Source organism: Equus przewalskii, chromosome 2 (assembly GCF_037783145.1).
Source record: "Equus przewalskii isolate Varuska chromosome 2, EquPr2, whole genome shotgun sequence".
NCBI classification, from domain to species: Eukaryota; Metazoa; Chordata; class Mammalia; order Perissodactyla; family Equidae; genus Equus; species Equus przewalskii.
Genome location: NC_091832.1, coordinates 51,316,363 through 51,450,036, shown reverse-complemented (window position 1 = coordinate 51,450,036; position 133,674 = coordinate 51,316,363). Strand labels below are relative to the sequence as shown.

At 56.4% G+C, this 133,674-nt stretch overlaps 10 protein-coding genes and 2 long non-coding RNA genes across 41 annotated transcripts in view; 6 read left to right on the top strand and 6 right to left on the bottom strand.

The window, feature by feature from the left end:
• The window catches only part of POLR3D (RNA polymerase III subunit D), a 5,388-nt gene extending 5,299 nt beyond the window's left edge, over positions 1 to 89 (bottom strand). Inside the window, exon 1 of one of the 2 annotated variants that reach the window (XR_011536417.1) lies at positions 1 to 79. This exon is cut by the window's left edge and continues 70 nt beyond it. The gene's annotated coding sequence lies outside the window, so the exon portion shown is untranslated. The other variant, XM_008542588.2, reaches the window with a different exon arrangement.
• A 3,683-nt stretch (positions 90 to 3,772) lies between these two features.
• LOC139081319 (uncharacterized) lies at positions 3,773 to 8,247 on the bottom strand. The gene is made up of 2 exons (XR_011536415.1): positions 8,133 to 8,247; positions 3,773 to 7,464 (listed from the first exon to the last, which is right to left on the bottom strand). It is a non-coding gene; the product is annotated as an uncharacterized lncRNA (long non-coding RNA).
• Positions 8,248 to 8,360: 113 nt separating this feature from the next.
• Positions 8,361 to 19,118, top strand: PHYHIP (phytanoyl-CoA 2-hydroxylase interacting protein). 2 transcript variants are annotated; one of them, XM_070606790.1, is made up of 5 exons: positions 8,361 to 8,501; positions 11,990 to 12,183; positions 13,371 to 13,545; positions 15,206 to 15,323; positions 17,012 to 19,118. In XM_070606790.1, the coding sequence occupies exons 2-5, from the start codon at positions 12,019 to 12,021 to the stop codon at positions 17,544 to 17,546; spliced, it is 993 nt and encodes a 330-aa protein (XP_070462891.1). In that variant the 5' UTR covers positions 8,361 to 8,501; positions 11,990 to 12,018; the 3' UTR covers positions 17,547 to 19,118. The 2 variants fall into 2 exon arrangements, with proteins under 2 accessions (XP_070462891.1, XP_070462889.1); XM_070606788.1 differs by lacking the exon at positions 8,361 to 8,501 and adding an exon at positions 9,020 to 9,365.
• Positions 19,119 to 24,225: 5,107 nt separating this feature from the next.
• Positions 24,226 to 63,979, bottom strand: BMP1 (bone morphogenetic protein 1). 4 transcript variants are annotated; one of them, XM_070611252.1, is made up of 21 exons: positions 63,681 to 63,916; positions 56,553 to 56,666; positions 55,535 to 55,626; positions 54,035 to 54,199; positions 53,726 to 53,843; positions 53,245 to 53,423; positions 52,395 to 52,500; positions 50,914 to 51,038; positions 50,259 to 50,374; positions 41,758 to 41,860; positions 40,139 to 40,255; positions 39,735 to 39,880; positions 39,410 to 39,605; positions 37,937 to 38,062; positions 37,066 to 37,226; positions 36,485 to 36,665; positions 32,433 to 32,558; positions 29,209 to 29,336; positions 28,633 to 28,846; positions 26,791 to 27,041; positions 24,226 to 24,946 (listed from the first exon to the last, which is right to left on the bottom strand). In XM_070611252.1, the coding sequence occupies exons 3-21, from the start codon at positions 55,596 to 55,598 to the stop codon at positions 24,812 to 24,814; spliced, it is 2,757 nt and encodes a 918-aa protein (XP_070467353.1). In that variant the 5' UTR covers positions 55,599 to 55,626; positions 56,553 to 56,666; positions 63,681 to 63,916; the 3' UTR covers positions 24,226 to 24,811. The 4 variants fall into 4 exon arrangements, 3 of the variants coding, with proteins under 3 accessions (XP_070467353.1, XP_070467352.1, XP_070467354.1); XR_011537664.1 differs by lacking the exon at positions 55,535 to 55,626 and having other exon boundaries at positions 32,433 to 33,225; positions 63,681 to 63,940; XM_070611251.1 differs by lacking the exon at positions 55,535 to 55,626 and having other exon boundaries at positions 63,681 to 63,979.
• A 637-nt stretch (positions 63,980 to 64,616) lies between these two features.
• Positions 64,617 to 67,640, bottom strand: SFTPC (surfactant protein C). 2 transcript variants are annotated; one of them, XM_070611254.1, is made up of 7 exons: positions 67,310 to 67,514; positions 66,404 to 66,562; positions 65,940 to 66,062; positions 65,539 to 65,649; positions 65,281 to 65,367; positions 65,020 to 65,167; positions 64,617 to 64,824 (listed from the first exon to the last, which is right to left on the bottom strand). In XM_070611254.1, exons 1-6 carry the CDS (start codon positions 67,349 to 67,351, stop codon positions 65,030 to 65,032), a joined length of 660 nt encoding a protein of 219 aa, XP_070467355.1. In that variant the 5' UTR covers positions 67,352 to 67,514; the 3' UTR covers positions 64,617 to 64,824; positions 65,020 to 65,029. The 2 variants fall into 2 exon arrangements, with proteins under 2 accessions (XP_070467355.1, XP_070467356.1); XM_070611255.1 differs by lacking the exon at positions 65,281 to 65,367 and having other exon boundaries at positions 67,310 to 67,640.
• Positions 67,641 to 72,473: 4,833 nt separating this feature from the next.
• On the top strand, positions 72,474 to 81,471 carry LGI3 (leucine rich repeat LGI family member 3). The gene is made up of 8 exons (XM_008542592.2): positions 72,474 to 73,078; positions 73,971 to 74,042; positions 74,873 to 74,944; positions 75,287 to 75,358; positions 75,462 to 75,533; positions 76,181 to 76,350; positions 76,489 to 76,653; positions 78,750 to 81,471. The coding sequence occupies exons 1-8, from the start codon at positions 72,873 to 72,875 to the stop codon at positions 79,565 to 79,567; spliced, it is 1,647 nt and encodes a 548-aa protein (XP_008540814.1). The 5' UTR covers positions 72,474 to 72,872; the 3' UTR covers positions 79,568 to 81,471.
• A 2,607-nt stretch (positions 81,472 to 84,078) lies between these two features.
• On the bottom strand, positions 84,079 to 85,341 carry LOC139081311 (uncharacterized). The gene is made up of 2 exons (XR_011536413.1): positions 84,995 to 85,341; positions 84,079 to 84,819 (listed from the first exon to the last, which is right to left on the bottom strand). It is a non-coding gene; the product is annotated as an uncharacterized lncRNA (long non-coding RNA).
• REEP4 (receptor accessory protein 4) lies at positions 84,126 to 88,258 on the top strand. Its single transcript, XM_070606787.1, has 8 exons — positions 84,126 to 84,746; positions 85,563 to 85,635; positions 86,028 to 86,104; positions 86,197 to 86,317; positions 86,744 to 86,857; positions 87,252 to 87,384; positions 87,536 to 87,693; positions 87,778 to 88,258. The coding sequence occupies exons 1-8, from the start codon at positions 84,715 to 84,717 to the stop codon at positions 87,841 to 87,843; spliced, it is 774 nt and encodes a 257-aa protein (XP_070462888.1). The 5' UTR covers positions 84,126 to 84,714; the 3' UTR covers positions 87,844 to 88,258.
• A 6,624-nt stretch (positions 88,259 to 94,882) lies between these two features.
• Positions 94,883 to 111,368, top strand: HR (HR lysine demethylase and nuclear receptor corepressor). Of its 8 annotated transcripts, none has more exons than XM_070606769.1 (19): positions 94,883 to 95,463; positions 96,743 to 97,392; positions 98,128 to 98,917; positions 100,214 to 100,364; positions 100,443 to 100,630; positions 102,092 to 102,259; positions 103,261 to 103,350; positions 103,528 to 103,643; positions 104,470 to 104,551; positions 104,926 to 105,089; positions 105,203 to 105,439; positions 105,592 to 105,757; positions 105,953 to 106,022; positions 106,224 to 106,354; positions 106,477 to 106,596; positions 106,695 to 106,810; positions 108,856 to 109,020; positions 109,451 to 109,579; positions 109,764 to 111,368. In XM_070606769.1, exons 2-19 carry the CDS (start codon positions 96,781 to 96,783, stop codon positions 109,824 to 109,826), a joined length of 3,558 nt encoding a protein of 1,185 aa, XP_070462870.1. In that variant the 5' UTR covers positions 94,883 to 95,463; positions 96,743 to 96,780; the 3' UTR covers positions 109,827 to 111,368. The 8 variants fall into 8 exon arrangements, 4 of the variants coding, with proteins under 4 accessions (XP_070462870.1, XP_070462860.1, XP_070462856.1 ...); XR_011536396.1 differs by lacking the exon at positions 94,883 to 95,463 and adding an exon at positions 102,807 to 102,851 and having other exon boundaries at positions 96,781 to 97,392; positions 107,682 to 109,020; positions 109,764 to 111,063; XR_011536395.1 differs by lacking the exon at positions 94,883 to 95,463 and adding an exon at positions 102,807 to 102,851 and having other exon boundaries at positions 96,781 to 97,392; positions 106,695 to 107,061; positions 107,682 to 109,020; positions 109,764 to 111,063.
• HRURF (HR upstream open reading frame) lies at positions 95,188 to 95,292 on the top strand. The gene has a single exon (XM_070606782.1). It carries the CDS (start codon positions 95,188 to 95,190, stop codon positions 95,290 to 95,292), a length of 105 nt encoding a protein of 34 aa, XP_070462883.1.
• Positions 111,369 to 115,018: 3,650 nt separating the features above from the next.
• NUDT18 (nudix hydrolase 18) lies at positions 115,019 to 117,668 on the top strand. Its single transcript, XM_008542606.2, has 3 exons — positions 115,019 to 115,307; positions 116,158 to 116,371; positions 116,620 to 117,668. Exons 1-3 carry the CDS (start codon positions 115,146 to 115,148, stop codon positions 117,213 to 117,215), a joined length of 972 nt encoding a protein of 323 aa, XP_008540828.2. The 5' UTR covers positions 115,019 to 115,145; the 3' UTR covers positions 117,216 to 117,668.
• A 1,437-nt stretch (positions 117,669 to 119,105) lies between these two features.
• On the bottom strand, positions 119,106 to 132,371 carry FHIP2B (FHF complex subunit HOOK interacting protein 2B). Of its 17 annotated transcripts, none has more exons than XM_070611231.1 (19): positions 132,241 to 132,342; positions 129,432 to 129,596; positions 129,098 to 129,226; positions 128,302 to 128,380; positions 126,084 to 126,256; positions 125,436 to 125,540; positions 125,218 to 125,340; positions 124,768 to 124,992; positions 124,468 to 124,664; positions 124,056 to 124,164; positions 123,785 to 123,861; positions 123,253 to 123,442; positions 122,583 to 122,728; positions 122,354 to 122,482; positions 122,094 to 122,184; positions 121,738 to 121,881; positions 121,243 to 121,383; positions 120,947 to 121,047; positions 119,106 to 120,720 (listed from the first exon to the last, which is right to left on the bottom strand). In XM_070611231.1, the coding sequence occupies exons 5-19, from the start codon at positions 126,204 to 126,206 to the stop codon at positions 120,582 to 120,584; spliced, it is 2,040 nt and encodes a 679-aa protein (XP_070467332.1). In that variant the 5' UTR covers positions 126,207 to 126,256; positions 128,302 to 128,380; positions 129,098 to 129,226; positions 129,432 to 129,596; positions 132,241 to 132,342; the 3' UTR covers positions 119,106 to 120,581. The 17 variants fall into 17 exon arrangements, with proteins under 17 accessions (XP_070467332.1, XP_070467326.1, XP_070467327.1 ...); XM_070611225.1 differs by lacking the exons at positions 129,098 to 129,226; positions 129,432 to 129,596 and adding exons at positions 121,496 to 121,582; positions 130,548 to 130,588 and having other exon boundaries at positions 132,241 to 132,321; XM_070611226.1 differs by having other exon boundaries at positions 121,243 to 121,582; positions 132,241 to 132,302.
• Positions 132,372 to 133,674: the final 1,303 nt, after the last annotated feature.

Below are 133,674 nucleotides of genomic sequence, written 5' to 3'. Positions count from 1 at the left end.
CCTCGGCCCCGGCGCCAGGCGGAAGTCTGCGTGGCAGGGCTCGGGCGCCGCCATCTTGCCGCGGGGCGGAAGTGAGGTCGGGGGGCGGGGCCGGCCACAGTATTTATCCGGCGGCGCCGCGCGGCCCTCCGCCTTCTCTTCCCGGTTCTTCCCGGAGTCGGGAAAAGCTGGGTTGAGAGGGCGAAAAAGGAAGCGGGCGCTGTCTGGGTTCCGCCGCGGTGCCGTGCTCGCGCGTCTTGGCCCGGCGCCGGCGCCCAGCTCGGGGTCCGCGGCCTTTGCGGCCCCCGGCGCAGTGCGGGGCTTCTCTGCGGCGGGGGCTCTGGCAGCGGTGGGGGCGCGGCTCCGAGCGGGGCTTGGGGCGGGGGCGGAGAGCAAGACCCGGCCTCATTCGGGGGCCCCAGGGCGGGCGGGCCGCGGCGGCGGCCTCTGTGGTGACCTTGGAGTGGTCACTGCCCCTCCGGGCGCGGCGGCGCCCGCGCTCGGGGTCTCTTCCCTGGGCTGCTGGGGGCGACCTGGGGTGGGCTGTGGGCGCAGCGCGGGAGCAGCTGCCGCGGACCCACCGGGGCCCAGGGGGACCGCCCTGGGCTCCTGGCAGCGGCGCTTGGTGTGCGCTCCTGTTCCGAGCCTGGAACCCGAAAAACGAAGTTTGCTCTCCTGGGAGACGAATTTAGAGAACTTTTATTGTGACTCTGACCTTTGTAACTTAACATAAAAAATGTTCTTTACTCTTGTTCTCCCCACACTCCAAACCATGTGACAACGTTACGGAAAGCTTGAGGGAAGGAAAACATTTCTGCTAGAATTCCACGTAGAATACTACAACTAAAACTTTTGTGGTATATTCCAGTCCCCTTCACAGAGCTGTCATACTGTACCACAATTTTGAATCCTCTCTTTTCAAATAACATTTCTTTGTTGCTGCATCAAACGGCTGCGTAATTCTAGAGTGGCTACGTCATGACACTGAGGTGGTTTCTTTCTCCGTTGTAGTGAACATCTGGTGCATTTAACGTTTTTCTTCTTTTGGGTTATATTCTTAGGACAGACTTCGAGATTTGTGACAACTGGCCAAAAGAAGTACATTTTTTTAAGTAAATTTTTTATTTTGAGATAATTATGGATACACACGCAGTTGTAAGAAATAATGCAGAGATCATAAGTACCCTTTACTCAGTTTCTCCCAATAGTAACATTGCAAAACTCTGGTGCAATATCACAACCAGAATATTGACATTGATACAGTCAAAAAACAAGACATTTCCATCACTACAAGGATCCCTCTTGATGGCCTTTTATAGCCACACCTCCCTCCCTCCCACTCACCCTTGGCAACCACTAATCTGTTCTGCGTTTCGATACTTTCCTATTTCAAAAGTGGAAATCAGGGGCCGGCCTCGTGGCGAGTGGTTAAGCTGCAGCTTGGCGGCCCAGGGTTTCTCCGGTTTGGATCCTGGCCATGGGCTTGGCACCGCTCTTCACGCCATGCTGAGGTGGCATCCCGCATACCACAAATGGAAGGACCCACAACTGCAGATATACAACTGTGTGCTGAGGGGCTTTGGGGAGAAAAAGGAAAAATAAGATCTTTAAAAAAAAAGTGGAAATCACTCGAAAATGGAATCATACAGTACATGACTTCTTGGGACTGCTTTTTCGCTCAGCATAATTTCCTGGAGATGATCCAAGTTGTTGTGTGTATCACTAGTTCGTTCCTTTTATTGCTAAATATCCATGGTTTGTTTAATCATTCACCCTTTGAATGACAACTAGGTTGTTTCCAGTTTGGGGCTGTTACGAATGAGGCTGCTGTGAACATACATGTACAGGTTTTTGTGTAAACATAAGTTTTCATTTCTCTGGGATAAATGCTCACAAGTGCAATTGTTGGTTCGAATGGTAGTTGTCTGCTTAGTTTTATAAGAAACTGCCAAACTGTTTTGCACGGTGGCTGTACCATTCTGAACATACATTTTTCTGGTTCTTCATCCATATTGGTAAGTTGCTTTCAGAAAGGGATGTGCAAACATGCATCACCACAAGTAGATACGAATGGACGTAGTAGATAAGAAGTGTATGTGTGTATAATATTTTGCCACATGCTTTTGAGTATTGGCTCTTAAAATTTTAACGTTTTTGCCAACTTAGTAATATATTAATAATTCGTTATGTTGGTTTCTACCCAGACTTTTTTCGACTTCTTTTCTCCATGCTGGTTTTATGGTAACCAAGCCTAACCAAAGAAAAATCCTTCCTGTCCCTTACAGGGCTACACAGAGCAGCCCTTAGCTTCTGACCGGGGCACTAAATGAAATTGCTTTGATTTCATTCTGTGCGCATTGAGGTCTACCAGCCTTTAGCAGCTCCTAGGTTTTTGTTTTGTCTTGTTTTTTACAAGATAGTTATCCGTTATAGAAAATCTGGAAGATTTTAAAAAGCATCCAGAAGAAAAGGAAAATCATCCATTATATATCCCATCAACTGTTCTATATACTTGAAGTTGTTTTTCTATGTATGTGGATTTTTGAAAATTGACATGTTTTACGTATGGTTATATGATACTTTTTTCTCTTAACAATATACTTATAAACATTTTTCTGAGTTATTAGGTATGCTTCTAAATTATGATTGTTAGTGGCTAAATAGTACTCCACATTGTTATCTTGCACTATAATTTATTTACCCAATTTCCTTCCTGCAATGCTTACTGGGTTTCCACAGCATTTTTTACCCCAAAAGGATGAGAAGAGAAAAGGCTTAAATCAAGCCTTCCACCTTTAATATTTTGGGGCTTGCTTCCTAACAACAATTAAATTATAATTTCCCTTTAAGGGTATTCTCCATCTTTGCCTCTAACTAGGGTAAGATACTTTCGGCACCTTTCTTTCTTTATTTGCTCTAATACCTCCCTCTTCATTTTCTCCTGAAGAGTGTTCATTCTTTTATCTAGCCTCAAAAGAAACTTGTAAATCATTGCTAGCTGAACCCCATGTAATCACATCTGTGGTGCTAGCAGATCTTAATTTGTTATTAATTACATTTTACTGCATTTTATTTTTACATATTTCATAGTAAAGACAATAGTCTCATTATTTTCTGATAATTTAGTGAAACTATTAATCAAACTCTTAAGAACAAATATAGTTTTTTGGGTCTAAATGTAGGTTGCGGAAGGTATAAATAGATTCTGCCAAAAGCCCGTTCCTGTGAATTCTTGATGGGCGTTGGCAATACTAAATGAATAAGGAACTGTTTTGAATATGTATCAGTAGAATAAATGGAATGTGCTGTATGAGAATGCTATCCAAGTTCAAGCTAGTACATGTTCTCTACCAGTAATTTATCCTAATTTGTTTGCATCATTTTACAGATCATTTATTTGCTTGTTCTTCTTCATCTCCTTGGCCTCTAAACAGTGGAGAGATCTAAGATTCAGTCCTCGGAACTCTTCCCTTTTTCCTTTATACCTACTCTCTTGGCAATGGTCCAGTTTCTTGGTTTCAAACCATGTGCTGTGTGCTGATGACTCCTCAGTGCTTGTCTCAGTCTGGATCTCTCTGAACTCCACATGTGTATATCTCTGCTTATCCCACACTTCTGCTTGGATGTCTTCTAGGCATCTCAAACCTAGGTCCACATCCAGACTTTCAATCTTCCTCCTCAAACTACTCCTCCAAAGTATTCCCCATCTCAGTGAATGACAACTCCATCCCTCTAGTTGTTCAAGTCAAAAATTTTCAGTTGTTCAAGTCAAAAGTTATTCTTGACTCCTCTCTTTTTCTCACGCGGTATGTCTAACGTGTCAGCTCTTCCAGATATATCCAGAACCTTACCACTCCTCACCGCCTTCACTCACATCCCAGGTGGTCCAGGCCACCATCATTCTTTGCTGTGAATATTATAATAGCCTAACTCGCCTCCCTGCTTCCCCCTGGGCCCCTCAGTCTAGTCTCAACATAGCATAATTAACATATTTCACACCACATCATGCCCCTGCTTTAACCTGCCAGTGGCTTCCCCTTTCAGAGCAAAAACCAGAGGCTTCAGAGTGGCCTATGCAGCCCTGCATAATCTCTCCCTCCACTCACCCACTCTCGGTCCTCAGCCTACTGTGTTGCCCTCACTCACTCTACTCCAGCTGCACTGGTCCCCTTGCTGTTTCTGGAACAATCTGGCATGCTCCCGCTTCAGGGCCTCTGTACCAGCTACCTGGAATGCTCTTCCCCCACATGATTTTCATGGCTCCCTCCTCCCTTCAGTCAGCGTTTTTATCCTTTGCGTTGTATTTTCATATGTCTTCTCCATAGGTTCTTCTGCAGGCAACTCTCTTAATAATAGAGTGAAGTGTGGCAAACGCTGAGTGAGTGGAGGGAAGCCTTCCTAGCACGGCAGCAGTTTGTGGATTCACCAGGTCTGAGTCTTCTCCCCAGGGTTTTGCCATGCAGTGCGCCATGGTATTCCACTGTTCCTACATAATGCTCTTCCACTGCAGGTATGACTTAGTGACCGCTCCAGCACGAGGCTTCCATCACGTTAGTCCACTTCTCATTTCACTTGTGATTCTTTCTTCATTGTTCTCAGTCTTCTTCCCTTGGAGTTTCTTTTGCCCCTCCAACATTTCCTTAGTGTATCTCCCATAGTTTTTCAGAGTCCTTAAATATAATTCAGCATTTTCCCATGTCTTTTAATTTTAACAATTTTAATTGTTAAATATTTAAGTAAAAAAAATAAAGCCAAAAAACTTACTATATTCTTTAGTTGAGTGAATACTCAAAAATGTGTCCAATTTTTAGAATCACTGTAATGCTCTTTAGTAAGTTCAAAATAGGTGACGGGTGAAGGTTATAGCAGGTCTAAACATAATTTCAAAAAGATAAATAAACGCCGAGAAATCCATGCAGTTCTGATGAACAGTCGTTGCCCCTCCTGTCATTGTCAGCACATGTGAGTGAATGCTTTCGTGGGCCCTCTGGATGTGTATGCATTCATTAACCCATGAGATCGCCACATGGGTCAACCACAGGGAAACACGTCAACATTTCGAGTTTATAAAGTACATAAGCGACATTAAGACTGGAGATGGTTTTCACTTACAGCCTGATTCTCTGTTACCTCAAACTGTATTCTCTCTGTGTCCTTCTACTGTGAAGAATCCAGCCTTTGTACTCAGACCTGAATTTGAATCTAGTTTTCCTTCTTATGAACTACGTCTCAGTTCCATCCATCCACCTTCTTAAGATGGGGTTGATGGAGCCATCTCTCAAAATTGTTGTGAAAATTGCACGCCTTGCACTGTGTCTTGGAGCTTAATAACTGCTTTCGTTAATATTGTAATCACAGCTTGGACATAATGTTTAATATGGAAACTTCCAAGCATGCATGAAAGTGGAGAGAATGGCTTACTGAATCTCCAAGCACCAGCTCCAACAATTATCCACTGTCAACGTTGTTTCCTTGATCCCCCCACCCACTCACCCCCAGATGATTTTGAAGAAAATCACAGATATCATGTCATTCATCCATAAATATTATCATGTCTACCTCTGAAGGATATTCTTTTAAAAGAATAACCATAAAATATCATTATCAGAACTAATAATGCCTAAGTGTTGTCAAACATCCAGTTAGTATTCACATTTTCCAATTGAATATGGATTCCACATTCCAACATGGAATTCTTTTTTTAACAGTTTGTTTAAATCAGTATCCAGATAAGGTCCATACCCTTTGATATTTTATTGGAAATATAATTAAGGTGTGGGAAGAGATTTTGCTGTAAGAATGTTTATTGCAGTATTGTTTAGAATGGAGAAAAAGTAAAATAATCATAGACGAGTAGGGGATTGGCTCCCAAAAAAAGGGTGTATGACCTGACAATAGAACGGATACGGCAATTTAACGCAATACTGTAGAAAGACTGTGTAAGGAGCAGAAAAGGTGCTGGTAATTGAAAAAAGTAGGTTATAAACAGTATTTATACTTTCTTTCTATTTTTGTTAAAGTGTACATGCATCCCATCTGCCTATTTCTGAATGGTGGGGATACAAGCGATTTTAATTCTCTCTTAAATTTTCAAATTAACTCTTCTCATCTTTCTACAATGAGCATGTATTGCTTGTGTAATAGAAGTCATTAAAAATAAAAATGCAGCAGAAGTGCATCTTGGCGGCGGTTTGGTTTCACATGGAGTTAGTTCTGTTTGGCACGTTGTGCTTTCTTCTCACCATGTGTTTTCTTGTGATCTGTCTGAGGGGAGAAGAGGCAGAGGCCAGGGAGGATTTCTGCCTTCTCTGACGCTCGCACGTGGCTCCACGAAAGTGCATTCAGGGGATGTTGTTCACTGCTTGGGACGTGATCTCATGTGGTCTCCATGGGCCAGCCTGAGAAGGTAGAGGCAGAGTGTTCTGGGACTAGTTTTCTTTTTACAGAGAGGGGAGCTGAGTGGCAGACAACCTGACTTTTCCTCACGCCACCCCTCAGTGTGGTGGTGGGGACAGGCTTTGGTCCAGATGTCTGGCACTGGTCATAACTATGAGATTATGTTTTGCCTGTCTTCGGAATTTCAACATCTCAGTGTAGGTGTGTGAAGGGTGGGATCTGCTTATGTTTGGCCAAAGGAGTGCTTAATCCTGCCTCAGTGTAACACGCCGCGCCTCATTCTCTCGTTCAAGATCTGACCAAACTTGCTTGGGTTCTCCACACCCAGTGAGGGGAGGATTGGCTTCTGCTTGTCTTTGCTTTCTGTGAACTGTTGTCTTTCTGTCCACTGTCGCCTCCTCTAACCTTTGCTCCAATGTCTGCAGCCCCTGAGTCCCTCTTAGTGACTGTCCCTTGTCCTCATCTCATGCCTTCTGTTTCTCTCTGAGGGGCTCGCCAGGGCCTGTGTGGTCTGTCCTCTGTCCCCGGGCTAAGTCTGCCCTGCCCCCACCACACTTCTGCTCCCACGGTCTCCTCTTGGCTGCGTTCCACCTGTGCTCTGGAGCTGGTCCTGACCCCTCCTTCTCTGAATTCTTATCCGAACCTTGCTATTTAGCTGTACACTCTTTGTTCTCTAACTGCGTCTCTAAATGTCCACCTTTTCTCCCCTAGAAGAGGGTGCGCTCCTTGCAGGCAGACACTGTCAATAATGATGGCAGTAATAGCTCTGATGGGTGAGTGGGCACTTGTGTACCAGGCCCAGAGCTTAGTGATTTACATAATTTCTCATTCAATGATGACAATAAACCTGCGTTATTATCCCATTTGACAGATGGACCTGAAGCTCTGAGAGGTCGAGTAACTTGGCCAAGGTCACCTGTCTAGACAGTAATAGAGCAAGAATTTTAACCATATCTGTCTGGCTGCAAAGCCCATGCTTTCCCACACTGCTCACACTCTTTGCTACTGTTGCTGCATGATTCAGATTTCCTTGAGTGTTCTTCACCATGGAGTCCACGGGGTCCTCATGTCTTTGTGGTAGGAAGCCTCCTATGGATAAGAGAGCAGATAACACTCACCCTGGGTGAAGTGTTCAGGGCTTGGCTCCTCTGAACCAGATGTTTGTCCGGGATGTGAACACTCCAAGCTCTGTATGTCCTTCCCAGCCCCGCTTTCTTGCCTCTGTACACCCTTCATGGCCCTACAGCCTCTCTCTCTTGCCCCTTTCTCTGGAGACACCTAAGCAGCCAGGGGTTCTTCCTAGATGAGCAGGCTTCCCTGGGGCTGCAGGTCTGATATCTCTTGATAGAGTTGGTAAGAAAACAGGGCCAAGGATCAGCACAAGGCCGCGAGGAGAGAATCCAGACTGAAGACAGACCCTCCCCTCCCCCACCAGCTCCCATACCCCATCTGGGCCCTTCCCCTCACAGCCCCTCTCTCCTTCCCCCAGTCAGAATCCTTGCTTCGGGCTCCCCAGCCCCTGGGCTAAGCCCCACCCCTCTCCCGACATCCTAAAGTTTGGGGGCTGCACTCAAGTGAGGGATTTCCAAGTACGGGTGTGTTGGAGGGACTTCTTCTGAGGGCTGCTTGTCCTGGAAGAACGAGGGAAAGGTGGCAGCTGCTGTCTCTGAGGACATTGTGGAGTCCCTGGGAGACCCTCTGCCCTTTCTCCCTCCCACCAGCCCAGGCAAGCAGGGACCAAGCTTGCTTCTTGTCACCTGACGCTGGGCAGCCGCTGATCCCATTGGTGGAGCCAGATTCGGTCTGGCTCTCTCGTCGTTTCTTGCCTTCTCTGCCTCTCTCTCCTCCTCACCGCTTTGATTTCGCTCTTGCCTCTCTCCTTGCGCTGAGAACGTCGCCTCTCCGGGGGCAGCAGCAGCAGCTCACTGCAAAGCCAGGCAGGAGCTGCCTGCGGGGCATGGAAGAAGCCTCCTGGGCAGCTGTGAGAAGAGTGAGAGGAGGGAGCGAGCGCCGCTGCCCGTGACCAGGCGTCCAGTGCTGCCCTCCGCCTGGGGAGCCCATCCACACAGAAGTCTCGCCCTTCTCTCCCTCCCAGGTCTTTCTTCTGCAGAGCCCGGTGGAGCCAGGTGGGTGCCCTTCCTCCCTGGAGCATCCTGCTGGCAATCCCAAGAGGGACTCGGGTGGCCAGGGGCTAGGAGCTGGGGGGCACCAGGGTCCTGCCGCTGCCTGCTGTGCTCACCTGGATTGCCAGGGCTGACAACCTTGTCCGCTTTCCCCCAGGCCCTTGGCCAACGGGTTAACAGCTGGGTCTGGTCCCCAGGGCACCAGTCACCCCGTGACCATTCTGCTGCAGTCAGTGATGCCAACAGGACAGCGGGGTGGGGGCAGCTTTCCCTCTGGCATGCAGGTGGCTTTTCCGAATGGGCACGAACAAGGGGTGTCTGTGTGTACGACGTGTGTGCATGTTCGCAAGGAGACTGGAGCTTTGCTTGCGTAGATAGTTCTGTCTGCATGCACTTGTGCTCATGTGTGGGTTTGGACTGCTGTGTGGCATGTCTAGAAACATATGTTTCTTGCTCACGTGAGGTACATGTGTGGAGGGATCACTTGTCTGAGCAGCCTGTGCGTGGATGTAAGCGAGGGCAGTGTGAGGCAGCATGTTTACGGGGTGGACATTTCACTTGTCATGGGTGTGGGAGTACATGTTGAGGGGGAGTGTATGCAAGCAGAGGGTTTCTGTGTGGGGAGGCGCAACTCCAGAGCAGAAGGGGGCAGGTAGGTGGAGAGTGTGGGCAGAAGCCACTGTCTGCGGGCGGACCTGCAGAGGGGCGCAGACCTGTTGGCATGTGCAGGATTTGGGCTGGCAGAGTGTGGCTAGAGGCAAACACGTTTCCAAAGTCTGTGTCTTTGAGCCTGGAGAAGACTTGAGGGAGAATACTGGAACATGGGCAGGGTTACGTGTATGCAGATGGGCATGTGTGCACAAGCAGGTATGTGGGTTGCATGCCTTCTATGGAGGTGGCACGCATGCATGTTGGTGCCTGTGGCTTCCTTTTTCCCCCAAATATGGCTTGTGAGAAAGTGTGCGTGCATATGTGTGTTCGTGAGCCTGTGGACGTGAACATGTGTTGATCTGTGTGGAGGTGACAGCTTGTGGGGGGAAAATTGTGGGATGTTCTTAGAGAGTGGCAGGTGGTGGAAGGTACCTGAGTGCGTAGGTGAGTGTGGGAGCGAGAATGTCTGAGGAGGTGTGTGCAGCCCATGTGTGGCAGGGTGTGAGTGGGCATACTTGGTGCGTGTGTGCATGTGGGGGGTGTGCCTGCCTGTGTGGGGGTGTGTAAATGCTTGTCTCGAGTGGATTCACAAAAGAGTGTGGGTGTTTTTCAGGTGTTGCCTCAACCTGTGTCCCTCACACCCTGCCCTTCCCCGATCACCTGGCTTGGAGAGGCGGGGTTCACACCCACCCTTGCCCACCCGGGTTTTACTGTTCTCCCAGGCTCACTCACTGCTGCTCCCCCAAACTAGCATGGGGGAAGACTTGCAGTCCCCCTGAACTGTAGGGAGGGAAGAGTGAGCCAGGTCCTGGGGACCCCACCACCAAAGACGGCTGCCCTTGTCCCTGGGAAGCCTTTGAGTAGAGTATTAAGGCAGGAAGAGGTGCCCACCCGTGGGGTAGGCGTAGACTGCACCCCATGTGGGTGGAAGGTGGCTGCTCAGGCTCTCTCTGGGGGGGGAATGTGTCTATGTTGGTGTGAGTGGGTGCATTTGTGTGTGTGCATGTGGAAAACACACATGTGTCTCCCTAGGGAGCTCTTCACTGGGAGCCCGCGGGATGGCGACTCCCCACTGCTCCACACTGGTCCCCATGAATTACAAACTGATTTATTATCATATAGTTGTTTCTAGACACCTGATCCCATCCTGTTTTATTTTGGGGTGGACCTGGTAGCACCCTCATGCTTGTCTACCATAGGACTCCCTGTATACGAAGCCACTGGCATTTGGCTGAAGTTCACAACAGGGAGTCACATGCTTTAGGGTGGAAAGCTAAGATGAAACAAGGACTCAGGTGACACCCTGGGACAGATAAGGGCCGTCACTCACATCCGTCACCCTGTGCCTGCCACCTAGGCAGCCCACGGGTTAATTTAGAGGTGCCAGGCTCCAGAGCAGGTTTAATTGACAGGAAAGTGTGGGTTGGATCATCTGGAAGCTATAAATAGAAGTACCTGCTTTTGAAGGCACAAGGTACCCTCACCCTTAGCACCTGGGCAAGGAGAGGAGAGGAAGAGGGAAGGAGGAGAAAAGGAGATGACACTCCAGAAATCTGAGGTGGGCAGGGATGGCTTCAGGAAGAACCGGGAGAGCGTGAGCTCTGGGGACTAAGCCAACGCCCCAGAGAAAGTCCAGCCTGCGTTCGCGTTCCTGCCCCAGAGACACTTGCTCTCTTGTCCCCCTCACTGCCCCAGCCTGGTCCCCAGAGCTCCCATGAGCCAGGCCCAAAGTCAAGGCCAGTCAGTTCTCTCTAGCTAAAGCACAGGGGAGAGTGATGGCTGTGTGGTCCTTCCATACCCGGAAGAGCAGCGGGGGGTAGGAGCGAAGGAGCGAGGGAAAATGCAATTGCTTGAGAGGGAAATAGTGGTGACACCACGTGCACCTACACATACACATATGCTACACATGTGACACTCGTCATGCACTCACACACACACGAAACACAATCTTAGCTTAATCACAAAGAGCTTGGGCTCTGGAGCCAGATAGACCTGAGTTCTAGTATGTGACTTTTGGCAACTTAGTAGCCCCAACCTCAGCTACCTCATCTGTAAAATGGGGATAACTGTGATACCTCCCTATTGTGAGGCTTGCGAGAGATGATGTTTATGCAAGTATTAGCACACAGGTGACCCGCAATAGATGTCAAAGGTAAAACTAATTATTTAAGAGTCAATCAACAGAAGATCTGCTGAAAGCGAGAGTGATAGTCGAAAAGTTACGGGTGGAGGAAGAGCTGTGGTGATGCTACCCCTCTCACCAGCAGTGGGTCCATGCGCATCTCCATGACACTTGTACTCCCAGCCTTGCCTCATGGTGACTCCCGCTGAGTCACCCCAGAGAAGAGGGAGACCTGAGCCCCAGAGCCCTAGCACCTTTGGCCTGTTGGCTGCCAGCGCCCCCTGCCTGCCTCAACCCTCACACCCATCTCCTCCAGGGTGCTTCCTGTCTCTCCTACACCTCCTACAGTTATCTCCACCCCCACTCCTTTCTCTTCTCACGCCTGCTGGCTGAGGCCTGCCGCCCCCCCGCCCCCCCCCCCCCAGCTCCATCTGCTGCAAATCTGTCCCAGCCCGGCGTTTGCTGCATTCCCACTGCCTCTGCCACCTGTCAGGTGCCGTCTGCTCTGCAGACCCCTCCAAGGAGAGTCAAGAGCCCCCCCGGGGGCCACCCCACCCCACCTTTGGTCCCTCCCCTCCAGTCTTCCCCATGCAATCTTTCCATCAGATTGGATGAGGCAGGATCCTCAAGGTTCCACCTTGTGAGGGATGTTGGGACTAAGACATTCCAGAAAACTCCGTGATGGGGAGGGTGGTGCTGATTCCTCCTCTCGCTTCAGTCCCCACAGGAGCCAAACCAGAGGGGAGCATGGAGCTGCTGTCCACACCCCACAGCATCGAGGTCAACAACATCACCTGTGACTCCTTCCGCATCTCCTGGACCATGGAGAACAGTGACCTGGAGAGGGTCACCCATTACTTCATTGACCTCAACAAGAAGGAGAACAAGAACTCCAACAAGTTCAAGCACCGAGTGAGTGGAGGGTGCCCAGAGCCTCTTCCCAACACCTGTCCCTGAAGGAGGCTGGGTAACGGACCGCCTGTGGGTGGGAGCTGGGAGTCCAGAGGGATGATTCAAATCCAGGCTCTTCCTACTGTGTCATCTTGGAAAAGTTGTTCAACCTCTCTGAGTCCGAGTTCCTTCACTGGTAAAAAGGGCATCATAATAATGCCGGCCCCATAGACTTGAGAGAGGCTTCCGTTTGGGTGGTATTTGGCTCGGGGCCAGCACTCAGCAAACACCATTACTGGCCATCATGACTGGGGCTTCAGACCTGGTGGGGAAACCCGGGGCAGGGCCACAGACTTCACACCTGGGGATGGTGCTCAGGCTCCCGCAAAGCCCCCCGAATCAGAAAGCAGCCTTGTTGACTGAATGAGCAACGCGGCTGAGGGCAGGGGTGGGACCCTTTGTTCCGTGCTCAGTGGTCCCCCCTCAGGCCCTATGATCCTCTCTGCCCTTGGCCCCTTGGCTTATTGTTTTCTGGGTTTAGAAAAGGAGCATGAGAGAGTCCTCCAGTGGCTGGGGTATCCTTTTCCTGGGTTAAAGCTGGTGTGGGGGCGGCTGGCAGAGAGGAAGGGGGAAGAGCGAGGTGGGCGGGAGCCCGTTCCCACGACGACTGCATCCTGTGGGTTACTCACCCTCTCTCTCTTTGGAACTGGCTCTCCCAATCTGGGTGTCTTTTGGCAGGCCAGTTGCCACGGTGACGTGAATGTTCAACACCACCCCCTTAACCCTCCCCTCTAAAGAAAGCATATTTTCCCTTCCTCTCTGGCTTCTAAGCATTTGCCGTTGCCGTGGAGACGGCACTGCAGTGTGCAGAGCTCTCGAAGTCTCCCTCGAAAATGAAGGTCTCCCGCCCTCAACTTTGTGGGCCTCCACCCCATTGGCCTTTTTCGTCAGTTCCCAAGAGGACAAGTGGGGCTGGAAGGGTTAAGGAGGGGCAGAGGCTGGGTAGTGTCTGTAAGGCCTTCTCAATGGTCACTGCTTGCTTCTGCAGGAACATGGCGGCCAGGCACCAGGCCGTTGCGTCCTTGAGACTCTGGCCCTCCTCAGAGAGGAGTGGGGCCATCTGGGGAGTGGGAGGTCTGGGAGAATGCCAAGATTGGGCATCACCCCCAGGTTGGCTCTTGGCTCTCTGACTGGACTGCATTTTTCAGGATGTCCCCACCAAGCTTGTGGCCAAGGCCGTGCCACTGCCCATGACAGTGAGAGGCCACTGGTTCCTGAGCCCCCGCACGGAGTACAGCGTGGCGGTGCAGACTGCCGTGAAGCAGAGCGACGGGGAGTACCTGGTGTCAGGCTGGAGCGAGACAGTGGAGTTCTGCACTGGGGGTGAGGCCCTGCTGTCCTGCTGCTTTGGCACGTCTGGTTCAGTTAGGGGCAGCAGACACGCACGGACACTGGCTGGACACAGGCCCCGTGCTTAGGCCTTCAGGAAGACACACATGGATGAGACTAGTCTTGGTACCTCACGTGAGGGGTGTCACACAGTATTTGTCCTTCTATAATTGGCTTATTTCACTTAGCAGGTCCTCAAGATTCATCCATCTTGTAGTATGTGTCAGAATTTCCTTCCTTTTTTTTTTTTTTTTTTTGAGGAAGATTAGCCCTGAGCTAACTGCTGCCAATCCTCCTCTTTTTGCTGAGGAAGACTGGCCCTGAGCTAACATCCATGCCCATCTTCCTCTACTTTATACGCGGGATGCCTCCCACAGCATGGCGTGCCAAGTAGTGCCATGTCCACACCTGGGATCCGAACCGTCGAACCCCGGGCTGCCAAAGTGGAACGTGCGCACTTAACCGCTGCGCCACCGGGCCGGCCCCTCCTTCCTTTTGAAGGCTGAATAATATCCCCTTGTGTGGCTAGACGACGTTTTGTTTACCGACCGTCAGCCGATGGGCACTTGTGGGGCAATCACATTTTGCTTGTCTTGAGCCTCCGCTTAGCCTGGGAAAATGACCCCTATTCAATGGTCCCACAAACTCTCCTGGCAGAACTTAGCGTGCAAATTCCAGCATGAACAGACGTTAGGCTTATGTGTACTTGGTCACTGATGACCCAGGATCCGCCCCATAATATTCCATTTTTTTGGTGTCCACGGGGAGAACTGCTCCAGATCTCCGTCTGTCACAAGGACAGGGCAGGAAACATTCTTAGCTCTGGGCCTCCAAGCTGCTGGCTCCATCCTCTGCCAAGGTCTGTGCCCCAAGTCTCCTTGAGCTCCTGTTTTCTTTTGAGGGGCACTTTTTCTTGGCTTGGCTGCAAAACCCCACTCTCTGGAGGTATTCTGCTCCTTGAGGGGCAAGCTCTTGGTTTACCCCAGAACACCATGTGTGGCGGGAGTTTAGTTCAAACTGGGGAGCTGGGGATGGGTGCAGTCCTGGCAGCACCCTTCTTGCCTAACACAGCGCCCCGACCAGGCCTACATCACCAAAGAGGAAAGAGCCCGTTTGTCTAACGTGTACATCGCCCCATTCGCTGGTCTGCCTGAACATTCACCTCTGTGAGGCCAAGGCTCGGTTCTTCACAGGCTCTTCATGAGCCTCCACCTGTAATTACACTGGCTTCCATATGGGTGGTGTGGTGGCCTCCTGCCTGCCAGATTGGAGCGGCTCTGCCAAGGACCTCAAATTCTCCCGTCTCAGTCCTTCTTTTGCCTGCTGGTCATCTTTTCACATGAGGATGGCCTGGGATTATAACCCCCGGGGCCCCCAGTCATATAACTGGGTATCCTGCTCTTTTCTGACGCACAGAGCCCCGAGCCTCTGGCAGTGAGGGCGCAGAGGGGACAAGGACAGACAGCATCCAGATGTCCATGTTCCCAGCCAGGCCCTTTCCTATGTGGTGCAAGGCACTGTGACTGTTTGGTGTCCCTGGCCACTGAGGACAGAGGTGGGCTGGCGCTCATGATGTGCGGTGGGTGAGTGGGGGGTGGGGGAGAGGCTGTGATGCCCTGCCTGGCCTTTGGCTCACTCACCTGGCCTCCTGCAGATTATGCCAAGGAGCACCTGGCCCAGCTGCAGGAGAAGGCTGAGCAGATCGCAGGCCGCATGCTCCGCTTCTCTGTCTTCTACCGCAACCATCACAAGGAGTACTTCCAGCATGCCAGGTACAGCGGGCCGCCAGCTCACTCCTTCTTCCCCAACGCCTGCCCACGCCCACCCTGGCTGGCTGGCTCTCCCCCCTGCCCTGTCGGTTGCCAGACCCTCCTCCAGCGTCCCCATTCCCTCATATCACAGACTGGCTCTGAGGGGACGACTGGCTGCTTGGGACTCGACGCCAGGGATGGAGAGGGCTCTCAGGACGGGGCTGCCTGGGGGACCGTACTAGCAGGCCGTTAGATCCTGGGTGAACAAGGTCCTGAGTTCAAGCTCCTTTGGGACAGTTCCTTTCCCTGGGTTCTAATGCCACAGGCCAGCTGTGTCTCTAATTCAGGGCCCGGGTCCCAAGGGTAGGTGGTGAGGGGAGCACAGAGGGGAAGGATTTTGAGCATGAAGGGTCCTGGTTTTCAAACTATGTGCTGGGGAGCCTGGAGGCTCCAGGGAGGTGTCTCTGGGCACCCCTCAGGGTGGCGTCAAGGAAATCAGAGGATGAGGCTTGGTAGGCCCCACATGTATCATTTATCTGGAGCAGCTTCAATTTTTTTGCCTGTGGCTCGACATCTATGTATAATTTCCTGCAGGGAGAAAAGAGAGAGGTTCTGTAGTCCAATGTTTGATCCAATTGATGATCCGATCCAACACCCTCAGTCTGCAGAGGGGGAGCGTGAGGCCCAGAGGGCCAGCGAGGCACTAGTCACTCAGGAGAGCCAGGCCCAGGCAAGAGTGAGGCTGGACCAGAGGCTGCCCATCCTCCCCATGCCTGCTGAGATGGCTCCATGTCCACGTCCTTCTGAGGCTGGGCCAGGGCACGCTGCATTCGGCAGACCACTGTCTTTGTCATTGCGTTCAGCTGGGCAGCGCATCTGTCCCTCCCCCAGGGCAGCGGGGACAAGTTGGGTCCTTGGTGTCTTTGTACTAAAGAAGGGAGGCAGCGAGGTGAGCAGTGAGGCCCTGGCCCAGTTTGGGCTCCTCTATCAGCGAGTAAGAGAGAGAGGGAGAGCACCCATACGTGCCAGGATATAAAGATGAATAAAGGCAGAGCCCCCCCTCTTGAAAATCTCAGAGTCTATCAGGGGGACAGTACAGCCAGATTCAATGTAATAAGTATGTGTGATTGTTGAGTAAAATTCAGTGTCCCGCACATAGCAGGCAGTCAAAATTTTGTTGAATGCAAACGCCTGATGTTCCTGGAAGGTTGTAGGGAGGAGGGGATACCTGTGCTCGGCCTTGAAGGCTGATTAGGAGTTTGCCAGGCCAGGTAGGAAAAGGTGGGAAGGGCAGTCCAGGGAGAGGGAAGAGCGCTGCCAAGGCACAGATGCAGGAAAGAGCCCAGGTGAGGTTTACACCTGGCCAGAGGATGTTATCTGTGGAGTGGGGGTGGTAGAAGGTGGGGCGAGAAAGATCAGAGCTTTATGGCCTTGCTTTTCACGCAAGCCCCATCAAAGGGTTTTAAGCTGGGGTGTGGCAGATTCAGACCTCTCCTCTGTGAAGAAGTGGGCTGGATCAGCCTATCTCTAGGGCCCTCCCTGCTCTAGCATTCTGGAATGTTCTATTTGTGACTGGCGGAGGCGCCAACTGGTGGGAGAGCTGGGAGCTGGGCTGGCTCCCTTCTCAACCACACACAGCAGCCAAGCCTCAGCCCAGCTAATCAGTGACATTTTCTCTTCCCTTTGGCATTTTCCCCTGGGGTGGGTAGAACCCACTGTGGGAACATGCTGCAGCCCTACCTGAAGGACAACAGTGGCAGCCACGGCTCCCCAACTAGCGGCATGCTCCACGGCGTCTTCTTCAGCTGCAACACGGAGTTCAACACCGGCCAGCCCCCCCAGGACTCCCCCTACGGCCGCTGGCGCTTCCAGATCCCCGCCCAGCGCCTTTTCAACCCCAGCACCAACCTCTACTTTGCGGACTTCTACTGTATGTACACGGCCTACCACTATGCCATCCTGGTGCTGGCCCCCAAGGGCTCCCTGGGGGACCGCTTCTGCCGTGACCGCCTGCCCCTCCTGGACATTGCCTGCAACAAGTTCCTGACCTGCAGCGTGGAGGATGGGGAGCTGGTCTTCCGCCACGCCCAGGACCTCATCCTGGAGGTCATCTACACGGAGCCCGTCGACCTGTCCCTGGGCACCCTGGGCGAGATCAGCGGGCACCAGCTCATGAGCCTGTCCACTGCCGATGCCAAGAAGGACCCCAGCTGCAAGACCTGCAACATCAGTGTGGGCCGCTAGGGACGCTTGGGGAGCCGGGGGTCTAGGGAGAGATGACAGGCAGGGAGGCGATGGGTGGCATAGGTTCAGGGAGCTGGCTTTCTCTCCTCTGCCCCCCTGCTCCCTCCATACCATCAGTCTCCCCCTTTCCCACCCCTTGGCATTAGAGGCAATAGAGAGTAGTCCTCTTGGTAGGCATGGCCCGCCCATGCCTGGTGGACTTGGAAAGGCTTCTTAGCCTCAGTAGGTTGGAGTGGGGGGTGGATTTCTGGAGACTCCCCTTCCCCCGGTTTCCCTGTCCTGCAGTTTCTCGCTTCATCCCGGGCCTCCATCTCATGGAGACCTGCAGCCTCCGGGCCCTCCCAGGGAAGCCTCTCCGGGCCAAAGCCCATGTGTAGCTTGCCTGCCTCCAGAGGCGATGCAGAGAGCTGTGGGGTGCTCTTCCTTAGCCCCACCCGCCCCACTCAGGGCCCACACAGAATGCCCCTCCCCACTCAGCTGGGCCCCCTGGGCTTCCCCCCTCCAGGCCGCCCTTTCCCTCTATAAATAGTCTCCTGCACCGCTGTGACCCCGGCTGCTCCTCGCCCCACAGCACCCTCTTCCTGCATGGGGAGAGCCGTCCTCTCCTCTCCACCCACCCTCTAGAAGGGTCCTCTTTTTCCTCTTGGCTTTGGGGCCCCAGGCTGTTGGGATTGTTCCTCTTCTGTCTGGAGATGATATAAACCCCAGAGTACTTTTTCCCTTACTCAGAGCGCTGGGGTTTGGAATGGCAGCCACTGAGGTCGAGGAGGGGGAAAGAGACCCCTGAGACCCAGAAGGACCCCTTCCTCAGCTGGGAGTGGGCTGCCTCTGGCCTGAGGGGACCCGTGTGGAGCTAGAACTGAGGGCTTTCCCGCAGAGCCCTGGCCCCCTGCCCGGCTGTGCGCTTTGCTCACTCTCTGCCACGGAACTGTGATGGCACTGTGCCTGTGTGTGCTCTGGACTGTGGCATCCTGCCGCCCCCTCCCGTCCACACCCACTGGCTCCCGCCCCCTGCGAGCCTCTCGGCGGAGAACCCCTTCCCTTCGGAGTCCTTTGTGGTCTTCCCTGGGCCTCCCAGGTTTTCACCTGTTTCCTACTTTTGTACGGGTCAGGAGGGTGGTGAGGGTAGACCTCCTGAGACAAGCAGACCAGGTGGGTGACGGGGAGAGGTGCTGATGGAGGCAGCCAGCTGTTCGGGGGATGATGAAAGGGATGTGAGGTGGAGGAGAGAAGCCCACAGTGATGGCCAGATTTCTTGGCGGAGGACGGAAGGGACTGGCAGGCCCAAAGGGCCACGTCTCTATGAGGGGCCGGTGGGACAGCTGGTTGCATCGCCTGTAGCCCCCTGGAGTGGGGTGGTCAGCTGTCTCCAGGGCACGGATCAGGTCTGGAGGCCCTGGGAGATGTGTGGAGAGGAGAGGACATGAGCCCCCGGGCCCTTTTCCCTCTGCAGATGGCACTGCTGTGGGGGTGGCTCGCTGCCCTCCCCTGACCCTGTGTCTGCCCTGGGCTGGGGACACACACACCTGTGCTGTGCTTGCGTGTGCATCAATAAACCACCACGGCCTGAGAGCCCCCGTCTCCTTGGCTCTGAGAGGGGTGTGGTGGGCACACTGTACAATCAGAGGAGCTCAGATGGGGATGCCCCCCAGGACAGGCCACCTGGAATCGTCACGAGGGGTGTTCCAAATCTCGCTGTGGGAGGCAGGGCTCAGAAAGCAGAGCCACATCTCCAGCTGGGAAGGCACTTTGAGGTCATTTGGTCCTACTTTGCAGATGGGGAAACTGAGGCCTCTCAGGGGAGAACCTGTAGCAATGGGAGGCCTAACCAAGGTCCCCAGGCCCCCCGTTTGGAGCCCTTCTCACTGCAGCAGCCTGCCATTGCATCAGACCCAGATGCCACTGAATGTCCCTTCCCCAGAGCACCAGGGTCCCCTCCCCAGCAGGGCTCCTTGTTTGCAGATCTGAGGCACCTCTGCATTGATTGTTATGGACTTATTAAAATGATCCTCTGCTGGAGCGGAAAAGCTCCAGAAAAATTAGTCACCTTGCTGACACTGCCTGGCTCAGGGCCAAATGAACATTTGTCATCCAGAGTTTGGGACATGGCCTCCTTGGGCTAGGGAGGAAAGCGCCATTGAAGGGTAAGCACCACTCCCTGGGGGGCCTACTATGTGCCAGACATCAGGCCAGGTGCTTTCACACACCTCAGCTCCTTTAGTCTTCACGATGGTCCTGCGCTGTACTATTCCCATTTAACAGATGAAAAAAATGAGGCACAAAGAAGTTAAAAGTCTTGCCCATGTCTTACTGCCAGTACCCAAGATTTGACTGAAAAGCTAACATCTTCCCATTTCACTGCCTGGTCTCCCCTAGTGTGTGCCAGGGGCTGCCTGGGACAGTAAGACATGGGTAGGGCCTGTCTCAGACTCAGTGGCCCTCCCCATCGCCACATCTCTTCTGCTGACCAAGGCTGTGCCTAGTTTATGTGTGACACCGGGGGGCGGGGGGAGGGTTGGAATCGCAGGTGCCAGGGAGGCTTGTTTTAAAGAAGTAGTGGGCAATACTTGTAGTCCAGAATCCCAAGGATGGGGAGTGACCCCCACGGTGCATCCCTCCACCTCTGGGCGAGACCCCCACATCCTGAGCTGAGGGGCTTTCAGAGCCCTCCAGAGGTGCAGGCTTCAGTCTTCCTTTTGCAAACTCTTCTGGGTTTCTTAGGAGGAGAGATTGGCTCTCAGTTTCCTCTTAGGGGGGATGAAGCTGGCAAACTGAGGCAGGGGTTGGGGTGTGGCGCAGGCAGTTTTCCTCCAGAGAGCCTGTTTTTCCTTCCACTCTCCAGACAGCTGCCCCTTGGCACACAGGCAGCCCTGGGCTGCTCGAGGCACTGGTCAGACCGAGCTGGGTCAGGACATCCGCTGGAGTCCGCCCTAGGGTCCCCTCTGGTCTGTGTCCCTCTAATCTGACCTGGTGGAAGGAGAGAAGGCTGTCTCCGTGTGAGGGCGCGCACAGGCACACATTGCCGCCTGGGCTGGGTTTAGAAGACAGCCTCGGCAGCCAAAGAGAACTGCAGGTGAGGGACAACCTTAGAGTGCAGCTGCCATGTCCAGCAGAGGGGCCCTGAGTTAGCCCTGCTCCAGCGCAGGCAGCAAGGGAAATGAGGCAGTAGCCGCCAAGGGCGCCCCCTGGTTACAGGTGGGTGTTCTACTGTGCAAGCACACAGACACACCCAACACGTATGTGTGGTCACAAACACTCACACTCCCCCCTGCACACACTCTGTCTCTCCTCTGCCCAGATGTACACCTCCCTTCCCTGCCTGTCCCTTTCCTCCTGGGTCGGCATCTTTTCTTTTAATCCTGGGTGGATGACAGGTGCCCCCAGGTAGTAGGAGGGGTGGCGCCAGCTCTGAGGACCCTCAGTATCAACTGGCTTTGAGATGTGTCTCTTTTCCTCTCCATGTTAGGAAAAGAGGTGGCTGGGGTCTCAAGGAAAGGGATGAGGAAGGACCATTCCCCCAAATAGCGAGAGAGGCCTTCAGGAAGCTGAGCCAAGGTGATTGGCCATAAAAAAGCTTGGCCACAGCACTGGAGGAGATTGGAACCAGATGTTCCTGGTGTGGGGGAGGGGTGGGCATTGGGCTGCGAGTGGGCAGAGCAGGAGAAGCTGGCTGGTCAGCAGGAGACTGGGTTGGGGGCCTCGTGGCTCTCTGGGGAAAACATCTGGCTGTCCTGTCCCCAGCTCCCCAAGTCAGGCACTACTATTTTTACAAAGTGGAGCAGCAAATCTTTTCATGGATTCTAGAATCAGCCGTGTGTAGGGACAGTCAAGCACGGGTGTGACTTGGGAGGTGCCCAGAAAGGCTACCAGCTAGCCAGCAACATGTCCCCTGCTGCCCCAAAGCCCCGCCCGGCTGTGGGTTAAGCATTGCCCTCTCTGGCAGTAGTTCTGCACTGAGCTCCTAGCTCCCGACTGGAAACTAGTGTGCCCAGAACTTTCCTTTTAGCACAGGAAGGAGTAGTCCGGGAATTGGGAAATTGTCTGGCAGAGGAAAGAAAGAGAAGGCCCACGTAAGGAGAGCCTCCTATTTGCCACACAGCCACAGGCTTTCTTCCAAGGGTGTCTCATGCCTTCCTAGCAGCCCTGTGAGGTGTTAGCATCCCATGTGTCTAGATGAAGAAACCGAGGCTCAGATGGTTAAATGACTCACTCAGGGGCACATAGCCACCAAACGGTAGAGCTCATCTTCAAAACCGGCTCTGTTTGCATTCAAGTTTGTGACCTTTTCATGACTGAGAAGCATGTGGGGTTAGGGGGAGAGGGAGGGAAAAGGAGGAAAAAGGAGTAAGGGGGCAATCTGATTTTCCCTCTTTCACAATTGAGCCAACCGTTGACCCTGGAAGCCCCCACCTCTGGGGAGGGCCCCAGCAGCTTCCAGAACCTGGCCCCCACCCGCTGGCAGCTTGGAGACTACACACTGCGTTTTCTCAACTGAGGAAAGGTGACAGGCTTGGGGACAGAGGCCCAGGAGGGGACAGCTGGGGGACACATGACAGGGCAAAGCATGGCAGAGCCAGTCTCCTGACTCCAGGAGTCTAGTGCTGTTGACCTGTCCTCTCAGGACTGGAGAGGTGCTCGCAGGAGGAGGCCAAGGCTCTGGGGTACGTGTTTGTCTCAGCTTGGTTACCGGGGTTGGGAGCACAGTCTAGGGCAGGTCCATCCTACCTTCCACTGCCGGCCGTGCACTCAGGACCCAGGGGGGTTGTCTCAGGGGCTTGGAGACAGTTGGAGGAACAAGGGCAGCTCCCTCCGACGTGGAGTCACCTGAGCTGATGGGCAGCTGCACTGGAGTTGATCTAGTCTCGAACCCTGAAGCAGCTAGCAGGTGATCATGGGCTGGGCCCTGAGTACATATTAATTGATTAAGTTCTGGAATATGTCTCCATGGCCTGTAGCCAGCCCCTGAGCAGCCTCCACCATCTGGAGGCCCCGTCTGAAGATGGGCCCAGGGAAGACTGGGAGGCCCACTGGCATGGGTTCCTAAATCATTGAAGGGGTCTCAGCCTATGGTGGTGATGGAGTCTTGGGACGGGTACCAAGGGTGGCTGCCTTGGGCTGTGGTCTTGCTGTTCGCAGAGGTCCTGCTCAGGGAAGAGGATTGAGAATTCTCTGTGGGCCAGAGTGCCGCAGTCTGGACAAGGTTATGATACCGGTTCCTTCCAATACGTGGCTTGTGAACTGGAGTGTGGGCCTCTAAGCTTCCAAGGAATCTGGAGGGCTGGTGAAGAGAGCTGCGACCACTGACTACAAATTCTGCCATGGAGGAGTTGATGCCAAGTTGGTTGGCAAAATGTCTGGGTGAGATGCCCAGGCGGCTCTAATGGTTTGGGGCCTTTACATTCTGCTCGTGGCCCTGCAGGCTGTCCTGAGCACCCCGTTCAGAGGAGGTGGAGGCAGGAGGGGGCTGTGACATCACAACCTGTGACCTCACTGGAGCCATCAGCAGTAACCCCTCCTGGTAGTGCCTGCTCCCTCACAGGGCTTCAAGGCCTCACCTGCCTGAGGTCAGGACTGGAAGAAAGGGCTGCAGCCTGACCGTGGGAGCAGGTTGGCTTCCTAGAAGGAGCGAGTCCTGCATGCACACAGCACACTAGCAAAATGTGTCTGGTTGCCATGACTACTTTCTGCTTAAATAGCCAATATGGGGTGCACCATGCCATACTGCTCCCTGGGGCGGGTCCCCCCACATAGTGTAGACATCATCAGCACATCTGCCCTTGCAATAGCAGGAGCTTGGGGCCCATAAAAGACCTACAGTCCCACTGAAGGCTCTCAGGGAGCCCCAGGGTGCGGAGCCAGGCTGCTGGGCTCTCTCTGGAACCTGGGAGTGGCAGCCTAGGCATAAGAACCGGAGTCCTGTCTTGGCTTTATTTCCCTGTGAGATGAATGTAGAGAAAGGGGGGAGAGAGGCTCCTTTGAAGGGAAGGAGCAGGGATGTGGTTTCCATCCTCCTGGTCTCTGAGAGACAGGTCTGTGCCCTGCTCCTGGCTCAAGAGAGAGGAGGCCAGACAGGCCTTGGCCCTGGGTTGCCCTGGGAGGGGCCAGAGCTGGAGCGTTTGCTCAGCGCCTGCCACCTCCGGCTTGTGTCCCTGAGGAGAGAAGGACAAGCGGGGCCGGCACTCGGTGCCTGGCCTCTTTAGGAAGGCTGGCACTGCAGCTACAGAATCTGTTTCGGTTGATGCCAGTTTCCTGGCTCTTGGTGGAGTCGCCTGGCCAGACGCCCTTGCAGCTAGCCCCCTGCCCCTTCCCACGGCATAGAGACAGAAGACCCAGACACTGGCCACTGGATGGACAGACACATGCCTATCCCCTTTTACATACCTCCTCTCTCCCCACCAAACAGACTCTTTACAGAACGTTCCAGCCCTCCTGTTGTGTGGGAGGGCTATGAGCAATGTATGTATGTGGTGCGTCTGCAGGCTGAAGTGTGTGAGGTGTCTCTGTTTGTGTGTGCCTGAGTGTGAAATCACACCCTCAGGGGTCCCGGAATTGAGGGAAGGAAGGGCGGCCAAGGAGGCCAGGTGTCCTGGCTGTGGGCTGGCCCAACACAGCAAGCCTGCACATCTGGAGTGAGACACCCCCTCCCCACCACATCCCAGACAGCATCTGGCACAGGATACCGGCTGTAACACTTTCCGTTTATTGGCTGGGGTGCCCTGGGGTGGCTGACCAGCCACTGGGCCTGAGAGAAGCCCTGTCTTGTTTCCCCACCCCTTTCCTTGCACCTCCCCACCGCGGCTCCTGTGGGACATGTAGGGAAACTCATGCCCCAGGAAACAGGGGGAGGTGAGGGCTTAAAATAAAACCAAATCGAGGTTGGAGAAGGGTGGGAAACATCCGTTACAATGAAGATATGCCTCCAGCTATACACAATGCAGCTCAGAGAGATGGGCAGGGAAGGTGGGTGGGTCTTGCTGACAGACCCTCTCCCTACCAGCCAGGCCCCAGAGAGGAATGGCCACTTCAAGTGTCTCAGGGAAAGTTCTGGCTCCCTGGCCCTGGCCCCTCGCTCTGGTGGGGAAGTGGCTCACAGAGTCCAATTCCCCCGCCTCCTGAGCACAGCCTCACCTGGACCATTGGCCCTGCAGGTCCTGGTACCTGGGGGATGGGGACGGGGTGCCTGCCTTCTGCCCACCTCCCACTGTCCGGTCCAGGTGACCGAGGGCAGCGGGCCTCCCATCCCGACCCCTGTGTGAGGGCAGTGGTCACTTCCTGCTGTGCAGCGTGTCCTGGAACTTGGTGCTGGTGTACCGCAGGTGGAAGCCTTTTTTTGTGATGGTGTCATCTGAGTGGAATTTCACCAGGACAGAATCTCCCGCCGAGTACACCTCCTCGGGGGGCTGACAGAGGAAAGGGAGGGGCATGAGGCTGAGGACAGTGGCTGTGGGTGCTGTTTTCCCTCCCCAAGATCCCCTGCTCTAAGGAAGGCAGGGGCTCCAGACTTTCACCAGATTCCCCAGCCCCTTAAAGCAAGAGGAAGATTCTTGCTACCAGGAGTTGAATGGGGTAACTGGAGAAGGGGAGAAAGCAATGGGTAGAGGAGCTTAAGGTCAGAGTCACACTCCATTCTAAACCCAGTGCTGCTACTAACTAGTTAGCTGTGAGGTCTTAGCAAGGCACTGCCCATCTCTGGGCCTTACTTCCCTCCAGGGCAAACAGGAGCAAATGCCACCTGTTCTCCAAGCTGAGGAGGTGGGACAGCTGGGCCCCCAGCCCTGGACTCAGCCATTCCCCTCCCACCCTCCCCCAGTTCTGGCCATGGTCAGCTCCAGGTGATGCCCCTTCCAAGGCTCATGCAAGCCCCTCCTCCCCTCTCTGTGCAGCCCTCAGAGGAGAGCCACCGGCAGAGCATCAACACACAGACTCCCTGGCCCTCCAGGCGTAGAAAGAATCATTTCCCAGAACTTTCGGGACATTTCCAGCAACTATGCCAGGAAGCCCTGACAGGATTGGGTTCCTTCCCCAGGTCCCCTCCTGTTGGCTCCAGCCTGGTGGAAGTCTCTGGAAGAAGCCACCTGGGGACATCCGATTTGGTGTGTGACTCACTCGAATGTGTCAGAGCAAGGGAGTTACAAAGGGCAAAGTGGGGAGGAGGTGTTGGTAGCCAGGGGATTCCAGAGTGGCTGAACCAGGCAGGCAAGGGGGCTGTGTGCTCGCTTCCTGCCCTGCCTCCCCCTTCTCCAGCCTGTCCCAGTCCTGTCCAGTCCCTGCCATCCAACAAAGGCTGCTGCCCTGCAACTAAGGGCAGATTCGGTGGCCAACGTGGGTCCAGCAGCTGCCGCAGCTCTGGGGAAGTTTAACCTTTCCTGGGGCACCCAGGCTGCCCTGGAGCATGGCCATGAGAGGCAAAGGACCAGGGAGGCGATGGGAGGGTGGGGATGTCTGAGTGTGCATGAGTGTGAGTGCATGTGCAAAAGAGTGTGTGTGTGTGTAATGGGGGGAAGACAGTGTTCTCTGAAGGAGGAAAGGATTAAAAAAAAAAACAAAAGAAGAAAACAGAAGCCACAAGCTCTGACTAGGAGGAAAATAAATCCACCTTTGTGGTTTTCCTGTGGCCTTAGTTAAAATCTCATCAAGCAAATTTTTGCTAACTGTCTCTGAAAGTGCCATTTTATGGACCAAGAAAAATGCTCAGCATCTGCTTGGACAGCAGCACCAACAGCTTTGGGACCAGCTGGCCTCTCACCAAGAAGAGAAACTGGCGGTGGAAGAGATGAGGGTATTTTTACGGCTCAGCCAGAATGACGGGTTGCTGCAGCTCAGCTCAGGCCCCCGGTCCCTGGCTCTTGCCCCAACCTCCACCCCCACTCCAGGCCCTGGTGAGCTGCCTTGGGACTGAGGCAAGGGAACGATGGGGCAGGGGTAGCGCTATGCTCCTCCCCAGATGCCAGCTCCCCTGGAGGCCCAACCAAACTGGTGCTGAGCAGGCTTGGGTCAGGGCAGGGCCTGTCCCAGAAGCTATAGGGACCTCCGTGTCGGCCAAAAAGGACCAAGTCTCCTGGGTGGGGACAGCCCAGGACAGGGAGGGCCTCTGTGAGCAGCCACCTGCCACGCCAGGCCTCCCAGCTCCTGCAAGGGGCCAAGCACGTGCTGTCGTGCCCTTGCCAGCAGGGTGCCTCAAAGGCACTGCTGCCCTGGAGCCGGCCCTGCTGGGGCGCGGGGGGTGGGGGCGTGGGGGCCTCACCCCTGAGCCGCAGTAGCGCCCCAGTCTGGGGGCTGTGCTGTCGTAGCCGTCGAAGAGCTCCATGTAGTCATAGCCGCAGTCTGTTTCCTCCTCCACCTCGAAGGTCTGGAACACCAGCTCCACACCATAGCCCTCCTCGGCCACGATGACCCACTCACAGTCCACCCCACCGGGGTAGTTGTTGTCACCAAACTGGGCGTGGGAGTAAAGATCCTTGGTCTTCACCTCCGCCTGCACCTGGCCTCCACACTCTGCGGGGGGACGACAGGATCGGCCACCACTCCCCAAGCACAGCCGCCGGCCGGGCACCGCGCCCCCCACGCAAAACCCTCCTGACCAGATGGAGGCCCTGGGAGAGGGCCACACGGCTGGTGCTGGGGGGTTTGGCCCAGAACAAGTGCTCTGCTGCTCTGTCTCTGGGTCGATGCCCACAGGGCGAGAGACGCACCGGGCAGAAGCCGGCTCAGGCGAGGCGCCAAGGAGGGCCCGCTTGTCAAAAGAGGACGCTGCTAATTTGCCCCAGCTGATGGCTGTCATGAAAGAATGTGGGCCCTGCATTGCCACAGCATCCATTCTTAAGAGAGAAGACATACATCTAGATTTTATGTGAAAACCCCTGATTTTTAAATGTTGGCTCACATTTTTAAAAAACACAGTATGGGCCAAACATAGCAGGTCTGAGGGCCAGACGGAGTTCCGGGCCTCTAGTTTGTGCCCTTGTGTTGGGAGGGGCAAATGAGAGCACGTAGGGCAGGGCCACCAGCATCTACTCTCCTCCCGACACCCCCTGGCCTCTAGAACACCTGGTGTCACATCTCCCTGGAGTGAGTGGGGAGTGGGTGGGCCAGGGCCTGGGTGAGGGACTGAGTTGAAAGAGAGGAGGGGAGGCTGTGAACCTGTCAGTTCTGGGGACTCCCCAACAGGTGTCTCAAGACCCACAAGGAGCTGGTGCAGCCCCCAGCTGACCCCCTTGGTCTGGCAATCAAGGTCTCCCGGGACCAGGCTCCAGACTTTCTCTGCAGCTGCACACTTCCCACTTCACTGCTGTCCTAACACACCTACTGCTCCAGCCAAACTAAATGACGTGTGGTCACCTGTACATACACCCAGAGCTGCCCTGGGGTTGTGGCTGTGCTTGGGCTCCTCCCCTGCTGGAATGACCCTACCAACTCACACCCAGAACCAGGCCCTCATCATGCTCAGTCTCCTGCTGTAACTCTGTGCACGTCCTATCTCACTGGGGGACTGTGAGTCCCGGGGCAGGGAAGGGCGTGTGCCCCACTCACTGCCATGTGCCCCTCAGAGTCCTCTTGCCCAGCACCAGGGCTCAGTAAGTGGTCGTTGAATAAACGAACAAATGAAGGCAGAGGAAACCCCTCAAAGGCTGAGCTGTTGGTCTGCTTCACTCATTCTGTGACCCACACTCAGAACACTGCCTCACACGCGGTGCATGTTAATCAACACTGTAGAATGAAGGAACGAGTGCATTTTGGAAGTTGGAATGTGGGTGGGCTGCTGCACAGTTATGTGTCCTACCATTGGGGACTCCGGAGTGTCCCCTCCCTGTCCTGGGTTCCCCACCCCATTGTCTTTCATCACAGTCCCTAATCAGGGCTTCCCTCCCCCACCCTTCAGTGCTCTCTGCTCCCTGGGCCTGGCCCTCAGAACACACTGTCCCTCCACCCACGCCACGGGCTCCATCTGAGCCTTCACAAGTCCTTTGTAAATGCCCCTCCCTGAGCCCAGGGCCTGCTTGTGAGACCAGGATCAGCAGATGCCTCCAGGACAAATGAAAGCATGGGGGCACCAACCGCCTGGCACCTGGCCTGAGGCAGGTCTCACCTGTGGAGTGTGACGCCTGGAAGCCCTTCCGCTGGACGGAGTTGTCGGAGTAGAAGCGCAGGAACATGCGGCTGCCCGTGGCCAGGATGGGCTCCGGCTTCTTGCTCCCACAGAAGCGGCCCAGGATATCAGCCTTGGCGTCACGTCCGTCATACACTTCCAGGTGGTCGTAGGCACACTCAGGCTGGGACTCGATGTCCATCTCCGTGAAGGTCTGGAGGGCATGCGGGAGGAGAGCAAATTAGGAACGTGGCTGGGGGGCAGGCAGGGTTGGAGGCAGGGTGCCAACTGGGAGTGGCACTGCTGGCGGACGGCAGTGAGGGAGGACCCGAGAGTGGGGCAATGGCCGGCGCCTTGCCACTGCACACTGGGAAAGGGCCTCTGTCCAGACCAGACTTGGGATTCTCAAAGGGATGGCAGCCCCAGGGCTCAGCCAGGCCACCAGCCTGCTGCCTGCATGGCTCTGGGCAGTGCCTCTGAGGGACACAGGGCTGCAAAGCTGACAGGAAGCAGGTGATGGCCAGATGGCATGGAGGAGCAGGGGCGCCTGGGCAGCCTGCAGAATGGGCATCTTACCAGCTTGACCCGGTGTCCAGGGGTGCTGGAGATGGCCCAGGTACACTCCTTCTTGCTGGGATATTTGTCAGGCCAGTTGGGGCTGGTGATGGTACCGCTGGTGGATGTTACCTTGTGGTCACAGCCGGCTATGGGGAGGCGAGTGAGGGGAGGGGATCAGCAGGGACCCCAGTGCTCCAGTGCCCCCTGTGAAGAAAGGAAGCAAGCCCTCCCTCCCGTCCTCCCCGTTTCTTCTTTCTCTTGCCCCCCACTTAAAAATGGACTGAAGGCATACATTACTTCTTTTCAATTCAGTTACCCACCCTGGGGGAATCTTGCTGCTTGGTTCCAAGCTAAACCCCACCTGGAAGCATCCATGGAAGTGGCCCTCCCAGGCGCCCCGTGTAGACCCCTGGCCACACCACCTCTGCCCTCCGTGATGCTGTCAGCCCCTGCCCCCTCGCCACGCCTCCATGTTCACAGAGGACTTTGGCACCTGACTCCGTTCTCTCCACCCGACTCCTGCTACCATCCTAGGTGACGTCAAAAAACACACTGGCCTCTAGGCCCCTGACCTTCTCAGCTCTGTGGTCCTCATCTCCCCCCTCTCAAGGCACACTCGCTCATGACCTACCCTAGGCTTCCCCATCGCCCACCGTTTCTCCATCTACACCCTCTCTGTGGCCCCTCCCGTTCTTCCAGGATGCTCCAGCCCTTGCTTTCCCTTCAATGCTTCTCCAACTTTAGAGAGGCCTCCACGGCCTCCATCCTTCGGTCTCTCCCAATATGTCCTCCTTGGTTAACTTAACCTGCATCCCCCTCCAGCTGGACTACGTGGCTGATCACCCCGACTGCCATCAACACTCAGGGCTTCTACTGCACCACCTTGGAAAACCCCACCCATGGTTCCCAACTGCCGCTGGGCCCCAAACCACTTGATCGCTAGGATTTGGCCAGCCCTGGCTCCATCTCTCACCTCCTCAGCAACAGTTCCAAGCCTTCAGGCCTCTCCTCAGTTCCCAGTCCCTCCCTCCCAGCAGACCACCTCACTTCCTGCCTACCTGAGGAAATCAGGGCCTCAAATATGAACCACCTCAACTTCCTGACCCTTACTTGCAAATCGCCTTCCCTGCCTCCCCCTTCCCTCCTTTCCTGTCTCAGAGAAGGTGTCCCTCCTCTCTGGCAGGAATGGATTTTCCTTCTGTGATCTAGAGCTCATTGCCGCCCGCCACCTGGGGACCCTTGTACCACAAATTGCCACCCTCACTCTCTGACAGCCCTGCAAGTCCATGAGCCTTCCCAAGCTTTGCCCATCCTCAAACAGCTCTCCCATGGCCCTACGTCCCCTCCAGCTGCCGCCCACCCTCTCTCCTTTTCTTCTCTGCTAACCTTCAAGATAAACCTGCTACTACCACATTCTCACTACTTATGGCTCCTTGATCCACTGCAATCTGCCTTCTGCCTCTGAAGTGTGCCCTCACAAACTCAAGTTTAAAAGCCAATGCTCATTATTCATTCTCATCCAATCTGACAGGTCCCTCCAGAAGTGGGCAGCCAGTGCACTGCAGGACTGGGAGGAGAAGGGGATGGGTGGGGTGCAGGCTGCCCTGCTGTGCCTATAGGCAGAGACTCACAGGACAGATGCGCAGTCACGAGGACCCAGAGAGGGGCAGCGCCTGTGCAGGCGCCGGGTGGCCCCAGGAGGGCAGGTCAAGCTCTTGGCCCTCCACATTTGACCTCTTTCCATTACCAACCTGCCCTTCCCCACGTGCGTGCTCACTGCCTCCCCATCTCTACACTGGGCGCCCACACCCTCTAATTTCTTCTCCCACATGCACTTCTCCCCCTACCTAGACTGCAGCCTCCTTGGGAGCAGAGGGACTCCGCTCGTGAATCTCCTACAGGGCTTGGCCCAGAGTGGCCTCCTCTGCAGGGGTTCAGGAAATACTGATTCATAATTAGCCTCGCACTTGAATAAGGAAGCATGAGGGCTTCTAAAGTTAATTGGAGCTGGGTACAGGCCATTTTCCCAATGAGTTCAAACCCCCCCGGGCCATCCTGTTGCTGTGGATGCTGAGGGTTCCCTAGCAAAACCCTTTTTGCTGCAGAGAGAACAGAGATGGGATGCAGTTAGTCAGCATCAGAGTAAGGTACCCTCTGGCAAAAAGATGCAGGGGAGCCTGAGCAGTGGGGTTGGAAGCCCTTGAGTGTCCACTGGGTGACTGTCGAGGGCTTCAATTCTGCTTATTCCGGAAAGCAGGTCATCTGTTCACAGCTTGGCTGTCTACCTGGTCATGGCGAGAAGAGGCATGTGTACTGTGCTAAGCGCTCAGAGCAAGGCCTATAAACCTCAGTCCCTGCAAAGTAGGGCCATTGTCATCATCTCATAAGTGAGAAGACTGAAGCTCAGAGAGGTGAAGCGACTCACCCAACGTTACACAGACACTCAGTGGCAGAGGCGTGTCTGCGTTCTGTGCTGGGATAGTGTGTCCCCAGTGGCAGGGGCCACAGTGGATTGAACGACTTGGAGCAGGACAGTGTTGTAGGGTGTCAGCAATGACACGAGAGCTGTTCTCCAATATCTGCAGGGTTCCAGTGTCAGGGAGGCAGTGGCCCTGTTCTGAGTCTCCCTGGGTGTCAGAAGTGTGACCAATAAAGGTGACACACAGGATCATGCCTGCTATGAGCCAGGTACTGCTTGGAGCACTTCAGAGTGCCCCACGCCCCATGAGCTGGGTGCTGTCCCCATCTACACATTACACCGGAGCAAACTGAGGCGCAGGGAGAGGAAGTGTTTGCTCGAGGGCGCACAACTAACAAGCGGCAGGGCTGGGCCGGCAGCCTGGTTTCAGTGCCCGTGCTCTTAACTGCTGTCCCATCCTGCCTCTGCCAGAAGGAGCTCTCACAGAGAGGAAGACTTGGGCACGGATTTTAAGAAGCACTAACCACCAGAACAGCCTAAAAATGGAGTCTGGGGGCAGCTGTGGGCTTCTCCTCTCCTGACACGGGCTAGGAGAGCCCACAAGTGCGTGCGGCTTGGCTACTGCTGGTGCGGGGGAGTGATATATACCCAGTGGGAGGCAAAACAGCGTGGCCTCAGAGGTCACTCAGCGCCTTGAGCCTGAACTGAGGCGATGGAGACGCACAGCCTCCGTCCCCGAGCCCCTGGCCCCTGTCTGCGGCGGCGGCGTGAGGCTGGGTCTATGGCCCGGGGCCTGAGGCCGTGGGCTCTGGGCAGCGCTCACCTTCCTTGCAGTCGTGTTTGTTGTCATGGAGGACAAAGCCGCTGCGACACTGGCACTCGTAGCTGCCGAAGGTGTTGACGCAGTCCTGCTGACAGCCGCCATTGTCCTTAGAGCACTCGTCCTTGTCTGCAGGGGGAGCAAACAAGGGCAGAACCGGGTCTGTGCAGGGCTGAGGTGGGGTGGTCACTCCAGGGAGGCCAGGCTGGGCTTCCTCCCCCCGGGGGGCTGGGTGGGGAGGGGAGGCCAAGGCGACGGTGGGGGTCCGGGGCACTGCATCAAGCGGAGCCGGCTGAAGGGCCCAGCTGTGGGGAGAGAAAGTAGAAGTGGATGGAGGGTGGGCTGGGGTCCAGAGCTGACCAGCATGGGAAACCTCTACCATTACCTGCTTACTGGACAGACGGACAAGTGGAAAAACAGACACACGGACAAGCAGACTGCAAGAGAAAGGAGCAGGACGCAGGGGTCCCTCTTTTACTTCACAACAGGAAATGTCACAGACACCATCAAAATGGGAGAGGGTCGGGGGCGGGGATGGTCCCCTATCCACGTGGGGGACGGGGGAAGAGGAGAGCACCAGTTCTGTCCGGCCAGGAAGCAGGCCGGAATGGCAGAGTGGAGGTGGGGGGTGGGTGGGCACGAAGCCCCCATCCCATTCCGTCCAAGGTGAGGTTCCTGAGTAACAAAGGGTCCGGGAGGCCTGGCAGGCCTCACTGGGGGGTCCGGTTTCTTTTCTGCACTCGGAATTTGAGCTGATGGGGGCGTCCCCGAGGGGGCTGCAGAGCCGGCCTCTTTTCTGAAATGAGAGAGAGAGAAGAAGAAAAGGGTCCAAGGGGTGGGGTGGAGGGCAGGGACCAGGGACGGGGAGCAGGTGAAAACCAGACCCAGGGCCTCAAGGCAGATCCACAGGGCGGGGCAGAAGGCAGCGGGACATGCATGCAGGACGGCCATGTCCAGTGCAGCCAGGCCATGGAGGGGTAGCAGGTGGGAGGAGGCACAGCGACAGGGGACGGATGGGGAGAAAGCTTGTGGCGGGCAGAAGGCCTGGAGGGGTGCACGGAGGCCGGTGCACTGAGGAGGGAGAGAAACAGTCTTCATGGAAAGGATGGGCCTTGGGGAGAGCTCTGCTCTCGTCATTCTGGCTACTGCAGCCATAGTGTATTAGACACAGACACACACTCACACCAACACACCCACAGACACAGCATCCCCTCGTGGATGTACTGTGGTCCCAACACGGCAGCACAGACACTGACCCCCAGATACACACATACACGAGCATAGGATACACACCACCCCCTCACACACAAATACACAGGCAGAAACACAGATACACACACACGCATCATCAGCCAACTGTGTACACAAGAGATACACACTACTTGCTTACTCCCACATGTGCGTGAGGAAGCAAGCACAAGTACAAACACACAAGCACAGCTGCACTAGCAGGCACTCAGGGACTCACACACGGGGACAGACAAAGGCACACATGAACACAGAGACCACAGCTTGTCAGCAGACCCGTGGACGCAAGCATGCCCATGCATGCAGTGCTCATGTTCTGGTGGACGCGCACAGGCACTCTCCCGTGAACAAACATGTGCACTGACACACAGAGAGACACAGTCACAGGCATGTGTATGTCACACCTACATATCCTCCAGTCTGTCCATGGTCACTCTGGGGCCATGTGCCTGGCACAGAGGCAGGCATGCAGGGAGGGTGTGTGGACCAAACAGACACCCAGAATCCCAGAGAGGAGCTGCGAGGTAGAGGGACACCTGCTGGCTTCCAAATGGTCAGATAGGGTGTGTGACAGGGGGCCCTGTTTCTGTTCTCCATCAGGAGAGGGACCCGAGGGCTGGAGTACTGGGTCCCAGAAGGCCTTGCTTCTCCAATCCATTCTCCAGCGAGCCAGACCCCTTGGAGCCCACAGGAACCCCGAGCCAAGAGGAGGAGTCCCCAAGGCCCTCCCAGGGCTCCTTCTCAGTTAGAGCATCCCAGGGGACCCTGACTGAGGGGCCCGGGGAAGCTGCCTTTGCACTAGCCCTGCAGGAAAGTGGAGGTGAAGGCCACCCTACAACCCATCCTGGGGTTCCCCAAGGAACTCGCTGGTGACCATGCTGCGACGTTCAGGCATCCCAGCTCACAGACTTAGCAAAAATTTCCCTAAAATGTTTGGACCCCCATGCCTTCCTTGTATCTGCACCCTAAATACCTAGTACAGTGCCTGGCACATAGTAGGGCAAAAGAAAGACTTGCCCAGTGAACGAATGAGGGAGGAAGTGAATGGCTGGATGAAGGCATGGGAGGAACGCGAGGCCTGCGGAATGCCTGCTTTCGCGTCCCGGCTCCGGCTCCGGCGCGGGGAGGGGTGGGAGTGGGCAGCCTCACCTGGGAGCCAGGGGCGCAGGGGCAGGAGGGGCAGGAGCAGGGGGTAGATACGGGCCCCAACAAGGAGATGGCACTCACCCTCCAGTGCCAAATGCCCCAGAAGGTGGCTGGGGTCAGACTGAAGGTCTTCATGCTCTTTCTTCTCTTTCTTGGCTTAGGGTCTCCTCGTTGGGTGTCCCAAAAGTCCAAAGAGCCCCCTCCAGGGGGCCAGAGTCAGCTGCCCCACGCCCTGAGGGCTGAACCTTGATGCCCACCGGTGAGCGTCCTCTGCAGGTTTCTCGTGCGATGGGGCAATGTATGTGTGTGTGTGTGTGCAGGTGTGCACATGTATGTATGCATCTCTGTGCAGGGCTGGGGCTGGGGTAGGCACAGTGTCATGCCAGGGCAGGGCAGTAACTGTGGGTGGAGAGCCCCGGGCTCTAAGCCTGACAGATGTGGTGTCGGTTCCCCCCCCCCCAAGACTGGAGCAACAGAAGGGTAGGAAGAGACGAGAGTAAGCAGGTAATGGTCCTCCAGGGGCCAAGCCCACCCCTGAGTAGGGGCTGCATCCCCTCAGCCCTGTGGCAAGCACCTCATGGGAGCTCCAGGCGGCACAGGGAAGGGGACTCGCGCGGCAAGGGGAGGGTCTCAGCAAGCAGCTGGCAGGGGCTGGGGCACTTTAAGCAGAGCAGGGTGGCCGGCAGTGCCAAGCAGGGAACCAGTGCACAGGGGCAGTGCATGGCATCCAGGTGGGGCAGGCAGGGGTGCAGGGCGGCCACAGAGGGCTCGAGGATGCAGGACCCTGGGCAAAGGAGGGGAGAAGGAAGGCAGCGGGACTCGGCTGTGGGCTTCCTGCCGCCCCATGCCCAGCCCACCAGGCTGCTGGGGTGACCATCCCTGGGCCACTCCCCCACAAAACCATCTCCTCCAGCCAGCCCACTCTCCCCCACACTCGATTCCATAGAGCTCCTGCCCTGTGTTGCCTGTGTCCTGGGTCCTGCTGCCTGTGGGAAACCAGCAGCTGCCTCCCAGCCCAGCCCAGGGCCAAGAACTGAGGGATTACTAAAGCAGTGGGGAGGTCCAGCTCAGAGAGGATGGGCAAAGGACTGCTGACTACCATTTCAGCCACCTGAAGATGGGGCCATCAAAGGGACTCGACCTTACACAGGGCAGCTCTCAACAGACATGTGCTGGTTGGACGTGCACAGAAGCTTTGGTGCTGGAGGGGGCTCCTCATCTTTTCTGAAGGGGCTGGCATGAACTCGTCTGGCATTTGCAGGGTCTGATCAGAGATCGGCCGCTGCCAGAAAATTTGCCCCACAAAGTCCCATGCAAACACCTTGCTCTTCTGCGCACCCCGTGTTCTCCAGCCCCACTGAACTAACTCCCTGTTCCAGGGCCTGCCCTCGCTCAGGCCTTGGTTCGCTCAGCTCCTGATGCCTGGAACGCCCTCTCCCTTCATTTCTGCATGCCTATGTCCTGCCTGGTCTCAGGCCAGCTCCCACGTAGCCCTGAGGGTTCAGGAATTTTAGGGTTCAGAAGCGCAGGCTGGTCTGGTGGTGGAAAGCTAGTGGGGAGAGCAGGTGACAGACCCTGCTGGCTGGCACCAGAGGGACTGAGGAGTGCAGGGTGCAGCGGCAGGGAGGAGGGGAGGCTGGGCTTGGAGCTTCTGAGGTTACCTGAGAAGAAGTGAGCCTTGAAGCCCTTTTTGGAGACTGTGTTGTCTGACTTGAACTCCACGCGCATGTTGTTGTACTGGGAGGTGATGACCTCGGGCTTCTCAGAGCCACAGAACTTGCCGTGCAGCTTGGAGTCGGCCGTGAGCCCACTGCGCACCTCCACGAAGTCGTACTTGCACACCTGCCAGGCAGCGCAGCTCCAGGCCCACCTCCTCCAGGAAGCCTCTCCTGAACGCCCCCCACCCTCCAGGCTCCCTGTTGGTGAGCCCTTTTGCCCTCAGTTACCCACTTTACCAAATCTAACAATTCAAAAAGGTGCCACTCTGCCCTCATCCCCACACAAGCCCCAAGCCTGCCTCACTCCACAGGCTTCCCAGCCCGACTTCCTTCATTCCCACAGGCTGGGCTCTCCCTGGCCTTCAAGGCCCTCCTCCCTGAGCCTCCCCTGCTTCCTGGAGTTGGAGCAGTCTCTCCTCTTTACAATCTGTGAGTGTTTCTTTCAGAGGGCAGGAAGCCAGCACAGAGCCATGCTCCAGCCCTCAGGCTGTGCTGCGTGCTCTCAGCCCCAGGCAGGCACTCACGTCGTTGCCCTCGGTCTCGAAGAAGTCAAACTGCAGGGAGATGCGGTACTGGGTGGGGGCCACCAGCTGCCAGATGCAGTTCTTGTTGGGGGGGTACTCCTTGGGCCAGCCTGGGCTGGTGATGGAGCCGTTGAGCTTGGTGAGGAATCCACCGCAGGCAGCTGGGGGGACAAAGGAAGTGGCGTCATCTGCCAGGAGGCCCCACTCTGGGCAAGGGCAGGAGACTAGGCTGGGTGCGCTGAGGAGGAGATGGGGATTTATGGGTTCCCTGCAGCCCCGGGGCTGAGGCTGGCCTCTCAGGGATGGAAGGAAAGGAGGCATCTTCAGAGCGCGAGGAGCTGAGTTGTATGTGCGGCCACTTCTATGACCTCTGCTAGAAAACGGGCCAGGGCATCTGCTGAGAGGGAGTGGGGAGGGAGGCGCTCAAGGACGGCAGGCCAGTGGGCAGTGAGGCCTGGGAGGCACAGAGAGGGAGCTGCTCAGAGGTGAGCAGAGAGAAGCAGTGCAGCAAGATGAGGCTGAGCTGGAGGCAGCTGACCAGGGAGAGCATCTCCAGCATCTCCAGAACAGGCACAGGGAGAGGCCGAGAACAACAGACTCTGAAATGTCCATCATGACCTCTGGTGGGTGATGATGATCAGCAGGTCAAGATCAGCATTTAAACAGCATAAGAATAAGAAGGAACAAAAAACCAGAGTGCACACACCTGATAACAGTGTGTTCTGGGGGACTGAAACATAAAACATGCCCCTTATCCTCCACGGGGGACAGTGCATGGGAATCCTAGTTCTCCAGGAGGGTCTGTCCAAGGGCATCAAGATCTCGCGGGAGGGCCTGGGCAGGGGAGCAAAAGCCCCCAGGGGATGCTCACCCTCGCAGCGGCGCTTGTCGGGGGCCAGCTCGTAGCCAGGGTCGCAGCTGCACTTGTAGCTGCCCAGCGTGTTGAGGCAGCGCTGCTCACAGCCGCCGCGGTTGGGCCGAGAGCACTCATCCACCTCTGCCAGTGGGAGGGACGGGGTCAGGGACTCCCAGGCCACGGCCTGAGTCCCTTCCTGCCCTCTGCTTGAGAGTCAAGTCCAGGGTCCCTCAGGCTTCCTGTGACCACCCCATGCCCATTCCAGGGAGAAGTCAGCTGGGAGCCTCACTTGTCCACTCAGCTCTGGGGCCGTGGGCCTTCCTGCCTCCCCCAGCCCTCCATGGCTGCTCAGAACCCCACCAGCTCCCCAGGGGGTCATACTTGTGAGAGCCCCCAAGGGATAGGAGTGACCTAAAGTAGGGGACAGAGCCACCCTTCTGACCACACTGGCTGGGCTGGTGGCCACCACCATTTACTGGTGACTCACGCATGCCATCCCCCAGCTAAGCACCACTCTCTCACTTCTCCTTCCACCCTCGCATGAGACATGTGATGGAGGTGCTGCTGCCATCCCACTTACAGACGAGGAAACACGGGCCAGGCAGGACACCCTGCCCAGGTCACCCCACCACAGATGCCCAGGCTGCCTGGCTTCCTGCCGGGCCTGCGGCACGCCCTGCCTCCGCACCTCATCAGCATTTCTTCCGTACAAACTTTTGGACTTTCCGACAACTCCTGAACTGTTATTTCAAATCCATAGTTGAGCACCTATCATGTGTCAGCTACTTTTATATAAATGTGTCGTTTACTCAATAAAGGATGCAGGTTTTCAATGGAGTTGACTTTTTCTTCCCAGTTAGGCCATAAATTCAAGGGCAGGGCACCAGGGCCTAGGCTTCCCTCGTAGACTCTCTGTGTTGAATGAGTGAATGAAGAAGGAATGGAACCATCGCAGCGCTCTGCGCAATAGCCAAGATGTGGAAGCAGCCTAAATGTCCACGAATGGATGAGGATAAAGGACATGCGGTGTCTACCCATAATGGAATACTATTCAGCCTTCAAGAAGAAGGAAACTCTGCCATATGTGACAACATGGATGAATCTTAAGGACACTATGTTAAGTAAAATAAGCCAGTCACGGAAAGATAAATTCTACATGATTCTATTTACGTGAGATATCTAAAATGGTCAAATTCGCAGAAATAGTGAACAGTAGTTGCCAGGGGCTGGGGGAGGGGAAATGGGGAGCTAGTCTCCGGGTGTCAAGTTTCAATCAAGCAAGATGAATAAGCTCTAGAGACCTGCGGTGCAGCACTGTGCCTACGGTCAGCAGCACTGGGTTACACACTTAAAAATGTGCTCAGAGGCTACATCTCACGCTAAGTGTTCTTAACACAACGAGATAAAATTAAAAAAATTAAAAGAAGGCATAAAGGAGATAGACTGGCCAAGGGTGTGGGTGGGGTGGGGGAACAGGGAAGGAGGCACCTTTGAAAAAGTTGACGGCGAAGCCAGCTTTGTTAATGGATCCGTCAGAGACGAACTTGAGCCAGAGGCGGCTGGACGTGCTCTTGATGTCGTCTGGCCTCTCGTAGCCACAGTAGCGCCCGATGAGGGGACTGCCCTCACTGTGCCCGTCGCGCACCTCCAGGTAGTCGTAGGCACAGCTGTCATGGCGCTCGATCTGAGGGCCGGGGCTCCGTCAGCGGGAGGAGATCTGGCTGCGGGGATCCAGCGCCCGAAAGCCCACAGAGGCGGGCCTTCCTGGGGCAAGCGGGCATTAAAGCCTCGGGTCCCAGGGTCTCTGACCTACCTCAAAGGACTGGAAGGTGAGGCCCACATGGAAGCCCTCGGACACCTGAATCCGCCAGACGCAGACTTTGCTGGGCCGGTAATCGTCCGGGTAATTGGGCGACTGGATGTGGCCGTTGTCCTTTTTCACATCTCCCCCGCAGATGGCTTTGGGGACACAGGGTGGGGTGGGAAAAAGGGGAAGTTGGTCAGAATGCTCTGCCTGCTGGAGAACCCCTCTGCCCTGTCCTTCAGCCCCTCCCACATCCCTCCAGCTTCCCAGTGCCCCCACCTCCGCCCTGGCCAAACCCACCAGATCTTTGCTTCCTCCCTGTGGGCCCTCAACCTCGCCCCCGGGGTGCCCAGAGGTAGTGGTTCCAGGGTGCACAGGGATGTCGTATCTGACTCCTCCCCCATCCTCAGTACCTTCATAGACTGCAAAGAAGCCCTTCCCGACCCAGTTGCTGCTGCTGCGGAATTCAACCCAGAGGCGGCTGTCAGTGGAGACGACAGGCTCGGGGAGTTTGGCCCCACAGAAGCGGCCTGCGCAGATGATGTGGACAGAGGGGCCGTGAGGCCTGGAGTGAACCCCTCTCCCCTTCTTGTACCAGGGTTGTACCTCCAGGAAGCCCGCCCCCGTCTCTGGGGGACTTGGGGGTTCTGGCCCTGGTCTGCGACTGGCACACACTCCTAGGACCACACGCCTTCCAGTCGGCCTGGTCCAAACTCCAGCTTGGCCTCAAAGAGCCAGAGAGCACTTCTAGAGCATTTCATGCCCTTGAGGGACAGGACATAAGTCTGTTTCTGGGACAAAAGGTGACTCCTCACAATAACTAACTGTACGTGTGTTTTATTTACTTTTTAAAAAGAGCCTATTACTAACATTACTTATCTTTTCTTATTTGATCTCCATGCAAACAAGTAATAACCAAGAACAAACAGCTTTCTTTGTATATTACAAAATGTTTTCATTTGACCAACGGCAGAGAATGCCTCAGAACCCTAAATAAATCCCAGAATCTGGGGACTCGGTCAGAAAAAGCCTCCTTTGAAATAAAACCCGCCAGGAATCCACACAAGTAGATGAGGGTAGCCATCTGTGGAATCCTGCGTAGTCAAGAACTGACTAGGGATGATCCGTGTGAGCCTAAGACGGGTGTTTCCCAACTCTCAGCAAGAGGGTGCTGACCTAGGAATGTAAGCTATGAAAAAGAAACTGCAATCTTGGAAACGCGACCACGTCCGCAGGCGGAAGTGTTGTAATGACAGCTGCTATGGGTGACTAATAAATATTCGAATATCAGAAACTGAGGGGAAAAAAAGAGACGGTTAGCAAGGATTTGTCAGCCTGCCATCAGGCACAGGCCGTAGGACAAAAGTTCCACTGCGGCGAGCAGCCCCGAGACACTCAGGACAACGTCCAGGCTAGGGGGAGAATTCACACAGCTCCTGAGGGCTGACACAAGCGCCCTCTTGGAAGCCCCTCTTTGCCCTCAGTCTGTGCCCATTAGAGCACTTCTGTCCTGTGGTTCTGACCTCCCATCCCCCACGTACTCACTGCCCCCACCAGGGACAAAGCATCCTGTGCAGACAAGTTTAGGCCACCATGCCAGCTGGGTAGCCCTCCTGGTACACCAGGCTACACTGTGGGCACGCTCAAGCCAGGCCTTGCAGACAGAGAAAGCAGAGCCTCTGAAATTACCCAGATGAGGAAGAGATCCTGGAGCTGTGGGGATGCGCCTGCCTGTCTCCCTCTGTCAACTCCTATGACTCCCCCAACCCATACATGGACAGCTACCCTCTGAGGGAAGCCCGGAAGCCTGCACCAAGGACTCTGAGGTCCAGATCAGGGAAGGGACTCGCCCAAAGTCACACACTCAATGATCGAGCTGGCAGGCACTAACCACACCACAGGACTCCTGGCTCCCACGCCAGGGGGTCGCCCCTGGCCGAGTGCTGGGTCCCGGGGAGGGTGAAGAGAGTGGGATGTGAGCAGTTCTAAGGAGGAATCCAGAGGAGGCAGGGGGGTGAGCTAGCGCTGTTACCTCGGAGGGGCGCCTTCCTCCAGAAGCCATCACGGACCTCCACGTAGTCGTACCAGCACAGGCGGCTGCGGTACAGGTCCATGGATGTGAAGTTCAGAATGATCTAGGGAAATGGGGAGGAGGAAGGTTACGCTGCTCCCCACACCTCGCTGGCCTCGCCCGCCAGCCCCGTGACCACGGCACCTTACGTGAGGTGGTTTGCCACGGGTGATAGTTAAGGGGTCCAAAAAGGAGCTCCTGGCACAGAAATGTCGCTCCTCCCCAGCCGTCTGCCAGTTAGAGTCGGCATTCTTCCCAGATCTCCCAGGCCAGTCCTCACCGAAAATGCACGGCCTTGTTGAATATGTGCATGAGACCAGGGCTCTCATTTACTGATCCCCTCAGGAGAAGCCACTGCTTTGGGTTACACACACCCAGCTGTCCTCACGGTCAACTTAAGTAACATAAATCACAGCACTTTCAGAGGGAAGAGGTCTCCTCAGGGACAGGAAGGGCCCAGGGTGGCATGTGGGCACTGGGGGCTCTGAAATGGGAATGAGGGATCCAGAGAGGAGATGCAGAGGGAAGAAGGGCTGAGTCAGCCAGCATCACATAGTTACTGAATGCTGATCCATGCTAACTGCTGAGGAGAACACCAGAGCTGGATCCTTACTGTGAATGGGTTTAAGATACTTCCCATCAAGAAGCTCAGGACTTAGAAGGAAAAGACATATGCATGAAAAGAACACTTAGTGAAAAGACTCAGACTCCAGACACGCATGTGGACCTGGGTTTGAATCTCACCTCTGCATTTCCTGCTGTGAGTCCCTGGGTGAATCACCGAACCTCTCTGAACCTCAGCCACCACGAGCATAAAATGAGGAAAGAGCATTTCACCTGAGACAACACATCACACGTGTGCACAGGCACTGCCCTAATCACCTCCTGCACGTCAACTCATTTCAGCCTCCAAACTCATCAGATGTCCCCTAATACTGGAGGACACCTGACACCTTGGTAAGTACCACCTCTCTGCAGCAGGTGGGCATAGGAACAGGTAAAGAAGCACACTTTCCAGGAGGGAAATGGCCTCCTTAGTAGTTTCCAGAATGAGCCTCCAAACCTGGTGTGTATTTAGAGTCCAATAAGCAGGGACTCCAGGGAACGGCTCCCCGTGACTCTCAAGGCATGGACGGTGGACACGTGACGACCCGAGGGGCCCACCTGTTAGGTGCCAGCTGGGTTCCCTGTTGGAGGAGAAGCGGACAAGATCTGACTCCGCTCTGGCTCACCGCAGTGGAGGCCAGAATGAAAAGATCCTGAAGCAGGCGCTGGCAACTGCTGTCCGCAGCCAGTGTCAATGCTGCAACCAGTCAGGGAAGAGCTTCTGGCTCACGGTCACTCTCTAACACAGATCCCGCCAGAACTCGCGGTGATTTCAGTAGCTACCTAGATCGTCCTTCCCATTTCCTGGCCTCTCTCTCTGGGACCTCTCTCACACTCTCTCTACCCCTTCTCAGCCACACAGAGCATGCCATCCCCTAGGCCTTGTTAGCATCCATAATCTCAAGCTCAAGGACCCCACTGCCCATCCACGTGCCCCAATCTTTCCTCACTCGCTCCCTGTGTACTCTGAGCCCAGCCATCCTTCTAATCCGACCTTAGTCCATGGAGCCTATGGTATTTCCACCGCCTTTCACCTCCGCAGACCCACATCTCTCCTGCCTAGCTTGGACCCCACGGTCCGTCTTTCTTCTTGTCCTCTGATTCAGACATGAACTTGAATCTGCCTGTGTTTGGGAAGCTTCTACTACTTGTGGTACTTTAAGACAGGATCAAGCGAGACCACGTCTGGAGAAGGGTACTATGTTACTCTCGATGATGACTGTTAGTCATCAAGAGTCATTATTATAAAAATACAGGGCCTGGGATTTTGAAAAAGTAAAGTTGAAAATCTGCTCTGGCTCTTGCCATGGGGTCAGACAGTGTGTCGTCACCCAACATTAGACCTTTCTAGAAGATGACCAACTATGACCACAGAGGAAGTGGCCAAAGGCTGGCAGTCTCGTCACTTCAAAGTAAAGCCACGGGCCACCCTGACCCTCACCTCTGTGCACAGGCCTTCAGCTCTCTCACTCCTCTTTCTCTTTACTGTACTCACCTGAAAACCACAACCCTAGTTAAATCCAACTTTCCACCCGTCTGTGCCCACACCCGATGGCCAATGTCGCCAGAGAAAATACCTCAACATTGATTGTCTCACTTGAAATTCGAGACCACTCACCTCAGCTGGGCCTCTTTTACACTCCCCTCCTCTCACACCTCTTTTCTCTCCTCAAACCGCCTGTCCTCCTTCTTCACTCTCAGTCCTAGCCCCCCTGTCACCTTCTTCCAAGATCAGTCCAACAGGCCCTGCTCTTGACCTTGCCCCCACCACAGCAGATCTTCTATGATGTAATCAGATCACGTCTCCCCACTGCTCAAAGTCTTTAATGCATACAACTCAGGGCAAAATCCAAAGTCCTCACCACAGCCTCTAAGGCCATTTATGATCCAACCTCCTGTTATCTCTCTGACCCCATCTCCCACCACTCTCCTCCTTGCTTACCTGGCTCTGGTCACATTGACTTTGCTGATCCTCAAACACGGCAAGCCTGCTCCTGCCTCAGGGCCTTTGCACTTGCTGCCTAGAAGCTCTTCCCAGCTCTCTGCCTGGTGCATTCCCTCACTTCCTGTCCGTTTCTGCTCCAACTCTCCTGACATGAACACGGCCTTCCCTCACCATCCCACGTGGAGCGGTAACCTCCACCCCACTGCCCTACCTCCCACTGCTGACTTCCTCTGTAACACTTATCACCATCTGACCTGCTGCATTTATTTCATCTGCTCATTGTCTGTTTCCCCCAACTACCAAAATGTAAACCCTATGAGGGTAGGAATTTTAATTCACTATGGAGTCCTTGGTGCCTGGCACGTAGTAGTTACTTAATAAATATTTCTTGAAAAGAATTTTGCTTTTAGGAATCTAATCCAAAGATATACTTGCCCAAGTGTATAAAGATGTAAGTTTCAAGATGTTTATTATAACATTTCTGGCCATAATGAAATCTTGGAAAAACTTAAATCAAACATTTGTCACTAGAGACCTGCAGAGGAAGGACTGAATAATCAAATTAAAGGAAATCAAGACGACGGATGCTGAGCAGCCATGAAAGTGACTGAGGTAGACCTATATGTGCTGACGAGGAAAGATGGCCATGATTTATTGCCGAGTGAAAGGCAAGTGACGGAAGCCCATGTGTGCACTGTTTGTGTTCACACAGACACCCGTGCACACATGCACACCTGGAAGGGTCTGGAAGGACATACGAAGTGTTTCCAATGCTCAGATGCCTCTGAGCGTGTGACATGGAGGAGCGTCAGGGCAGAATACTCACTTTTCACCTTGCGCACTTCTACGCTTTCAAAATTTTCACAACATGCACACTAGCCTTACATCTAACAAACAACAAAAGTATCTTTAAAGCGTTGCTGGAAGGAAGAAGGCATGCAGAGGGCCAAGCGAGGGCACTCTGGCTCTGAACGTCCACCCTTCACCACTCCCTGCGGCCCCCCGGGCCTGCCAATCGATTCTGTTCTGCAGCTACCCTAAGGACAGCAGCGCCTTCCCTTCCTCCTCGTAGGCTGCTCCGACTGGTCCAGGGCAGATGAGTCCAGACCCTCTGAAGAAGAAACCACGCCCAGCTGGCAGAACCCCAAAGGCTCATAGGGACCTCCTCCGGGGCAAGAGGAGCCAGAGGCCACCTCACTGAGGAGGAAGGAGCTGTGCTGGCGGTGAGAGGCATCCTACAGGGAGGCACAGCCATGTCTATATTGAGACCGGAGGTGTCTAATTAAGAGTTGTCACGACTTCTGTTATGTGGAAACAGCTGTGTTCTGGTGGCGGGGCACTGCCCTTTGCCAAAGAAAACCTGGCCAGCTCCACCACTTCCTGCCTGGTGACTCCAGGCCCACGGTGTGACTTCTTTGTGCCTCATGTCTTTGAAAGATGGAGGAGATCATAACTCCACTGGGCAGTCAGGGTGTTAAATGAGATAAGGGGTGCAGAGTCTCAAGGTGTACCCCATGTGTGGGAAGTACTCCTCATGTTTGCTGGATACTCTCAGAGAGGAAATGGGAGAACAAGTTTATCCTTGGGGGGGACCCCTGGTCTGGTCTTGCTGCTGATCTTAGGCCCATCATCTAATCCCGCTGTGCTTCCATTTCCTTATTTGTAAGATGGTCATGGTAACAGTACCTCATAGGACTTACGGGAATTAAATTAATATATGTGAAATTTACAGCCATGTCTGACACGTGTGTGTCATACATACAACAGTGTATGCCACTCAAAAAGTTAATTTCACTATTGGAGTTGAGTTTTCTTAAGATATTTTGATGTTAGAAATTGTTCATAGCAGAATCCTGGAAGTAGAGGTAGGCAAACGGGGCCCCTGGGGAAGCTGACCAGGGCCGAGTCATCTGACGGGTTCAGGACATAGACTGAGCACAGCAGCGAACACTGAGGGGCTTCCCACCCCACGCCAGGCATGGCCTTAAGCACTTTCTGTACACTAACTTGCTGAATCCTCTTACCAACCCCACGAAGGAGGTACTATCACCAGGCCTATTTTACAAAGGGGGAAACAAAGGCACAGAGAGGTTAAGTAACTTCCCCAAGATCATGTTTACATCCTGTAAACAGCACAGCTGGGCGCCAAAGCCAGGCACCTGGCTCCAAGCCTGCACCCTTAAGCACTACTCCCCATGGCCTCCCCGCGTCTGCCACTCAATTTTGCCCAACAGCTGTGCAAAGAACAAGCATCAGCTTTCCCTCCATCCTCAGCGCCCCACGCCCTTCAGCACCAGAGAGCAGACACTTAGGGGAGGGCCCAGCACAGCCCTTGCAGAGGAGGGAGGGGTCGTCTCCGGCCGGTTGGGGGAAGGGAGATGAAGGTCAGGGAAGGCGTTACAGAGGCCATGGAATTTGGGCTGGAACCCGAAGAATAGGCAGGATATCAGAGGGCAGGGAATGAGGGTGGATACTGCCAAATCCAAAAGACATTTTAAGTTCTTATCTTCTTGGCTCCCAAGCAAGGTCTGACCATGATCTCCTGAAGCCACTTTCCTGCTCATGAAGGAGCCGGCTTGGCGGCTTGGAAAACGCTGCGAACCCTCTTCAGGGCAGCTGCTAATTTCATGCAGTGTAGACACTCGGGCATCCTGAAAGAAGCGTTCCAAAGTGCCTCTTACTCCTGTTTGACATACCCCTGACTTGCATAATTGTCTAAGATGAGATTTACCTATCACTCACATTTCTGGCAATAAGTTGAGAACTGGAAAGCAAGTGAAAAACAAACTCTCAGCAGCCAAAGTAGATGTCAAAGTCCATCCACTAACGCAGGTGGGTTTATGTAAGATTCGCTGTTGAAAGAGCGTAGACTTTGGAGTCCGACAGTCCCAGACCTGGATGCTGGTTCCACTGCTACTACCTGTGTAAACTCAGGCAGATTCACTCATGCTCTGGGATCTCAACTCCCTCATCTCTACAGGAGGAATGCTAGTGCCTGCATCAGAGAGCTGATGTGAGGAATAATGAGTCTTGTATATAAGATGCCTAATACTCTGCCTGGCACAGAATTGTTAAATAACAAAGAATGGGCATTATTACGTTATGGCAGTACCCTCTTCTGGCTCCCCAGCCTCTGCAGGCTCTTTAAATGTTTCTGCCCCCCAGGCTTCCATCGTTGGTTCACTTACAACACCGCAGTTTCATCCAGGACCACGGGTGGTTTTTACCTTTCGCATTTCTACAACCATGCATTGATGAATCTGCAATTTTTATTTGTAGCCCACTTCTCTCCCTGGCGCCCCAGGCAGGCCTCTGAAAAAGGCTGGTGGGAATGCAAACTGGTGCAGCCACTATGGAAAACAGTACGGAGATTTCTCAAAAAATTAAAAAATAGAAATACTATATGATCCAGCCTTTCCACTTCTGAGTATTTTCCCAAAGAACATGAAAACACTAATTCAAAAAGATCTATGCACCCCATGCTCATTGCAGCATTATTCACGATAGTCAAGACATGGAAGCAACCCAAGTGCTTATCAATGGATGAATGGACAAAGAAGATGTGGTATATATACACAATGGGATACTATTCAGCCATAAAAAAGACAAAATCTTGCCATTTGTGACAACATGGATGACTTTGAGGGTATTATGCTTAAGCAAAATAAACCAGACAGAGAAAGAGAAATACCATATGATTTCACTCATATATGGAAGATAAACACATAGATATAGAGAATAGATTGGTAGTTACCAGAAGGGAAGCAGGTAGGGGGAGCACAAGAGGGGAAAAAGGACACATGTTTATGGTGATGGATGGAAACTAGACTATTGGTGGTGAACACGACGTAGTCTATACAAAAACTGAAATATAATAATATACACCTGAAATTTACACAATGTTATAAACCAACGTGAGCTCAATTAAACAGTTTTTTAAAAAATGCTGGGGAGTCTTCTGGGAGTTATGGAGGGAGCAGGCTGAAGGCACAGAGAGGCTCCTGGGGCAAGGCCATGTGTCCACTAGAGACTAGGGCCAGCCCACGCTAGCCTGGAGCAATCGGGAAAGAAGCTGACCGTGACCACACTCTGTCACACCCCTGCCGACTGAGCAAATCTCCTGAACAGGAAAGAAAGCAAAGCTTTCAAGTAATTTTCAAGTAACTTTTGAAATGGAACAGGGCTTTAGGATATACACAGTACCACAATCGCAGACTGTGTGTCATAATCCAGTTTCTATGTGATCTTGGGCGAGTTACTTAATTTTTCCAAGTTTTCTCATATGCAAAATGGGGATAACATTAGTACCTGGCCTATAATGTTGTTGTGCTAATTAAAAGACATAACACATAAATAACTTAACACATGCCTGGCCAATCACATGCTCAACAATCCTTAGTTGTTATTGCTATCTGTGACGAGATCTCCAAAGGCTGAGGCAGTGGAGACCCGGCAGGGGGTGAAGGGAGCTGAGGCAGGGTCAGCACAGACAGCGGAAAAGACTGCAGTTTGTAAGTTGGATTCAGAACACGGAGAGGAACAAGGAAGGGATGGGTTCACCTTTGAGGGAAGATGGTAGAACGTTAACCAAGAGAGATGACAGAATTAATCAACCCTCAATAAAAGTCTGTTGTAAAGAGAATGATCTTCAAATACAAAAAATAAAATAAGCTCAGTTTGGAAAGGAAACGAAAGCTCAATAATATAGGAGGAGAGTCAGTGAGCAACTCTTTAAATTGGCTTTTGTCTCTAGGCTCAAAAATGACATCAGAGGACATTCAAATAACTTGCAGATGTGATCAGCGTCTGTAATCTTGAGAACTCAGAACAAACGCTTTCCCAATTTTCAGAAGGGGAATATGCGTGTGCTAGGACGGGGTTTGGAGTGAATTCTGGGAATTGCAGACCACTGAGTTGAATGTCAACCCCCAATTAAACGGATGGTCTGCAACCATTTAGAAAAGAAACACTTGATTACTAGGAGCCAGTTTGGGTTCGCTTGAAAAAAGGCATGTCAGATAAATTTCACTTCCTTTTTAAAAGGGGTTTTACCAACTGGCGGAACAGTGGATTTGATTTGGTAAGGCAATCCATCTCTATATTCAGCATATATTAGCCACTTCCTGGGCCAGGGATATAAGGACGACAAAGGCATGGATGCAGAAGAAGTTCACATCCTGGTCAACAGGGTGGCGACCTGTGTCTGGATGGTTATGACATTAAGTCGTGTCATAGTTAGTGTAATAACTCTGCCCTAAGCCTGTGGATTAAGAAATCAATGTCAGTTTGGAGGGAGGTCTTAGATCTGCTTTGATTCATGTCCTGTTCAATATTTTGATCAAAGACCAGGTTCAGAAGACCCAGAAGACATGCTCATCAAATGAGCTCTTGGCAGAGTAAGAGGGATGGCTACCTGCTGGATGGGGGGATTCTGATTCAAAGTGGTCTTGAGAGCCTTTGGAATGAACAATGTGACCAATAATAAAATTTAATCCAGCTCAAGGCTGCACTTGTACATTAAGTACCATGTTCCAATCAAGGGAAATAAAGACTCAAAGCTGACTCTTGGGAGCAATAAAAATACAAAGGACACGGGAGGCTCAGGGGTGGGTGAGAGGTCCAGACTCCACGTGAGACACCTGTGAATGGATCCGGGAAGCATTAGAAAAGGGCCTGGCACATGTTGTCCACAAGTAGCACTAATTCAGAAGGAAGCCGAGGAAGGCTGTGAGTCACGGGAGCCCTTCCTTACTGTAGTGCTGTGCCATTCTTGTGGAGTGAACGGGTCTACATTCCCCGGGGAGGTTATTCACAGCCATGTGGACCCCAAGTGTGGGGTTCCGTGGGCTTCCAGAGAGGGACTCTGCTCTCCTGCCTGGGGGTCCTGGCAGAGGAGAAGCTGCTCAGTTACCTTCTCCCCAGGAGTGACGGAGATGCGCCATACACAGTGCATGTGGGCAGAGTAGCCGTTGGGGTATTCCGGGGAGGAGAAGTTGCCTGTGCTGTCTTGCAGGGTCTCTCCACAGGCTGTTAAAGAAAGGAAACGTCTGGGCTGCTGGCTGCTGGCACCCAATCCCCCCAACCTTCTGGCTTCCCCCCGCCCCCGAGCCCTGGCATCTTTGGGGGAGAGAACTGCTGAGGAGAGAAGGGAGTCTGGGATGGTCCTGTCCCTTTAAGATCCACCCCCGTCTCCTCACATGTGAGCTCCTGCCAGCCTACCTCCAAGCCTAGTGCTGAAGGATGCCCTGTTGTCAAGGCAACACGGGTTCCAGAGTTGAGGTCGAGCTCCTCTGGTGAGCCTCACTCCCTGAGAATTGCTCTGCCCTCCCCCTCTTCTGCTTCTACTCCCCCTTACCCTCCCAGCCACTCAGAAGGTAGGTGGCACAGCATCCCACCATCCCTGATCCTAGCCCCAGTTTGGTTCCCAACTTGAACATGTCCCTCCCTGGGTGCCCCCTCCCCAACACCAGGCAGCCTCCGGCCTTCTCTAAGACTCACAGCTTTAACCTTCTTGCCCCCAGGCCCTGCCCTCCACCTCCCCCTGGCCGGTCCCTCCCTGTCCCAACCTGGGCACTTGTAGAGCTTGCGAGCCTGGGCAATGTCCCCTTTGCTGAGCCGGGTCCTTTGGCCGATAGGAGGTTTTACCCCATTCACCTCGTACTTGGGAACAATGGTGTCCAGGAAGATGCCCCTGAGGAGGAAAAGCCCAACCTGGGTGAGAGTCTGACGGAAGGAGGGGTGGTGTGCCTGTGTGTACCGAAGGTCACGACCCCGCCAGAGCCCAGACATTCCTCAGCAGGGTCAGGGACGGGTGGAGACATCTCACCCTGTCATTATGCTGCCCACTGACCAGCAGCCACCCTGCTCCGTGGCAGCCGCACCACAGGAGCCTGGGGGAGCCCCAGGAACACTCTGGGAGGTCAGGAACATAGGCCCAGGATGCCCGGGGACCCATTGGTGCCCTGGCTCACTCCCAGCCCCAGGGGAGCTTTGGACCCCTACTTGATCATGTCCCCAGCCCCACCCAGCCCTGCTTCTGTGGCCCCTCATGTGGCCCCTCAGTCCTGAGTGAACTTCTCCCAGGACTATCCGGGGCCAAGGCTTCACCCTGTCGGCGGGGTTTCTTCTGACAGCATCTGGCACAAGGCTAAAGAGCAGGTTCTACCGTGGCCAGACCAGACCCTGGGGACAGCCCTGCCAGCTCCTGATCCATCAGCGTCTCCTATCCCCCTACTTCCTGCCTGCTAAATCCTGGGTGTTTCCATCTGGGAGGAGCAGAACGAAGGGAAGCAGGCAGCCCTCCACCTCCCCAGGGCCCCTGACTCACACCCAGCTGGGCAGATCTCAGCAGGGGGTGGGGTGGGATGTGGTGGGAATGTACAGGAGGGGGTCTGTGGGTGTGGGGAGCGGGATGACCTCACCACCCTTCCCTGCTCTCTGTTCCCTCAGGTCAGGAGGCAGGAAGAGTGGGTCTAGGAGGAGTGACTGAGGGAGGGCCACTGTCTGGGTCAGAGCTGGAGTGCAGAGACAGAGCATGAGGGGAGAGCCAGGCATGGGAAAGGCCGGGCAGGAAGGAGTGAGAGGAGGAAGAGGGGCCTGTTTCCCACACTCTGCTAAGGAGAAGCTGGGGAGGAGGGCTGATCCATGGCAGGAGCCAGATTTTGTATAACTTAGCCAATTACAAAAAGGCAGACCAATCAGAAAAGGGTGCCCCCAATGAGAAAAATGTGCCCCGTCTGACAGGCGGATGAGGGAAAATCTCAGCTCCCTGATGCAGTCCCAGGGCCACAGCACACCATGTGGCTTGCAGGGCGGCTGGGTTTCAGCCTCCTGGGCCAGGTGCCCTCAGTGTGCGCAGTACTGTGTGAAGAACCAAGGCTCTGTGAGTCCCAGCCCTGCCACGGCCCCACTGTGGAAGAGGACAGCAGGGCAGGCAGCACCCATGGGGCCCACTCGTCCTTGCTGACTACCCCAGCAGGGCAGGCTAGTGCAAAGTGGAGGTCTACAGAGCGCTGGGCTGCCCCAGCAGAGGCGGCCCATTTCTCACCTGGAGAATGTGTTCCGGGCATAGTGCATGATACTGTCAAAATCATAGTTCTCCCCCAGGGACTCCACCTCCTGGAGCTCCATCTTCAGGAAGTTATATTCCTGCCCTGCGAAGACCAGGAAGAGGGGGTGGGTCTGAGCGGGATGCAGTGCCACCTTTTCAGGGCAGGGAATGAGGACTTCCCTGCACTTGAGAGGTGCCCCCTACCTGACGGTCCAGGGAGCAGCCAAGGGAAGACTAGGGGGAGGGGAAGGTCTCTAGAAGAGTCTGTCCAGCAGAGGGGTGGGGTGAATGAGGACTTGCTGGAGGAAAGGCTCAAGGGAGTATGGGAAGGAAGTGCCCATTTCTAGAACCACAGCCAGAGGAAAGCAGTGAAGAGTAGAGGAGGCCTGGGGAGAGAGGGAGGAAGCAGGAAGGAAGGGAAAAGAGCAAAGCGAGAAGAAACAAGAGAGAAAAAATCCTTAGAGGACAGAATAGTCAAAGAGCAGAAGACTGGGTAAAAGTGCAGAGAAAGGCTGGGGCAGCGTGGGGGATGAGCCAACCCCTCCCCTGGCCCCACTCTAAAGGCCAGCTGGCTTCCGGCTGCTCTGGATGGCCTCTGTGTCCAGGACCTGGACCTGTCCTGGTCCCCAGAGTAGCTCCACAACTGATCTGCAGTCCCTGAGCTGCTACTGGCCGGGGGGAGAGGACTCAGAGCAGGGTCTGGACCAACCTGGGCCCTGGGCAGGGCTGGGACTACCCAGCCAGCTGGGAATGTAAGGCTGAGCTGACCAAAAGTGATGGCTCCAGGGAGCAGCTCCCACCCTCCCAGAGAGCGTGGCCCCACCTCCCATGAGGTAGAGGTGTGTACCTGGCTGGATGTTCTCACGCACGATGGAGACATGGCGGTCCCGGTCTGGCCGTGTGTGCTCGTGCCAGAAGCCAATGACGTGACCCAGCTCATGGACCACGATGCCAAACTTGTCACAGTTCTTGCCGATGGATATGGCCTGGGGGCCCCCACCACGGCGACCCACATAGGAGCAGCACCTGGAGGGCGGGGCCAGCTCAGGGGGGCGGTCCCGAGCTGGGGGAGTGCATCCACTCAGGGGCCGGGCGAGGCTGCCAGGGGGGTGGGGGAGTGGAGGGGTGGGGAGGAGCCTGAGTGCAGGGTGCCCAGGCTGTGTGCTGGGGTCATAGCCACATCTGGGAGGGGTTCCGGGGGAGATGCCCCACGGCAGGAGGGGACAGATGATGCTGGGCTCTGCCCAGACAGGGCAGCTGCAGTGCCCAGGACAGAGCACGGGTTGGGGTGACGGCTGAGGGTGCAGTGTCCAGGGGCTCCTGCTCACCCGCAGGGTCGATAGGTGAAAACAATGTAGCTGTCCTCATCAGTGCGCTCCAGGAAGGTGACACAGGTATGCTTTTCCCAGTGCCTCATGGCCTGCCGGAAGACTGCCCTCTGGCTGCCTGCCAGGATGAAGAAGGCTAGGCTGTCACAGTATCCAGGTGAGCCCACCTCCACCCATTGCTAAAGAGTGGCAGCCACTCACTGGACAGACAGGCTGACGGTACCACTCATACTACCATGACCAACAGGGCTGCCCCAAGGCCAGGCCCAGATGCAGGCTGCTCCCAGGACCTCCCAACACCACGCTCACCAGTGAAGTTTCCCCCAATGACAAAGGGGATGACCCCATCGGGCCACACACGCTCTGGTCTGGATGTTGCTGCCCGCCGGCTCCGGGACCTGCTTCTCCATCTCCCACGGTTTTTCCTCTGAGGCTGCCCACTAGTGCTCTGGCAGATGGGGGTAGAAGAATTTTCTGAAATCGAAAGAAGCAGACATTGGTAGCAAGTGAATGAAGAGGAGAAGGGGGGGAAGCAAATTATAATCAATCCTCATTATTTGAGGGCTCCATATTTGCCCACTCACTGAAACTTATCCGTAACCCCCAAATCAGCACCCTCAGCCATTCTGGTCATTTGCTGACATGCGCAGAGCAGTGAAACAGCGGAGTTGCTCAACGCACACATTCCCAGCTGAGGCTGAACATGCAACACTCCGCCTTCGTGTTTCGGCTCTCATACTGTAAATAAGCATCTTTGTCACAGTCTATTTTGTGCCACAATTTTTGCATTTTTGTGCTTTTTCTTGGTGATTTCACTGTTTCAATTGCCTCCCCCCCGCTGCAGTGCTGAAGCGTGGTATAGTGATCCTCAGTGCAGGAAGGCGGGGATGCGCCTTGTGGAGAGAACACGTGGGCTAGAGAAGCTTCCTTCAGGCGTGAGCTACAGTGCTGTGGGCCATGAGTTCAATTTACTGAGTCACCTACGTATTAAATAAGGTGTCTTTAAACAGAGACACACATGAGACAGGGTTACGTACTGATGAGTTGATGAAAATGTGACCACAGGCTCACAGGAACTTACCCCTGTATTTTCCCTATGAGTGATGGCTCAGTATTCACGAATTCAGTGTTCACAGTGACTTTACAGAATAAGGGTATTTTCTAAGTCCATTCATAACTTCCAGGAATAGCGAGAATTGACGTAATTGAAAAAGAGAACAATGGTGTCCTCGTTTCCTAGGAACTGTGGGGCACCTGAGCATAGGAAACGTTCCCTTCTCCTGTAATAAACCTTCATATGTGTGGAGCATACAGAACTTGATGTCTTCTTTAAGTGTTCTCAAATACATATTCTCATTTGACACACAGGCTTTCCGAGGGGGACTGGGCAAGTGTCACTATCTACACCTGACAGATGAGGAAACTAAGGTCAAAGAACTGCCAGGGTCACACGGTGGGTTAATGGCAGGCCTGGGTGATCCGACTCCTATATCCTGCTTTCCCCTTGTACTATGTCTACGGGTCCCCACTAAGGTCAAGGAAGGAGTGCTAGCTACCAGGCCACCAGGTCACCCTCCATAGCCAGCAGCTCTCTGGTGTAGTTTGGCCTTTCCTCCACGAGCTGCCCATGCCAGGATCCTCCCTCATATTGGGCAGGACAACTGCCTGGCACCACCAGAGTATGCCCAGAACAGGCCACAGGTGAGAATCCCCGCCCTTCAGCAAGAGGAGAGCTACCTGTGGGCAGGACCATGTTCCAGAGCAGTGAGAACTGAGCCAGCTCAGCCCTCATTCTTCCCATTCCCTCACCATTCACAAGTGCCAGGTGGGTTGTTAGATGCTTGGACCACACCCAGGGATAAGAAGGACCCATCCCTGACCTTGAAGAGCTTTGAGTCCAGCTGGGGAGAGAGACATATAAACAAATCATTGCAATATAGTACGATGAGCGAGATGCCAAGAGTGTACGCAGGGAGCAGAGAACACAGAAAATGGAGGTACAGTCATGTCTGGGGGACGATCAGGGAAGATTTCACAAGAGAAGCTCTTGAGGTGGGTGGGACTTGAAGAATGCATAGAAGCTTGCAAAGTGGAAGCAGAAGGAGAAGCCAGGAGGGACTGCGGTGCTGAGCGACGGGCCTCGGATCTGGGGTGAGAGGCTTTGGTTCCTGTCCCAGCTCCGCCAGTGACTAGCTATGTGATCTTTTTTTTTAAAGATTGGCACCTGAGCTAATATCTGTTGCCAATCTTCTTTTTTTTTCCTTCTTCTGCTTCCCAAAGCTCTCTAGTAAGTAGTGGTATATTCTACTTGTAGGTCCCTCCACTTATGGCATGTGGGACGCCGCCTCAGGATGGCCTGTCGAGCAGTGCCGTGTCCGCACCCAGGATCTGAACCGGTGAAACCCTGGGCTGCTGAAGCAGAGTATAGGAACTTAACAACTTTGCCACGGGGCTGGCCTCTAGCTTTGTGATCTTGAGCAAGTCACATTACCTCCGTGAATCTTAGTTTTGTGTCTGTACGTAGGAGTTGTTCTCATACCTACCTTTGAAGGTGGCTGGGGACAGCCAAGTTAGATAATGCTTTTGAAAGTACTTTACAAGCTGTAAGCAAAAAGAATGTCAGTTCTTCGCTCCTGGATATGTCTACACTTGCTACTCCTCTAGAGAAGGGATGAAGACATCCCAAGGGAAGACAAGCCCTTATGCTGGATTCAAGCTCATGGCCTCTGTCCTGGGAAGGCCTGGCTGGGAACAGGGAGATTCCTTGTTTCTCCAATCCTGGAACCTATGTCTGGGACATAGGAGGGCCAGCCTGTACCCAATGTACCTGCAGCTTTGATGGAAGACCTGCGGATTGCTTGCTGTCCGAGATCCACAGCCTGCTGTACCTGGAAGGCCCTTAAGTCCTCCTCATCCAGGGCAATGTCCCCAAGGAAGGCAACTAGAGAGAAAAGAAGAAGCCAGGGGCCGAGTTAGTCCTCCTATCCAGCACTGACGGGCCCGACCCCGTGGGCACACCTCCTGGCCCCCATAGCAACTTTAATCTTCAAATGTCTTCTGAGGAAGGAGGAGGGCAGTGGGGGACTGGCTTCGAGGATCTCTTGGGAGACTCAGGCTCACTTTTTAGGTGGAATCTCAGCAAAGCTGAAGCCCAACCCCTGCCAGACTGTTAGCTCTACCCAGACATGGTCATGTCGTTTATTTCATCATTCTTTAGCAAATACTTAGTGAGCACCTCCTGTGGGCCAGGCACCACTCCAGTGGTTAGCAGACAGGAAAGGTCCCTGCTCGAGTGGAACTAAGCTCCAACAAAACACAAGCAAGCAAATACAGAACTCAAGAATGCCAGATAGAGACAGGAGCTATGAAGGAAATACAAGGGGCAAGATGACAAAGTGTCTACTTTGTGGGCCCACAACTTTGGCACCGTGCCGAGCATGTAGTTCAACAAACGCTGTTTCGATTACATCGAGGGGAGGCTGTGAGTGAAAATGGGAGCAGATGGGCATATCAGAGAAACCAGGACACATAATGGGAGCTCCCTAGCCAGGAGAAAAAGGTTTGACAATTCTCAAGTGACTCTGATTCTGTGTCTCAGGGTTCCCTGTCTGGAGGAAGAAAAGCCTGGGGGAGAAAGCCCCCTCTAGGCCATTTTGATCTCTGAAGCTGGGGGAGATGTTTCCAGAGAGATGGGCTAAACCGTCCATCTGCTTCTTGAGAAGTTGGGAGCAGGAGAAAAGAGAAGTCGTGGAGCTGAGTGCTTTGGAAGGAGCTCAGATGTGAGCTGCACGCTGCACTGGGCTGGGGGGACGGGAGGCTGTGCTGGAGGTGGAGCAGAGAGCAGTTTCCCTGCAGCTCCAGCCAGGGCGACATCTGCTTCTCATCCCGAGCGCTACATAGGCCTGGGGGCGGCATTACACAAATTGTTTTAACCTTGAGGCCTTGTACACAGGTTGCTCCTCCCCAGATGGCCCACTGGGTGGACACACACACACACACAGAATCAGACACATGGGGTTAGTGCTCCTACAGACACATGGTGACATCCACACCCACGCCATTGAACACGGAGCTATGCGAAGTCACAGAGACATCCCTGCACATACAAGCAGTGCCCACACTGCCCTTTCAGGTGGAAGGTACTCCATTATGTTTGTTTGAGTCAAGGACCACACTGATATTCTCCAGGCCTGCAAACACACGCCCACAGACACACACTCTTCTACAGATGTGACTTAGAGTTGAGTTAGCAGTTATTAAGCTTCCATTTTACAGATGTGCAAACTGTGGCCCAGCAGGGAAATAATTTAACTGAGACCACACTGCTAGTCACTAGAAAGGCTGGATTTATAATGCAGGCCTCCCTGATTCCCAGTCAGTACCCACTGCACTCAAGTTCATTACCTCTATAGAGCCCGTATTGTAAATACATATACACAAAAATAGACACTCACTCAGATACACCTAGTCACAAAAAATACACAGAGTCACAGACAGTCCTCAAAAACACACGTCAAGCTCCAACACACACAAACCAACAGTAAGCTCCAAACCCATTAAGCCAGTGATAGCAGCAACAATGGCACCTTATGTAAATGTCTGTGGAAATTTATGTGATGCTTTCCAGTGGACAAAGTGCTTTCACATGAACGAATTCATTTAGCCCCGACCCACCCAGGACATGCCTGTTACGCCATACTCTGCCCATGCCTTTGCCTAGGAGTGTCCCATTACAAACTCCTGGAGAGAGAACCTAGTGGCTAGATTCTAGCCCACCACCCTGACTTTTAGAGATCAAAACACTTTGGCCCAAGAGGGGAAATGACTTGCCCAAGGTCACCAGCTGGTAGGTGGCCCAGAATCTCTTCCAACACGTGAGAAAGATTCTCTTACTTAAAACGTCACCTTTGGTGGCCTTGGCTCAGCTATTGATGGAACAGCAACAGAGGATGCTTCTCAGCTGACATGCAAGGGTGGCCTTAGAAGGCTGGGGATGAGAGGGACACTCCAAGGAGGCAGTGGTGGGTTCACACAGGTGGGCATGTGCCACATGAACACCCTACGCCTTTGCACACTTTGCACAGACACTGCACTTGCAGGCTCACGCACCTGTGCCCACAGGATCACCATATACGCATGTGGTTGGACCCGCAGACTTGTCTTTGGACACAGCAGAGTAAGGTCTTTGGAGTCAGACAGACCTGCCTTTGAATCCCAGCTTGGGTACTTCTAGGTGACAAGTCATATAAACTCTGCTAAACCTCAGTTTTCTCCCACATAAAAGGGAGCTAATAATGGACTCTGTCTCCTAGGACTACTGCATGAAGTACAGCACAAAGCCTGGAGTACAGAGAGCACCCACTAAATGGCCACTGCTAATCCTACCCTAGGAACAGCTCCGGAAGCTCCAGTTCAGCTCTCTACTTTCCAGAGACATACTGGCTCACCCACGTTGACCTCCCAGCTGAGTACAGCCCTGGAGTGCTCAGAAGCAGAACCTCAAATTCCAAGTACAGAGCTCACAGAACTGTGCGGGCCTGGGGGACCAGGGCAGTGTGGAGGGCAGGGCAAGGGGAAGGCGGGACGGGCCCCAGGGCTGGCCGCAGAGCTCATCCGTGGAACAAGCGCCCTGTGGTAGGGATGTCATGGCTGAAGAATGCGTGGGAACAGAGTGGGGGTGGAGAGAGATGAGGTGGGCAGGAGCGCCTCATGGCCACGAGCTGGGCCTGAAGGCTCTGCCTATTTGGGATTCTCCTTAGGGAAGCTAAGGAATCTGGATGCTGGAGAGTCCAGGACACCCCTCCTTACACGGAAGGAAGCCCTGGGGTCAGGGTCAGGGTAGTAGTTATTTTCAACACGGGATCAAAAGTTTTTGTTTTGTTTTCTGGCTGTAAACCAGCCAGGAACACTCATGGCTGTTCCACAGCCAGACCCCTGGAGCAGAAGAGGAAAGAAGAGAGCAAGCTGGACCCCATGTGCCCATCCTCCAGGTCAGCTTCTTGACTCCAGAGTCTCGTCCTTGGACATGGCAAGGCATCTCCTGCTGGGGGGAACCAGAGGAGCGTGGCTGGTGTGTTGAAATCCCAAGAGCACCATGTGTACCCAGCATAGAACGTCCCATCACACCAGTGCAAGCTTCTAGCTGGGGGAGGACATGCTCGAGCTCCTGCAAATGTTTGCATGTACTTAATGACACATGTACACTTACGCACAGGTGCATGTTTGTACGTCCACTTACATGTACTCAGGAGTACCCACGTGCACAGTTAAACAGACTTGCCCATAAAGCAGGGGCATATCTGCAAATGTACAAAAACACACTCTGGGACTACTTCCCTGTGCAAGCCCTAGTGTTTTCAAACCCAGAGAACTGCATTTCACAGGCCATACTCCCCAAAGGAGAGGGCACCTTGCCCTGCCCTGCCCCGTAGAAATGGACAGAGGGGAGAAGGGGAGAGGGGAGGGAGAGAGAGGAGGGGTGGGGAAGATTAGCCGATTACCCTGGAGACACTTAGTAACTCCTTAGTGGCCTGAGGAATGACACATTCTACTTCCTCCCCCTCCTCCCCCTAAATCTTCTCCCCAGATCTCTTGAGAAACTAGAATTTTTGAGAGTGCCTTCTTCCTGGGGAGTCCCATTGGTCCCCCTGCAGCTGGAGCTCAGAGTGATTGCAAGTCTTTTCCTCCTCCTCTGGGGCACCTAAAAGAGAAGGTGACTCAGGGAGCTGGGGCATAGGTGGGTGGGTGACTCATTCAGAGTGTCTGGAGGGGGATGTGGTCTGGTGAGGGAAGGGATTGCTTCTCATCCTCCGGAGCCTGTAATCTGCTCCTCTGAGGACCCCTGAAGTCCAAACTTGGCCCCTGGGGCGAGGATGGTGATGAGGGCTGGTGAGCTACTGCCCCACCTCCCTGCCAAGGGCAGACCTCGGAGCTGCCCGCTGAGGCCGAAGTAAGGTTCTCACTGGCTTAGTGGGTGTCTGTGCTTGTGGGAGCAACTGTGTCCTAATTCCTGCCTCCAAGGTCTCTCCCAGAGCCCTGAGCGTCACTGCCAAGTCATCTGGGGCAGCCAGAGCTGGGAATCTCGGGGAAGGATGCCCTTGATGGTTTGGGATCCCAACATACAAGAAATCAGGGCTGACTTGCTATCTCCCCGGGCAAGGGCAAGAGAGGGAGGGCTTGGTGGAAGCAGCTCTGAGCACACACAGACCAGCTCGGCTTCCCGCTCATTGTTCTGGTCTCATCCAGAAGATCCAGGAACCTCTCCAGGGTATCAAGGGTCTTAATTTTGCCCTTACTGGAACAGCAACCATAACTCAGACAGTAATAGCAAGAGGTGATCTGAGAGGAAGGGGCCTGGGGATCCTGAGAGATCACAGGTGAACCAGATGGAGTCAATGAGGCTTTCATCCTTGGTCCTCTATGTGCAAGGAGGAGGAGGAGGAAGAGAGAGCTGGAGAGCATCAAGTGAGCAGAGGCAGACAGGCACACTAGCTGCATCCAAAGGAAGGAGAGGTAGACGCGCCTGCCGCCATCAGCTCCAGCACCTGGAGGTCAGGGCTCAGAGGGCGCAAGAGGCAAAGCCAGGCAGGAGAGGGCAACACGAGCAAAGAAGAGAGCCTGGGGACCTGCCGCTTGAGGGTGTTGGTGTGGGGTCTTCGGGAGTCAGGGTGGAGGGAGGAAAGCTGCACCAATCACCACCAGGAGGGAGGCCTGACCTGACCCTGAATCTTGGCCTGTCAGGCACTCAGGACGTTTCAGCCACCCCCAGGCCTGGCCCAGCTCCCCACCAGCCTCCCTTCACTGTGGTGGAGAGCTCTCTCCAGAGCCCTTGTTCGAAGTTCCAGCTCAGCCAGCCCCACCCTAGCATGAAATCTGAGACTGGAGATAGAACCCTCAGCCTCCTGCAGCTCGGAAAATCATTCCAATTTCCAACTAGTAGTGAAATACATCAAATTGGCTTCTTACCCATTCATTCTTTAAGGCCTTGCCCCATCCCTCCTCCTCCATGAAGACCTCCCAAACCCTCCCAGCCTGCTGTGATCACTGTTTCTCCCCCACCAGCACTACTAGGGCTGCAGAGGGACAAGAGGCTCCTTAAGCCTTTAGGGCTTTTCCCTTGAAGGTGGCATATGACGCATCTTGGTTTGTGCTGTTGGTGACATCCCTGTGCTTCGGCCCTACTGGACTGCAAGCTCCTTGAGGGCCAGGCCACATCTTACACTTCTCTGGATCTCCCACAGAATCGAACCCTGGCACATATTAGCATTCAGTAACTGTAGATCAGTTGAATGAATAAGTGACACCAGGACAAGGTCAGGGAGACACTCCCTTTTCCTGAAAATCAACCCCATTCCTTCAGAAAAAAATGATGTGAGGGTGTGAGGCACAGAAAGCAGGGTGGAGGCAGCCAACATTTATTTAGTCTTTACTGTGTTAAGTTCTAATAAGTGTTTTATGTATGTTCTCATATCTAATCCTTACCACTAACTCTACAAAGAGATATCATTAGTTCCATTTTACAGGTGATAAAAGTAAAGTTCAGAAATGAAGATTAACCTTCCTACGGTGTACAACTAATGAGATGTGGGTCCAGGGTTGAGAGGTAGGTCCACCTGCCTCCAAAGCCCCCTCTGTCCCCTTAGCCTCATGCCCACCCCAAGCCCAATGAGAAAGATGACAGCTAACGGCTGGTTTACCCACAGCCCAGCAGCGGAGGAGGAAGAAGGGCTGAGGGATCCAGCTTCTCTTCCCACTGGAAGGTTCTCCCATTCCTGCAGTTTGCTGTGATCCATCCACCCAAAGAGGGGTCCCCAGGGGCAGGATGAGAGCAACCTGCCCCCAACCCCTTGTGCCACTCCTAGAACTCTAGGAACCGTGCCCCTGCCCTGGCTCTGGCTATTTGGAGACAGGCTGAAGTCAGAGGCAGGAAGTCAAGGAAAGGTTCTGTTATCTTACGCCCTGTGTGTTCTCTTGTCCAGGCAGCCTGTTGGGGGTCATCTGATCAGGCAAACAGCCTGGCCATCTGGCCACTCCAGGGGCAGGACCCCTCTGGGCCCAGCAGGAGTGAAGGGGTTACACAGGGTCTTCATGGACAAAGAACACACACACACACATACACACAGTCTGGGGCCCTGACCTCGGCTAATTAGCCTCCAGATTCTGTGGACTGAGAGAGCGGATATACAGTATCGGAGTTCTCTGTGCTCTTCCCCTTTCCACCCCAGCTTGGCTTTGGTTGGGGCCTCTGGCACATAGGGGCAGAGGCAAATGCCCCTCCTAGTCTGGCTGGTCTGACTTTGACAGCTGTCTTCTAGCCTCAGAAAGCTGCCAGGCTGGTGGGGACTGTGGGATGGCCAGGGAGCTCCATCTCAGCAGATCCCCCGAAAAACTTTCTTCTTCCACTTGGGCTGGGTGGGGGCCGCAGGAGACTTGCTCCCCGGAGATGCAGGCCTCCCCACACCCCACCCTGGGAGACAGATGTGGGCCCCAAGTCAGCCCATACAGACAGGCTGGAAAACACCAATGCCCTGGAGCCAGAGATGGGGGAGAAAAGTGTAGACACACACACACACACACACACACACACACACACGAGTTCGGCCAGAAAAGTTTCCTGCAGGAGGAATAGCCTCCGTGGCCGCAGGTCTCTGTCGGACTGACGGGAGCTTTCCCCAGGAACCCTCCGGCAAGAGGAGAGGCAGCGGCAGCAGCTCCACACACAGCGGCAAAACTTCAGTCCTAAAAGTCCCCCAAACTTCCCCTCCCTCTCTCCCCCTTTCTTTTGTTCCCCACTGCATTGCCAACCAGGCAGCTCCCGGCTTCCCACACTGGACTGTCCTCCCCCAACCCCAAACCCGGCGCGCCGCCGCCCTGCCTGCCCGCCTGCCCGCCTGCCCGCCGGGCCTGCCCGCGCCGGCCCTCGCGCCCCGGCCGCCGGCGGGGTGGGGGCGCCTACCCGCCTTGCAGGGGTCTTTGTAGTTGAGGGGCTCCGAGTCGTCCTCCTCCCCCAGCTCGTAGGTGTAGTCGGCCAAGTCCAGCGGCCGGCCCGGGCGCGCGAGCAGCAGCAGCCAGAGCAGCAGCGGCAGCGGCAGCGGCAGGCGGGCCACGCCGGGCATGCTGGCGGGCGGCGGGCGCGGGCGCGGGCGAGGCAGCGGAGCCCTGCAGGCGAGGGGAGGCGCTCCCCTCCGCGCCGCCGCTCCCCCCCCGTCCCCCGCGTCCCCGCTCCCCGGCCCTCCCCGCGCCGCCCTCCTTCCTGTCTCCTGCCCCGCCCGCCGGCTGCGCCGCGCGCTCCCTCGCCGCCGGCCGCGGCCTCGCCTGCGTCTTCCCTGTCGCCTTCGCTCCCCCCAGGAGGGAAATGAGCTCGCTGGAGGGCGGGTTTTCGCCCGAGCTCGGCCCCTCGGGCCCGCGACGGTGCTCGGCGGGGCCGGGCCGCGCGCCAGCCGGAGGCGGGGAGGCGGGGAGGCCGCCCGGGAGGGCCCGCGGGCGGGCCGGGGCGAGGGGCCCTCTAGCGGCTGCCCCCCGGCCCCGGGCGCGGGACACGCTGTCAGCCGCGCGCCGCCTCTGCCTCGCTCTGCCCCTCGGCTCTGGCCGAGCTTCTCGGCCCGCGGCTCTCGGTCTCTCGGCCTCTCGGACCCGCGCTCGCCCCGAGCCGGCACCCTGTCCCTCTAGTTCTGTCCTTCTGTCTCTCACTGTCTCTGTCTCTCTCCCTCCCTCGGGAGACACCGCTGGGGGGCGCCTAAAGCCCGTGGATTGCTCCCGGGGCCCTGCCACTGCCCCCTCTCCCCCGTCGCCCCGGGACAGAAGGAGGAGGGGACAGCCCCCTTTGCGCCCACAAGGCCCTCCCCTTCCCCGCGCCGGCGGACTGAGGGTGGGAGAGGACACAGGTACACCCTTTGCTTTTCAGTCAGGCTCTTTATTCTTCTGCGGTAGGAGCCCCCTGTCCGAGGAGCCGCCCTTCCTCTGCCCTGGCCCATCCTCTCCGCACAGCTCCCACTTCTCCAGGGCAGTCCCCGTGGTGCGGGCAGGAGCAGCTTCCTGCCTGTCTGCAAAAGACCCTTGGCTCTCGGATCTTTCCTGTCCGTTTGGGGCTTCCTCAGGCCCTGCGAAACAAAGGACCACTGTTAATGACGTGAGGGAGAGAGCTGGGGAGGTGTCCGTGACCCTCCCCTCCCCTGAGCTCCCTGGTTCACCCGGCCTCAGTGGCTGCCCCAGTCCCTGTCAGCTGACGTGGCAAGGTGGCCCATGCCCTCCTGGGCCACTGCTGCTCCACTACCCTGGCCGTCACACCTACTCACCTGAGGGGTCTTAGATATAGTAAAGGGGCACCTCGCCACACAGGGTGCTCACGGTGGTGCCCAGGAAGTCCAGGTCCCCGGAGGATGCCGAGCCACCATCACTGCCCTCCTCCTGGCCCAGATTAGAGGTAGCCACTGCAGACTTGGCCTGGAAAGAGCCCCTGATTTAGAGCCTGGGAACTGAGTTTCTGTCTCACCTGCGGCCCTTATGATGGGTCCTCAGGTGTGCCAGGCAATCTCTCTGAGCCTCAGTTTCCTCACCAGTAAAGAGGGGACTGTGCTGGAGTCAGAAGCTCCGAGGTGCTGTGTGGGCTCAGCAGAAGCCAGGAGCTTGGCAGTGGGGCGGAGCTGAGGAATGGGTAGGGAAGGTGTGGTGCAGGTGAGTCTCCTGAGGGGCTCTTACCTGGCAACCCACAAGGAGCAGCACTTTATAGGGGTGACAAATAGCCATCACCTCAAATGCTCCTCCTAGCAGCTCTGGGAGGGAGACAGCTCATTCCTTCTCACCCACACACCCACCTGGAAGTTCTGGAATTTTCTAGTGAGAGCCTCAAGAGTGGGGATGCTCTCCGGAGCCATCTTCATGATGTAGCAGTAGGTTCCCGGGGCTGGTTTGTAGGCAATCAGGAGCTGAGCACGAGAACCCGAGTTCATTCAGGAAGGCCCTGCCTTGCTCACTCCCTAACCCTAGTCCTTCTGTCTCTCACTGTCTCTGTCTCTTTCTGTCCTTTGGGAGATACTGCTGAAGGTCCTTGGTCATCTCCCTCTAGGTTGGGTACTGGAGGGGGTCATATGGGAATCTGGTGATCAGGCACCCCCAGGGGGACAGGGAGAGATGGATGTGGCACAGCTGGGTGGGTCTGGAAAAGTCTTATTATTGGTCCCCCAGCCCCAGGGTCAAGAGGTCCAAGCATACCCACCCGCTGGTAGTCATACACGACGATGCCAGTGGAGCCAATGGAGAAGGTGGCAGTGGTGTCCGCACGCCCTCTCAGGGCCAGGCGCTGCGGGGCTTCCGGCCCCCCAATGCTCATCTCCAGGACCTGGGGAGAGCACAGCACTGCCTGGCATTCCTCTGTCCCTACTCATCCCTTTGGTACTCATGCCCACCCTCTGTCTTCTTTACTCAGATGCAACTCCTTCTTCCCTGAAAGCTCAGCGAGGCTTGGTGGACCCAGGTGCTGGAGGGAACAGGCTGTCATACCAGGGGGCCCGGTAGAGAAGCCCAAGCCAGTTTGCCACACTGTTCCTGCCTCTGTCCTTCCATAAGGTGCCCCTTGCCTCCTCCCCTTGTTCCCCTTGGGCAGTTTGCTATCTGCCCAGCCCACCTAGTCCTTCTGTCTGGCCCTGTATCCGTTGCCTACCCAATCCCAGGCCTGCTTACCATCTCAGTATGTTTCTGGCTCATGTGAAGACCCATGAGCAGGGCCCCTACAATCACCACGACGACAAGGACCACCACCACGACCACGATGAGAAGGCGTTTGAGGGGCACAGGGCAGCAGGGGATGCCAAACCGGCCCCGAGGGGCTGCTGAGTAGTCCTGACGTGATGAGGCAGACAGGGAGACAGGTGTAAGGTCGTGAAGTCATAAGGATGCACCCTCTTCTCCCCGCACAAGCTGGACACCCTCCCAGGGCTGGACAACCAATGTAGAGGAAGGTTGAAGAGATCAGAGAAGGATTTCTGGATGAGGTGGCCTGAATTTCAACAAACCCTTAAATGCTTAGAAGTGAAGTCTAGCCTGGAGAGACCCAAGAGAGCCTGTTTCACCAGTCTCATCTCCTGCTGTTTCCTCTAGACCCCTGGCCTCCCAGCCATGCCCAGTACCTCTCTGTTCCCCCCCAAATCCATGCTGTCTCACACTTCTATGCCTTTAACATACTACCCTTTCTTCCTGCCATGCCTTCCTCCTTCTCCACTTGGAGAGCTTCTACTTATTCTGGAGCTAGGTCAAATGTCATTTTCCCTGTGAAGCTTCCGTGACCTCCCAAGTCGCAGCTCCTTACTCAGTGTTCCCTACAGCCTGCTTCACTGACCTCTGTGGTGGCTCTCAGCCCCTCATATTGGAATTGTTGGACACTGCCACGTCTGTCTCCCCAAGGGACTCTGTCTTGGTGGTTGGTGTCCCTGCCCTAACTTAGCACAGTCCTAGGTTAGCTAAGTGAATGAATTTGGATGAAGAAACAGGCCAGAGAGGTTGCAGGAGGCAGGGCCTACACACACACGCACACAAACACGCACACTCTCACACGCATGCACATGCATGTTCACACACAGTCGCACTCACCGGTGGGCTCTCCATCAAGACCTCTTTGCTGCCCACATCCATTTTGCTGTTGGCACCTTCCCCTCCTCATCTCCGAGTGTGACTAGGGTCTTATATATGTCAGTAGGGAGAGGGGATAGAAGTGAGGGACCACCCCCCTCCGTCTGCCAGCCAAGCCCTCGGCTTTGAAGCCTGTTTGTTCCTGGCCCTCCAGAGCCCAAGCCCTGATAAGTGAGCTTCAAGAAGGCCTAAGGGCCCTTGGCCCTGGCACATGAGTCCTCTTGGCCCCATGGAGAGGAAAGCTGGGTGAGCTGAGCACCCTTGCCCTTGGGCAATCTGCACCTCTCGCCTTGGTGTCTTCTTGGCGTGCCCGCCTTTCTTGCTGGCACCCGTGCCTGCCGTCCTGTGGCTTTCCCTGTCCTTCTGCCAGGCTGAGCCTCTCAGGCAGCCAAGCCTCTGACCCAGTGGGGCATCCGCCACATTTCCCAACAGAACTGCCCCCAAGCATAGGGCTGAGCTCCAAGAAGGGGAGTGAGGAGGCAGAGCCCGTGCATCCAGAGAGGCCCTGCTGCAGGCGGGGGTGCCTTGGCGTCAGCGTGGGGGGTGGCACATGGTTCATTAATTCTCAGAGCATCAGATTTTCACTGCAAGTGCTCCACCTGCCTCGCAGCCCCCCAATCTGGACCTCACCTCAGACCTGCCCCTAGTCATTCTTTTCCTAATTCTGAAAACTCTGTCCCCTGTGGTTATAAACTCTTACTAATATGCGGTTTTTCCTTCTTTGCTATAGGCTTGTTCGTAACCTAAAGGCTCCCCCCCCCCCACCCGCTTTTACTTTTATTTGCATTTGTTTTATGCTGAAGTTAGTCCCCAGGCCATATGTTTTTGTTTTCTCTGTTCCTTCTGGGATTTCTTTTTCTTCTGCGTTGCCTCCCCTTCCGGTTGAGGAGCGATCTGCTCTGTTCAGTGGCTTCATCTCACTGTGGCAGGGAGCTCATGCACAGGTGGTCTGACCTGCAGCTCTGTAAGGTCTGAACCGCATCCTGGGCACCTTGTCCACCTGCATGTGCTCGATGACCAGAGAATCGACATCTAATCCCGTAAGGTCAGCATTACTTTCTGTGTTTTTAAGCATGTGCAGCAAAAATTCAGCACTTTTTGGGGCACTGACCCTGGGTCCAGCCCCACTGTTTGGCCTGGGCTCACCTACCAGCTCCACCATTGTAACGACGACATGGCACACATCACTTCTGTAAAGTGACATCCTTCAGATACTTGGTGGCTTTTGGATATGCATACCCTTGATGGCCTGGGCCATTTCAAAAGTGTTCTTAAAATGAACGCAAAGATCTGAACCTCTTGACTTGCATGATTTTGGGGGGTTTTCTGTGTCAAATGAATAGCAAACCATATTCAGAGATCAAGCTGAAGGCTTTTCATAGCAGATCCCGTGCCTGACACTTCTTTCCTACACCCAGATGGCCTCACACAGGGCTGATGTGCTGGCTGATGGTGTCCCAATCTCCTCGTCAGCTGTGCTTGGGGCTGCCTATCACCCTACCCCTCTGCACTACTTTTTACATCCTCTGATCATGAGTTTGCCCTGAGAATGCTACTCACCTGAATGTGATCCACTTTCTGGACCTTCTTCTTCCCCCGTCTCTCTCTTTCCTACCTCTTTCCCCAAAGCCCTTTCCATCGCTTTGTTTTTCTAAACCAAGTCTACTAATGGCTACATCCTTTCTCTTGGGCTTCCATCTACTTGCTGGGCCAGCTGGTCCTGACAGTGCCTTCACCTCTAAACTTTCGTGAGTGTGTAAGTCATAGCCCTGAACCTTTCTCCTCTCTTGGCCTGACATCCTTATCCTCCTTAATTTTAACTATAACACTTCACCCCAATTCATGTCCCTTACCTGGGGGCTCCCCCACACCTCGGTCCTGTCCTTCAGTCCTGAGCTGACCCCGAACTCTCCAGCCCTGGCAGGTTCCCCTGGCCCCACAAGCATCCCCCTCTTCAGCTGGAGGGGCTTCAGCCTCCAGGTTGCACAATAGCATGGCATCTGAGCTGAGAGCCTCTGAGAAGCTCGGGGGAGGAAAGAGGGAAGGAAGTGTTTGCTCCCACCACCCTCCTCACCCCTCGACTGCCCCTGCAAATATTTGCCTAAGCCTCTAGCAGCAAGTGTCCTAGGAGGAGTGAGAGAGGGAGACGGGGGTCCAGGGAGGAGCAGGGGAAAACATCCTCCTCTCAGCTGTGTGCAGCCCCAGCTGTTTACAGGTGTTAGATGTGGGAGACAGCCCACCTGCAGTGCCCACCCATGTCTGCCTCCAGGGCCTCCACTCCTGCCCCTCGTTGTCCTGCAACATTAGGATTGATCGGCTGACTCACATGTACTGGGCCTGAGCCAGGTGGGCAGCAGGCCAGCTGGAGAGCCAAGGAGAACTGCTAGCATCTTGGGGTCCCTGCGGGCATCTTGGGGGCCGCACAGCCCAGCTGTGGGGTTTGTTCTGAGCAGGTGCTGTATATAGGGTTTGCCATCATCACTGGGTGCTGGGAAAGGGGTCTCTCTCTCTCCAGTCCTCAGTTTCCCCTGCAGGATGCCCTTAGGCTGTAGTTCTCATAAGCTTTACAGCTCTTCTTCCCTTCCTTCCTTCCTCCCACCCTCCCTTGCTTCCTTCCTTCCTTTCTTTTTTCTTTTCTTCCCTCATTTTGCCTGTTTGCAAGTTGAGGAAGGAAGGGTGCCTTAAAGTTTCCTGAGGGAAGTTTAGATGCTGTCATCAATCTGGTAGATGGGAAGCCCAGAGAAGGAAGGAGGGAGGGACCTCGGCTGGGCATGAAGAGCAGCAACCTCGCCCCCACACCACCCTCTGCATTCTCACTTCTTGGCCTTTACCTAGGCCATTTCCCCCTCCTGGAAAGCCCACCCTTGGTGCCTCTCCACCTCTCTGAATACCACCCATCCTAAAGGGCCAAGCAAGAATCAGTGGCACTATCTGACCTCACCGCCCCAATTCGCAGAGCCCCTCCCTCCTCCAAAATCTCCCAGCCTCCCTGCCACACTTTCACCTGCCGCTTAGCACACACTCCTGTTCTCATGAGTGACATGGGAGCTTTTTGTTGCCCTAGCTTCCCAGCCAGGCTGCCAGCCCTGGGACCGACCCTGGGATTAAGCTTTCCCGAGGCTTCTTTGTGCCTGCCGCAGGGCAAAGAGCATGCATACAGCCAACGTGTGATTATATTCAGTGATGAGACTGTCACCAAACATGAGGGGGCTCCTGGCTAGCAGCCAATAGTTCATTCCTTCAGTATGTGGAGGTCTCGGTGCTTCACAGGCCAGCTCTGGGGCCCTGATTGAGTCATTCTGCCTTTCTAGGCTTAGTGTGTTCATCTGTGAAATGGGACTGGAACTGCCTGTCCTGTCCCCCTCTCCCAGCTGTTGTGAGGATCCAATGACATCATGATGTGAAAGTCCAGTTGTCATGATTGTCATCATCTGCTTCACCCCCCAGGGCACCTCCTCTCACTAGCTAAGCATAGGACCGACACTCCTCCTTTGTCTGTCTCTGGGTTAATCCTCTCCACGAACTGGGGGTGGCAGAGAGCCCATGCAGCCACCCTTCCCTTTGTGCCTCCCTTTTCTTCCCTCCAGACCCTCAGCTGCCGGGAGGGGACAGGATTCACTCTGCCCTTTGTGTGCTGGGCAGAGCCGTGCCAGGGACGGGTGGGGACCGTGGCCCAGCTTCCCCAGCCACCCTCCCCACTCCCGTTGCTTGTCTTCCCACACGCTGGCATGGGGAGGGCAGCACGGGCAGCTGGACGGGGAGTGGCAAGTGGGCATCAAAGGGCAGGGGCATCCCTGGCTGGGAGAACATGGACTTAAGCTCAGACCAGAGAATCCCCTGCTGGCAAAGGCTGGGGACAGCTGGGGAAGCATCTGAAGCCCAGTGATCTTGGTTTCCTGGACTGCTGTGGAAAGAGCACCAGACTGGACGGCCTGACTTCCAGGCTTCCCTTGTTCAGTACCCATGAGCTCTTGGGACAGTCACCCCCCGCCCCCTGCCCCCACACACTCCTGGGATGTAACATGGTGTAGAACAGGTGTTCTCAAACTTTTTGGTTTCAAGATCCCTTAACACTCTTAAATAGTATTGAAGACCCCAAAGAGCTTTGTTTATGTGGGTTATATCTATTGATATTTAGCAAGAAATTTAAAAATGTTTATTAAATATGAATTAAATTAAAATAACAATAATAAACTCATTATATGTTAAAACATAAACAAATTTTTAAATGAAAATAACTATCTTACGAAGCAAAAAAAATTAGAAGAGCATCATTGTTTGACATTTTTGCAAATTTCTTTAATTTCTGGCTTAATAGAAGATACACGATGTAGCCTCTGGAAAATTCCAGGGTACTTTTGTGAGAGCACGAAAGTCAAAAGGGCAAATAATGTCTTAACGGTATTAGGAAAAGTGTTTTGACCTCGAAGATACCCTGGAAGTTCTCAAGGACCCTGGGGCTCTCTTGGCCACACTGAAGACCCCTGGTTAGAAGAACGGCTGTGACTTCAGAGTTGGGTGCACTGGTTAAATCTCTGCCTTGTCACTTTCTTTTTTCGGGGCTGTGGGCCCCACTCTTCTTATCACTAAAGAGGATGAATGTCAGCTACCTCAGGAGGCTGAGAGGATTAAGTAGGTGGAGTACACACACTCAGTGGGTGTGATAGCTAGCTTGGCTGTTTTCCTCTTGATTTGGGCCTCAGTTTCCTCATTTGTTAAACAAAGGACTGGACTGGAAAATGTCCAAGGTTCTTTCAGCTCCCATAGGCTGTGGCTGTGTAATGAGAAATGTTCCAAAATCCCACACATTCCCACTCCAACTCCAGTGACATTTCCCTTTTCAGCTCACACAGACACAAAGGCACATTCTGTTCACTAGCCCGTGGACACATGTGAACGCAGATACACACGTGTCACTTAGGAAATGCCATGAACTCTGGTTAGAGGATGTGTCCCCTGAAGACCAAGACATATGCACAGGTACACAGCAGGCACATGGATCCATAATGCAAAATGCCTCCGCAAGAGAATATGTGCATGTGCAGGAGCAGACACAGGTGTGCACACGTCCACCCAGGCATGCCATGATGGGATGCACATGTGTAACTCACACACATGCGCTCATGCATATACTCTCTGAGCAGATGGCCCCAAGGACCGCTGGTGCGGTGCGCAGCAGCGAGGGCCGCAACCACTCCTTCTTTGGCTACTCCCGGCCCGGGGCTCCCCGCTCCGCCCCGCGCGCGCCCCCGCCGCCGCCGCAGTCCGCGTCCACCGCTGCCGGGCAGCACTCGGCTCGGCTCCCGGCTCCGCGCATCTCTCCAGCCGGCTCGGGAGCGAGCAGGGGAGGAGCCCGCAAGCGGCAGGCGCCCAAGGGCTGGTGGAATCCGCTCTCCGCTGCGGGCAGCCGGGCCCCTGGCTGTGGCAGCTGCTGCTGGTGGCCGGGAGGTGCCGGCGCCCGCGAGGGGTGGCGGAGCAGCGGGGCGGGGCCGCGGCCAGTGGCCCCGGGAGAGCCTCAGGCAGCATGGCGGGGCTGCGGGCCAGGCAGGCCTCTGGGCTCCGGCTGCTGGCGCTGTCCACGCTCAGCTTCTGCCTAATGCTGCACGTCGGTGCCAAGAGGCCCCCTAAGATGCCCCCCTGCCCGCCCAGCTGCTCCTGCACCAGGGACACCGCCTTCTGCGTGGACTCTAAGGCAGTGCCCAGGAACCTGCCCTCCGAGGTCATCTCTCTGTAAGTGCAGAGCCCTGGGGGGTTCAGTGGGGGAGGGGGGCAAGAACTGCTCCAGGAGTGGATGGGGAGAACCCCTACTCTCCCTCTATAGAGTCTGGGGACAAGGAGGACTCCAAGAGGTCCTCAGGATTGGAGATTCAAGGCGTCAGCCGGGCAGGTAGTTCTGCAGTCATGCAGATTCAGCAGCCGTGGCTGGGGAAAGCAGGAGTCTATAGCCAAGAATGAATCATCACCACCATCAGCATCAACCAGACCTACTGTGTGCAAGGCTCTGGACTTGGGGGGAAAGGGGTTGTTTACACAAGCATGTGGACCCCTGCCTGTGATGTCACACCAAGGGCAGAAAAACTTGTGGGAGGAGAGAGTGTGGGAGCAGGGGAATGGGTGGAAGTAAGACATACCCACATCATGCCCTGGCACCCGGCAGATGCCTGCCACTGCACTCACTAGCCACTCTGTACTGGGTCAGCCAGCCTGTCACTTGCAGCAAGCGGCCTCAGGGACTAGATAGGCTGTGTGGTCCTTGAGAGCAGGATGCTAATCCCCCACCCCCACCCCAGTGTTCCATCCCTCAACAGCATCCAACACACTGTGGGGCATTTGGAAGATCGTGAAGGCATGGGTAATGGAACCTTCTTTTGGCTGAAGGGGAAGCCGAGACTGGGGCTATTGGTGCTCAGGGAGGCAATAGGGGATAATGATGAAGGAAGGTAGTGAGTTTGTGAGAAGAGAAAGCCCCAGGTGGGGGGGAGGGGGGTGCGGGCGGCAAGCCTGGTGAAATAAGGCATTTCCAGGGTGAGTGCATCCAGAAGCCATTGCCCTGTCCACCTTGCGCTACCTCAGCCCGGTCCCTGCATACTCTACACAGTACTGACTCAGGTGTCCCCTGCAGGACGCTGGTGAATGCTGCCTTCTCGGAGATCCAGGATGGAGCATTTTCCCACCTGCCACTGCTGCAGTTCCTGTATGACAGGGCCTTGTGGGGAAGGGCGGGCGGGGGCAGAGTGGAAGGGGACATCTTGTGTACTGGGGAGAAGAGAGCGGATGTAGGTAGCCTTTGGAAATTAAGATGCACATGTCCCTTGCTTTTGCTCTGATGGGATAGCCACAAAAGGTGGAGCAGCCTGGAGTCGAGGGGGTGCAGGAAGCTGCAGTTGGGGGTGAGGGTAAGGGATGCAAAAGCCAAGAAGGGGGTTTTTGGGACCCAGTCAGGAATGGATTTACCTCCTCTAGAGACCCAAAGGAATTGGGTGCAATAACTTGGGCTAGTGCCAGAGAGTAGACACTGCAGGGGAGAGGGGTCATCTTAAAGACAGGTGACCCCAAGGATCAGGATTTGAAGAAAGAGCCGGGGGTTGAAAGGGAGGGAAGTTGAGAGGGTCTGAAATTCTAAAAGGGCTGTTTACTTTAGAAGCCCCAGTCACAGGAGGGAGTACATGTGAGTTACCCCACCTCTTTCTCATCGGGGGTTGTCCTCAAACTTGACATCTATTGGAAAGAGACTGGAACGAGTTGGGGTGAGGATGGGAGCCAGAGACCAGAGACGCAATGGGGAGGACCCAGCTTAGCAGGAGAGACCCGCCCCTGAAGCAAGCAGGGACCCTGGGAGCTTCTGGACCGGCACCAGGCTCCTGCTGAGTCTTGCCGTGCAGGCTACTCTGGGGCTCTTTGCTAGGGTCCGGAGGACGGGAGGCAGGGCAGCTGAATCTGAGGAAGCCTGGGGTGAGGCAGCAGGCTGGGGCTGGCGCTGCGGGCACACCCTGGGCTGCTCTAATTCCACCTTTGTCTCTCCAGGTTACTCAATTCCAACAAGTTTACTCTGATTGGAGACAACGCGTTCACAGGACTGTCGCACCTGCAGTACCTGTGTGTGGGAAAGAAAGAGGAAACGGCAAAATAGAAGGGAGGAGGGAGCTCCTGGGAGGGCTGAGAGGGGAGGTCGAATGAGGAAGGCTGGGGGGAGATGGGAGGAGGTGGGGGCCCGTGAATCCTCTGACTGCAGGGCCGGAGCAGAGGGTCATTTCGTCATCCTTCTGCCTAAACCATCCTGCCTGAATGCCTTGTCACCACAGGCTTAACGCAGCCAGATTCGGAATGGGAGCCTGTCTCAGGGCCAGGGGCTGGGATCTAGGTGGGGTGTAGGGAAGTAGCTGGTCGGGGGTCTGGGATCCTGAGTGGTGCCAGAGATGTGTTCTCATTTTTCTCCAGCTTCATTGAGAACAATGACATCTGGGCACTATCCAAGTTTACTTTCAGAGGACTCAAGTCTTTGACACACCTGTGAGTACGTCATGCACATGCACACACCGGACCAAGCCCCTTGTCCCCTATGGTCTTTGGCCTCGGTCATGATCTTCAGGTGACCCAGGGGTTTCTCTTGCAGCTCACTGGCCAACAATAACCTGCAGACACTGCCTAGAGACATCTTTCGGCCCCTGGATATCCTGAGTGACTTGTAAGGCCTGAGTCCTACCTCTTTTGACAGTGCCACAGAGGGGCGTGTCTCTGGAGGGAGTGGCGTGGGATCCAGGAGTGGGAGGGTCATAAGGTCTTGAGAGGCCAGGAGGGCTTGGGTTTTGGGGGCCTCCCAGAAGGCTAAGCTGAGTCATATATAGATTGGTAACCTTCCAAGTTTGGGTTCCTCAAGGCATCTGTGGGCCCTCTTAAAATGCACATAAGACAATATGTGTCTATGATTTTAGACGTGTGCTTTTTCAATATATGTTTGATTTGAACCTACATTAAAGTCCAATAGCATAGCCACAATCACAATTTATACAAGAAAACAAAAGCCCTGGATTGTGGGAGGTTTGGAGGAACTGGGATGCAACATATCATTGTGCAGGTTATGCACTGCAAAAGGCACCTGGCCTAGGAGGCAAGTAGGGGCTGAAACGCAGCCCCCCTCTGCTGGCCAAGCATGTTTCCACGGGGCTGCACCCCCCCCGAGGGGAACATTTTTCTAATCGGCAGAAAGATGCCATGTGGGCAACCAGCAGCAGCCTTGGCTGTATTTGCTTCTGAAAACCTAGAGGGCTGGGTGGGCAGAGCAGCTGAAAGCCTGTCCTTCTCTGTGTCCCTTCCATCACCCTCATGATCCAGGGACCTGCGAGGCAACTCGCTCAACTGTGACTGCAAGGTGAAGTGGCTGGTGGAGTGGCTGGCGCACACCAACACCACAGTAGCCCCCATCTATTGTGCCAGCCCACCCCGCTTCCAAGAGCACAAGGTGCAGGATTTGCCTCTGCGGGAGTTTGACTGCATCACCACAGGTAGGAGGTGCCCTGCCCTGGGTGTCGGGCTGGGCTCCCTGGGCAGCTGCACATGTACCCGGCCTTGCCAGTCAAGCAACTCTACCACCCAACAGGTTCTTCCCTTTCCCCCCATCCCCCCACCTCTCATCCCTGCAGATTTCGTGCTGTACCAGACCCTGCCCTTCCCAGCAGTGTCGGCTGAGCCCTTCCTCTACTCCAGCGACCTCTATTTGGCTCTGGCCCAGCCAGGTGTCAGTGCTTGCACTGTCCTCAAGTGGGACTATGTCGAACGGCAGCTTCGAGACTATGATAGAATCCCAGGTACCTGCACCCTGCCTGGCTGTGCTGGCCCCGACTAGAGGGATTGGGGTGGGGTGGGCTCCATTGTTCCTCTCCCTTGAGCTCCTACAGGTAGAGGGATAGATGAGATATGGTCTCTGCCCATAAGAACTTTCTCATCTTTGAGGAGAGGCTGATAATATCCATATAATTGGTAGATGCTAGGAGGGAGATATGAACACAATGCTCTGGAAGCACAAAGGAGAGGCCTACCCACGGCAATCAAGGAAGGCTTCCTGGTGGAGGGGATGCCTAAATTGAGTCTTGAAGGATGGGTGAGAGGGAGGAGTCAGAGGTGATGCCAAGGCTCCTGGCTTAAGTAACTGGGTGTGCCAGTGAACTAAGGAGGAGGAGATAGGAGTGGCTAGTAAGTTCAGTTTGGGATCCACTGAGTTTAAGCTGAGTCTAGAAGGCTGAGGGAGACTGAGCTAGGAGAAGAAAATGTGGGAAGGGTGTTCTGGCAGAGGGAACAGTGTGAGCAAAGTCAAGAAGGTATGCAACAGCTTAGTGTGTGAGTACATGCCCCCTGTAAACAACACGCAGCTCACATGGCTGCAGCATGAGGTTTGAGGTGGAGGGTGGCCAACGAGATCCGAGGAGATGAGGGGCAGGTCACTGACAGGTTTTGAGCAGAGTGGGTGATCCAATCCCATCTGTATCTTAGGAAACTCCCTTTGTGAGCAGCATGGAGGGTGGCTAGGCAGAGGCAAGACATGTGGGCAGACCAGCAGGGGACCCACTGGAGCCTGGCCCGGCGCAGTCGCAGTGGGGATGGAGAGATGCTTTAGAAGGGAGCACTGAACTGATGCAAGAGGAAACAGGAGCTTAAATTGCCCTCTATCTATGAAAGAACTTGAAGTCATTATAAAAACACCTTCCCCCAAAAGAAGACTCCAGATCCAGGTGGTTTCCCTGGTGAATTCTACCAAACATTTAAGGAAGAAATAACACCAATCTTACACAAACTGTGTTAGAAGCAGAGGGGAGCATTAACAGGACTTGGGGACTGCTCAGCTGTGGGTGAGTGAGGGATGGGGAGGTGTTGGGGATGGCTCCCGGTTTTCTGGATGGGGTGACTGGATGGAGCCACAGACTGAAATCCAGAACACAGAAGGAGGAGCAGGAGCAGGTGCGGGGTGGATGTGGAGCTCAGTTTTGCCAGTGGAGTTTGGGGAGCTTGTGGGTGTGTGGGTCAGGAGGGTGTGCGCTGCGGCTCGGGGGCTGTGGGCTCATCAGCGTGTGGGCGGACAGACCAACGCTGTGGACCGGATTCCGGCGGTGACTGCCGGAGCCTCAGCACAGGCTTCCCTTGCGGGAGAGGCCGAGTCACAGGGAGGAGGTGGGTGGGCAAAGCAGCGCTGGCAAGGAGGAGAGGAGAAGCGATGACTGGGGGCACCAGGCAGGTGGGGAGTCTGACCCCACAGGCTTTGGGTGCCTGAGAAGGGTCAGATCTGGTTGTGAGCACAGCATTCTCATACATAAGCGGGGTTTCTCAGGAGAAGATGTTTTCGTACACGGCTATCCAGACATCAAGCTGTCATTTTGTGTACCTAGGCTCTGTCACCCGTCTGTGGATGAGCTCTAACTCTCCCTCCTTCCCCTGCCTGGCCACTTGCCAGTGGGGTAGCTTTGGGCAAGTCATTTAGACTCCGAGCCTCAGTTTCTTTCTGTGTGAAATGGCAAAATAATAGGGTGCATTTTTGAGTGATTCATTGAGGCACTGTGTTCAAATTTAGCACAGCGACTGCACACAATAAAAATTCAATAATTGACATTATGGGTAAACAATCGGTGAACATCTAGGAATACCTATTTTGTGCTCAGTCTCAGCTTATACTTGAACCCTGGGGGCAAAGGTGGAGGGACGGTGATGCTGAGACTGATATTATTAGCTGTGAAACAACTAGAAAGCACTGAGTGACGGGTAGATGAACTGGGGGAGGGAATGCTGGAGCACAGAGCCTTAGTCTTGGCCCAGGGTTGGAGGGGACTGACCCTCTTTTCCAAGGGTGTAGCTTGGGGCGGGGGCATGCAGGCGCCCTGATGCTGCCTGACACTGCCTCCCCACACCCTGGCAGCTCCTTCTGCAGTGCACTGCAAGCCGATGGTGGTGGACAGCCAGCTGTACGTGGTTGTGGCTCAGCTGTTTGGCGGCTCTTACATTTACCACTGGGACCCCAACACCACACGCTTCACCAAGCTGCAGGACATTGACCCGCAGCGCGTGCGCAAGCCCAATGACCTGGAGGCCTTCCGTATCGACGGCGACTGGTACTTTGCTGTGGCCGACAGCTCCAAGGCTGGTGCCACCAGCCTCTACCGCTGGCACCAGAATGGCTTCTACTCCCACCAGGCCCTGCACGCCTGGCACCGCGATACTGACCTGGAATTTGTAGACGGCGAGGGCAAGCCAAGGCTCATTGTGTCTAGCAGCTCCCAGGCACCTGTCATCTACCAGTGGAGTCGCACCCAGAAGCAGTTTGTGGCCCAGGGTGAGGTGACCCAGGTGCCTGATGCCCAGGCTGTGAAACACTTCCGCGCTGGCCGCGACAGCTACCTGTGTCTCAGCCGCTACATCGGCGACTCCAAGATCCTGCGCTGGGAGGGCCCCCGCTTCTCCGAGGTGCAGGCCCTGCCCTCCCGGGGCTCACTGGCCCTGCAGCCCTTCCTTGTGGGTGGCCGCCGTTACCTGGCACTGGGCAGCGACTTCTCCTTCACACAGATCTACCAGTGGGATGAGGGGCGACAGAAGTTTGTGCGGTTCCAGGAGCTGGCTGTGCAGGCCCCTCGGGCCTTCTGCTACATGCCTGCTGGAGATGCCCAGCTGCTCCTGGCCCCCAGCTTCAAGGGGCAGACGCTTGTGTACCGACACGTCGTGGTGGATCTCAGTGCCTAGAGGGGTGCCAAGGCCTCTGGGTTCCTCGGACAGCCACTGAAGGCTAAGGGGGAGCCTCTGTGTGAGCAGTATGTGTGCCCATGTGAAGACACATGTAGCTAACCTGCATACATGCCCTCACATACGTACACTCTGTTGAGCGTGGGCAGACACTGACTAGCTCAGGGGAGCTACAATGAAGACTCATATATGCACCAGGCAACCCAGTACCCAGTGCCCTCCCATATGTGGACACCTGTTGACCTCACACTCCATCCGCAAGCCCCTCTCCCTCCATTGCTTTCCACATGCTCTGGCCCTGGGGGCAGGGTGCTGGGAGGGAGGCTGAACCGCCCCCTCCTGTTGTCCAGCTTATCCTTTTGACTCTCTGGTCTTTCCTGTTGGTGCTCTAGGTGTCTGTGTACTTGCTCATGCCCCACAGTGCAGCCCACAGCCACATCCTTCAGACTGCTGGGGCACTTACCCATGCTACGCTCCTTGTGCATGCTCACATGGACGCTGACGGACGCCATCAATTACATGCACCACACCCCTGTCTACACTCCCATTTCTGCGTGCACACATGCACATTCAGGACTGCCTAAAGGCTCTCCCCTCCGTGACCTCGCCTCTCTTCTTAGAGGGGGCACACAGGCCCCATCCTCCTATGCTCAGCCCTGGTGTGCCCACCCTGCAGCTGATATGGATGGGAGTGGTGGTGCCAGCCTCTTTGCGCCAGCTTGACCTCTTGGGGGCAAAGCCCTTCTGCCTGAAGCAATAACAGCAGCCCCAGCAGCCCCTGACTTCTCCCCAGTGCTGGCTCTGTTCCCACTGGAGTTTCCTTCTCTGACCCTCAATCTGGCTTGCCTGTGGACAGGAGGCCACTCAGATGAAAACCTTTCTGCTTTTGTTTCCTGTAGCTGCCCTAGCCTTGGACCACCCCCTGGGTTCAGCCCCACCTTTGGGCTGTGGACTCTGAACTGTGCTGGCTTCTTGGGGTGTGTTCAAGAGCTGGCCCAGCCAGGGACCCTGCAAATACCTGAGCCATCTGGGCAGGTGGCAGGAGTGGAGCTGGGCCAGAGAGCGTCTTGGGGGCCCTAGGACCACTCTAATCCACAGAGGCACACCCCAGGAGCACTGCCTTTCAGTGCCGGGGGGTGGGGGTGGGGGGGTGGGGGAGGTGAGGGGGTGAGGGTCCTGTGGGAGCGGTGCCTGGGAGCCAAGCTTCTGCTGCCCTCTGCTGTATGCTGGGAATAGACAGCTCTGACATGCAAGGCTGGTGGAGAAGGCATGGGGCAGGGAAGCTCTTCCCTGTGCCCAGACTGTGTGAGGGCCTCCTGGTGGCAGGATGTCCAGGGGCACTTGGGGGCAATGCTATGATTCACTTGCTTCAAATAAAAAGTTCCCACCCCACTGCTGGCGCTCAGATGTCCGATGGCGACGTCAGCCGCAGCTGTTTCATTAAGAACAGAGCCAGGGCCGTGCTGTCCCTCTTGCTCGCAGGCACCCTGCATCAGCTTTCAGACTCCCCTCCCTGCTCTTTTCCCTCCAAGGAGTGAGTGGGAACCCCCAAGGTCAGCAGGTGCAGGGGTCAGGAGTTCATGGTGATGACACTCAGGTGCTGGCGAGTGTGACTAGTCTCCACCACCTGGAGCTGACTCGCAGTCCAAGAGTTCCTTCCTGGAGACCACACTCTTGGGGTCCACTGAGAGACTGGAGTCTCTCCCTCTGTCAGGTCATCTCCAACCAACATGACCAAAGACAGCTCAGCGTCCCTCTACTCCCCCAGCCCCACTGGGCAAATGTCTGTCATTGCCACCACCCTCTGCCCCAGGTGTGAGATTTCAAGCAAGTCAACTAATTTCTGGAGCCTCAGCTTCTGCTTCTGTAAAGTAGATAATAAAACCTACTTTGTTGAAACCTGATTCTGCCACCTACTAGCTGGGTAGCCTCAACCATGTTATGTAGCCTATTTGTATCTCAGTTTCCTCATCTGTAAATGTGGGTAAACATGATACCTCCCTGACTTGGTTAGGTGAGATTTACATGCATTAAATGTATAACATATTAATATGTGTAATGCCCTTAGAATAGTGTGCCTGGCACAGAACTATGATTTTTATTGGTCTGTAGGCCTATAAGAAATATAGAGGTGGCTCAGAGAAGGGTGCTTTGTGGGAGTGGAGGTTGCTCTTTGGGGAGAACTTCTGCCTGTGGATTAGGGGTCCTTACCCATCCTCAGACCCAGAGCCCCTGTACCCTGTGTCTTACCTGTAGCCTCAGATGCCCAGCCAACCTGCCCTGACCACTCCTCACAATGGGGAATCTCACAGGGGACATGTCTGAGTTCCCACCTCCTCAAACCACATTCATGTGCTCTTGGCTTAGCAGGTGCCCCTTGGGTCTCGCAGCCACACTGTCCTGGGAATGTCTGTCCTGCTTTTTCAAATGGGGAAAGGGCCTCATGCTGTGCCAGGGAGAGGTTGCCAGGGAAAGTGAGTTGTCTCCAAGACACATTGGCACTCTCTTGCCCAGTAGAATGATAAATATCACTCTGACCTTAGCCCCTGCCCCCCACCAGGGCTCCTCCCAGGGGTCGGAGACACTTGTCTCCCTGAATGGCCAGCTTTCTGCACGTGGGGAATGGAGCTGTCTGTATGCTTGCTGGTCACCTGTCCTGGGGGTCATCTGTGTGTCCAGAGAGCTGCTTAGCAACCCAGGGTAACCGAGTGACTGTGTCAACAGCTCAGGACCAAAGGCCGTGAGAGGCAGAGTCCACTCAATCTGCCAAAGCCTAGGAGGGGGGCACCCCTCAGCTGCCAGCCGCACACCCCTCCAGGCTGAGCCCTGTTTTCAGGAGCAGACCTCTGACATCTTGTCCCTTAGATGTCCCAAGCACAGTCACCGGCACCAGGAGTCTCCACCAAGAGACCTTCCTAGCTGGGTGGGCTTAGAGTGGGCACAGGAGAGCTTCTCGAGAACCCAGTGAATTGGAGGGAAAGAGAGGCCTGTGATGCTGAGGTCAGATGTGCGACTCTGGAGGGCAGCTGGTGGAGAGGAGGCCGTTCTGTAGCAGGTACAAAGTACCTGTGGCTCACATGCCCACGGTCAGCCCAGGTACCCTCACCTCCAAAGAACGGATGGCTATTCCCTCTTCGGCAACCCTCTGCTCCTCCTGAGCTTGTCCCCTACTGAGTCAGTCACATCCTTCTGCTCCAAGGAGACAAGGATACTTTTCACCTCGATTACAATGTCTATGCCTAGAGATGGATGGTGGGATCCTAGCTCTTGGGCGTTCCTCCAATGTAGGGTAGGAGCTGGGCCCAGAGTGAGGGGCTGGTTAGGCAGGGAGAGGGAGGCCTTAGGGCCTCGGGGGATTTTCTCCTGTGTCCGGTTTCACTGCAAGCTCTCACACCCAGCAACAGCAATAAAACTGATGATAATAATTAAGACCATATAATCATTATGTGTGTTTATTTATTCCCAAGAAACCTCCTTTCCCTGGCCCCATCATTGCCTATTCCATCCTTTTGATAGGTGGTGGGTGTTAATATGGCTCTAATAAAAAGTAATAACTGCCAAGTTTCCCACTCCACAGCTCTCGGCAGCTCTGCTGTCGCCCTCACCTCAGGCCCTGAGGCAGAGGCGAGGCTGGGGGAGCAGGGAGGAGGGGAATGCTGTGTTACCCATTGTCAGAGTGAGGCATGAGGCCCTAAGCAGAAGAGGTACAAAGAATGCAACCCCACGTGGAAAGTTGTAGAGGCAGCAAAGTTTGCCTTCTCTTTTGAGCTTCCTGTCGTCTTCCAGGTATACACCTCCCTCCGGGGGGCGGGGGGCTCCCCCGTTCCCTGTCCCCTCCCAGGGCCGCCCTCAGACGACGGATCAAGCCAAACGTTTATCCAACAAGTGCCACCAGGTGACGTTGGGCAAGCTTCTTTTCGTCACTGAGCAAGCCTATTTCCTAAATGGGAAAAAAGGATCAAGACCCTGCGCACAAAAATGCACTTCAAAATGGGCATCGTTGATGCTATGAAGCCCTCAGGGATACTTGTGTTCTGGACTCACAGGAATACGTTTCCACCTATTCAAACTTCTGGGGAAGAAGGCATGGGGGGCTAGGGCCTCTGCCTGGAAGCTCTGAAATCATCGTGGTCAGCCTGCGCAGGCGTGTGGGCCCTGGACCGGTATCCCACCGCGAAGTCAACTCCCTCCCAAAGCCCACTCTTCAGGGTGAGTCGGGTGGGCGCGATGAGTCCCTCAGGTTCCCTCACCCATACTTTCTCCCCACTTTCCCTATAGGTCAACTCAGCGTCTTTGAGGCGTTTCCTGACTGCTGACCCAGTGGTGCAAGAGCCGGATTTGCTGGCACTCAGCCAAGCCACTTTTGTGCCTGGGCCTTGAGGGGGGACCCTGGCCCATCATAAGCCCATTCCCATTTTACAGAGGGGAAAAACAAGGCAAAAGGGGGAAGCCAGTGAAGACCACGAAACCTTGAGTTCAAATTTCCTTTTTCCTCCTTCCACCGCCCCACCTTGTTTTTTTTTTTTGCCGCATCTCATACCCTAATTTTCCCGCTTAGGAGGGCTGCTCAATCTTCGGGGCCCACCTGCGAGGCGGCGGAGCGTCGCCGCTTTAAGGAGCAGGGCGCTCGCCCCGCCCCCACCCTCGCCCCGCCCCCGGGGCTGCAGCGCGCCTGCGCCCGGCGCCGGCGACCCGGGTTGGGCAGAGCCGGGCGCTGTGCAACTTTCAAGTGAGCTGGGAACTCCGCCCCGCGGCGGGCCAGGCGCCTGGACCGCGGGGACCGTTCGGGCGAGGACTGCGACCCACCACCCCCGGCCCGGACCCGCCGTGGTGCCCCGCGAGGGCCGAACGCCTGGCTCCCCGCGGCAAGCAGCGCGAGTCGTGACTGCCGGGCGGCGCGGCGGGCAGAAGAGCGCGCCAGCCGGTACCGGCTCCCGGCCGGTGCCTCCGTGTGTGGCCTGCCTGCCCGGCCTGCTGGGCTCCCCCTTCTTCCGGCTAGCCGCTCTGCGGAGTTAGGGAGCGGCAGGTTCCGATTTGGGGGTGCCCCTTCCGTTCCCGCTCCTCCACTGACTCCCCATCCTGGCCCCGCGGGAGCGTGCCTCTTGGCGTCTTCTTGGGTGGTCTCCCTTCACCCCCGAGGCTGCAGGATGGTGTCCTGGATGATCTGTCGCCTGGTGGTGTGAGTACGGCAGTTCTCAAACTCCCTCTAGCCCCGGGTGCCAGTCCGCCCCTGGGGTGGAAGCTGGGAACGTCTGGTGAGAAAGGGGACTTTCTAAGCTCGGTCACACCTGTCCCTCCCCCCCGCCCTTCCCCCACTCGCCACAAGGGTTAACGGCCTTGCGGGCATGCGCTCGGCATCCAGCAGGGCGTACTTGTCCCCCCACCCCCAAAGCCTCCCGTGCTGATGGCGATCCCTCCCGAACTCACACACTGCAGACGGGTGCGTGGGGCGGACGACCACAGGCCGGCCCTCAGCCCTTGGGCAAACACCAGGTGTGGTGGCACGTTGTGGGCGGAGAATCCAGGTGCCTGCTTCCCGGCTGAGTAGTCAGTCACGTGACTCACCACCCTGGCCTCGGCGTCCCGCTCTGTCCTCGTCACCTTTCAGTACTCCAGCACCTGGCTGTCTGCACCGTGGCAGTGCTGGTCTGGTGGCCCTGGGCTGGATTGCACGTCCATGGGAGGGGACAGTCTGGTGCTCTCACCAGCTCAGAAGTCTGCCTCCCACCGGCCTTGTTGAGTGACTGTGTGCTGTCCCTTCATCATGTATCCCTGGGCCACCAGGGCAGGCCTGGGCAGGCTTGGGATGTTTGTAAACAGCAAGGTGGGGAGGGCAGCTTCCAGGGCACTGACTCAGGTGCAGGCTGTGCAAGCCAGGGGGGAGAACAGGGTAGGCACTGCCACCTCACACCGAGAGGGAGGCGGCCACCTGGTGAAGGGCAGTGGGGCATGGTGCCCCTCACTCTCCCTGTCTCTTTTCTGGCTGCTCTTCTAGGCTGGTATTTGGGCTGCTGTACCCAGCTTATGCTTCGTACAAGGCTGTGAAGACCAAGAACATTCGTGAATATGTGAGTGTGGGGGTGGGCAGGAAGGCTTGACTCAGGTGGGGTGGGACGAAAGCTTTGGTGGGTATGGTAGGACTTGGCAGGGTGGGAAAGGTCTGAGCTGGCCTCCCCCTCCTCCAGGGGCATAAAATCGGGTGGTGTAGCTTGAGTGAGTGGGTGTGGATGAAGGGTGGGCTTTTGGGTGCCTGTGCAGGATCTTGTGGGTGAAGCCCATTGCAGGTGGGTACAGGAATGAGTAGCAGTGTTTCAGAGGCAACTCTCTAGGGCCAGCCAGATGCCAAGGGAATGCAGTGGGACAGGCTCTCTGGAATCTCTGGGCTGGGTCAGCCCAGGACAGGGGAGTTGGCTCAGCAGGCTCAGCCACTGGCTCCTGACCTCTGCCCCCTGCCTCCCAGGTCCGGTGGATGATGTACTGGATAGTCTTTGCACTCTTCATGGCAGTGGAGACCTTCATGGACATCTTTATTTCCTGGTATGGGTGTAGGGGGGCTGTGGGCCATGGTGAGTGGTGGCCCACCCTTGGCCTGGCTCCCTGGCTAACCTTGTCCCGCTGTGCTCTGACAGGTTCCCTTTCTACTACGAGATCAAGATTGCTTTTGTGCTGTGGCTGCTCTCGCCCTACACCAAGGGGGCCAGCCTACTTTACCGCAAGTTCGTCCACCCATCCTTGTCCCGCCATGAGAAGGTGCCGCAGCGTGAAGGCAGGGAGGAGAGCATGGCAGGGTGTGAGGGAAGGAGCCCTGGACTTGGGCTTCGGGACACTGAAGGACACCTGGGTTCTAATCCTAGTCCTGCTGCTCTTTAGCTGTGGGATCTTGACGGAGCCTAGCCTTCTTCCTCTTTTGGGATAATCAAGTCGGGGCACATGTGAATGACCTTTTGAGGGTGTGAAACGTCAGCTGGAAGTTGTTTTGGGGATGGTGGGGGCAGAGGATGTGGCATGGCCATTCATTGAGGTGTAGGAGTGGGTGAGTGGGTGGGTCGGGGTGGTTGTGGGTGCACTGTGGGTGGGGGTGGGCTGGGAGGTGTGGCATGCAGTGGCTTCTCTGGGGCTGCAGAGGAAGAGTGACTCCAGCTGTCCACCTGAGCTCTCCTCCTCCCTGTTCTGCAGGAGATCGACACCTACATTGTGCAGGCCAAGGAGCGCAGCTATGAGACAGTGCTCAGCTTTGGGAAGCGGGGCCTCAACATTGCTGCTTCAGCCGCTGTGCAGGCTGCCACCAAGGTGCCCTGGGCCCCCGTCCTCCAGCACCCTCTCCAGTGCCTTTTGGGCGAGTCTAGTTCACTGTCAGGGAGCCGAGAGATAGCAGCTGTCTGTGCTGGGGAACAGGGGTGAGAGGTGGCAGGTGGAGTATTGGCAGGAGCATGGCGCATGGAGTTCAGACTTCCCTGGCTCTGACACTAACTGCGAGTGGCCGCTCCTGCTCTCTGGGCCTTAGTTTCCTGTTGGTGCCACAAAGGCCTGGGGCTAGAAGCTTGCCGAGTTGCTCTCAGTTGTGAGGCCGGTGCCCCAGTGACTACCTGCAGGTCACCTGTTGACTTCCCTGGGCTGAAGTCTCTTCCTGCTGGGAGCCGTGCCCCTCCCTCCAGGTGACACAGCAGCTCCCCATGCCTTGCAGAGTCAGGGTGCGCTGGCTGGAAGGCTGCGGAGCTTCTCCATGCAGGACCTGCGCTCCATCCCTGATACTGCCCCCACCTACCAGGATCCCCTCTACCTGGAGGACCAGGTTCCCCACTGCAGGCCACCCATCGGTGAGTGGGCAGAGGGACCAGAGCTGTCCCCAGAAGAATGACATCCTCCATGCAAGCTGTGGTTTCCCCCAGGGCTACAGGAAGGCCTGGCTCGGCCCCAGGCCTTCAGACTGTGCAAATGCCCAGCGCTGCCTCCCTCTCCTTCACACAGGGTACCGGTCAGGGGGCCTGCAGGACAGTGACACTGATGGCGAGTGTTGGTCCGATACAGAGGTAGTTCCGCAGCCACAAACCCGGCCCCCCCGAGAGAAGCCTCTGAGCCGCAGCCAGAGCCTGCGTGTGAGCAGGAAGAAGCCGCTGGTGCGGGAGGTCAGTGGCAAGGAAGGGACAAGGGAGATGGCTGCCCTGGACGTCAGCCCAGACCTCTCATGGTGTGCCTGCTCTCTCCCCCAGGGCACCTCACGCTCCCTGAAGGTTCGGACGAGGAAAAAGACCGTGCCCTCAGACATGGACAGCTAGGGTCTGCAGAGCCCGGCCCAGTCTTACCTCGGGCCCTGCAGGGTGCTGGGGGCTGTTTGAGGAGCCTCTGGCTGCACGTCCAGGCTATCCGCACCAGCTGCCCGGGCTCTGCCCTGCCGGCTCCTGCTCTTGGTTACGGGCCACACGCAGGGACGTACTGGCTATGGGCCAAAGCGGGCTGGGCCCACGCTGCTGTTTACTGCCCTTCTCATCCCTCCGCCTTCCGGGTGTGGGACCAGAGCCCTCCCCAGACCCCTGCAAATGAAACCCAAAACCTTGCCAGCTGTGTTCATTCCTTCTTGTCCTTCCAAATACTTGACAGCCTTCTCCAAGGCCTTGTGTGTATCCTGGTTGTATGTTTTGTGTTGGTGAATGAGGTCAGGTTTGTGCAGTTTTGATAAATAGCTACATGAAAGTGTTGTTCTCCTGGTTTGTATTGCAAGTCCTCACAGCACACACATTATTACACAGTCTGCTAAGGCCAGGCTCGGCCTAGGACGAGGGCTAAAAGGACAGACAGACTGCCAGAGGGGCCCAGTCTTCCAGGGGAGATTGCCATTGACAAAATAGTTGTGAGGCAGCAAGGACTGTCATTGAAAGCTCTTGGGGACCTCAAAGAACATAGATGGGAGAGTGAGGGGACCAGCCCAGAGAGGGGTCAGAGTTTAAGAAGACTGGTCGGGGGCAGATAGGATTGGGTCTTGACAGGAAGTAGAAACCAGTGAGAGCGAAGGTGTGTAGGGAGCTCAGGCAGTGTGATCCTTTGGGAATTATCTGGATCTGTGCACAGATTAGGCCTGGGGAGCCCACCTTCTTCCATGGGCCTTTGAGGGTCTCTAGGTGCTCCTGAGGGAGAGGGGCGCTGAGTTCCTGTAAATGCTAGTAACCCTGGAAGCATTGCAGCTCTGTGGAGTGGCCGCAAGAGGGCAGCAGCTGACAGGGTCTGGACTGCCCCCGGCTTCCAGGTCAATGAGGGCGGCGCTCGAGGGCTGGCCAGAGCCTTGCCCTGCAGGGGGCTGGCAACTGGCTGCTGGAGGGAGGATGGGGAGCTCCAGCGCAGCCTCCAGTGGCCCCCCCCTGCTGCTTTTGCTCATTGGTCCTCAGCCTGCTCCATCCATCAGTCTCCTCTCTTCTCTGAAGACCCAGGCTCTTTGCCTGGGCTGGCTCCACTCCTTCCCCTCCTCTAATTCCTGGGGCAGTGGCGCGGGCTCTGCCCTCCTGCCCCTACATGCTGGCCTCACCTCAGGGTCCCAGGGCTGCTCCACTCTCCCACCCCCATGGCAGCTCTTCCTTCCCACCTTTGACTAAGCAAACAGGTGGGTGAGAGTGTTGGCGGCAAGAGGGAAATGGCGTGGTAACCCCGAGTGACTGAGGAGTGTGGGTTAACTCCTGGTGTGGGGATTATCCGGGTTTTAGTTGGAAGAGGCGCTTAATCTGCCAGGGTGGTTTAGCTCCTCACATACTGGTGTTCAGTGACTTCCTATCTTGGCGTTCTCTTGCATCATGATGTTGCCTTATCTCTTCATTTATTCATTCAAAAAATCTTTATTGAACATCTGTCAGGTACCAGGCATGTTTCAAGATACTAGGGATGCAAAATCTAGTAATGGCTCCACCGAGAACGTGCTCCTCTAAGCCCCGACACATAGTAATTTAATCCTCACAACAATTTCAAGAGGTCTGTACTATTATAATTTCCATTTTACAAATGGTAAAACAGGCACCAGGAGGGCAGGTAATTTGCCTGAGGTCACACAGCTAATAAGTGGCAGAATTGCGCTTTGAACCAGCCAGTCTGGCTTCAGAGCCGGCGTACTGAACTGCTGTGCGGGACTTAAGTAAATGAGATGTTTCTTGCCTGGGAGGCGAGGAGAAAGAGACTAGCACATATCAAACACTGGTTGTGTGCGTGACTTTGTGCTGGGCATTTTACAGAGATGGTTTCCTTAACTCCTCTCGACAAGCCTATTAGGTAGGGTTAAACCCATTTTACAGGTGGAAAAACTGAGAGTTGGAGAGGTGCAGCAACTTGTGCACGATCATGCTGACTTAGGTTGGGGCCCTGTCTCCTGATGCAAGCCTGCCCAGAAGTTGCCTTGGTAGAGGTGGAATGGCAGGATCCACAGCCCTGAACTGGGAGAACAAAACAAAGGAGGATGTGATGAGCCAGCAGAATGAAACAAAAATTCAAAGGGAGTGGAGGTTGGGGAGAGGCCTGAAGGTGTAGGGTGGTGAGGGAGCTTCCATAGGAGCTAGGGCTTCCCCTGCCCTCATTCCTAGGGTCACTTGGGCCCCTGGGCTGAACGGCTGATGCTTCCTCAGGCCCAGGATGCCCTGCAGCTTCCTCGTGAGCCCTGCGGCCCCACAGCTCCTTCCTTGGGCCAAGCCGCTCCTCTGTCTCCTGAGCACATCATAGTCACCCCAGCATCAGCCTCCAGGCCTGTGCTCCAGCCATCTGAATCTCCTACCCTCCCAACAGTCTTTCTTTCCAGGCCTGTTGTGGCTTTCTTTCAAGACCTGCTTTCTCTGAGAAGCCTTCCCTGACTTGCCAACCCCTCCTCAAGCTCCCAAGGCTCCTGATTGCTGGCCCGCTCACCCCGTCCAAGGCACACAATGCCGTGGCCTGTGCTGGTGTGTCCACCATCCTCCCCTCTCCTCCTGACTGGCCTCCCCTAAGCCTGAATTGCTTTGTGTTCCCCTCATCAATCCTGATGGTCTGGTGGCTCCATGCTGTTCCCCTGACATGCTCTTCCTCCCCCACCCAACTCGGTCATATTCCTGTTTGCCCTTTGAACCCCACTCAGACATTACTTTCCCCAGGAAGACCTCCAGACCACGCCCCCTCTGTTCCTGCATGGACTCCCGTTTCTGCCTTGAGCACATGGTGTTTTCTCTCCCACTGCATTGTGACTGCAGAAGGAACGGGCTTGCACCTTATTCACTTGTATCCCAGCCTGGAACAAGTGCTAGTTTAGCCAAAGTGAAACATTGTCGAACATGTGTGGCTGGTGATGGCCCACTTGTTCTCCTACTTCTGAGCTCCAGCATCACTGCCTGCATGAAGCTCCCTGGCCTTCCCCAGGGGGGGACTAGAAGCACCTTGTAATCATTTGTTAACATGCTCGACTCCAATAGTCACCCCACTGCCTGGCACGGGGCCTGATACCTAAGAGCCTTCAGTGACAGTTTGCTGGTAAAAGAGCAAATACGCTGAGTATAAGCTCGTCCAGGTGCGGACGGCTTGTGCTTCCATCTTTGTGCCCTGCATCTCCTTGGTGCCCACCACAGGCGAATGACTGCTTCAGTCCTACAGGTTCCAAGACATCCTGGGGCCAGAAGGGAAGGGGCGCAGAGAATTCCAAATTCTGGAGGACTGTCTGGCCACGCATACACGTGATCCCAGGACCGGGGCACTGGGCGTGGGCTGGGCTTCCCTCACAGCCTTCCCTGTCCTTCCGAGAGTCACTGAGACACTGCCCGGCGCTGCCTCCCTGTGCATGGGGTTCCTGGCCCCTCCGGGAGGGTAGGCTGTGCTCTGGCCTGACCACAGCCTTCAACTTTCTGTTATCCACCAGTGTGTCCACTGCCTCTGTTCCAGGCAGGATCTGGGCTGGGCCTCCATTCCAACTGGCCTGGAGCACGGGTGTGCCAGGCTCCAGGCTGAGCACTGGGTAAGGAGAGGCAGCAGCCTTGGCCCGCCCCCTTGGAATCACACACCTCTGCTGGACCCAGGTTCCAGGCCTGCTTGGTTTGCGGGCTCACTCTTTAGCCTCTCTACCCACCTTGCCTGCTTCTGAGGGCCACCTCCACTGCCCCCAGGTTCCCAGGTGCAAGTGGCCTTTCATTCCAGCCTCCCTTTTCCCTCCTTCCCCCCGCCCACCATCCCTTGGACCTGTCAGGCGACTCCTCTGTCTCCCTGCCTCTTCAGCCCCTCTCAGCCTGTGGCCCCTCCATGTCCTGGTCCCCCTTCCCTGCCTCTGACCTCCAGGTGCACTGGCCCCCCTGCTGTATTTTTCGCTGTCACTCTCAGTGGTGGCTGTGTAGTTAGCCTCTTGTTTCAACACAGCCCTGGCCCAGGCTAAGTTGGGGAGTCCTAGCTGGCACTGCCACACCCTTGAGGGGGTTGAGGAGATGAGCACTCGGGTTCTCACCCACTGTCCCCCACCCACATCAGGGACTGCAATGCCAATAGCTGGTAAGGGGCAGAAGCAGGGCAGGAGATGATGCCCGCTGCTCAGGAAATTCAGGGGGCAGAACTGGGGTTGTTAGGCAGAAGGTCCTTGGCCTGGGGCAGAAGGGGGTGGTTAGATTGCAGCAGGGGGGCCGGGGGGAAGGAGGAGGGGCCTTGGGGAGGTTCCACTGAGAAGAGGAATTAGGTCAGGGATGTGGGTTGGGTGGGTGAGAACGGAGGGGGCATGGCTGCAGAGCTTCCTCCTGGCTCTAAGAGCATCTCCACACTTCCCTTCCTCTCCTCCTCCCTGGGGGCCTGGGAGAATTCTCCCCAGAATTCCCCCTCCCCCATGCCCCCGCCCCAGGCATTGCCACAAGGGTGGGGGGGGTGGGGGGAGGCCAGTCTCAGCTGTCTGAAGGATGGAGGGGCCGGGGAAGCAGGGCTAGGTGCCCAGACGGCCGCGTGTGTGGGAGGGGATGTCCTCAGATGCCCTCCACCCGGCAGTCCCCGCTCTGACGTGGGTGCCCCCCCCCTCCCCGCCCGGATTAGTGGCAGCTTGGCCTGACTCTCCGGGGCTCCTTCCCCCGCCCCCGCCTGCTGCCCTCCCCTGGGCAGGGGGCTGCTCCACCCGAGGGCACAGTGCTTGCCCAGGTAAGGGGCTCTGGGGACAGCGCCAGGGCAGTGGCTCTGAGTGCTGCTGTGCGTGTCAGCATGAATGTGTATATCAGTGTGTGTGTGTCAGTGCTCCAGGGGTCGGGGTGGGGCCGGGGTGGGCCCCCACATGGCTGGAGGTGCTGGTCAGTTTGCCTTTGTCCACGAATTCAGCATTGTGTCCACGCGTGTGTGGCTTTCCTTGTGTGTTTGTCTTTTGTGTGTCTCCTCAGCTCTGCTCTGTCTTCAGGCACAGAACAGTCGGCTACAAGGCTTGGTGGGCCTGGGGAGCAGGAAGGGGAGCCGTTGAGGATGGAACAGGGCTTCTTCCCCGCCCCCCCCACCCCTGCCACCCGTGGCCCCTGGGCATTTCAGAAACCTGTCCTGAGAGTCCCGGTCTAGTCCACAGACGGTGACCTAACAAAGCAGACATAGCAACGGGGGGTGAGGTGGGGGACGTGTCTGTCCTCCCCCGGGACAGTCCCTGTCCCCTTTGGGGATGACAGTGACAGGTCCTTAGGGACCCAGACAGCCCAGGCTCTCACCCTGCCCTGCCCAGCCTCTTCCAGGCCCCAAGCTGTAGGAATCTCCCCCCAACCCGGACTCTCCCACAAGCTTCAGCTGCCAGAGGACACAGATGGGGGACCACAGGCACTCCCCAGCCCCTCGTCTGCTCCTTGGAGCCAGCCTGGGAGCAGAGGCTGGGGCTTGGGGCCTTGGGATTGCAGTCAGTGTTAGACCCTCCGCAGTCATTTCCCCTGGCACAGTCAGGTCCGGGCCACCCTCAGGAGAGCTGGGGGAGGAAGGGAGTGTTAATAACTTAGCCATGTAAACAACCCCTACCAGCCTGCCCTGCCACGGAACGGGCCTCTGGGGGGAGGCAAAGGGGCTAAGTGAATCTATGCCAACATGACCCAAGTCCTGCCTGGTGCCAGTCCCTTCAGGCCTCCTCTCCTCGGAACCCCTCCTCTTCCCCTCAACTGCCTCCTCTCCAGTCTCTTGGGAGGAAGGCTCCTCCTGGCTCCCCTCTCCAGGGATGGGGTATGACCTGGGACCAGGCTGGAGCCATCCGAGAACTCATCCCTTGGATGGGATGGGGCTGGGTGGGGTGGTGCTACCTCTGAACCAGGTTGAGTGAAGGCAGGCCGAGGATGGCTTCCACAGGGAGGCAGAGTCCTCGTGGGGTGGGAGGTGGGTGCCTGAGGGGAAGGGAAGCGCCTGTTGGGCGTGTGGGTTTCTGTGTGTCTGAATCTGTCTGTGTGTGTTTGAATCCGTCTGTTTGTGTCTGTGCTCTGGAACCACCCCCGCAGAGGAGCCGGGATGCTTCCTCGGGTGGAGGGTGGAGGGTGCCCTGCTTTCCCATTTCCTCTCTCTTCTCTGTTCCCTCCCAGGAGCCACGCCCATGGGCTCCTCTCCAGCCCTAGGCCTGGAAGCACCAGGAACACGGGATGGGGCAGACCCCCAGAACACCAGGCTGGAGCAGGTGGTGGAGCTCATCAGGTCCCACCTCCTCTCCAGACACTTGGTGAAACTGAGGCCCTTAGAGCAGGGACACTAGATCCTAGACCTTCCCAGAACTGTTAACACAGGACACTGTGCCTTTGGGCCCTGGGAGGAAGCTTGGGTGGGAACGTGAAGAGCAGCTTGGCCGCGTGAGGACCAGGCACGGCAGACACCGGCTGGTAGGGTGTGCCCATGTGTCAGAACTGGAAAGGACCAGGAGCGAGTGGTCCAGCAGGCATGGGGCAGCTGGCGTGGGTCAGAGCACCCATCCCTGACCCGTGAGAACCCGACTGCCCCTGCCAGCTCTGGCACTGCCCCCTCCCAGCGGCCGTGCCCTAGCACCCCTAGGGGCACCCCGCCCCACCATGGCCTGGTCCGGCCCCTCCCGCCCTTTGCTCCAGTTCCCGGGCTTGGCACCTATGGTGGGGGTGCTGCCCGCCTGCCAGGCTCCGGGGCCGGGCCCACGGGAGGGTGGGGCGGCTGGGAAGCTGGCACGCTGCCCCAGGGGAGCCTCTCTCGGCAGGCGCCCGGGTGCCGCGGCGGGGAGGGGGTAACAAAGGGCTCATTCTCCCCGTGCGCAGCCGGTGGCATCGCCGGGGCGTTGGCGGAAGCCCCCGGGGCCTGGGAGGGGGCAGGCCCAGGCGGGGCCGCCGAATCACGGGCTCCTGTTTCCCGCAGGGTGCTGGAGGAGGAAACCGGCGGAGCAGCTTCCCCACTCTCAGTTGCGCGTCTGGCGATGGCGATCAGAGGTCCTGCTGCGCTCTCTGCCGCGCTCTCCCTCCATTAGCTGCGCTGTGCCCTGCTGCGCCCTCGCTGGTGCCTCTCTACTGGGTCCCGGGATCGGCCCCCCTTCCAGGCACGACCCCCTCCCCCGGCCCCTGGCCTTTCCCCCAACTCGGCCATCTCCGACCCGGGGCGCGCGTTCCCCCCGGCCCGGCTCCCTCTCACCCTCCGGGGGCACCCGCTCCCCAGCCCCAGCCCGGCCCTCCCCGCGGCGCAGCACGGAGTCTCGGCGTCCCATGGCGCAACCCACGGCCTCGGCCCAGAAGCTGGTGCGGCCGATCCGCGCCGTGTGCCGCATCCTGCAGATCCCGGAGTCCGACCCCTCCAACCTGCGGTCCTAGAGCGCCCCCGCCGCCCCGGGGGAAAGAGCGCACGAGTGCACTGAGCGGAGAGAGGGAGAACGAGTCCTTGCCCGCCGGCCGGGAGGCCCCAGAGCCGGCCCATGGGGAGCGGGCGCCCGCCGGCCACGACGACCGCCGCCGCCTGCGCCGCGCCCATCCCGTGAAGCCCAGGTAAGTCCCGAGACGGGGCGCCAGGGGCCCGCCTTTGGGAGACGCTCGTTGCGGGCATTTCTGAGCCGAGCCCGGGCCGCACGCAGGGAGTGAGGTTCTCCGTGCTCCTCCTCGGACTGGGCCACACATCTGAAAGTTAGGATGCCTACCGAGGCCGGATCGCGTCGGAGTGGTGGCCCCAGAAAACCCGAGCGCCCTCTGTCAAGGCTCCCTGGGCTCCCTAACCCCCCTTCTGGGGTTTCAAGCAGCAGCCGAGGGCGCCCGCTAGGAGAGCGCTGGGGCTCTGGTGCCACCTGTCATCCTGGTCCTTTGCACGCACGTTCAATTTTCCCTCCTTTGCCTCTGTCTGGGGCCCATCCCGATTTCCCCGCCTCCTCCCCTCCCCTCGCCAGGCTGCAGTCACCAGCGGCTGCCGGCGGCCCTGGCACTGCCTGCTGGACTGGGGCAGCTTGACCCGTCCCAGCTGAGGCCTCTTAATCCCCTTCTCCTTCCCTTGGGGGCCGCAGTGGAGATCCCAGCCCCCAGCAGTTGTTCTGGGACTCTGCCTCAGAAGCCAAGAAACTATAGAGTGCTGGGAAGAGGCCGGCTTGGGAGCTGCCCAGGTGTGGGGAGAGATACCAGCCAGCAGCCCTGCCTGGGGGCTCTCCCCAGTGACTCCAGCCTATGCTGCTTGCACTTCCCACCCCTCCAAGCCTGGGGGGGGAGGGTTTGCGGGGTGGGCAAGCAGCGACCCCAGAACTACAGACTGCAATGCCGGAAGAGGCCTCTGAGACTGCTGATTTCTGAGGCTTATTTTATACAAGGGTACACTGAGGCCCAGAGGAGTGACAAGACTTGCCCAAGTACACATAGCCAGTGACTGAGTCAGAGCCAGCATCCAGCCTTCTTATCTCCCCAAGCAGTACCTTCCTCTAAGCTCATCTTTTGGGTTCTTGCCCCTGTCCTTCCCCATGGTTTGTGACCAGGTGCCAGGCTCCAGCGAGGCTAGGACATGTCATCCTAGAAATGGCAGTTTCTGCTGAGGGGCTGTGGCCTAGGCGGGCTGTCAAGTCCCAGGCATTAGGGGGAAGGGGTGACTTCCCTACACTGGAGCATCCCACCCAGACGGGTCCTTCAAGCTGCATGTGGGCAGGCAGCATGGAGCCCAGCTGTGGGTTGGCACTTGCCTTACTGGTTTGAGCCGTCTTGGTGCTGCCAGGGCGGTACCCATTCTGCACCGGGCAATAGGGTGCTTGGGACACGTGCCTAAGAAGCTCATGTTTTGGTGTTTATGCTCCAGGAACCCCTCTGGGAGAGCCCCATGAGGGCAGGAGAGTGATGGAGAGTATGCCCAGCTTCCTGAAGGAGACCCCAGCCTGGGAGAAGACAGCCCTTGAGAACAGCAACGTGGGACAGGAGCTGGACACTCAGCTGCGAGAGAGCCTACGCCGTGGGGCACTGTGCCTAGGAGAGCCTCCTCCCTTCTGGAGGGGGTTCCTGAGTACCCCAGACTCCTGGCTTCCCCCTGGCTTCCCCCAGAGCCCCAAGGACACACTCCCACTGGTGGAGGGCGAAGGCCCCCAGAATGGGGAGAGGAAGGCCAGCTGGCCGGGCAGCAAGGAGGGGCTGCGCTGGAAGGAGGCAGTGCTCACCCATCCCCTGGCATTCTGTGGGTCTGTGTACCCACCTCGCTATGGCTCCCTGATCCCTGAGCATAGTGGTGGCCATTCCAAGAGTGACCCTGTGGCCTTCCGGCCCTTGCACTGCCCCTTCTTTCTGGAGACCAAGATCCTGGAGCGAGCCCCCTTCTGGGTGCCCACCTGCTTGCCACCCCACCTAGTGTCCAGCCTGCCACCAGAGCGTCCATGTGACTGGCCCCTTGCCACACACCCCTGGGTGTACTCGGGGGGCCAGCCCAAAGTGCCCTCTGCCTTCAGCTTAGGCAGCAAGGTAAGTTTTGGAGCAGAGAAGGTACCTGGGGCTCAGGCCATGTGAGGCAGCTCTGCAGTCCCCGAGCAGTCCTACCAGGGCCGCACCACCTCGGCCTGTCCATTCTGATGAGAAGATAAGGTAGCACCCAGGTAGAGGAGCCTGTCAGCTCTGACAAAGTTGACCCCACGAAGTTCTTCCCCTGAGCAGCTCCCTCTCTCTAGGCCTCTCCTGCCTTCAGGCCATTTCAGGGTTTGACTCACCCATTGTCCATTCAGAACAAGGCCCTGGGAACAGGGGCCTCAGAACATGTGGTCTTGCCCTGGGGAGGGCAGACAAGGCCTTCCATCTGGGAGTGGAATGTGCAGGTGGCCCCGTGGTCTGTGTCTGGCACCTCCCCCAGAGGTGACCTGCACGCCCAGGGATGAGATTTAAAATATTTTAAAACCAGTGTGGTACAGGGCATCGGACAATCTGAATCAATCCTGGAGGCCCTTTGGCTGGGCTAGGCATTGACCTTTTAGTTGCTGGATTGTGGGGAGGTCTGAGAAATTCTGGGGCAGCGTCTGGGGGCAGCCATGGCAGCGGGGAGGCACTTAAGAGAGCAGTGCTGATGAACTGGCCTGTGAGTTCTTCAGTATTTTCACAACCCTTAAGGCCACACAGGTGCGTGCCTGATGGTGGTCAGTTCTGCTCATCCTTTTAAGCACTAGGAACCGAAATCAGCACCAGCTTAATCCCTTCTCCTCTCTTTAGGGCTTTTACCACAAGGATCCAAGCATTCTCAGGCTGGCAAAGGAGCCGATGCCAAGCACAGAATCTGGGTTGTTTGGCTTAGCCCCTGGTGGGCATCTCCAGAGAACTGGGGAGGTGGAACGCCCTTCACTCCACCAGAGGGATGGAGAGACAGGAGTCGGCAGGCATCAGAATCTTTGCCCACTTCTTCTGGGGCATCCAGACGCTATTCCCAGGACCCCCTGGCCCACTTGTCCCCCAGGCCTCGTTCATACTCTTGGCAATGTCTGGGCTGTCCCAGGGGGTGGGAGCCTTGGGTACCAGCTGCAGCCATCAACCACGTCAAGGTGTCCCTCTCCTGGGCCTCCTACCACCCAAGTGGGCTGTTGTTCATCTCCCCTACCCGCTAGAGATGGAGGTCTTGGCCCTTGTGGGAAGTGCCAGGAGGGCCTAGAGGCAGGCACCAGTGGGCCTAGTGAATCCAGCGAGGAAGCCAACAGGGCCCCTGGCCCCAGGGCCTGCCCGCCCAGCCATCACACCAAGCTGAAGAAGACATGGCTCACGCGACACTCTGAGCAGTTTGGGTGCCCAGGCGGCTTCCCTGGGGATGAGGAGCGCCCAGCTGCCCAACTGCGGGCCCTCAAGAGGGCAAGCAGCCCTGAGGTCCGGGGAGCAGTGGGCGGCCCAGCCGCCAAGCGACCCCCTGACCGTTTCCCAGGCAGTGCCAGGCAGGGGGACAGAAGCTGGCAGGAGGTGCTGGACTCATCATTTGGGAACAAGGCGGAGGCAGAACAGCATGATGACTGCAGAGGTAAGGGGTCGGGGAGGGGCTGCAAGGGGCCCTGTGTGGGAGGGGGCAGCCAGGACTGGGGCTTTGCAGGGCAGTGGGCTCAGTGGGTCCTTTGTGAGTGGATCACACCTGGTTGTCTGGTTCCCACTGGGTTGTGATAGCTCTCTGGGAGTTCCTTAGCATCTACTGGCCAGAGCCTTCCAGCAAGTGGCTTCTGTTTTCATCTGCCTCCTCTGAACCATGGTGTGTTGGTGGGAGTGTAATGATGCGGTTAAGAGCATGGGCTCTGAGTCAGAGTACTGGGTTCTGACTTTGCCATCTGGTACTGTGTGACCTCTGGCTGGTTTCTTCACCTCTCTGGACTTTGGTTTCCTCATCTATAAAATGGGGATAAACACAGGACGTACCTCATAAGACTGCTGTGAAGATGAAAATGATATCATTCACCTGAAGTGCTTTGAAGACTTCCTGGCACTTAATCAGCACTCAACAACATTCACCTTTATGATTATTTGTGCTACAAATCCCCATCTGGGGGACTGTGTCTCCTGAAGGACCCCTTCTCCTGCCTCAGGAACAAGCAACTGCTCTCTTGGCCAGCTGGATCATGGAAACTCGGTTTGGACTCTGCCAGTGTGAGGCCGTAGGCATATCCTGGATCCCTCTGTCACGGAGCGCCCCTCCTGGAGGGCTCCAGCACTGTCGGCCCCAGCCTCAGTTCTTTGAGATCACTTCAGTTGTTGGCCTCCTGGACTTCTGGGCCTGGATCAGGACTCTCTTGATGGCCGTGCCCAAGCACTCCTGCACCTGATGTGGCCCTGTGCACGCCCTCCCAAGCCTCTGCCTGGGTTATGAAGCTGCTGGCCCCTGTGCCTTCTTGGGTTACTGCACCTGTGGCCTGTGTTGAAACTCTCCGGCCTTCTCACCTTCCAGCGCCCTCCAGCCACATTGGGATTGTCTCCTCACACTGTCATTCAGCCAACGGGATCACTAAGCCCCCGGAGGAGCTCGCCAAAGTCTGCACTGGCTGGATCCTGCACTTGGGGGCAGGACGATTGCCCCGGCTGCCCCAGCCTTGGGCTCAGCACCCCAGACCCCTCTTCCCGGCCTGGCAGTCCCTGTCAGGGCATTGTCAGGCTCCCCACTCAGCCTTTTTAATGAAGTTTCTAGCTGCCTGGTTCACTCTTGCTGGTTCCAAATCAGACCTCATAGGCCTGGGCTGGTTCTGAGTATGGGTGGTCTGAGTGCTAAGGCAGGTCCTGGGTTTGCATAAGCCCAGGAAGCCCAGACTTCTGACCAGATGCATTGTCCCCTCAGGACCTCGAGATGGCAAGACCAGCCTCCAGGACCCAGGGCTTCAGGAAGCACCTTGCTCGGCTCCCCCGGCAGGCATTGCTCAGTGCCAAAGCTGTACCCAGGCAGCTGGAGAGGCAGGAGGGCTGGCCTGCCACTCCCAGCAAGCACCGAGGTGAGCCCTTGTCCCTGGATGCCCGCAGCACCCTCCCGCTCAGGACTCCCTCCTCACCTTCCTCTGCTCTGTCTCCAGATTGCCTCTGGGAGGGGAGCAGCAGCAGGAGGAAGACTCGGCAGCCAGCTCTGAGGAGGGCAGAGGGTCTGGCCTGGAGGTCCAGCTCAGCATAGGCCTTGCCAAGCACCTGCTAAGTGGTTTGGGGGACCGATTGTGCCGCCTGCTGCGGAGGGAGAGAGAGGCCCTGGCCTGGGCACAGCGGGAAGGTGAGCAGGACCCATAGGGCATTCAGGATCCCGGGAGGGCCTGGTCCTGTGGTCATTGTGCTTTCACAAGGAGGCTGGGGCGGCTGGGGTGGGCCCCTCTCTCCCACCAGCACTGCCCGTCCAGCCGCCAGCTCGAGAGAGCTCCTGCCCTGCTTTGCCCTTATTCTTAGCTAAGGCTCTTAGTCAACACACATTCTGAAGTTTCTGGCCTGGGTGGGGGATGTTGGGAAGGTGTAAACCTGGTCCAGCCCAACTCTCTAAGAGCTTTTGGGCTTGCTGGGGAAATAAGACTGAGTGCCAAGTGTCTGCAAGAGTGCTTGAGGGTAGAGGAGCTCCCTGAGGGTTTTTGCACTAAGGAAGGCATCCCAGTGGCGAGGCTCACAGCCCGTGGAGGCGAGTAGGGTTTGGGCTGAGGTTAGAGGCTGGTGGAGCACAAGGCGTCCAGCTCGTCCCTCTGGCTCCATGCTCCCTTTCCTGCACCCCTTTCACAGCACCGCGAGAGTGGTCTTGGGAAACACACGCCTGTGGTCTGTCACTCCCTGGGTGGACGCCTGTTGGTGGCTCCCTCTTATCCCAGAAAGTCCAGCCCCTTCCCCATTCCTCAGCTGGCCCCTGTTTCCCCTGCCACTCCCTCAGCCCAGATTCCCGGCATACCGCATCATCGCCCGCCCTCCTTCTGGGCTCACCTGAGCTTGTCTGTGCCCTCAGGCCTTGGCACTCTTGTTCCTACTGTCTGGAAAGCCCTTCTCCTCCCATTCTACCTGGTGAATGAAAACTTACTCATCACTTGGGGCCCATTTGTTCAGCAGCCCCAATAATCACCACCCTCATCCTCCCATCCCATTCTCACTCTTGTCCCCGCCCCGTGGTGCCATACTCATTGCCATGTTTATGGGCCTATCTCCCCCTTTGGAATATGAGCGCTGGGAGGGTGAGCACCAAGTCCTGACCAGTTCCGAATCCCCAGCACCCAACCCGGGACAAGACAAACATTTGTTGAATGAGTAAATGAATGTGTGCTCACTGGCATCCTTCCACCTACCAATGAGGGTTTTGTCTGAAACTTTGGGTGAGGGAAGGACTGGCCTCCTGAGGTTTCTTCTTCTAACATACAGAGTCCCCTGAAGAAAAGCCACCTCAGGCAGGAGGGAGGCCGGTGAAGGGTGTGTTGGAAGTGGTGTAGCTGGTAATTCAGGGCCCATGGGGAGCCAGAGAGCAGGACCTGGGGAGAGGAGGCCTGCATTTTCCCCAGGGGTGGGTTGCTGGAGGTGCCCATGCTGCAGGGAGGGGCAGTCAAGTAAGCCAGGGTGTCTGTAAGGGGCCTGTCTCCCTTCTGGGGCGGCCGCTCAGTGGAAACTGCCCCTGTTTCTCTCCATCCCTGCCTGGAGGCCTCCCACATGAGGTCATCAAAAGGGGCCTGTGGCTTGAGCCCCCTCTGACCCTGCTCTCTCCCACGGTCAGCAGGCCAGGGGCCGGTCGGGACAGAGGACAACCCAGGCATTCCGCACTGTTGCAACCGCTGCCACCACGGACTCTTCAACACCCACTGGAGATGCCCCCACTGCAGCCACCGGCTGTGTGTGGCCTGTGGTCGCATGGCGGGCGCTGGTAGGGCCAGGGAGAAAGCAGGTAGGAAAGGAGCTGGGAGCCGAAGGTGGGAGGGCAGGGACGGGGCCTCGGAGGGACTGCTCTGAGGTCTGTGGCCATTTCGTGGCTGCCTCTCCTCAGCCCCAGCCTCAGCCCCACTGCTCAATGACCCTCAGAGCAGGTCTTCCCCTCCCCCTGGATCAGAGGGCCACACTTGTGTCCTCGCCTACCCTTAAAAGAAGTCGAGGGCGGCCGGCCCCGTGGCGCAGCAGTTAAGTACGCATGTTCCGCTATGCTGGCCCGGGGTTCGCCAGTTCGGATCCCGGGTGCAGACATGGCACCACTTGGCAAGCCATGCTGTGGCAGACATCCCACATATAAAGTAGAGGAAGATGGGCACGGATGTTAGCTCAGGGCCAGTCTTCCTCAGCAAAAAGAGGAGGATTGGCAGCAAATGTTAGTCCAGGGCTGATCTTCCTCAAAACAAAACAAAACAAAAAAGGAAGTCAAGGGCCTACCCTATGCCTCCCACTTTGCTCAGCTTGCACTTCAACACTGTGAAGTGGGTATTATTGCCTCCATTTTCCAGATAAGAAAAATCAGAGAGATTGGGTGACTTGTCCAAGGTCACACAGTAAGTGTTGTGTCCAGGATTTAGACTCAGATCTTCTGACTCCAAGTCCCGTTCTCTTCAGGGTTCTCAGCTCTCTCTCCCTTGGCTCAGCTTGGTGACCTGAGGGCTTGAAATTTCCCAATGTTCCAACAGACATGGCCAAAAAGAGTTCCAGGGTCAGAAACGTTTTGGAACACTGTATCCCACATGATCATCTTGGTGTCTTGCAACGCTTATCAGCATATTAAAGGCTCTGCGTTCTGCAAGCAAAGAGAATCCTCTGTCACTATGAGCCCGAGTTTCCCAGAAAGCCCGTGTCTCGTCCATTATCGAGCCCCTGACTTAGATGTCATGCCCTTGCCCTTCTCCCCTGACCTTAACCTGTGGTTCCCTTGGTTTCCTGACCCAGTGTCTCCTTGCTACCCCACAGGCTCTCAGGAGCAGTCCACGGAGGGGTGTGCCCAGGAGGCTGGGCATAGGGCCTGTTCCCTGATGCTCACGCAGTTTGTCTCCAGCCAGAGTGAGCCATTTTGGAGGGATGGAGCATGCAGAGGGCGGGTCCTGGGAGAGACCAGCCTCCTGTGTGGATGTCCCTCAGCCAGATCCCATGCCCTCCTGGTTGGTGAGGCCAAGCCATACAGGGGCGGCCTCCTGTCCACACTCACCACCAAACTCCATCTCCCCTCTCCCCTCACAGCTTTGGCAGAATTGAGCACTGCAATGCACCAGGCCTGGGTCAAGTTTGACATCCGGGGACACTGCCCCTGCCAAGCTGATGCCCGGGTGTGGGCCCCTGGGGATGGGGGACAGCAGGTAAGAAGCAGGGCATGGGACAGGCACAGAGCACCGCTGGGCCCCAGGGTCGGGCATCGTGTCTGCAAGGTACTGACCTTGGCAGGTTTGGCCCTTTCCTTTTGATGGGGACGAAGAGGGACACGGAAGCTGAGTGAAATCAGGCTACTTCTCGCATTGCCCGGGGGTTAGGATCTGTGGAGTGAGCTCTAGCATCTGCCCCACGTCAGCCCACCCAGCAGCAGCCCAGAGCTCCCAGCCACTCTGCGCGCGTTCCCGCTTAGCACATCATGCGAGGGCTGCTTGCCGGCGCCTCCTGCCTCTCCACGCCCAGGCACGGGCTCCTGCAGGCCGAGCGCTGGCCCCCTTCTCAGTAACCACTGCACCTAGCACACAGCAGGTGCTCAGTATGCATTTTACAAAGTTTTTATGAAGTTCATGTTTTATAAAAGTCATTCATTCAAAAAATAGTTTATTGAATGCATTTTGTGTACCAAACACTGTCTGCACACCTACTGTGGAAAATTTGGAAACTGCGGACAAGTACAAGGAAGAAAACAACAGGAGCTGTCACACTGCCATTGTCGTTGTGACACGTCTGTCCAGTCGTTTGCCTATACATGTATTCAAGTCTGCTTTGGTCTACTGTAGACTGGACTGCATGTAGAATTCCATGAGCAACCTTTGTCCACCTAACATTGTGTCATAGAACATTCTGCTCCTTGTAGACACCATCTTAGGACCTAGAAGAATCCATTGTTAATACTTGTGGGTTGAACTGGGTTGAGTTGTGTTGGCCATTTTTAAATCTCTGGTTGGGTTGGGGGGTGGTGGGTGGGTTTAACAGAAGGAGCTGACAGAGAAAACTCCCCCAACTCCACAACCTTCCTGCAACGGGGATGCCAGCAGGACCAAGGACATCAAAGCGGGTGAGCGGCCTGTGCCTTGCTGAGGCTGGACCAGCGCTGGAGTCCCCAGGAGACACTGGAATTGCTTTAGCCATCCCCTCCCCACATACTCTCTGTCACTCTTCTCAAGTCATTCCAGAGAAAACAAATCTGAATACAATCTAGGACAAGCCTCCTAACCCCTCCCCACCAGGCCCCCTCCTTCTGAGCCCCTGTCAGCGGGGGAGCTGCCGGCAGGAAAGCCAGTGGTGGGAGGCGAGTGCAACCAGAGCAGACCTGAGGTGGGCAGTGCCAGTGAGGGGAGAGCAGACTGGGCTGGGAGACAAGGGAAGGGGCTGCAGGCAGTAGAGCCTCAAGAGAAAGGTGAAGCCCGTCACCGTCTTCCTCCCCGACAGAGACCCCAGACTCCACAGATACCTCAGCAGAGGACCGTGCTGGCCGAGGGCCCCTGCCTTGTCCCTCGCTCTGTGAACTGCTGGCCTCCACTGCTGTCAAGCTCTGCTTGGGGCACGAGCGGATACACATGGCCTTTGCCCCCGTCACTCCAGCCCTGCCCAGTGTGAGCAAGGGCATGGAGGGAGGGCTGGGGGCCCGAGGACAGAGGCTGGGCTGGCCCTTCCTGTGTGGTCAGGCAAATCCTGAGCCCTCCTGCCCCACCCTCCCTCCCTGCAGGATGACCGTATCACCAACATCCTGGACAGCATCATTGCGCAGGTAGTGGAACGCAAGATCCAGGAGAAAGCTCTGGGGCCCGGGCTGCGGGCTGGACCAAGCCTGCGCAAGGGCCTGGGCCTGCCCCTCTCCCCCGTGCGGCCCCGGCTGCCTCCCCCCGGGGCTTTGCTGTGGCTGCAGGAGCCCAGGCCTCGGCGTGGCTTCCACCTCTTCCAGGAGCACTGGAGGCAGGGTCAGGTGAGCTCCCCACGGCCCCCCTCCCAGCTCTCACAGCCTCGCCTGCCCTCAGGGCTGTGGTCTCTAGGGCCAGGCGGAGTCCTCATGCTGTTCTACTGCCATCGTGGGCACCCCGTCCATCTTCTCACATCCCCTTCCTTTCCCCACTGCAGCCTGTGTTGGTGTCAGGGATTCAGAGGACATTGCAAGTCAACCTGTGGGGGACAGAAGCTCTTGGGGCGCTTGGAGGCCAGGTGCAGGCGCTGACCCCCCTCGGGCCTCCCCAGCCCACAAGCCTAGGCAGCACAGCATTCTGGGAGGGATTCTCTCGGCCTGAGGGTAAGTATCCCTGATAACCAGTAGAAGGAGCTGGGGGCCTGAGCCTGGTGGCAACAAAGTCTCAGAGTGACCCTGGGGACAGCTGGAAGCAGAGCCCAGGGCTGAAACTGGACTCTGTTGCTGCCACTGGGGCAGGGGCCTCTGGGCCAAGGAGGTTCCTCCCTGGGCCAGTGACCTTTCTGTCTCTTCCCCTAGTTCGCCCACAGTCAGATGAGGGCTCCGTCCTCCTGCTACGCACAACTCTGGGGGATGAGGATACCAGCAGGTGTGTAGGCACCCAGGGCTGCTCCTATCACCCCAGCCACCGCCCGGCCCCTTGCCATCCTTCCTCTCCTCCTCTGCTCCCCACCCCATGACCCTCAGTGCTCCCTACTTGCCTCTGGGAGTTACCCCAGTAGTGGAGGGCTTCGGCAGGGTCTCTGGTGCCTGGGTTGAGCCTGCTGGGTGTGACCCACTCCCCCAACAGGGTGGAGAACCTGGCCGCCAGCCTGCCACTTCCAGAGTACTGTGCCCACCATGGGAAACTCAACCTGGCTTCCTACCTCCCCCCGGGCCCTGCCCTGCGTGCACTGGAGCCCCAGCTGTGGGCAGCCTATGGTGAGTGCCCACTCCACTCCTGCCCAGTCCCTACCCCCATTCCTGTCATCTCTGGGCACTCATGTGTCTGTGTCAAGGTCTCAGGGCCTGTTCCCAACTGTCCTTTCTCCACTTTCATGTAGGTGTGAGCCCACACCGTGGGCACCTAGGGACCAAGAACCTCTGTGTAGAGGTGACTGACCTGGTCAGTGTCCTGGTGCGTGCTGAAGCCCCACTGCCTGCCTGGCACCGGGCACAGAAAGGTGGGTCCTTGGCTGGAGGCAGGGGTGGGGACCAGCTGCAGATACGAGGTCCTGTCTCTGCCCACCCTGGGCCCTCCTAAGCCCACTTTCTCCCTCAGACTTCCTCTCAGGCTTGGACGGAGAGGGCCTCTGGTCTCCAGGCAGCCAGGTCAGCACTGTGTGGCACGTGTTCCGGGCGCAGGACGCCCAGCGCATCCGCCGCTTTCTCCATATGGTGAGGAGGGAGCTGGGAGCCTTCCCCTTGCCCTGCCCAGCCCTCCTGCTCCCTGGGAGTGGGGGCTCCCAGCCCCAGAAACTCTCCCTGTCTGTGTGTGCACCCCGTGTGCTCGCTCCCCCCCGCTCAGGTGAGCTGGACAGCCTCGACTCAGAAAGCTACAGAGAAGGCAGACCAGGACCTTGTGGGAGCCCTGCGGGTGGGCACAGAAGGAGCGGGGTGTTGAGGCAGGACCTGATGACGAAGTGAAAGTAAGAGCTGCTGCAGGCTGGGGGCTATGTAAGGGCTGTGGGTACATTCTCTCAGTTATTGTCACAACCCCCCGGTGAGGCGGGTACTGCTGCTTTCCCATTGTGCAGATGGGAAAACTGAGGCAGCGTAGTGGAGCTGGCACCTGAGCTTATGGCTGTTCCTGCCCCAGGTCACTACACTGTGCTCCTCCTGGGGGCAGGCAGCCTCCCGTTCAGGCTCTGGGCGGGCGGGGCTGGCAGAGGGCAGAGGGAAGCCCATGTGAGATGCCCCCCTGCTGCTCCCCTTTCCATCACCCACACCTATGAGGAGGGGCTCCTCAGGGTGCTAGCAGGTGAGGGCTGAGGGAGGCAGCGTGGCTGGTGGAGGGAGATAGTGCACCAGAATAAGGGGCAGGGGAAGGAGAAGAGGAGGGAGTGAGCAGAAGGCAGGAAGCTCCAGGGGCTGGGCGAGGTGGGAGGCCAGTGTTAAGGTTAGGGCAGCCCAGTGGCTCCAAAGTCCACTGAGCTCTGATTGTCCAGGGGAAAAGACATCCACCATGTGTCACTCCTGCTGAGGCACATGCATACACACGACATGCAGATGTCAACATGGCTATCCGGCACCACCTTCCTGCCCACAGGCATGCACATCTGCAGACACATCAACAGACGCACATGGATCTGTAGATACACATGCAGATGCTGGAACACGCAGAGGGGAGCAGACAGAAGCACATGTTCACACACAGATGGCCTCGTCTAGTCTGGGTGTGTCTGGCCGTGGGCAGTCCCATATAGCCAAACCCGATGATTCATGGGGAAGATCTGAGGGGCGTATTCTCACTGGGTGGCCTGGGAAACACTGCTGCTAGCTCCAGGATGGATTTGAACCTCTGGGGGCAAAGAACCTGGGCACCTGCCTGGGGCTACCCTGGGGTCCAACCTGGCTCGCCAGCCTCCTCACTCTCCATGGCCCAATCTTGGAGCCCTGAGCCCTGAGCCCTAAGCCCAGGGACAACTGCTGAAGTCCTGGCTAAAGGGGTGGATTTAGCTGGTGGCCAGTTGGAGCACGATGCAGGTGTCAGGTGTTCACCTCTGCAGGTGCTTCCTGGGCATCTTCTTCTCTGGCCTCCACAAGGCCCTGTCTGCCCAAGTTGCTCCCTGCTCTGATTGGGCTGGTGAAGGCCCCCACAGCTGTGCCTGCTTCAGAGGCCTCAGCCTGGACAGGCAAGCCCGTCCATCCACTGGTGTCCATCCACAATTCTGTGTGACCCTGCCTTTTCTGGATCTGGTATCTTAGAAGGATCTGATGCATGCTCTAGATTGTCTCCCCAGGGACGTACAGCTCCCTACTCACCCACAATTTAGTGCACAATTCAGGATGTTCACAGGACTCCAGGCTAAGAGCTCCTAGTGTAGACGGCTTATGAGTTGAGATGAATGCAGGATGTCTTCCTGGGTTTGGGAGAAAGGGGGACCTTTGAGAGAGGGAGCCAGGGCCTAGGGCCAGGGACCCAGAGGCTGTTCAAGGCGTTCAGCCACAGGAAAGCGGAGATTTAGAAGCCCGCCGCGGAGCCCTCAATCCTTTCCTCTAAACTCCTCCAGACAAATCTCTGTTCTGCCAACCTGCATGGCCCCAGCCCCTTGCCATTACAGCCCCTTTCTCTCCCAGCCCTTAGTCCTCCCCTGCCGGCCCTTCAAGACTTGACCACTTCAGCTCTTTTCCATGCCCCTAGCCTCCGGGAAGCCCACGCCCGTCCCGCTGCAGACTGCCCTTGCCTCGCCCCTTGCTCACTGCCCCTTCTCTTCTTTGAGGTGTGCCCGGCTGGCGCAGGCACCCTGGAGCCTGGCACCCCGGGCAGCTGCTACCTGGACGCAGGACTGCGGCGGCGCCTGCGGGAGGAGTGGGGCGTGAGTTGCTGGACCCTGCTACAGGCCCCTGGAGAGGCTGTGCTGGTGCCTGCGGGGGCTCCCCACCAGGTGCTTCCCCAGTGGACCAGGGGCTCTGCAGAGAGCTCAGAATCTCAGAAGCGGCAAGAATGGACATCACAGTGATACAGCATCTGCCAGCCTCTTACAGCCTCATCTCTCTCAATACCCTAGAGCTAGGCATGGCAGGAAGTAAGGCACTCATTGCAGGGATGAGGAAGTGCTGGAGAAGCTGAGCGGTCCTGAAGTCATCAAGCAGACTGGGCATTGTGTCCTCAGATGCCAACTGCCTGTGCTGTCTCTGGCATCCCCTTGTCCTGGTTTTGGCCATGCCCTTTGGGGTGCCTGGTGCTGGATCCAGGGCCTCTGCTCTCGGAGAACTGGGTGGGGGTCATTATAGGAAGTAGAGACCAGAGGGGCAGGGGGAGGATGGCCATCCTGAGCCTCTGCTGACCCTCCTGCCCCCTCCTCCCTGGCACAGGTGCAGGGCCTGGTAAGCACAGTGAACGTCACTCAGCACTTCCTGTCCCCCGAGACCTCTGCCCTCTCTGCTCAGCTCTGCCACCAGGGACCCAGCCTGCCCCCCGACTGCCGCCTGCTTTATGCCCAGGTGAGTGTGACACTGGCCAGGAGGCTGGGTGTGTTGCCCAGGTTCCCCCGCGGCACAGCTGGGGTGGCATAGCAGATCCAGTTCTGTGCCAAGCAGGCAGCCAGCCTGGGCCCAGGAAGGGCGTTCTTTGGGGGAGGGCCCAGGAACGTGACTGAAAACCCCTTGTCCTCTCTCTTTCTCCTAGATGGACTGGGCTGTGTTCCAAGCAGTGAAGGTGGCTGTGAGAACATTACAGGAGGCTAAATAGGGGATGCCAGGTGCCTGGGGTAGGGGTAGGGCTGGTAGGCCAAGTGCTCAGCCCAGGTACAGCTTTAGCAGGGACTGATGCTGGGGGACGTGGGGACTTTTGGTGAATCCCACAAGCATCACTCTGGGCACAAGCAGGGCACCCCATTCCCCTCCCCTGACCTGGGCTCTAAAGCCAACAGCCACAGTGCCACCACAGCTCGCTGCCCTGCACAGGCTAGTGCCTACTCCACCCCTGCACCCTTCTCCACGGTACCAAACCCACACTGGGGATAGTTGACTCCCTCCAGCCCTTGTCCCCAACCCAGGAGACAAACAGCCCTTCCTTATGGGACCTCGGGAATCATTCTGGTTTAAGCAACACCTTCTGCTGCCTCATCCTCTGCCATCCCATCTCTGACTCAAGCTCTGCTTGCACCACCCACATCCTTACTGCAGGCGTGCTGGACAAGGGGCTGCCGAAATCCTGCCCTCTTTCCAGAGAGCTGTGAAGTGTGGGGAGGGGTGGCATCAGGGGACTGCCCGGGCTTGGCTGGAGGGGATGATATAGGTGATGCCTTATCTCTGCTCCCTCCTCTTGCCACCCTCCTTCATCATTTCCATTAAAGTCTGTTGTTTTGTGAATGCTGCCAGTGTGGTTGGCCCTGCTTCTGCAGGCCCCATGGATTGGGGAGGGAGGAGAGACATGGAAATGGAGAGTATGGATGGGTGCTGGGGCCGGGGTGACAGGGACCTCAAACACCCCACCTGCTCTTCTTCTGGAGGGCCTGGGTCCCTACCACCCACTGAGCAGCAGATGGAGCCTTCCAGGGGGCTGCCCCTGAAGATGCTCTTGACAGCGACAGCAGGCAAGGCAGAGCCCTGGGGCGCAGCAGTGAGGTGGCCACCCTGCGCAGCATGGGCTGCAGAGATCTGGAGCCCCAACCCTTCCCCGCAAACTCCAGGCCACTCCCTCTCTCCTGTCTGACCTGACCTGGAGCTCCCGGAGTGTGGCCCAGGAGACCTTGCCCAGCCGTCTGCTCTTGGTGCCCCAGGCCCACCACCCTGCCCTGGACTGAGCCTGCTGCCCAACCGCTGACTGCCCCTCCCCACCCCCAGGCCCTCTGATGCGGCTCTGCCCGCTCCCCTGCCCTTGTCCATCTCAAGCCCAGCATGCCCCGACTCTTGTTATACCCAATTGTTGCTGTGGTGGTTCACAGGATTTTTTTACGAAATAAAATTTTTTATTATAAGTGTAATATACTTTCAGAACATTTAGAAAATAAGAAAAAGTCACCTGTAAGCCCACCTCCACTCACCCCCAACCCAACCACAATCAGTATCTTGGTGTACTTCCTTCTAGCGTTTTCTCCAAGGATCTGACTTACGCACAGTTGAGCTGGTGTGTTTGTACTCGGTTCTTCCTTTAACACTGTGTTGTGATCATTTTCTGTGTTGCTACCTGACCTTCATTTTAAATGGCTGCTTATGTTCCATAAGTGGCTTCCCTGTGATTTATGTAACTATCCCTTATTAAAAATTAGGTTTCTTCATTGTTTGCAAAGCTAGGTTATTTTCATTTCTTCATGGGACAGAAAAAAAAGAAAAAAAAAAATAAGGAACTGCTACTCTTCACTGTGCCCTGCTTTCATCTAACTGATCCATTTCCTCCCTGATCAGGCGTTGAGGGAGACACCATTTGTTTCCATTTTACAGAAGAAGAAACAGTCAGGTGGGGGTTAAGTGGGTCGCCCAAGGTCACACAGCAATTTTACTGGCAAAATTGGGATTTGGACCAAGTTTCCTGCCTCAAGCTGCCTTATTTATTGTATAATCTTCATGCTTAATGGACTCCGCAGACGGGCCTGCTGGCCTCTCTGTCCTCCTCCTTCCAATGGAGGCACTTCACGGCTGGTCAGGTTCCAAGTGGCCCTGAGTGACCCATCCCTACCTACACTTCACCTTATAGAGCCATGTCCTGATGTCACCCCAGAACTCCAAAGACGGGGTCCTTCCTGTGGGAAGATGGGGATGTCCAGGTCACTGGGTCTCTCTCTTCCCCAAGAGACCTCTCTGCTGTCTCCCCTTTCATGGTGGGTCACAGCGCCCTTGAGGGCACACTGCAAACAGCAGGTGGACCAAACGTTCCAGGACAGGACCTGGGAATGAAGCCAGTCCCGGTGGGGACTGACCCTGAGACTCGGTGTGGGTCATCTGGTGGCACTCTTCCTCATGGAGGCTTAGCTGGCTCACCACCGCCCAGCCGGCCCTTCCGGCCTCTGCTCCTCCCAGCACCCCCACTGCCCGCCTTTGGCTCCAGCCCCTGTCACTGGCCCGGATAGCACAGCCATGCACCCTTCAGAGCTAGAAGTGACTTCGGGGAGGGTATATCCAATGCTGCCCTTTTCTTTTTTCTTATAAAGTATATTTTTTAGGCTTTTTATTTAGAAATGATTTTAGATTTACCATCAAGTCACAAAGATACAGAAGGTTCACAGTTACCTTTCATCCAGGTTTCTGTCCTGTTAGCATCTTACATACCACACACAGTGATCAAAACTAAGACACTGATATCCACACAAAACTATTAACTAGGCAACAGACTTTACTGGGGTTTCGCCAGTCTTCCACTAACACCCTTTTCTGTTTCAGTATTCGCCAGTGCCTGCATCTTGCAGATGGCCTAGAGGGTAGATGGGGCTCCCTCACAGCCAGCTCGTGGCAAAGCGCCCGCTGAAGCCAGATTCCTCCTCCCTGTACCTCGGGCTCCCGCCCTCCTCACCCTTCCTACCTTGTCAAGGGACAGGGTTTGCTGCTTGGTAAATGACTCCAGTGTCACAGACACCTGTGCCTCACCCTGCCTGCCAGTCCCTGTCCCTGTTCCCAAGGTTGCCTACACTGCGTTCCTGCACACGTGCCAGCCTGCACATGCGTGTCCACGTGCCCTGAAACAGCTGGCTCAGGCTGCTCCCAAGGGTGCTGGGAGCCTGGGACAGCATGGCCCACCAGTTTGGCCACTCCTGTCTACCACCTGTGCAGCCACCCCCACCAGCCAGCGAACTTCCCTCTCTGGGAATGGAGGATGCAGAGCAAACTTGACGGAGACCTTCCTTTGTTTCTGGTTCTGGAGGTTTCTATCGCAGCATCACCCCCACCCCACCCCAACCCATCCCCGCCCCCTGCAGCCCCCAGCTTTTCCTGTTCTATCTCAGGGCTTCTCTTGTGTCAGTGTGGTGTGCGCTCTTCCTCATGCTGCCTTGAGAAGTTCTACTTTCTGTTGTCTCCCTCGGCACTCCTGCAAGGGCTGGGCACACCCCTCGAGGCCCCTCTGCCTGTGCAGCCCTTCACAGTTTACAAGGGGCTTTTGCGGTGCCTCTGTGCTCCTCACCACTTAACAGGAGAGGGGCACTTTCCCGGGGATGGCGGGAGCGGAGCTGTGGTTTGTTGCCTCTTTGCTCTTCCAGGCAGCCAGGCTGTCAGGTGTTTATCTTAGGCCGCCTCCGAGGCGCTCAGAGCCCTCTCCAGACATGACCTCACTCTCTCTCAAATCATCCCCGGGAGGCAGAAAGGAGGCTGGGACCAATGCTCTCCCCACTTCACAGATGGGAAAACCGAGGGGGACACACACACGCACACGCACACACAGCAAATGCACTGACAAGCTGCTCTGCAGTCCTGGGGTCCCGATTCTCAGCCCCGTGAGGCCAGTTGTTTCGGTAGGTGACAGGTCTTGGATAGGGTTGGGGGCAGCAGTGCTCACCAAGTGCCTCTAAAGATTGCGGGTCCGGGGATACACCCAGCCTAACACCAGCCCTGCCTCCAGGGACTTGCCGTCAGTTCCATGTACGTGAGAAGAGCCTGAAAGGGCTGACCTGCGGTGGCTAGAATTTCTGAGAGTACAGGCTAGTTCCATGGCGGCCCTGTAGGCAAACGTCACTAAAGTGGGTCTTTGTGTGGTAGCAACAAGTGCTGTGGGTGGGAAGGCCCAGCCTGCAGGGTTGGTGGGCTGTCTGGTGATGGTGGCCTATGCTGGACAATCCACAGAGCTCCTCCCATGACGTCTCACCTTCCCAACAACCCTAGGAGGGAAGAGCTGTTATGAGCCTGCTCTACAGATGAGGAAACTGAGGCCCACAACTTATCCAGGGGCACAGAGCCAGCTAGGGAGAAGGGCTGGGCATCCGGCTCCAAGTCCAACGCTTTATTCCACAAGACGCTATCCCCCAGAAGGGAGGTGCACAAAGCCAGCAGGAGGGAAAGCAGGGACCTAACTGGGGATGAGAAAGCCAGGCTCTGCTGGCTTCACAGTTTCACTCCAGCTGGCCTTGCCTGCATGTCCTGGGCAGAGGTTAAAGGAAGCTCGGAAGAGGAAAGGTCAGGCTGGGAGAGAAGCAGGAGCTGACCAAAACAACCCACACCCTGCTCTCAGTGCGCCAGGCCTGCAAGCTGGGGTGTGGGCAGCAAAGGGAAAGGAGCAGGCGCCCCTGCCCTCCGAAGGCTCCCAGTCTGCAGCGGGAGGGCCCTGAGCCGGCGTGGGACGTGCAGTGGGCGGGGCACCCGCCGGACACCGACCCAGGGCTGGGCCTGTGCCTTCCAGGCCCTCTCTCTGTCCCAAATCCCCTCCTCCCATCGCCAGCCACGCTTTGACCATCCCAGCCCCGCTCCCTCCCTCCTCGAGCGCCTGTCACACCCCCTACCCAAGCCGATCATTTAGCACTTGGTTTATAACCCTGAGTTGACTTTTTATTCAATGTCTTTGTCCACCTCCCCAACTAGATCAGAATCTCCTCCAAGGCAGGAGGTGACATTTCAGTACATTTTTAGTGAAGAAAGGTTATTTGGGAAGTGATCATTTCAAGCAATGCCGTGGTACGTTTAAGGCAGAAGTCGGACAGTGGGTCCTAGCCGCGGCCCCGGGCCTCCGGGACGTCAGTGGGCTTGTTGTGACGTCACCGTCGTTGGACTCTGCGGCGCTCCGCAGCCTGTAGGCGGGATGACGTCACCGTCGGAACCCGCGCAGACAAGCGCTCGCTGGAGGAATTAGCGAGGCCGGCGGCCGGATCGCGCGGGGAGGCAACCGGGGGGGGAGGGGCCGAGGGAGAGCAGCTGCCGGGCGGGGGCCGCGAGGCTCGGCCGCGCGCCTGGCGCCCCGTGCGGCCCTGCCCCGCCCCGCCCCGCCCTGCGCCGGCTGCCGCGGACCAGCCAATCCGGGCGGCCACGGCCGCGCGCAGCCTCCCCGCGGCCGGCTCGCCGAGCGCTTCCGCCGCGCCCGCGCCGGCCGGCCTCGGGGAGGGGCAGGCCCGCCGACCGCGCGCCCCGCCTGCCGGCTCCCCGGGGCGCCATGGCCTCGGAAGGCCTGGCAGGGGCGCTGGCGGCCGTGCTCGCGGGCCGGGGCCTGCGCGTGCAGGGCTGCGACTCGGGGCCGGCCGGGGAGCCGCTGGCGCCCGCGCGGCTGCGGAAGAACGTCTGCTACGTGGTGCTGGCCGTGTTCCTCAACGAGCAGGTGAGCGACGCGGGGCAGAGGACCTCCGCGTGGGTGGCGCTTCCCAGTTTTGCAAAGCACTCTCACTTACGCTTACATCCTGTGAGGCCCAGCCCTGCGACTGTCCGCTTATGCAGAGGAGGAAACAGGCCCAGGAGCCTGTTAGTCCCGTCCCCCTAGGCCTCAGTTCCTGGAGGGGAGGGCTGTCTTATTCCTCTTCCTTTCCCCGGAGTCTAGCGCAATGCCCGCTGCGGAGTGGGCTCTCTTAAATATCTGTCCAGTGCTTCAGAGACCTCGCCCGGGTCCCGTGGGCAGTAATGGCACAACCTGCACCTACACTGACTTTCTGACCCCCTTGTGATGCTCTTTTTGGTGCTGATCCCTGTACGAGTTGCTGGAACAACAGCTAGAAGGGGCCAGGGCCGTGGATAGGAGTTGTAGGGGGTTGGGGCATGTTTCAAAGCCCAGTGTGGGGACCGGGCGCAAGCAGTTTGTAAACCGCGGACGGAGGTGAGAGATACACAGTGACACATGCAGACACGAATCGTACAGGACACATGGCAGCTTCACTGAGGGGCCTGATCCCCAGCCCCTGAAGCAGCTCCCAGGAGTCTCACTCAGCCCCTTTCTAAAGTGGAAGTCTGAATGCAAAGAGGGATGAATTACAGAGCGAGACAGCTGCAGCCCCCAGCCACACAAGGGCTAGTCCCCCGAGGGCTCAACCGTTTGAAGGTGTCCTCAGGGAAGGGGGCGTTGGGCGACTGTATCTGAGATACGATGTGGCCCCAGGACAAGGGAAGCCTGCCGCTGTGCTGCTCCCCGGGAGCTCGCAGCCAGGCTGTGGTGGGGTGAGGATCCTCTCTCCCCTCAGGATGAGGTGCTACTGATCCAGGAGGCCAAGAAAGAGTGCCGTGGGTCGTGGTACCTCCCCGCAGGGAGAATGGAGCCAGGGGAGACCATCGTGGAGGCGCTGCAGCGGGAGGTGAAGGAGGAGGCGGGGCTGCAGTGTGAGCCTCTGACATTGCTGACCGTGGAGGAGCGGGGCCCCTCCTGGATCCGATTTGTCTTCCTTGCTCGCTCCACAGGTATGGCCCAACTGGTGGTAGTGTGGGCAGGGGGCAGCTGACCTTTCCCCCAGCTTGTCCTCAGGTGAGATGAGCCCCCATTCTGGCTGCTCCAAGCCCGGCATCTCCGAATTCCAGCCTGAGGACTTCACTCAGGGCCTCCCCCTGCCTCAGAGCTAGAATGCCTGGGTGGCCATTTCCTGTGCCAGGCCCAGCGCTTCTCTCAACACAAACCCTTTTCCCCACCCCATGCCCCACATCTCCCTCAGGTGGAATTCTCAAGACTTCTGAGGAGGCAGATGCAGAGTCCCTGCAGGCTGGCTGGTACCCACGAACCTCCCTGCCCACCCCGCTGCGCGCCCATGACATTCTGCACCTGGTAGAGCTAGCTGCCCAGCATCGCCAGCGAGCCAGGCACCCTCTCATTCTGCCCCAGGAGCTTCCCTGCAGTCTGGTCTGCCAGCGGCTCGTGGCCACCTTTACTAGTGTCCAGACAGTGTGGGTATTGGTGGGCACAGTGGGGATGCCTCACTTGCCCATCACTGCCTGTGGCTTCACCCCTGTGGAGCAGAGAGCTAGCATCAAGATGGCTGTCCTGCGGCTGCTGCAGGAATGTCTGACCCTGCAGCACTTGGCAGTGGAGACCAAGGGGTTGCTTGGACTGCAACACCTGGGCAAAAACCATACGGATGGTGTCTGCCTGGATGTGCTGGTGACGGTGGCTTTTCGGAATCCAGGCATCCAAAATGAGCCCCCCAAGGTGCGGGGCGAGAGCTACTTTTGGTGGAAGGTGACGGAGGAAGACCTACAAAGCCAGCTCTTACAGAGGCTTCAGGAATCATCTGTGGTGCCGGTCAACATATAGGAAGGTGCCATCAGTGGGCACGGAGCTGGGCATCTGTGCTCCCCTCCACCATGGCTTTGCCTCCTCGGAGGGAGGCAGGAGGTTGGCAGTCAGAGATCTTGTTACATTGGGAGCAGGGTGGTTCTCCTGGCTCTCAGGGGGACTTCCCTCTCTCCTCACTGTGGAGCACGTCCCTATATTGCACCAAAAGGGACAGTGCCTTTCACCAAGCAAGGAGTCCAGAGCTCAAGGACCCAATTACCCTGAGGACACAGTGAGGGCACTGCTCCCTAAGGGGCAGTGAGAACTTTCTGAACCTGAGATGGCATTTACTCCTCATCTCCTGGGTCTGCCTGCCTTGGTAAAGCTCTACATCCGGATTCACAGGCACTTAGAATGTGGAGCAGGTGCTGGAGGAGGCCTCTCCCAGGGAGTGGGCCCCTTGCTGAGTAAATGGGTGTTGCTTACTCTGCCTTCCCGCCTGGCCTGAATGTCTCTGTGGGGAGGAGGTGAGCAGGAGGGGACCTGAGAAGCTCCTCCCCTTGTCTCACCGACAGCCTTCTGAGACGACAAGCTGTGGTGCAGGTGATGGGCAGGTGGGCTTCCTGCCCCAGCCCATGGGGGCTCCCTTCCTCTTGCCTGCCAAGGAGGGATGTGACCACATCCCCAGAGAAAACAACTCTAGCCCCTCCAAGGTTTGAGCAGCATGAAGGCCAGGACAAGCTTCCGCTGGGCGAGGAGCTGCCCTGCCTCTTGCCTGGTGTCCCTCCTGGGGCCCACAGGCTCCTGCCTCTGCCTTGTTACAACTCTAGCTCAAGCCAGACCCAAACCCTTTATTTCCCCTCAGTTCAGCTTAATCATAGTAGGAATTATTTTCTTAAAAGAAGAACTTTATGAAAATTTAAGGTAAAATCAAAGGAAATGAACAAATACTGTGTGCTACTCACTGCCTCTCACGTATGGATTTCTGATCCCGAGCAGGGAAACATGGGACTGGCCTTCCCTTCCAAGGCAAAGTGCCCTCCACTCTGGCACTGAAGGACCAGGTCACCTCACAGGCCCCTCCCAGCCCCTCCCTCCCTGTCTGGGCTGCCATCTTGTCTTTCTGGCCTCTGGGGCTGTGGTGAGAATCCTTTTCTCCCTTCGGAGGGCATCTTCCAAATGATGGAAGCAAGCCCTCACTTTGGCTCACTTCTCTACGTGTCTGAGGGGCCCACCAGTCCATAACCACATCGAAGACCGATGGTCTTTGCTTCTATTATTTAGTCTATAGTAGTTTTCAACCCTAGGTGCCCAATTAATCACTTGGAGAGCTTTAAAGATAACTCTGGGCCCACCCCTGAGATGCGATTTAACTGGTGCGGGGCGGGGAGGGGGGTGGGGGTGGGGGCCAGGGCACTGGTATTTTAAAAAGCAACCGAAGTGTTGCTCACGTGCACCCAGGGGAGAGCCACTGATCAGCCCTCTCTTGAGCCTTCAGCTTGCCCTGCCCTGGAGTGTTGGTGACCCCCTCAGAGGATCCCCACCCCCATATATTTAGGGACAAGGTTTTTACAGTATCAGGCTCACTGTTCACCACAAAAGCAGTCATACAACTCACAACATGAGCACCTAAAAATGAGACTTGCATAGAGCTGCTCCAGATGGCCCATTCCCTCACCATATCTCTGAGTTGTAGGTAAGCTGAGCAGAAAATGTGTTGTCTGGCCAAGAGAGGGGCTGGTCCTGGCAGGCGCTGAGGAACATCAGATTTGCATTGCCAGAGCCTGTCTGTTTACCAGCCCCAATACATGGCCCCCCTCTGCTCTAGTGATGGAAAAGGAATTTAATTTGTCTTCCTTGGGGCAGAAGACGGGCCCGAATTAGCAGTGGAGCCCTGGGCAGAAAGACACGAAGGGTGGAGACTAGGGCGGCTGTGTCCACGGAACCACATTTATTGCCATGCTGTGTAGGGGGACACTGTGCAAATGCTGACGAAAGGCATCGAGGAAGGAGGATGTGTGACTCCTGGACGCTTGAACATTGCTTAAATGTCTTCGGAATCGAAGAGTCCAGCCCCAGTTCCCCGACTGAGCTCCACTCTCCTGTCCCACACCAACACCCACGTGCACACACAGGCATGCATGCACATGCTCGGTGTCCTTCAGAGCAGCAAAGTCCTCCCCAGCTCGGAGGAATGCAGGAGAGAAGTCATTGAGTTTCTTTTCTTTCATGTCACCTCTTGGCAACCTGCGGCCAGCTTCTACAAGCGGCATGGGCAGGAAAAGGAAGCGAAAGGGGCTCTGGCCTGCTCCTCCTTGCCCAGGAGCCAAGCCAGCAACTGCAGTCTTGCTGTGAGGTAATGCCTGGCGCCACCTGTGTGTTCCTGCAGGTCGAGACAGATTCGGGCCGGGTGGGGTGGCAGCCCTGGCCATGGAGGGCATGCAGGGAGAATACCATGACTGGCTGCCTGTGCCCCAGCCGCTCCCATCCAGGCCTTGGGGGCCTGTTGTCATTGGGCATCCCGGCCTCATCTGTACCCTGAGCTCCCTTGCTCCCCTAGAAGAATGTTCCACTGAGAACACTGGGGGCTTGGCAGAATGCTGAGGGCGAGGCCTGGCCTCCCGGTCTCTGAGCCCCTCTGCCCAGGTGTGTGGACCTGCTGAGACAGGTTCAGAAGGCGCCAGAGAGAAAGCAGCTGGAGCGGGAGCCTGGCACCCAGCCCCCAGCTCCCCAGGCCCTCTCCTGCCCTGGCTGCAGCTGCATCAGGGCTCTCATTAGCAGCTGCCCCCGCCTGGGTGCGGAGCATCTTTGGGCATTTGCCATGAGGCGGTTGGGAATTTGCAACAGTCTCCAGGAAGAGGGGGCTTCCCCTGCAGCCCACTGCCCTTTCCCCAAGGGTTAAGCCAAGACAGGAGAAAATACGTCAAGTCTCAGCAGCAACTGTGGTACCTAGTGTGGCAGAGGCAGCTCCATGCCCCCAACTCTCTGGCCTGTGGCACTGATCGGCCTCAGAGCCATCAGCTCACCCCACCTCGTGCCCCTGGCATTGAGTCACAGGTCTTGGCCCCGGCCACAAATGGCCTGTAGGGGCAAGTGATAGGCACAGAGGGTCTGGGTGCTCACCTGGCCATCACCCAGCTCCCCTGAGAAGGCCCTGAGGACACCATTCTGCCCAGGAGGATATCTCAAAAGAATGCCCCTTGGTTTCTGGTATCTTGGAGACCCACCCCCTAAAGCCCAGCTTGGTGTGCCCAACGAGGCAAGGTCTTCTTGAGATAGCCTGGGAGCCTCCCAGGCTGAGGCCTCTGGGATGCAGAGGAGACAGTACCAGTGGCACTGCCAGATAGGAGGCAGCTCTTGGGCAGAGATGCAGACAGGAGTCTCTCCTCCTGCCATGCTCCTGGCTCAGACATGCCCTTCTGAGGGTGGGGAGAGGTGCACGTGAGGACCATGTGGGGGGAACTTGACAAAAGCAATGGCAGCCAGCTCCTTGCAGAATTCCTCAAGTACTACCACGCCCTGAAGGAGGGTCTGGTGGTCCAGCCTGAGGGAGAGAGTGTGGGGGTCATGGCTGGGAGGCAGCGGGAGCTGCCTATCGTGACATGCCAGTGTCCATGAGGTGTGACCCAGTGGGAGACACCTCTCAGTGAGGACAGAGCTCAGCAACGGGCCCTCCTCTGCCCCCAGCCTGGTGCCTCTCCCCGCCCCAAAGCACCCCATCTTCCCACCGCAGGGCTCTTCCTGGGGCACCCACTTCCTCAGTTACTTACTGCTCCCCAGGGACCTGACCCATCAGCTGCTTGCGCACCAGGAGCAGTTTGCCTGGGAACTGGGGTACCCTCTGAATTCTCTGCATCAAGTCCCCGATCACCTTGAGAGGAACAAGAGAGGACTGAAGGGGGCCCACTGGACTCCCAGCCTGGCTCTGCTGCTGCATGGGGGTGCTGCATGGTGCTTTCCCCTAGTGCTGGCAGGGGTGCTCACTTCTACAGCCCCCAACTCCCGACCTTGTGCCCTCCCTTGCTGCCTCCACCACTGGCACGCTCCCTGGTCCAGGCATCCTTACCCTGACAAGGACTGAGAACAGGCTCCTGCAGCCAGGGGCCAGGTTGATGTAGGGATCCAGGAGGTACTCGTGGATGTGGGGGTGGGGGAAGAGGGCAAGCCGGGACAGGACTGAGGTCACTTGCAGGTTCAGGCTGTATGGCTGTAAGGAACATGGTGGACAAGCCGAAGGTTGGCAGGGGTGGCGAGCATTTTTGCACTCCCCCATCAAGGCGCCTCGCCAGTGTGAACGTGTGTGGGGGTGGGAGACTCACGTGATGCGAATGTGTCATGGATTCCCTGAGGCTGAGGGCCAAAACGTGTTCGGGCGTGTAAAGCAGAGGCGAGATGGGGCCTCCTGCCTGGGGAAAGGGGCGGGGGACTGTGGAGCTGAAGAGCCAAACATGACTCGACCCCTGTGGCTGAGGCCTGCTCTCCTGGAGGATGCTGGAGGCACCAGCCTGGACTGCACCTGTGGGCCCTGGCCTTGTGGTGTGGGCCCCAGTCCTGTTGGTACCTGTTCCAAAATCCGGGACATTCGGTCAAACAGCATTTGGAGGAAGTGACCCTCAAAGAAAGGCCTTTCGGGCTCATGGGGGTCCAAGGGTGTGAGACTCTGAGGCCAGCCCCAGGGGGCGACTCGGGAGCTGCATTCCTGGAACTGAAACAGGAGGGAAGAGTTGAGGAGGCGGGCCCAGGGGTCAGGGGTCAAGAGGACCCACAGAGGGGCCACACAGGAAGGATGGGCTCAGGGCTCTTGGCCAGAGCTGAGAGCACCTTGTGCAGGAGAGCACAGAGAGAGAAGGCGGAGTTTATCAATCCCACAGCTTTGAGGGACAGGCAGCGGGTGCTGGCAGAGACCTCCACACTCACCAGTCCGTAAGCATCGTGGACGTACGTGTCATATCCGGTCTCCTCCAGGAAAGCTGAGGTCTTTGCTTCCTCAGGAACTAGGCAGAGGAAACTGAGAGACAGGACCTTAGGTATGGAGGGGCCCCACCTGGGCCACCCTGCTCTCCCCTGTTCCATCTCCAGCCCTGAAGGAACACTCCCACCCTGGCTGTACCCCATCCAGGCTATGGCCAAAGATGGAACAAAACTCAAGAGGCTCAGCCTTCCTGACCTGCTCCTACCTGTTGACGATCTCGGTCACTGCTGTTCTGCCATCTGAGTTGGTGGCAGGGGCTGGGGGAGGTTTTGTGGAGGGTTGAAACCCGGAGTCGAGGAAGCCGTCAGTGAAGTAGGGGTCTTCCTCCAGATCTCTGTGGCACCGAAGGGTGAACGGCTAAGTCTGGAGGTGCTGAGGGCCAGGCTGGGTCCTGAGCGGCCCGAGGCCTCCCAGAGGTGCCGGGTTTCACTTACAGGGTGTCCTCGTAACTCTCAGGCTCCGGTGAGCCCCGGGCCACATATGGGCGGCCCTCGAGGTTGCACAGGATCAGGCTGCGGATGATCTGCTCATGGGGCTTCTGGAGCAGCTCCTCAAACAGCCGCAGGGTGGCGACACTGATCTGGGGCAAGAAAGGGTCAGCAGGACACCTCTTCCCCACCCTGGCTTCTAGGGGTGCCTGGGAATTGCTTACCCAGAAAGAAAAGTCTCCCTGGAGGGGTCATCTCCCCTGGCCAGGGGTTAAGGTGGCAGGTTTTGGGGGGTCTGGGAACAGAAGTCTGGCCGGCCCCAGTTCCATTACTAATTTGATGTGCATACCACTCTCTGTGCCTGTTTCCAAGTCTGGAAAACGGAATATGGGCCTCATCTAACTCAGAGGGGCTGTCAGCCTCAAACAAGCAAAGTGAATATAAAAGCAATTTGCAAAATATTAAGCGCCGTCACAAGTATGTGATCACAGAAAATTACTGTGTGGCAAAACCAGTCTGGCTACCAATCACCGCGTCACTGTTTTAGCCGGGGGAGTTTCAATGCCTCAAAGGTAGAACCACCTGGAAAGCTCAGGAAAATGGAGAGAAACTCTCAGGAAATCCCTTGGGCAAGGGTGGGTGGGAACAGGCAGAGACAAGGGCCCTCACTGCTCACCTCATCAGAGAGATGGTCACAGTGCCCGATGAGGTGGGAGCACAGAGTGCGGGGGCTGTCCTCGGGGGCTGCGGCCTGCTGGTCGGGGCCCAGGAGGAAGGCCACGGCCTCCCGCAGCAGCGCAGCGGGGCGGAGCTGGCGCAGGATGGCCGTGAGCAGGGCGGTGGATGTCAGGACGCTCTGCTCAGACCTACGTGGAGAGAGCACGGCGTGGGGCCCGGGGTGCCCAGAGCCAGGTGGCGAGGAGAGACCAGAGGAGTGAGGAGTGAAGGAGCATGGCTGGTATTTCTCTGCTCACTCCCCATCCCTCCTGAGGTCCTGGAGTCCAAGGGCAGGAGGCCTTGTTAGCCCACATGGCTCGGAGACATGTGTATCAAGGGGGCAGACCTGGCAAACTTTAACTGATGGAGCCCACACACTCATGTGACTTTGGGCAAGGGGGTGCCTGGCCTTAGAGACAGGAAGGGCTTGGTGGGGTGGGTGGTTTGATCCAGACCATGGCCGCACCCAAGGGAACTGGACATAAACTTACACGTGCAGGAGCTGGGGCTGCAGAATCTCCATGAATAACTTCTCAGCCACAGCCTTTGCCAAGGCATCTGCAACCACCTGGCACCAAAGAGCACGCCTTAAACACATTTTCTGCTGAGAAATAACTGTGTCCTTGCACAGCGTCTAACACAACAGGCGGAGGGTCCCTGCTAACGCTGGGCCCTGCCTGGCTCCTGAGAGACCCACTCAGCCCTCGAGGTGGAGACGGCCAAGAAAGCAGGGTGAAGCGGGGGCACCCACCCCCTGCTCACCGGGTGTGCCTCTGTGACGAGGTGGTCGCAGTAATCAAACCAGCCCAAGAAGGCAGCCAAGGCCTCCTTGCCAGGGAAGGAGGCCTCATCAGACGGGGCGCTGGGTAACCTGAGGGAGAGGCGGGAGGGGCTGTGAGGCCTGCCTCAGGGATGTCTGGAAGGTGGGCCTTTTCTCCCTCTGCCCTGGAACCACTGTTGCAGGGTGGGAGGGTGTCCAGTTCTACTGGGGGCTGTGTGGGCAGAAGCAAAAGTGATGCTTCCCTTGAGGGTGAGAAGGCCCTTGGGGATGGGCTTAACCTCGGGAACAGGGTGGCCAGCAGAGGTCCCCAGGCCTCCTGGAAAGCAAGAGGATAGGTGGGGTTTCTAGCCACTGCAGAAAGATGTAGCCCAGCCTCCCCCGGCCAGCGCCTACCTCCAGCTGATGCCCTCTAATGTGGCAATGTCCGCAGGGTCCAGGAAGGTGGGCACGGAGCGGTACAGCCGGCACAGATGCTCGACAATTGCAGGGCAGCAAGGGCTGCTCTGCACCAGGCAGGTGGCGGCTGCCGGGGAAGCCACGCTCACCAGGAGCAGTAGGTTCTCCTGGGCCTTCAGGGCCACCCGACTCTTCTAAAGGATAGAGGGACAACTCCAGGACATGCATCTGAACCCCCAAGGCCCTCCTGGCAATTCGCCCGCCCCATCCCTGCCCGCTCCGCCTTGGCACTAGCACCTTGCTCTTGCACAGCCCAATCAGGGAGGTGATCAGGCTGCCCTCCCCAGGCCCTCCATCTGGCTCCTGGGTCTCAGCAGGCAGCTGGGTGGTCAAGGCCCGGGTCCCACAGGAAGCCCTGTCAGGAGCCTTGCTGTGGGGGTGCTCCTTGTCTTTGACGCTGGCTGCCTCTCTAGGCAGGGCGGAGGGTTCTCTGGACGCTTTCTTCCTACTGACAATCTTACCCTGCAGAGGAGGCCAGATGAGGCCACGTCATGGTGGAGACCATTCCCCAGGATGTCCCCTTAGGAATGCAGGACGTGCTGGCCATCAGGGCCTCAGCATGGAGCTGGAGAGGAAGCTGCCTGCTTGCCTCCCCTGGTACCTGCTCCATCCTTCCGCCTCCACAGAAGCGGGGGCTTGCCCTGGGGTCTGGGACCTCCCACTCCTGTTCCCCACAGAGATGCTCACTTCCAGGATGTAGGTGAGCAGGTCTGGATCCTGCTGGATCTTGGAGCAGAGGACAGTGGTGAACTGTACCTCTTCCTTTTCTGTGAGGGATCCAGGAACTGTCCCACCAAGCTGGAGAAGTTTCTGGAAGGGGAGCAGGATAGAAACAGAGAGGAATGGGTGGCAGGGAAGAGAGGGGCCCAGCCCCAGACCCCCTCGTTGGCTCCCTGGCCCCTCACCTGCACAGGCCTGTGGACGCTGAGGTAATGCAGGAGCGGGTGCTGCACCTGGGCCAGCACCCTGCTGAAGAACTGGAGCACCTGCTGCCGCATGCCTGGCGGGTACTGAGGGCCGGGGACAGAGGTGAGGCGCAGCGGGCCCTGCGGCTCGCCCCCCACAGAGCCAGGGCACGACCACCCTCAGCACTGCTAGGAGGGTACCTCGTCCTTCCCTGTTTGAAACTGGCCTCCCCTGTGCCACCCACCCGCTCCTGCTGTTTCCCTCCACGACCTGGTCATTGTGGAACATGCTATATGTGGCTCTGACTGCCCTGCCTCCCAACTAGGATTTCTGTCTGTTTTAGTCACTGCTGTGTCCCTAGCGCCTACGACATAGCCTGGCACGTGGTGGGTCCTCTGTAAGTCTTTGCTGAACGAATACTGACTGAATGAAAGGGAGCATTTCCTCAACCTCAACGACAGCGAGAACAGGACTCCAGAAGCCTCGCGAGGTGGTGGGAAGTTCTAGGAGACACAGCCAAGGTACCCCCCGATCTGTGTCCACCCCGCCCCAGTGTTCAGACTGGGAGGGACACAGGTAGCAGAGCCTGGAGCCCAGGGGCCCTGGCTCAGGGAGGAAGGCTCCAGAGGCACCGGGGTCCTGCCCACCTCAGCCTTGCCCAGCGTGCACAGCGTCTCCAGGATCTTGTGCTGCAGCAGGTACTCCAGACAGGGCCCCGCCTCGCCGGCCGCTGCCTGCTGCCTCTCCTCGTACACCAGGATGTCCAGCATCTGCTTCAAGCGCCAGGGAATATCTGTTTTCTTGGCTGGGGTGTTTTCATCTAACGGAGATTCAGACAATGAGGGTGAGTGGGGTGAAGAGGGGCACTCCGCCCTGGTGGGGTCCAGCCCGAGGGGCTGTCGGGGAGCGTGGAGGCTGAGAGCAACCTGGAGCGAGGCCAGGTTAGCAGTTTGCTTCAAACAAAGCGCAGAGGAAATGGAAGTTTACAGTTGAAGCCTCTATATTTAAAAAGACAAAAGACCTGGCCAGGCCCAGGACACAATTCTCTGACTGAGAGTGTATGCATGCCCTAGCACTTTATTAGAGAGCAGCAGCAGCATTTTCTCTCCAAACCCTGGGGCCTACAGAAAGGTAGGTTTCCAGGGCTGCAGGCCAGCTCTGGGCCTGAGTGAGAAGCTGTGGGCTCAGGGGTCTCTGTCATATAATTTAGAAGCCATTTTCTAGTTGCTTCTTGACAGATAACCTCCTGGAGTCTGCCTATGTCCCTTTTACACTCACGGAAGGCAAGAGCCTATTTTTAAAAAGCACAAAAAAAGTCCGTGCACAACCATGCGTTCAGACTCGAGCCTGCTGCGCTGTGCCGAGGTCCTAAGAGAGAAGCTGGTGAGTGGGGTTTTCTCAGTCAGAGTCTCAGAGGGTACAGCATTTCTGTAAAGAAAGGGGACTGGCCGTGGAGCACCTCCGAGTTTTTCTTGAAAGCACAGGCTCTTGAGCAAGGCAGCCCGCCTCCTCCACCTGCACTTGGGTCTAGGGAACGTTCTGGAAATTAACAGTTGGGCCCTGGTGAAGTCCTAGGCGGACCCGAGTCAGCTGTGGATCTCTCCCTACTCTCCTGGTACACTGGGGCTCTCTGTCAAGAGATCTTCCACTTATAAGACGAATAAGTCATGGGATGTAACGTACAGCAGGGCGACTATGGTTAACAATATTGTATCCCGTTTGAGAATTGCTAAGAGAGCAGATCTTAAAAGTTCTCATCACAAGAAAAAAAATTTCTAAGTATGTGAGGTGACACATGTTAACCAGACTTACTGTGGGGATCATTTCACAATATATCCATAGACTGAATCAATGTATTGTACACCCGAAACTAATATAAGGTTATATGTCAATTATATCTCAGTAAAAAAAAAAAATGTCCAGTCTCAAGCAGTCATTCTCAACTAGGGGTGATTTTGCCCCCGGGACAGGCGGCGATGTCTGGAGATGTTTACGGTTATCACGATGGGGAAAGGGTGCTGCTGGCATCTAGTGCGTAGAGGTCAGAGTTGCTGCCAAACATCCTACAAGGCTCCCCACAGCCCCCACAACAAAGAAGGATCCAGTCTAACATCAACAGTGTCAAGACTGAGGAACCTGGTCTAAAAGAACACTCAGAGGGCCCCAAAGGCCACTTTTCAACTTCTTGGGCTGGCTCAGGCTGGAAAGAAAGCCTGTAGGAAAGGGGTAGGCTGGAATCAAACCCCTGTCTGAACCACGAGGTGGAAAGCTACGGATCCAGGACAGGGTTACCTGGCAACCAGTGTGTAGCCACCAATACCAGCAGTCAATCAGATCCCGCCCCCTGCATGAGCGATCCTGATGGGCCCAGGTGACCTGAGGCTTTGGCTCTCTGAGGCTTCAGCTAGGGGACAAGGACCCAGGCCCCGTACGCACTGCCGCTGTGGTGGCTGTTCCCTTCCTCCCCCAGATCACTACAAGGGAAATGCCCTCTAAGTTGGCTCAGGGAAAAGAAGAACTTATTCAAGTTCTTTTCTTTTAATCAGTAAGCCCTGGGCACAGGCACTTGTGGACTGAAGGTCTGGACACTCTACCCAGCTGGAAGCTGGGGGTGAGTGGAACTCAACCTCTGCCTTACGGAGTCAGGCCAGTGAGACCCCTAACCAAATTGTCCCCACACTCATTCACACAGCTCCTCTCTCAAAAGGTCAGGGTGGATGGGGCCAGCCCCCACTCTGAACTCCTGGGCAGTGGATGTCACCTTCCCCAGGACACCTGTGCCTCTGAGTTGCATGGTGACCCTGCCCACACCTTCCTCCCTGCGCCCTGCAGGGGTCCCCGGGGTTGGGGAACACGAGGCCCCACCTGTGCTTTCGATGTAGTAGTGTGTGATGCCCTTCCAGTGCTCCACAAAGGCCCCCAGCAGGTCGATGCTGGGCTCCCGCTGCAGAGAGAACAGAGACAGAACCTAAGTGGCTGCCATGGTGATCGTGGGCTCTGCCACACCTGGCACTCATCAGAACAGACATTCCACCACCAACTGAGTGTCAAGTCAGTGCTGGACCCTGGAGGAGGGACTATGATCCTCAGTTCTCAAAGGAAAAAGTAATACATTTTCTCTAGGACACATCTGTATTGTCTCCATATCTTGCCAACAATTTCCTGGCACCTGTCCCCAGACCCCCCGTCCCTCCTGGAAATGCTGTACTCCTGCTACATGCCATGATTCCACAGCCCCTGTCCCGCAGGAGCCATGAATGTTGTTGGGGGAAACAGACACAGAAACAGATCATTTCAATACAACATGGTTATGCTATAATAAAGGTACACAAAAGAAACAGGAGGACACCCCAAAAACAACAAAATCAAAATGATACAGATGGGAAACGTGGCAAAGACAAAGCTTTCAGTTCCCTCTCAATCTGAGAGTCTGCAAAAATCTGTGTTCAAGGCCGTGACAGGCCCAGTCCAGCCAGATGGGCAACACCTACATATCAAGCCAGCGCCCTGCACGTCATGTGCTTGCATCTTTTGTCCAAGGCCGCAGGCTGAGCACCCCAACTCCTTCTGAGCCAGCTCTGCTCCTCTCCATACCTCCTCTGGCTCCTTCTATCAGCACCAGAGAATTCTGACTCTGCTACGAGCAAGCCCTAACCCTCACCCTTTTTTCAGAAGTGCTCTCTCCATCTCCACGCTCTGGCTAGAACTGGCCTTGAACTGCTAAGTACCACTTTCCCAAAAAACGTCTCCAATAAAGGGCATTTCTTGCCTTTCCTTGCACAGTAAATGTCTGCAGGAGAAAAATGCATAATCAAATAGTCCCTACCCACAGATGCTCATTTCTCCCTCCCGGTGTTGGCTCAGGCCGCTCCTCTGCCCAGGAGGCCCCGTGTCCCCTACACTCTTCCAGATGCTAACAGTCCCCAGGGAGGTCCCACTAAGGGCCACCAGCTCCACAAAGCCCTCCCCAAGGTTCCTGGACACGTCTCTCTAACCTCATGCTGTCCTCCACCACAGTACCGAGTGCCTACTCCTCAAAGAGTTTATTCAGTGACTGTCTTCTCAGTGCCTTCCATGCACAAGCCACTACACGAGACACCACGAGCAAGGCAAGGATGGTTTAGATCCGGTGCATGGAGATGCGAATACGACCACCCTCACTGTAGTGTGAAGACACAGGAGAGGGGGAAAGTGACCTCAGGGAAAAGAGGGGTCACATCTCACAGGCTGGAACAGAGAAGGCTTTACTGAGGTTATGCTGGAACGAAACCTTGAAGAACAGGGTCTGATTTCAACAATTAGAGATGAAGGAAAGACATTTCCTGCAGAAGGAACTCTGTAAAGTGTATCTGGGGCAAGGATGGATTGACAAGTGTGCAAAAGAAAAGAAAGAAAAAGAAAAGATGAATGCCAAGCCAAGAAGTCAGGATATTCTTTTGCAGGCAGTAGGGAGCAGGTCAACGACACTTCCGAGTAGTGTTTTAGGAAGAGTCAGCTGGCAGCTGGGTGTAGGAGACGAAGGCAGGCAGAATGCTTAGAAGGACATTACAACAGGAGGAAGAAGCAATCACATTGAACCAGAGGACTGGCAACACTCCCCCCGACACTGGGCTGCTGGGGCACTCCTGGCTCCTTTCACAGTGAGTTGTGGGGGTCAGGACCCTTACTGGAGCGGCACCTCCCACAGTCGTGCCAAACACACTGTCCACACGGGACAACTGCGCCTCATCGCGTTCTCTGTGATACTATTACTGTGGGCTTAGACGGTGCGCCCCCTGCGGGCCAGGGCTCTGTTCCAGATCTCCGCCTGCCCCTCAAGGGCACTGTGCATAGCGACTACTCATTAATAGTTCCCAAACACGTCAGCCCACTCCCAAGGCGTCCTTTCCACAGTTCCTGTCTCTTGGAAAGGCCTCTGACCCTTGATCAGCACTAGGATTATCTCACTGTTCTGTGATGGGGTCTCCTCTAGCCTCAGAACACATCTGTAGTCTCCTAAAACCCAAGCTGGGCTTAAACCAAAAAAGAACAATCCAGTAAAAACAGGAGAAACAGGAGAACACAGGTTAGCCAGCAGAGACCGTGAGAAGAAAGCAGAGACATAAGTTTACCTGAATCTGTAATTGGCTTCTGTAACTCCAGACCAAAAGAGCTGTACCAAATGATTTACATTTAAAGATATTACTTTTTGAAAGAAGCATAATGACTGCTTTTCTGTCAGAGATGGCAGGAAGGAGCACTCTCCTTCCTTAACAAAAGTCAGGCAACCTGCTGGGGTCTTAACCTGGTGACCCAGTCTGGGGAAGACCTATGCCCAACATATGGGGGTGGGAGGAAGGAGGGGGTCCCACCTCTCCTGACCTCCCATGGGACCAGATAGACATCTAGAGCATCATCTATACGTTATATTCTGAGGGGCCTAAAAGATCTCCCTTCACCACCACCACCTCCTCCAGCCACTGATGCTGAAATGCCCGCAGTGGAAGCATCAGAAATTGACTTCCCAGGGCTGGGGCACAGTCCTTGTCTGTCCGTCCACTCTCCTTGCGTGAGGAGCTTTCCCCAGAGGTATGAAGTGGCTTGGCAGATGGCTTTCTAAGATGACAGTTGTTTCGATTGGGGACAGGGAGGAGGGGAAGGAGAGAGCATTTTGGAACCTCTCCCCATGCGATGCCCGGAGGCTCCTGGACAGCAGGAAGGGCAAGGCTGGGGGAGAGGAGAGGAGGTGGAAGGAGTAGAAGCTTCTCACTGCTCACAAGCTTGCTCTACAGCTGAGACTGTTCTCATTCGCAGAAGCTGATTTTGGGGGTGGGGGGGGTGTCTGGAGGAAGGGGTGGGATCTCAGATAGTTTTTCCTAGAGAATCTGACACACTAAACTGGTCGACTAGGGGGAGGGCTCATAGGACGAGACAAAGAGGAATAGTTATCTTTACAGAGGGATTCCAGGCACGGTTACTTTAAATAGAGGGCACCCCGCCTACCCTATGTAAACCGCGCTTTCATCTTGCTGAATGAAGCGAAACCCAGTGGGCCCCCTCTGACCAGCCTTCAACCCCAACAGAAAACGGCAAAAACACAAACTCCTCTTCCCCACACGGCTACCAGGCCCCACCATGCTAGCTTCTCCTGCCTCTGGGTCGAACGGCTCGGGCTGGTGTGGCGTGACAACATTCTGGAAGCCACGCTTGTACCCTGCAACAGGCTGTTCCTGGGCTAGGCGCCCATCCACCCCTGGACTCTACGTCCACCCTTCCTGGGGCCGCGGCCGGCCAGCCAGCCAGCCAGCCAGGCAGCCGGGGCCTGCGCCGAGCAAGGTCTCGGAGTCGCCTAGAGCTCCTTCGAGGGGAAGGGGCAGCTATTCTTTAAGCCCAGGTGACCCGGAAGGGAGGAGCATGGGGGAGCAGGAAGGCAGACAGAGGCTGGGGGAGGGGACTTTGGGGGAATTTCGGAAAGAAACTATTGGGTGACAAGGGAGCATTCTAGCGCAGAACACAGAAGAGCTTGGGAATTGGGAGGGACTCGGGGCGCAGGAAAAGAAACAGGGAGCAATTTGGGGAGAAGGGTTAGGAGCTAGAGCGATCCGCAGAGTAAGCGCGACTGGGAAAGAAGCAACTGGAAGCCGGGCGCGCTGAGCGTAGGGCCGCGACCAGGGAGAGGAGGCCCGGAGCGGCGCTGTGACCTGGGGGCCCTGCCGGCGCCCCGCGCCCGCCCGCCCCCTGCGCCCGGCCTCGCCGCCGCCCCGGGCCCCCCGCGCCCGGCCTCGCCCCCGCCCCGCACCCCGCGTCCCCCGCGCCCGGCCTCACCGCCGCCACGGCCTCCTGCAGCAGCGCCCCGAGCCGGCTCAGCATGATGGCGGCCGGGCCGGCTCCCGGGCGGCGGCGGCAGCGGCGGCGGCGGCGGGGCGCGGCCAGGGAGGCGGGGCCGGCGGCCCGGTCCGCCGGGAGCAGGCGCGGGCCCCGCAGGCCGAGGGGCCCGGGGCGCCGCCGCGGGGGGCGCGTTCCAGCCGCGGGCCCTGGGAGTCAGGGGCCGCGAGCGAGCGACCCTTGGAGCAGGCGAGTGGGACCGGGAGGTTCTCCGTGAGGAGCGAGGAGGTGTGCGGGTTCCGTGGGTCTCTGGCCGCCACCCCCTGTCCAACCCCGCAGCCACTGGCCACGTGGGGCTGTCGAGCCCTGAAAGTGCCAGGCCTCCTGGAGATGTGCCGAGTGTGAAGTGCACCCCGATTCTGGAGACGTAGGACAGAGAGAGAGAAGGTAAAATACCTCTCTAATGTTTTCTATTGATTACACGTGGACATAGTAATATATTAGACTGGTTTAAACAAAGTACATTGTTAAAATTAACGGGGCTGCCCGGTGACACGGCAGTTAAGTTTCGCACGCTGTGCTTGGCAGCCCAGGGCTCACCCACCTGGATTCCCTGCGCGGACCTATGCTCGCTCATCAGGACATACTGTCCCAGGCGTCCCACATATAAAGTAGAGGAAGATGGCACGGATGTTAGCTCAGGGCCAGTCTTCCTCAGGGGAAAAAAAATTAACTGCACTCGTGGCTTGTTCCTTTAAGTGGATACTGCGCTGGTCCAGAGACCTGGGAGAGGAAGTGATAGTTGGCCGGTTTGTCCCTTTTAGCCTCACCAAGGAAAGAAACAGAAGGTGAGCTCACCGGGGAAAATTACTGCCAAGAATTACACAGGCAGCCCCTCAACAAGAGCAGGGTTTCCTGGAATGTACAGAGCACCAGCCTTAGGGATGGGGCTTTCTAGCAGCCAACTCTGCCAGTTTAAAGCCCGTCCCCGACCCCGTTCACCTCCCTGCCCATAGAGGAAGGAGACTCTTGCTCAGGACAGGGCTGATGTCTGCTCAAAAGGTATTTCTGCTGACCGGTGACAGCATGTGATGAGAGAGTAAGGCATTAAGGGTCCCACCAGGGAAGCGGGTAGCCCCTATCACAGACCTGTGGGACTTAGATCTGTGGGATCTCAGGGCTTTGCTGCACCAGCCCTGCCTTTTGGGCCCCATGCACCAGTTAGGCTGAGGCCTAGTAGACAGCGCTGTGCCCAGAGTTGGCTGTGTGCTGTGGAGTAGAGCATGCGTCCAGACAGCCCAGGGGGCGGGCTCTGGACCTAGCTAGGGCCAGTGTTCCTCTGAGCCAGGCTGAGCTTTCAGCGGGACCGCAGTTCTCCCACTGCCGCTTGGGGAAAATAGACGTTTTCAAAGAGTTCACCTGCACACGGGCCCT

Bases quoted from the DNA above. Each gene is read 5' to 3' on its own strand.
- PHYHIP (XM_070606788.1), top strand. From the start codon at position 9,320: ATGGGCAGGGTTACGTGTATGCAGATGGGCATGTGTGCACAAGCAG. The intron at 12,184-13,370 runs GTGAGTGGAGGG...TGCATTTTTCAG, and splicing joins CCAACAAGTTCAAGCACCGA to GATGTCCCCACCAAGCTTGT. The intron at 13,546-15,205 runs GTGAGGCCCTGC...GGCCTCCTGCAG, and splicing joins AGTGGAGTTCTGCACTGGGG to ATTATGCCAAGGAGCACCTG.
- BMP1 (XM_070611251.1), bottom strand. From the start codon at position 63,840: ATGCCCGGCGTGGCCCGCCTGCCGCTGCCGCTGCCGCTGCTGCTCTGG. The intron at 53,844-54,034 runs GTGAGCGTGGTG...TCATCCTGGCAG, and splicing joins CATTGGGGGAAACTTCACTG to GCAGCCAGAGGGCAGTCTTC. The intron at 53,424-53,725 runs GTGAGCAGGAGC...CCCGCCCTCCAG, and splicing joins TTCACCTATCGACCCTGCGG to GTGCTGCTCCTATGTGGGTC.
- SFTPC (XM_070611254.1), bottom strand. From the start codon at position 67,351: ATGGATGTGGGCAGCAAAGAGGTCTTGATGGAGAGCCCACCG. The intron at 66,563-67,309 runs GTGAGTGCGACT...TCATCACGTCAG, and splicing joins TCTTGATGGAGAGCCCACCG to GACTACTCAGCAGCCCCTCG. The intron at 65,650-65,939 runs GTGGGTATGCTT...TCTCGTGCTCAG, and splicing joins TCGTGTATGACTACCAGCGG to CTCCTGATTGCCTACAAACC.
- LGI3 (XM_008542592.2), top strand. From the start codon at position 72,873: ATGGCGGGGCTGCGGGCCAGGCAGGCCTCTGGGCTCCGGCTGCTGGCG. The intron at 73,079-73,970 runs GTAAGTGCAGAG...TGTCCCCTGCAG, and splicing joins CCCTCCGAGGTCATCTCTCT to GACGCTGGTGAATGCTGCCT. The intron at 75,359-75,461 runs GTGAGTACGTCA...TTTCTCTTGCAG, and splicing joins CTCAAGTCTTTGACACACCT to CTCACTGGCCAACAATAACC.
- REEP4 (XM_070606787.1), top strand. From the start codon at position 84,715: ATGGTGTCCTGGATGATCTGTCGCCTGGTGGT. The intron at 86,105-86,196 runs GTATGGGTGTAG...GTGCTCTGACAG, and splicing joins ATGGACATCTTTATTTCCTG to GTTCCCTTTCTACTACGAGA. The intron at 87,694-87,777 runs GTCAGTGGCAAG...TCTCTCCCCCAG, and splicing joins AGAAGCCGCTGGTGCGGGAG to GGCACCTCACGCTCCCTGAA.
- HRURF (XM_070606782.1), top strand. From the start codon at position 95,188: ATGGCGCAACCCACGGCCTCGGCCCAGAAGCTGGTGCGGCCGATCCGC.
- HR (XM_070606755.1), top strand. From the start codon at position 96,781: ATGGAGAGTATGCCCAGCTTCCTGAAGGAGACCCCAGCCTGGGAGAAG. The intron at 98,918-100,213 runs GTAAGGGGTCGG...TTGTCCCCTCAG, and splicing joins ACAGCATGATGACTGCAGAG to GACCTCGAGATGGCAAGACC. The intron at 106,811-108,855 runs GTGAGGAGGGAG...CTCTTCTTTGAG, and splicing joins TCCGCCGCTTTCTCCATATG to GTGTGCCCGGCTGGCGCAGG.
- NUDT18 (XM_008542606.2), top strand. From the start codon at position 115,146: ATGGCCTCGGAAGGCCTGGCAGGGGCGCTGGCGGCCGTGCTCGCGGGC. The intron at 115,308-116,157 runs GTGAGCGACGCG...CTCTCCCCTCAG, and splicing joins CCGTGTTCCTCAACGAGCAG to GATGAGGTGCTACTGATCCA. The intron at 116,372-116,619 runs GTATGGCCCAAC...CATCTCCCTCAG, and splicing joins CTTCCTTGCTCGCTCCACAG to GTGGAATTCTCAAGACTTCT.
- FHIP2B (XM_008542594.2), bottom strand. From the start codon at position 130,637: ATGCTTCTTTCAAAAAGTAATATCTTTAAATGTAAATCATTTGGTACA. The intron at 122,483-122,582 runs GTAAGTGAAACC...TCGGTGCCACAG, and splicing joins GAGAGTTACGAGGACACCCT to AGATCTGGAGGAAGACCCCT. The intron at 121,048-121,242 runs GTAAGGATGCCT...GTTCCTCTCAAG, and splicing joins TGTTCTCAGTCCTTGTCAGG to GTGATCGGGGACTTGATGCA.